General features: G+C 39.7%; 2 protein-coding genes across 4 annotated transcripts in view; one reads left to right on the top strand and one right to left on the bottom strand.

Annotated features, from left to right (window-relative positions):
- Positions 1-27,056, top strand: part of gfra4a (GDNF family receptor alpha 4a) — a 226,765-nt gene extending 199,709 nt beyond the window's left edge. For all 3 annotated transcript variants that reach the window (XM_088355106.1, XM_088355108.1, XM_088355107.1), the window contains exons 6-8: positions 143-277; positions 21,602-21,753; positions 25,250-27,056. In XM_088355106.1, coding sequence (XP_088211232.1) covers positions 143-277; positions 21,602-21,753; positions 25,250-25,402 — 440 coding nt within the window. In that variant the 3' untranslated portion in view covers positions 25,403-27,056. The remainder of the gene's footprint in view (positions 1-142; positions 278-21,601; positions 21,754-25,249) is intronic.
- Positions 27,057-33,866: 6,810 nt separating this feature from the next.
- Positions 33,867-143,956, bottom strand: atrn (attractin). Its single transcript, XM_088355105.1, has 29 exons — positions 143,523-143,956; positions 138,462-138,545; positions 134,609-134,722; positions 134,406-134,534; positions 132,776-132,972; positions 129,908-130,079; positions 127,344-127,434; positions 123,858-124,107; positions 121,237-121,420; positions 121,002-121,156; positions 118,255-118,339; positions 112,550-112,770; positions 112,331-112,452; positions 110,122-110,260; positions 109,820-110,001; positions 106,477-106,696; positions 99,371-99,556; positions 96,778-97,023; positions 96,160-96,297; positions 95,988-96,081; positions 88,629-88,681; positions 82,050-82,144; positions 81,901-81,979; positions 81,675-81,832; positions 70,588-70,649; positions 57,842-57,920; positions 49,162-49,269; positions 39,965-40,079; positions 33,867-35,370 (listed from the first exon to the last, which is right to left on the bottom strand). Exons 1-29 carry the CDS (start codon positions 143,726-143,728, stop codon positions 35,246-35,248), a joined length of 4,089 nt encoding a protein of 1,362 aa, XP_088211231.1. The 5' UTR covers positions 143,729-143,956; the 3' UTR covers positions 33,867-35,245.
- Between the last annotated feature and the right edge of the window lie 223 nt (positions 143,957-144,179).

Here is a 144,179-nt window from a genome sequence, read left to right as displayed (position 1 = left end):
CGTGACTCAGGTTCTCAGTCGTATGCAGAGCAAGTAAAAACTAGTCTATGGAAATTCCCCTGTTTAGAGGCGCTCGTCTAAATCCGTATCGCTGTTCTCTCTTTTGGGATTTCTAACGGTTCCGATTTTCTAACCGTTCCAGGCAGTACTATTACTCCCAACTACCTTGACAACTCCACCTCCAACGTGGGACCTTGGTGCTCCTGCAGTACCGGAGGACACCAACGGGAGCAGTGCGCCGATTTTCTGTCTTTCTTCCGCGACAACGTTTGCCTACGTGAGTGAAAATGAAAAAATGTACATATTGGAATTATTTTGTGGGTGCAGGACGTTGGATTTTCGAGAAACTTGGAATAGCAAAAAAATATTTGCAGGAACTTATCATTGATTTAGCTAGCCATTGGGGTTAGCATATCAGGTCAAAAATCACGTAAGGGGTTAGCATGTCAAGTCAAAAAACACATTAGCCGTTAGCATTTCGGATAAAGACGTAAGGGGTTAGCATGTTAAGTCAGAAACATATAAGAGGTTAGCATGTCAAATAAACACGTAATGGGTTAGCATGTCAGGTCAAATAAAAACGCAAGGGGTTAGCATGTCAAGTCAAAAAACACATTAGCCGTTAGCATTTCGTATAAAGACGTAAGGGGTTAGCATGTTAAGTCAGAAACATATAAGAGGTTAGCATGTCAAATAAACACGTAATGGGTTAGCATGTCAGGTCAAATAAAAACGCAAGGGGTTAGCATTTCAAGTCGAAAAACACATTAGCCGTTAGCATTTCGGATAAAGACGTAAGGGGTTAGCATGTTAAGTCAGAAACATATAAGAGGTTAGCATGTCAAATAAACATGTAAGGGGTTAGCATGTCAGGTCAAATAAAAACGCAAGGGGTTAGCATGTCAAGTCAAAAAAGACATTAGCCGTTAGCATTTCGGATAAAGTTGTAAGGGGTTAGTATGTTAAGTCAAAAACATCTAAGAGGTTAGCATGTCAAATAAACATGTAAGGGGTTAGCATGTCAGGTCAAATAAAAACGCAAGGGGTTAGCATGTCAAGTCAAAAAAGACATTAGCCGTTAGAATTTCGGATAAAGACGTAAGGGGTTAGCATGTTAAGTCAGAAACATATAAGAGGTTAGCATGTCAAATAAACACGTAATGGGTTAGCATGTCAGGTCAAATAAAAACGCAAGGGGTTAGCATGTCAAGTCAAAAAACACATTAGCCGTTAGCATTTCGGATAAAGACGTAAGGGGTTAGCATGTCAAGTCAAAAACATATAAGAGGTTAGCATGTCAAATAAACATGTAAGGGGTTAGCATGTCAGGTCAAATAAAAACGCAAGGGGTTAGCATGTCAAGTCAAAAAAGACATTAGCCGTTAGCATTTCGGATAAAGTTGTAAGGGGTTAGTATGTTAAGTCAAAAACATCTAAGAGGTTAGCATGTCAAATAAACATGTAAGGGGTTAGCATGTCAGGTCAAATAAAAACGCAAGGGGTTAGCATGTCAAGTCAAAAAAGACATTAGCCGTTAGCATTTCGGATAAAGTCGTAAGGGGTTAGCAAGTTAAGTCAAAAAGGTATAAGAAGTTAGCATGTCAAATAAACATGTAAGGGGTTAGCATGTCAAGTCAAAAAACACATTAGCCGTTAGCATTTCGAATAAAGACGTAAGGGGTTAGCATGTTAAGTCAGAAACATATAAGAGGTTAGCATGTCAAATAAACACGTAATGGGTTAGCATGTCAGGTCAAATAAAAACGCAAGGGGTTAGCATGTCAAGTCAAAAAAGACATTAGCCGTTAGCATTTCGGATAAAGACGTAAGGGGTTAGCATGTTAAGTCAGAAACATATAAGAGGTTAGCATGTCAAATAAACATGTAAGGGGTTAGCATGTCAGGTCAAATAAAAACGCAAGGGGTTAGCATGTCAAGTCAAAAAAGACATTAGCCGTTAGCATTTCGGATAAAGTTGTAAGGGGTTAGTATGTTAAGTCAAAAACATCTAAGAGGTTAGCATGTCAAATAAACATGTAAGGGGTTAGCATGTCAAGTCAAAAAACTCATTAGCCGTTAGCATTTCGGATAAAGACGTAAGGGGTTAGCGTGTGAAGTAAAAAATAGGTAAAGGGACAGCGTGTCAAAAAAGGCAAAGCAGGAAAGAGGTTAGCATGTTAAGTCAAAAACATCAAAGAGGTTAGCATGTCAGGTCAAAAATCACGTAGGGGGTTAGCATGTCAAGTCAAAAAACACATTAGCCATTAGCATTTCGGATAAAGACGTAAGGGGTTAGCATGTTAAGTCAGAAACATATTAGAGGTTAGCATGTTGTATATAGAGGTTAGTGTTTTTGTAGTTGACACGCTAACCCCTTACATGTTTTTACATGACATGCTAACCCCTTACGTGTTTTTCGATTCTATGTGGTAAACCCTTTGGTGTTTTTTGACTTGACATTCTTGTTTTGCCTTTTTTGACACGCTGTCCCTTTACCTATTTTTGACTTCACATGCTAACCTCTTGAGTGTTTATTTGACTTGACATGCTAACCCCTTACATGTTTATTTGACATGCTAACCTCTTAGATGTTTTTGACTTAACATACTAACCCCTTACATCTTTATCCGAAATGCTAATGGCTAATGTGTTTTTTGACTTGACATGCTAACCTCTTGCGTTTTTTCAAGATATGTACTTTATTGTGTTTTTTGACATAGTATCCGTTTTGCGTTTTTTCGTCATACTAACCCCTTTGCGTTTTTTCAAGATTCTTACTTTTTTGTGTTTTTCGACATACTAACCCCTTTGTGTTTTTTCAAGGTATTTACTTTATTGTGTTTTTTGACATAGTATCCGTTTCGTGTTTTTTCGACATACTAACCCCTTTGTTTTTTTCAAGATACTTACTTTTTTTTGTTTTTCGACATACTAACCCCTTTGTGTTTTTTCAAGATATTTCATTTTTTGTGTTTTTTGACATAGTTTCAGTTTTGTGTTTTTCGACATACTAACTAACCCCTTTGTGTTTTTTCAAATGTTTCCTTTTTTTGTTTTTTGACATAGTATCCGTTTTGCGTTTTTTCGTCATACTAACCCCTTTGCGTTTTTTCAAGATTCTTACTTTTTTGTGTTTTTCGACATACTAACCCCTTTGTGTTTTTTCAAGATATTTACTTTATTGTGTTTTTTGACATAGTATCCGTTTTGCGTTTTTTCGACATACTAACCCCTTTGCGTTTTTTCAAGATACTTACTTTTTTGTGTTTTTTGACTTACTCATCGTTTTTTGTTTTTCGACATACTAACTAACCCCTTTGTGATTTTTGACATACTAACCCCTTTGTGTTTTTTCAAGATATATACTTTATTGTGTTTTTGGACATAGTATCCGTTTTGCGTTTTTTCGACATACTTAGCCCTTTGCGTTTTTCGACATACTAACCCCTTTGTGTTTTTTCAAGATACTTACTTTTTTTGTTTTTCGACATAGTATCCGTTTCGTGTTTTTTCGACATACTAACCCCTTTGTGTTTTTTCAAGATACTTACTTTTTTGCGTTTTTCGACATACTAACCCCTTTGTGTTTTTTCAAGATATTTACTTTATTGTGTTTTTTGACATAGTATCCGTTTTGCGTTTTTTCGACATACTAACCCCTTTGTGTTTTTTCAAGATACTTACTTTTTTGTGTTTTTTGACTTACTCATCGTTTTTTGTTTTTCGACATACTAACTAACCCCTTTGTGATTTTTCAAGATATATACTTTATTGTGTTTTTGGACATAGTATCCGTTTTGCGTTTTTTCGACATACTTAGCCCTTTGCGTTTTTCGACATACTAACCCCTTTGTGTTTTTTCAAGATACTTACTTTTTTTGTTTTTCGACATAGTATCCGTTTCGTGTTTTTTCGACATACTAACCCCTTTGTGTTTTTTTCAAGATACTTACTTTTTTTTGTTTTTCGACATACTAACCCTTTTGTGTTTTTTCAAGATATTTACTTTATTGTGTTTTTTGACATAGTATCCGTTTTGCGTTTTTTCGACATACTAACCCCTTTGCGTTTTTTCAAGATACTTACTTTTTTGCGTTTTTCGACATACTAACCCCTTTGTGTTTTTTTCAAGATACTTACTTTTTTTTTTTTCGACATACTAACCCCTTTGTGTTTTTTCAAGATATTTACTTTATTGTGTTTTTTGACATAGTATCCGTTTTGCGTTTTTTCGACATACTAACGCCTTTGTGTTTTTTTCAAGATACTTACCTTTTTTGTTTTTCGACATAGTATCCGTTTCGTGTTTTTTCGACATACTAACCCCTTTGTGTTTTTTTCAAGATACTTACTTTTTTTTGTTTTTCGACATACTAACCCCTTTGTGTTTTTTCAAGATATTTACTTTATTGTGTTTTTTAACATAGTATCCGTTTTGCGTTTTTTCGACATACTAACCCCTTTGTGTTTTTTTCAAGATACTTACTTTTTTTGTTTTTCGACATACTAACCCCTTTGTCTTTTTTCAAGATATTTCATTTTTTGTGTTTTTTTACATAGTATCCGTTTTGTGTTTTTCGACATACTAACCCTTTTGTTTTTTTTCAAGATATGTACTTTATTTTGTTTTTTGACATAGTATCCGTTCTGCGTTTTTTCGTCATACTAACCCCTTTGCGTTTTTTCAAGATACTTACTTTTTTGTGTTTTTTTGACTTACTCATCGTTTTTTGTTTTTCGACATACTAACTAACCCCTTTGTGATTTTTGACATACTAACCCCTTTGCGTTTTTTCAAGATACTTACTTTTTTGCGTTTTTCGACATACTAACCCCTTTGTGTTTTTTTCAAGATACTTACTTTTTTGCGTTTTTCGACATACTAACCCCTTTGTGTTTTTTCAAGATATTTACTTTATTGTGTTTTTTGACATAGTATCCGTTTTGCGTTTTTTCGACATACTAACGCCTTTGTGTTTTTTTTCAAGATACTTACTTTTTTTGTTTTTCGACATAGTATCCGTTTCGTGTTTTTTCGACATACTAACCCCTTTGTGTTTTTTTCAAGATACTTACTTTTTTTTGTTTTTTGACATAGTATCCGTTTTGCGTTTTTTCGTCATACTAACCCCTTTGCGTTTTTTCAAGATACTTACTTTTTTGTGTTTTTTTGACTTACTCATCGTTTTTTGTTTTTCGACATACTAACTAACCCCTTTGTGATTTTTGACATACTAACCCCTTTGTGTTTTTTCAAGATATATACTTTATTGTGTTTTTTGACATAGTATCCGTTTTGCGTTTTTTCGTCATACTAACCCCTTTGCGTTTTTTCAAGATACTTACTTTTTTGTGTTTTTTGACTTACTCATCGTTTTTTGTTTTTCGACATACTAACTAACCCCTTTGTGATTTTTGACATACTAACCCCTTTGTGTTTTTTCAAGATACTTACTTTTTTGCGTTTTTCGACATACTAACCCCTTTGTGTTTTTTCAAGATATATACTTTATTGTGTTTTTTGACATAGTATCCGTTTCGTGTTTTTTCGACATACTAACCCCTTTGTGTTTTTTTCAAGATACTTACTTTTTTTGTTTTTCGACATAGTATCCGTTTCGTGTTTTTTCGACATACTAACCCCTTTGTGTTTTTTTCAAGATACTTACTTTTTTTTGTTTTTTGACATAGTATCCGTTTTGCGTTTTTTCGTCATACTAACCCCTTTGCGTTTTTTCAAGATACTTACTTTTTTGTGTTTTTTTGACTTACTCATCGTTTTTTGTTTTTCGACATACTAACTAACCCCTTTGTGATTTTTGACATACTAACCCCTTTGTGTTTTTTCAAGATATATACTTTATTGTGTTTTTTGACATAGTATCCGTTTTGCGTTTTTTCGTCATACTAACCCCTTTGTGTTTTTTCAAGATATTTACTTTATTGTGTTTTTTTGACATAGTATCCGTTTCGTGTTTTTTCGACATACTAACCCCTTTGTGTTTTTTTCAAGATACTTACTTTTTTTTGTTTTTCGACATACTAACCCCTTTGTGTTTTTTCAAGATATTTCATTTTTGTGTTTTTTGACATAGTTTCAGTTTTGTGTTTTTCGACATACTAACTAACCCCTTTGTGTTTTTTCAAATGTTTCCTTTTTTTGTTTTTTGACATAGTATCCGTTTTGCGTTTTTTCGTCATACTAACCCCTTTGCGTTTTTTCAAGATTCTTACTTTTTTGTGTTTTTCGACATACTAACCCCTTTGTGTTTTTTCAAGATATTTACTTTATTGTGTTTTTTGACATAGTATCCGTTTTGCGTTTTTTTCGACATACTAACCCCTTTGTGTTTTTTCAAGATACTTACTTTTTTGTGTTTTTTGACTTACTCATCGTTTTTTGTTTTTCGACATACTAACTAACCCCTTTGTGATTTTTGACATACTAACCCCTTTGTGTTTTTTCAAGATATATACTTTATTGTGTTTTTTGACATAGTATCCGTTTTGCGTTTTTTCGACATACTAACCCCTTTGTGTTTTTTCAAGATACTTACTTTTTTGTGTTTTTTTGACTTACTCATCGTTTTTTGTTTTTCGACATACTAACTAACCCCTTTGTGATTTTTGACATACTAACCCCTTTGTGTTTTTTCAAGATATATACTTTATTGTGTTTTTTGACATAGTATCCGTTTTGCGTTTTTTCGTCATACTAACCCCTTTGCGTTTTTTCAAGATTCTTACTTTTTTGTGTTTTTCGACATACTAACCCCTTTGTGTTTTTTCAAGATATTTACTTTATTGTGTTTTTTGACATAGTATCCGTTTCGTGTTTTTTCGACATACTTAGCCCTTTGCGTTTTTCGACATACTAACCCCTTTGTGTTTTTTCAAGATACTTACTTTTTTTGTTTTTCGACATAGTATCCGTTTCGTGTTTTTTCGACATACTAACCCCTTTGTGTTTTTTCAAGATACTTACTTTTTTGCGTTTTTCGACATACTAACCCCTTTGTGTTTTTTCAAGATATTTACTTTATTGTGTTTTTTGACATAGTATCCGTTTTGCGTTTTTTCGACATACTAACCCCTTTGTGTTTTTTCAAGATACTTACTTTTTTGTGTTTTTTGACTTACTCATCGTTTTTTGTTTTTCGACATACTAACTAACCCCTTTGTGATTTTTGACATACTAACCCCTTTGTGTTTTTTCAAGATATATACTTTATTGTGTTTTTTGACATAGTATCCGTTTTGCGTTTTTTCGTCATACTAACCCCTTTGTGTTTTTTCAAGATATTTACTTTATTGTGTTTTTTTGACATAGTATCCGTTTCGTGTTTTTTCGACATACTAACCCCTTTGTGTTTTTCTCAAGATACTTACTTTTTTTTGTTTTTCGACATACTAACCCCTTTGTGTTTTTTCAAGATATTTCATTTTTTGTGTTTTTTGACATAGTTTCAGTTTTGTGTTTTTCGACATACTAACTAACCCCTTTGTGTTTTTTCAAATGTTTCCTTTTTTTGTTTTTTGACATAGTATCCGTTTTGCGTTTTTTCGTCATACTAACCCCTTTGTGTTTTTTCAAGATATATACTTTATTGTTTTTTGACATAGTATCCGTTTTGCGTTTTTTCGACATACTTAGCCCTTTGTGTTTTTTCAAGATATTTACTTTATTGTGTTTTTTGACATAGTATCCGTTTTGCGTTTTTTCGACATACTAACCCCTTTGTGTTTTTTCAAGATATATACTTTATTGTTTTTTGACATAGTATCCGTTTTGCGTTTTTTCGACATACTTAGCCCTTTGCGTTTTTCGACATACTAACCCCTTTGCGTTTTTTCAAGATACTTACTTTTTTGTGTTTTTTGACTTACTCATCGTTTTTTGTTTTTCGACATACTAACTAACCCCTTTGTGATTTTTGACATACTAACCCCTTTGTGTTTTTTCAAGATATATACTTTATTGTGTTTTTTGACATAGTATCCGTTTTGCGTTTTTTCGTCATACTAACCCCTTTGCGTTTTTTCAAGATTCTTACTTTTTTGTGTTTTTCGACATACTAACCCCTTTGTGTTTTTTCAAGATATTTACTTTATTGTGTTTTTTGACATAGTATCCGTTTCGTGTTTTTTCGACATACTAACCCCTTTGTGTTTTTTTCAAGATACTTACTTTTTTTGTTTTTCGACATACTAACCCCTTTGTGTTTTTTCAAGATATTTCATTTTTTGTGTTTTTTGACATAGTTTCAGTTTTGTGTTTTTCGACATACTAACCCCTTTGTGTTTTTTCAAATGTTTCCTTTTTTTGTTTTTTGACATAGTATCCGTTTTGCGTTTTTTCGACATACTTAGCCCTTTGTGTTTTTCGACATACTAACCCCTTTGTGTTTTTTCAAGATACTTACTTTTTTTGTTTTTCGACATAGTATCCGTTTCGTGTTTTTTCGACATACTAACCCCTTTGTGTTTTTTCAAGATACTTACTTTTTTGCGTTTTTCGACATACTAACCCCTTTGTGTTTTTTCAAGATATATACTTTATTGTTTTTTGACATAGTATCCGTTTTGCGTTTTTTCGACATACTTAGCCCTTTGCGTTTTTCGACATACTAACCCCTTTGCGTTTTTTCAAGATACTTACTTTTTTGTGTTTTTTGACTTACTCATCGTTTTTTGTTTTTCGACATACTAACTAACCCCTTTGTGATTTTTGACATACTAACCCCTTTGTGTTTTTTCAAGATATATACTTTATTGTGTTTTTTGACATAGTATCCGTTTTGCGTTTTTTCGTCATACTAACCCCTTTGCGTTTTTTCAAGATTCTTACTTTTTTGTGTTTTTCGACATACTAACCCCTTTGTGTTTTTTCAAGATATTTACTTTATTGTGTTTTTTGACATAGTATCCGTTTCGTGTTTTTTCGACATACTAACCCCTTTGTGTTTTTTTCAAGATACTTACTTTTTTTGTTTTTCGACATACTAACCCCTTTGTGTTTTTTCAAGATATTTCATTTTTTGTGTTTTTTGACATAGTTTCAGTTTTGTGTTTTTCGACATACTAACCCCTTTGTGTTTTTTCAAATGTTTCCTTTTTTTGTTTTTTGACATAGTATCCGTTTTGCGTTTTTTCGACATACTTAGCCCTTTGTGTTTTTCGACATACTAACCCCTTTGTGTTTTTTCAAGATACTTACTTTTTTTGTTTTTCGACATAGTATCCGTTTCGTGTTTTTTCGACATACTAACCCCTTTGTGTTTTTTCAAGATACTTACTTTTTTGCGTTTTTCGACATACTAACCCCTTTGTGTTTTTTCAAGATACTTACTTTTTTGTGTTTTTTTGACTTACTCATCGTTTTTTGTTTTTCGACATACTAACTAACCCCTTTGTGATTTTTGACATACTAACCCCTTTGCGTTTTTTCAAGATACTTACTTTTTTGCGTTTTTCGACATACTAACCCCTTTGTGTTTTTTTCAAGATACTTACTTTTTTGCGTTTTTCGACATACTAACCCCTTTGTGTTTTTTCAAGATATTTACTTTATTGTGTTTTTTGACATAGTATCCGTTTTGCGTTTTTTCGACATACTAACGCCTTTGTGTTTTTTTCAAGATACTTACTTTTTTTGTTTTTCGACATAGTATCCGTTTCGTGTTTTTTCGACATACTAACCCCTTTGTGTTTTTTTCAAGATACTTACTTTTTTTTGTTTTTTGACATAGTATCCGTTTTGCGTTTTTTCGTCATACTAACCCCTTTGCGTTTTTTCAAGATACTTACTTTTTTGTGTTTTTTTGACTTACTCATCGTTTTTTGTTTTTCGACATACTAACTAACCCCTTTGTGATTTTTGACATACTAACCCCTTTGTGTTTTTTCAAGATATATACTTTATTGTGTTTTTTGACATAGTATCCGTTTTGCGTTTTTTCGTCATACTAACCCCTTTGCGTTTTTTCAAGATACTTACTTTTTTGTGTTTTTTTGACTTACTCATCGTTTTTTGTTTTTCGACATACTAACTAACCCCTTTGTGATTTTTGACATACTAACCCCTTTGTGTTTTTTCAAGATATATACTTTATTGTGTTTTTTGACATAGTATCCGTTTTGCGTTTTTTCGTCATACTAACCCCTTTGTGTTTTTTCAAGATATTTACTTTATTGTGTTTTTTTGACATAGTATCCGTTTCGTGTTTTTTCGACATACTAACCCCTTTGTGTTTTTTTCAAGATACTTACTTTTTTTTGTTTTTCGACATACTAACCCCTTTGTGTTTTTTCAAGATATTTCATTTTTTGTGTTTTTTGACATAGTTTCAGTTTTGTGTTTTTCGACATACTAACTAACCCCTTTGTGTTTTTTCAAATGTTTCCTTTTTTTGTTTTTTGACATAGTATCCGTTTTGCGTTTTTTCGTCATACTAACCCCTTTGCGTTTTTTCAAGATTCTTACTTTTTTGTGTTTTTCGACATACTAACCCCTTTGTGTTTTTTCAAGATATTTACTTTATTGTGTTTTTTGACATAGTATCCGTTTTGCGTTTTTTCGACATACTAACCCCTTTGTGTTTTTTCAAGATACTTACTTTTTTGTGTTTTTTGACTTACTCATCGTTTTTTGTTTTTCGACATACTAACTAACCCCTTTGTGATTTTTGACATACTAACCCCTTTGTGTTTTTTCAAGATATATACTTTATTGTGTTTTTGGACATAGTATCCGTTTTGCGTTTTTTCGACATACTTAGCCCTTTGTGTTTTTCGACATACTAACCCCTTTGTGTTTTTTCAAGATACTTACTTTTTTTGTTTTTCGACATAGTATCCGTTTCGTGTTTTTTCGACATACTAACCCCTTTGTGTTTTTTCAAGATACTTACTTTTTTGCGTTTTTCGACATACTAACCCCTTTGTGTTTTTTCAAGATATTTACTTTATTGTGTTTTTTGACATAGTATCCGTTTTGCGTTTTTTCGACATACTAACCCCTTTGTGTTTTTTCAAGATACTTACTTTTTTGTGTTTTTTTGACTTACTCATCGTTTTTTGTTTTTCGACATACTAACTAACCCCTTTGTGATTTTTGACATACTAACCCCTTTGTGTTTTTTCAAGATATATACTTTATTGTGTTTTTGGACATAGTATCCGTTTTGCGTTTTTTCGACATACTTAGCCCTTTGCGTTTTTCGACATACTAACCCCTTTGTGTTTTTTCAAGATACTTACTTTTTTTGTTTTTCGACATAGTATCCGTTTCGTGTTTTTTCGACATACTAACCCCTTTGTGTTTTTTTCAAGATACTTACTTTTTTTTGTTTTTCGACATACTAACCCTTTTGTGTTTTTTCAAGATATTTCATTTATTGTGTTTTTTGACATAGTTTCAGTTTTTTGTTTTTCGACATACTAACCCTTTTGTGTTTTTTCAAGATATTTCCTTTTTTTGTTTTTTGACATAGTATCCGTTTCGTGTTTTTTCGACATACTAACCCCTTTGTGTTTTTTCAAGATATTTCCTTTTTTTGTTTTTTGACATAGTATCTGTTTTGCGTTTTTTCGTCATACTAACCCCTTTGCGTTTTTTCAAGATACTTACTTTTTTGTGTTTTTTGACTTACTCATCGTTTTTTGTTTTTCGACATACTAACTAACCCCTTTGTGATTTTTGACATACTAACCCCTTTGTGTTTTTTCAAGATATTTACTTTATTGTGTTTTTTGACATAGTATCCGTTTTGCGTTTTTTCGACATACTAACGCCTTTGTGTTTTTTTCAAGATACTTACTTTTTTTGTTTTTCGACATAGTATCCGTTTCGTGTTTTTTCGACATACTAACCCCTTTGTGTTTTTTTCAAGATACTTACTTTTTTTTGTTTTTCGACATACTAACCCCTTTGTGTTTTTTCAAGATACTTACTTTTTTGTGTTTTTTGACTTACTCATCGTTTTTTGTTTTTCAACATACTAACTAACCCCTTTGTGATTTTTGACATACTAACCCCTTTGTGTTTTTTCAAGATATTTACTTTATTGTGTTTTTTGACATAGTATCCGTTTTGCGTTTTTTCGACATACTAACGCCTTTGTGTTTTTTTCAAGATACTTACTTTTTTTGTTTTTCGACATAGTATCCGTTTCGTGTTTTTTCGACATACTAACCCCTTTGTGTTTTTTTCAAGATACTTACTTTTTTTTGTTTTTCGACATACTAACCCCTTTGTGTTTTTTCAAGATATTTACTTTATTGTGTTTTTTAACATAGTATCCGTTTTGCGTTTTTTCGACATACTTAGCCCTTTGCGTTTTTTTCAAGATACTTACTTTTTTTGTTTTTCGACATACTAACCCCTTTGTGTTTTTTCAAGATATTTACTTTATTGTGTTTTTTAACATAGTATCCGTTTTGCGTTTTTTCGACATACTAACCCCTTTGTGTTTTTTTCAAGATACTTACTTTTTTTGTTTTTCGACATACTAACCCCTTTGTCTTTTTTCAAGATATTTCATTTTTTGTGTTTTTTTACATAGTATCCGTTTTGTGTTTTTCGACATACTAACCCTTTTGTTTTTTTTCAAGATATGTACTTTATTGTGTTTTTTGACATAGTATCCGTTTTGCGTTTTTTCGTCATACTAACCCCTTTGCGTTTTTTCAAGATACTTACTTTTTTGTGTTTTTTGACTTACTCATTGTTTTTTGTTTTTCGACATACTAACTAACCCCTTTGTGATTTTTGACATACTAACCCCTTTGTGTTTTTTCAAGATATATACTTTATTGTGTTTTTTGACATAGTATCCGTTTTGCGTTTTTTCGTCATACTAACCCCTTTGCGTTTTTTCAAGATTCTTACTTTTTTGTGTTTTTCGACATACTAACTAACCCCTTTGTGATTTTTGACATACTAACCCCTTTGTGTTTTTTCAAGATATATACTTTATGGTGTTTTTTGACATAGTATCCGTTTTGCGTTTTTTCGTCATACTAACCCCTTTGCGTTTTTTCAAGATTCTTACTTTTTTGTGTTTTTGGACATACTCTCCGTTTTGCGTTTTTTCGACATACTTAGCCCTTTGCGTTTTTCGACATACTAACCCCTTTGTGTTTTTTCAAGATATTTCATTTTTTGTGTTTTTTGACATAGTTTCAGTTTTGCGTTTTTTCGTCATACTAACCCCTTTGCGTTTTTACAAGATTCTTACTTTTTTGTGTTTTTTGACATAGTATCCGTTTCGCGTTTTTTCGACATACTAACCCCTTTGTGTTTTTTCAAGATACTTACTTTTTTGCGTTTTTCGACATACTAACCCCTTTGTGTTTTTTCAAGATATTTACTTTATTGTGTTTTTTGACATAGTATCCGTTTTGCGTTTTTTCGACATACTAACCCCTTTGTGTTTTTTCAAGATACTTACTTTTTTGTGTTTTTTGACTTACTCATCGTTTTTTGTTTTTCGACATACTAACTAACCCCTTTGTGATTTTTGACATACTAACCCCTTTGTGTTTTTTCAAGATACTTACTTTTTTTGTTTTTCGACATAGTATCCGTTTCGTGTTTTTTCGACATACTAACCCCTTTGTGTTTTTTTCAAGATACTTACTTTTTTTTGTTTTTCGACATACTAACCCCTTTGTGTTTTTTCAAGATATTTCATTTATTGTGTTTTTTGACATAGTTTCAGTTTTGTGTTTTTCGACATACTAACCCCTTTGCGTTTTTTCAAGATTCTTACTTTTTTGTGTTTTTCGACATACTAACCCCTTTGTGTTTTTTCAAGATATTTACTTTATTGTGTTTTTGGACATACTCTCCGTTTTGCGTTTTTTCGACATACTTAGCCCTTTGCGTTTTTCGACATACTAACCCCTTTGTGTTTTTTCAAGATATTTCATTTTTTGTGTTTTTTGACATAGTTTCAGTTTTGCGTTTTTTCGACATACTAACCCCTTTGTGTTTTTTCAAGATACTTACTTTTTTGCGTTTTTCGACATACTAACCCCTTTGTGTTTTTTCAAGATATTTACTTTATTGTGTTTTTTGACATAGTATCCGTTTTGCGTTTTTTCGACATACTAACTAACCCCTTTGTGTTTTTTCAAGATACTTACTTTTTTGTGTTTTTTGACTTACTCATCGTTTTTTGTTTTTCGACATACTAACTAACCCCTTTGTGATTTTTGACATACTAACCCCTTTGTGTTTTTTCAAGATACTTACTTTTTTTGTTTTTCGACATAGTATCCGTTTCGTGTTTTTTCGACATACTAACCCCTTTGTGTTTTTTTCAAGATACTTACTTTTTTTTGTTTTTCGACATAGTATCCGTTTTGCGTTTTTTCGACATACTAACCCCTTTGTGTTTTTTCAAGATACTTACTTTTTTGTGTTTTTTGACTTACTCATCGTTTTTGTTTTTCGACATACTAACTAACCCCTTTGTGATTTTTGACATACTAACCCCTTTGTGTTTTTTCAAGATATTTACTTTATTGTGTTTTTTGACATAGTATCCGTTTCGCGTTTTTTCGACATACTAACCCCTTTGTGTTTTTTCAAGATATTTCATTTATTGTGTTTTTTGACATAGTTTCAGTTTTGTGTTTTTCGACATACTAACGCCTTTGTGTTTTTTTCAAGATACTTACTTTTTTTGTTTTTCGACATACTATCCGTTTCGTGTTTTTTCGACATACTAACCCCTTTGTGTTTTTTTCAAGATACTTACTTTTTTTGGTTTTTCGACATACTAACCCCTTTGTGTTTTTTCAAGATATTTACTTTATTGTGTTTTTTAACATAGTATCCGTTTTGCGTTTTTTCGACATACTTAGCCCTTTGCGTTTTTTTCAAGATACTTACTTTTTTGTTTTTCGACATACTAACCCCTTTGTGTTTTTTCAAGATATTTACTTTATTGTGTTTTTTGACATAGTATCCGTTTTGCGTTTTTTCGACATACTAACGCCTTTGTGTTTTTTTCAAGATACTTACTTTTTTTGTTTTTCGACATAGTATCCGTTTCGTGTTTTTTCGACATACTAACCCCTTTGTGTTTTTTCAAGGTATTTACTTTATTGTGTTTTTTGACATAGTATCCGTTTCGTGTTTTTTCGACATACTAACCCCTTTGTGTTTTTTTCAAGATACTTACTTTTTTTGTTTTTCGACATACTAACCCCTTTGTCTTTTTTCAAAATATTTCATTTTTTGTGTTTTTTTACATAGTATCCGTTTTGTGTTTTTCGACATACTAACCCTTTTGTTTTTTTTCAAGATATGTACTTTATTGTGTTTTTTGACATAGTATCCGTTTTGCGTTTTTTCGTCATACTAACCCCTTTGCGTTTTTTCAAGATTCTTACTTTTTTGTGTTTTTTGACTTACTCATCGTTTTTTGTTTTTCGACATACTAACTAACCCCTTTGTGATTTTTGACATACTAACCCCTTTGTGTTTTTTCAAGATATATACTTTATTGTGTTTTTTGACATAGTATCCGTTTTGCGTTTTTTCGTCATACTAACCCCTTTGCGTTTTTTCAAGATTCTTACTTTTTTGTGTTTTTCGACATACTAACCCCTTTGTGTTTTTTCAAGATATTTACTCTATTGTGTTTTTTGACATAGTATCCGTTTTGCGTTTTTTCGACATACTAACCCCTTTGTGTTTTTTTCAAGATACTTACTTTTTTTTGTTTTTCGACATACTAACCCCTTTGTGTTTTTTCAAGATATTTCCTTTTTTTGTTTTTTGACATAGTATCCGTTTTGCGTTTTTTCGTCATACTAACCCCTTTGCGTTTTTTCAAGATACTTACTTTTTTGTGTTTTTTGACTTACTCATCGTTTTTTGTTTTTCGACATACTAACTAACCCCTTTGTGATTTTTGACATACTAACCCCTTTGTGTTTTTTCAAGATATATACTTTATTGTGTTTTTGGACATACTCTCCGTTTTGCGTTTTTTCGACATACTTAGCCCTTTGCGTTTTTCGACATACTAACCCCTTTGTGTTTTTTCAAGATATTTCATTTTTTGTGTTTTTTGACATAGTTTCAGTTTTGTGTTTTTCGACATACTAACCCCTTTGTGTTTTTTCAAGATATTTCATTTTTTGTGTTTTTTGACATAGTTTCAGTTTTGTGTTTTTCGACATACTAACCCCTTTGTGTTTTTTTCAAGATACTTACTTTTTTTTGTTTTTCGACATACTAACCCCTTTGTGTTTTTTTCAAGATACTTACTTTTTTTTGTTTTTCGACATACTAACTAACCCCTTTGTGATTTTTGACATACTAACCCCTTTGTGTTTTTTCAAGATACTTACTTTTTTTGTTTTTCGACATAGTATCCGTTTCGTGTTTTTTCGACATACTAACCCCTTTGTGTTTTTTTCAAGATATTTCATTTTTTGTGTTTTTTGACATAGTTTCAGTTTTGTGTTTTTCGACATACTAACCCCTTTGTGTTTTTTCAAGATATATACTTTATTGTGTTTTTGGACATAGTATCCGTTTTGTGTTTTTCATTCATACTCTCCGTTTTGCGTTTTTTCGACATACTTAGCCCTTTGCGTTTTTCGACATACTATCCCCTTTGTGTTTTTTCAAGATACTTACTTTTTTTGTTTTTCGACATACTCTCCGTTTTGTGTTTTTTCGACATACTAACCCCTTTGTATTTTTTCAAGATACTTACTTTTTTTGTTTTTCGACATAGTATCCGTTTCGTGTTTTTTCGACATACTAACCCCTTTGTGTTTTTTTCAAGATATTTCATTTTTTGTGTTGTTTGACATAGTTTCAGTTTTGCGTTTTTTCGACATACTAACCCCTTTGTGTTTTTCAAGATACTTACTTTTTTGCGTTTTTCGACATACTAACCCCTTTGTGTTTTTTCAAGATACTTACTTTTTTTGTTTTTCGACATAGTATCCGTTTCGTGTTTTTTCGACATACTAACCCCTTTGTGTTTTTTCAAGATACTTACTTTTTTGCGTTTTTCGACATACTAACCCCTTTGTGTTTTTTCAAGATATTTACTTTATTGTGTTTTTTGACATAGTATCCGTTTTGCGTTTTTTCGACATACTAACCCCTTTGTGTTTTTTCAAGATACTTACTTTTTTGTGTTTTTTGACTTACTCATCGTTTTTTGTTTTTCGACATACTAACTAACCCCTTTGTGTTTTTTCAAGATACTTACTTTTTTTTGTTTTTCGACATACTAACCCCTTTGTGTTTTTTCAAGATATTTCATTTTTTGTGTTTTTTGACATAGTTTCAGTTTTGTGTTTTTCGACATTTTTTGTGTTTTTTTCAAGATACTTACTTTTTTTTGTTTTTCAACATACTAACCCCTTTGTGTTTTTTTCAAGATACTTACTTTTTTTTGTTTTTCGACATAGTATCCTTTTCGTGTTTTTTCGACATACTAACCCCTTTGTGTTTTTTTCAAGATATTTCATTTTTTGTGTTTTTTGACATAGTTTCAGTTTTGTGTTTTTCGACATACTAACCCCTTTGTGTTTTTTAAGATACTTACTTTTTTTGTTTTTCGACATAGTATCCGTTTCGTGTTTTTTCGACATACTAACCCCTTTGTGTTTTTTCAAGATACTTACTTTTTTTGTTTTTCGACATACTCTCCGTTTTGTGTTTTTTCGACATACTAACCCCTTTGTGTTTTTTTCAAGATACTTACTTTTTTTTGTTTTTCGACATAGTATCCTTTTCGTGTTTTTTCGACATACTAACCCCTTTGTGTTTTTTCAAGATATTTCATTTTTTGTGTTTTTTGACATAGTTTCAGTTTTGTGTTTTTCGACATTTTTTGTGTTTTTTTCAAGATACTTACTTTTTTTTGTTTTTCAACATACTAACCCCTTTGTGTTTTTTTCGTTTTTCGACATACTAACCCCTTTGTGTTTTTTTCAAGATACTTACTTTTTTTTGTTTTTCGACATAGTATCCTTTTCGTGTTTTTTCGACATACTAACCCCTTTGTGTTTTTTCAAGATATTTCATTTTTTGTGTTTTTTGACATAGTTTCAGTTTTGTGTTTTTCGACATACTAACCCCTTTGTGTTTTTTCAAGATATTTCATTTTTTGTGTTTTTTGACATAGTTTCAGTTTTGTGTTTTTCGACATACTAACCCCTTTGTGTTTTTTTCAAGATACTTACTTTTTTTTGTTTTTCGACATACTAACCCCTTTGTGTTTTTTTCAAGATACTTACTTTTTTTTGTTTTTCGACATACTAACCCCTTTGTGTTTTTTCAAGATACTTACTTTTTTTGTTTTTCGACATAGTATCCGTTTCGTGTTTTTTCGACATACTAACCCCTTTGTGTTTTTTTCAAGATATTTCATTTTTTGTGTTTTTTGACATAGTTTCAGTTTTGTGTTTTTCGACATACTAACCCCTTTGTGTTTTTTCAAGATATATACTTTATTGTGTTTTTGGACATAGTATCCGTTTTGTGTTTTTCATTCATACTCTCCGTTTTGCGTTTTTTCGACATACTTAGCCCTTTGCGTTTTTCGACATACTAACCCCTTTGTATTTTTTCAAGATACTTACTTTTTTTGTTTTTCGACATAGTATCCGTTTCGTGTTTTTTCGACATACTAACCCCTTTGTGTTTTTTTCAAGATATTTCATTTTTTGTGTTGTTTGACATAGTTTCAGTTTTGTGTTTTTCGACATACTAACCCCTTTGTGTTTTTTCAAGATATATACTTTATTGTGTTTTTGGACATAGTATCCGTTTTGTGTTTTTCATTCATACTCTCCGTTTTGCGTTTTTTCGACATACTTAGCCCTTTGCGTTTTTCGACATACTAACCCCTTTGTGTTTTTTCAAGATACTTACTTTTTTGCGTTTTTCGACATACTAACCCCTTTGTGTTTTTTCAAGATATTTACTTTATTGTGTTTTTTGACATAGTATCCGTTTTGCGTTTTTTCGACATACTAACCCCTTTGTGTTTTTTCAAGATACTTACTTTTTTGTGTTTTTTGACTTACTCATCGTTTTTTGTTTTTCGACATACTAACTAACCCCTTTGTGTTTTTTCAAGATATATACTTTATTGTGTTTTTGGACATAGTATCCGTTTTCTGTTTTTCATTCATACTCTCCGTTTTGCGTTTTTTCGACATACTTAGCCCTTTGTGTTTTTCGACATACTAACCCCTTTGTGTTTTTTCAAGATACTTACTTTTTTTTGTTTTTCGACATACTAACCCCTTTGTGTTTTTTCAAGATATTTCATTTTTTGTGTTTTTTGACATAGTTTCAGTTTTGTGTTTTTCGACATTTTTTGTGTTTTTTTCAAGATACTTACTTTTTTTTGTTTTTCGACATAGTATCCTTTTCGTGTTTTTTCGACATACTAACCCCTTTGTGTTTTTTTCAAGATATTTCATTTTTTGTGTTTTTTGACATAGTTTCAGTTTTGTGTTTTTCGACATACTAACCCCTTTGTGTTTTTTAAGATACTTACTTTTTTTGTTTTTCGACATAGTATCCGTTTCGTGTTTTTTCGACATACTAACCCCTTTGTGTTTTTTTCAAGATATTTCATTTTTTGTGTTTTTTGACATAGTTTCAGTTTTGTGTTTTTCGACATACTAACCCCTTTGTGTTTTTTCAAGATATATACTTTATTGTGTTTTTGGACATAGTATCCGTTTTGTGTTTTTCATTCATACTCTCCGTTTTGCGTTTTTTCGACATACTTAGCCCTTTGCGTTTTTCGACATACTAACCCCTTTGTGTTTTTTCAAGATACTTACTTTTTTTGTTTTTCGACATACTCTCCGTTTTGTGTTTTTTCGACATACTAACCCCTTTGTATTTTTTCAAGATATATACTTTATTGTGTTTTTGGACATAGTATCCGTTTTGTGTTTTTCATTCATACTCTCCGTTTTGCGTTTTTTCGACATACTAACCCCTTTGTGTTTTTTCAAGATACTTACTTTTTTTGTTTTTCGACATACTCTCCGTTTTGTGTTTTTTCGACATACTAACCCCTTTGTGTTTTTTTCAAGATACTTACTTTTTTTTGTTTTTTGACATAGTTTCAGTTTTGTGTTTTTCGACATTTTTTGTGTTTTTTTCAAGATACTTACTTTTTTTTGTTTTTCAACATACTAACCCCTTTGTGTTTTTTTCGTTTTTCGACATACTAACCCCTTTGTGTTTTTTTCAAGATACTTACTTTTTTTTGTTTTTCGACATAGTATCCTTTTCGTGTTTTTTCGACATACTAACCCCTTTGTGTTTTTTCAAGATATTTCATTTTTTGTGTTTTTTGACATAGTTTCAGTTTTGTGTTTTTCGACATACTAACCCCTTTGTGTTTTTTCAAGATATATACTTTATTGTGTTTTTGGACATAGTATACGTTTTGTGTTTTTCATTCATACTCTCCGTTTTGCGTTTTTTCGACATACTTAGCCCTTTGCGTTTTTCGACATACTAACCCCTTTGTGTTTTTTCAAGATACTTACTTTTTTGTGTTTTTTGACTTACTCATTGTTTTTTGTTTTTCGACATACTAACTAACCCCTTTGTGATTTTTGACATACTAACCCCTTTGTGTTTTTTCAAGATATATACTTTATTGTGTTTTTGGACATAGTATCCGTTTTCTGTTTTTCATTCATACTCTCCGTTTTGCGTTTTTTCGACATACTAACCCCTTTGTGTTTTTTTCAAGATACTTACTTTTTTTTGTTTTTCGACATACTAACCCCTTTGTGTTTTTTCAAGATATTTCATTTTTTGTGTTTTTTGACATAGTTTCAGTTTTGTGTTTTTCGACATTTTTTGTGTTTTTTTCAAGATACTTACTTTTTTTTGTTTTTCAACATACTAACCCCTTTCTGTTTTTTTCAAGATACTTACTTTTTTTTGTTTTTCGACATAGTATCCTTTTCGTGTTTTTTCGACATACTAACCCCTTTGTGTTTTTTCAAGATATTTCATTTTTTGTGTTTTTTGACATAGTTTCAGTTTTGTGTTTTTCGACATACTAACCCCTTTGTGTTTTTTTCAAGATACTTACTTTTCTTTGTTTTTCGACATAGTATCCGTTTTGCGTTTTTTCGACATACTTAGCCCTTTGCGTTTTTCGACACACTAACCCCTTTGTGTTTTTTTCAAGATATATACTTTTTTGGTTATTTTTTGACATACTATCCTCTTTCGTGTTTGATGACATACTCTCCGTTTTGCGTTTTTTCGACATGCCAACCCCTTGCGTCTTAATTTGACTTGTCATGCTAACCTAATGTTTTTTTACCTGACATGCTAACCATTTATTTATTTCCTTGACTTGACATGCCAACCCCTGACATGTTTTTTACATGACGTGCTAAGGCCTTACGTTTTTAATCAACTTAATATGCTAACCCCTGGCATTTTTCTTGCACCCTTACACTTTTTTTTACTCAAAATGCTAAACCCCTCTTACCTGTACTTCTTCTTCATCACACCTTTTCCCGCAAGAGGGAATAAGCTAACGGCAGTACGTCTTTGTCCTTCCAGAGAAGGCCATCGTGGCTTTCGGCAACAGTTCCGACGTAAAAACGGTGCCCGCCCTCCCGAGCCCCTTCCCGTCTTCTCCCCGGGCCACGGACGTTCCCGACGCCGAGGCGGAAACGGCGCAAAATATCCTGAGAGCTCACATTCCCACTCAGGTCGGTGGAAAGGAAAACGCAGCTAACTAGATAGTCAAAAAACTGAAACTTTAGCGACACCGTTGCACAAAAACTCATGCCAAACACGTTACAATCTGTAGTTCACAAATGAAATAATGATTAAATACTTGAAATCACAAGGAAAATATATTTCTGAAAAAAAAAAAGTAATTGGTAAATTTTCACGTCTTTTAATAATATTTTCACATTTTGACTCTATCAATAATAGCATGATATTCCTTGTTTTTTTATTTTAATAAATAATATTGCAATATAATTTTATCTTCAAAATAATAGATTTTTAACAATTTATACTGCAACTCTATTAATTAAATTATTCATCACAATAACAATACTCCTCATTAAGATGTTTATTTTCGTTTGGTTTGAACTCTAGTAGACGCTCAAAATAAGGAGAGCAGACATCAATGAACTGGCAAGGAAGACAAGCCTTCAGATAAGCAAGTCCAATATGTTCTAAAGGCCCCTCCTCTGAACACTTTTGTTTTATTAAATCTCCCAGGTTGCAAAAGAAGATCCAAACGTAAGGGTGCGGGCATCAAAGAACAGCAATAAGATAGTGAAAATGATGTAAATAGTCAAAAAAGAACAACAATAGTGAAAATAACAAACTGGCATTCCATTCCACGAAGCCCAACGTGGGGCGCCACTTATTTTAGAGGGAACGTTGTTGGGCATCGCCCCAAAACATAAACGAACGTTATTTATTCATCAACATACAAGCCACGTTCAAAGTCCGTCTGTGAGACGGTCAGCTTTTTATACCGTGTCCTCGTGGTTACGTAATGTTTTTCCCCGCCCTGACTTGGCTCAGCACCTTCATGTACATATGTTTTCCATCAAGCGGACTTGCAGTTAATCCACAACAATGGCAAATATTTAAAATATGATAAGTAATAGAAGTATTAAATATCACAACTAAACAAACCTCTTATTTACACACATCACTGGTCCAAAAATTAAATGTAATATAAGGAAAAATAGCTTTAGAAAAAGCAAATATGCAGGGAAAAAAAGTATTAATCGTAATTAGTTATTTAGTATTGCTTTTACACACACAATCCAATTAAAACAAATTATGAATATTTGTAATATATAAATAAATAAAAAAGAAAAAAGTAAAAATGATGCACTAGAAAAGTTTCGGAACGAAAATATTACTACAAAAAGATTTGAAAGTAATAAATATTACAATACAACATATTTGAAGTTATTAAAATCATAGTATTAATATCCACATCACTGTTGTAAAATAATAGAATAAAATATTTGATAAAAAATATACTAGCAATGGAAACATTTGGCAAAAAAATAAAAGTACAAGGAAAACGCTTAATAATTTGTAAAAAAAAAACAACAAACACTTGTAATATATAAATCAAATATTTTGAAAAAAAGTAAAAAAAAAATAAAACCAAAGTGTATGAGATAAATAATATATTTCTACAAAAATTTCAAAGTTATACAATTATTAAATTAAAATATATTTAAACATTCAAAACAAAAAAATTAAAATAAAGCGGCTTACATTATGAATAAAAGTGGCACAACAAAATTCATTAAAAAAAGGAAAATATTCATATAAAAATACTTAAAAATCATTAATATTACAACAAACATATGTGAAGATTGTATAGTAACTAATAAGTCCCCAAAAAAATTATTTTTATCAAATATTTTGAGAAAAAAACAAATGAAGTAGAATCAACGTGAAAACAGAAACTTGACATTCAATTCGATAAAACTCGGAATACTGTCTTAATGTTACAATTCTTGTGCGTTCGTGTTTAAAAAATACCGGAAAACAAAAAGTTTATAGATAATACGGGGCGGCAGTGGCTCATCTCGGGTTCGATTCCAGCTCCTTTGAGAAGACACCGAATCCCCTGATAAGGAAGTAGGCTGTCATTTCGAAGTGTGAAGCATATTGTAAAGCGTTTCGTAAGTACAGACCATTTAGCATTTTAGTAAAGCTTAACCCAAAAAAAAGAAAGCTAAAAATAAAAGGCTTTGCGTTTCCACAGCAAAATCAAATCTCCCAATTAGCATCTTTGCGCCTCGAGTACCTGCGAACGCCTCGTTGTTCTTCACTTTTTTTTTGGTCTGCGTTTGGGTCCAAAATAAACCCACAGGAAGTGCTTTTGTAGTCAGCTCCCAAAACTTGTAAATTAGACGTTCGCAGTACAAATTCTTGTTTCGTTATATATATATATATATATGGGAGGTCGGTGGTTCGCGCCCCGGCCGAGTCATTCCTAAGACTTAAAAAGTGGTCGGCGGCGCCCTCTGTTGGCTGCGGCTGCATCGGCTCGCTACAACGGGTCAGGTGCAATCGACATTTCGTTCTGTGTACATTGTTACACAGAATGACAATACAAGGAAATTATTATTTATTATTATATATATATCTCATCTCATTAGCAGCACCGCTTATCCTCAGTAGGGTCGCGGGGGTGCTGGAGCCCATCCCAGCAATCATCGGGCAGGGGACACCCTGAACTGGTTGCCAGCCAATCGCAGGGCACACGGGGACAGACAACTCACTCGCTCATTAACACCTAGGGACAATTTGGACCGGCCAATTCACCTGAAATGCGTGTCTTTGGAATGTCAAACTAAGGATTTGTGCTAAGGTTTTCATCTAGGATTGTGGCTTCAAGTTAGGGTTTCAACTTGTGGATTGGTGTTATATAGGGGCTTTGAAGCATTTCAAGGATATTTTAGCTATTGTTTCCGACCAGATTTTTGGGTTTCCAATTGGGGATTATAACTAGTGTTTCGGATTTATTATAAGGTTTTAAAGCATTCCTAGAGTATTCAACTACAGTTTCGGCTTCAAATTATGCTTTCACGCATGTCTAAGGTTCCCACTTACTGTTAGGGTTTTTGGGTGTTTCTAGTCTATGGTTTCAAACCAGAGTTTGGGCTTCTGCTTCATACTAGGGCTTTAGGCGGTATAGTGCTTCCAGTGTTTCAAACTAGGGATTTGTGGTAGGGTTTTCAACTATAGTTGTGGCTTCAGGTTAGGGTTTCAACTCGTGATTTGGTGTCATATAGGGGCTTTGAAGCAGTTCTAGGATATTTTAGCTATTGTTTCTGACTAGATTATTGGCTTTAAACAATGATTTCAGCTTCATATTAGGGTTGTAAGGGTTTTGAGCTAGTTGCAGCTTCATATTAGGGCATCTAGGGCAGGGGTACCACGTTGGAGACCCCTGGGGTGCCCATGTCCTCTGTTCTAAAAATCATACAACAGAACTGGGTCATTGTAATTTTCTAGTAATATACATTTTTTAACCCTACCTCCAATACTGAGTGTTTTTGCTATGTTATAACCAGGTTCATTTGTTATTTTAGAGATACATAGAAAAGTGGTTGCTTGTTTAAAATGTTAAGGTTTTAAAGGCTTTCAATCATAGTGAAAATCCAAATTCCAAGATCTTGAACCGTTTTTTTTTTTGTTTTTCCTTCTAAGATGAACGGCAACGAGCGCCTCTGGGGCGATTCGACGCTAGCCTCGCCCGACCTATTGGAGCGCAACGCGGCAACACCCGACGCCGGCCTTTCCCCGCCCACTATCGCCCTCTGCTGGGTGGCCATCCAAACGCTTTTCTTCTGCCGGCAATAGGGGTTGCGCCGCCTCTCGCCCAGCCCACCAGGGGGCGCAACACCTCGCCAGCCAAATCTGACTCTGCACTTTTTCCACAAGCAGGAAGTGTGCCGACGAGCACGAAAAAAAAAAAAAAACTTTTACCGGGGAAGTAAATCCAAAACTATTTTTGTTGTCGTCGTGGAAAATTTATCCAAGTCGGTTAGCGCCCGTTAGCTCCGGTGGCTAATGGCTCACTTCGTGTCGTCGTTATCGTCATGTTGCCGCGGGAAACCTTGCGAGACTTTTTAACGGACTACAAAAAAAGGACATGAGTTTGTGTTTCTGTGGATGCTAATTGATAATTTTTCTGTTTTTAGCGTACTCAGCCATACTTCTTTCAACAAATGTTTAAAGAAAATGATAACTCATTTTTTTTGCAGGCAAAACCTTTAAAGCAATGTTTCTCAACTGGTGGGTGGGGACCCAAATGTGGGTTGCACACCTGTTTTAAATTTGTCTTGGCAAAATAATGCTAAAAAATAGAAAAAAACAAGGAGTGCAATTGATTCTTCGTTAACAGTAGATGGCGATAATGCCCTGTTCGACCTCTTCTTCCAGTCCATTGGCGCGTTGGAGAGGGACCACATCTCATTTTATTGTGATTTTGTCGGTTTTATTTCCTTTTTCTGCCAATCATAATAGTTATGAAGGGAAGAAATGTAGAAAAAAACGCAAAATGGTGTACAGGTGTCATTGAAGGTAGAGTAAATGGTTTAGAAATATTGTACTTTTATATTAATCTTTAAATTACTATCAATCTTTAGTTAGAGTACCTACTTATATTAATACTTAGTATTGTCCTGGCTAAATGGATATTTTAAAGGAATTTTAGGGGGTCACTTTTATGAGAGTATTTACGATACTCGTTTTGGTTTTTAATTGCAATATTTTCATTTAAAAATTAGTTTCTTGATTTGGGTCGCAACTTGATGGGTCCTGAAGTCAAAGCAGTTGAGAACCAGTGTTTTAAAGCACAATTTTAAACAGAAGTGTTCAGAAACAGCAGCCTTCCATGGGAATATATCAATAATATCAGGCGTACAAAAGACTAAAAGTTAAGGTCCATTTTTCTACTTTGTGCTGCAAGCTAGGCTAACAGTTCACACTCCCAAATATCGAAAACTCTTTTTCAATGAACAAAACAATCTGAAATGACATTTTGATGCTCTTGCATGTGGGCAAGGAAAGTAATCCATTTTGCATGTGAAATGTTTTAAGTTTGTGTATGCCGCAAAATGGCTCGATCATTCCAAAATCCATTTACGATTTGAGATAATTCCCATGGAAAAAAAAATCGAAAAATAGTGTGGAAAAGACACTTTTCCATTCCTCTGAGCAACAATGCTAATTTCCTGGAGCACTTGAAGAAAAAAAGGCTAATGTTAGCATCACAACACGGCATTATTCAAATATGTTTCCGGAGCGCCCCAACACTTTACTCACCTTGATTGTGTTCTGTTTTTTGGGGAGAATTGAAAAAACGTTGCTGCAAGTCAGAAAGATGAGACTTAGGTTGCCTTGACAACCTACCTGGAAGAGGATGATTGACAGCGGACGGAAATAAGGTCGACTCTCTTCTTGTGTTGTTCGACACTTTCACTCAATAAAAGTCAAACGTCTAAAAACGGAATGGCCTCTTATTGTTGTATCCTTCCCTGTCTTTAAACATAATACTTGTCTGATTTGATCACATTTTGGGATAAAAACTGTTAGAAATCATGGTTTAAGGCAGGGATGTTTAACCTATTTTAGCTCGAGGGCCAAACTAGTAGATTCAAGAAAAAAAGACAAAATATAAAATGGAGGAGAAGGAACAGAAAATTATCAGAGAGCCAGAAGGAGAAAACAAGATAAAAAGTGCCAAAGAGAGTGAAAGAAAAAGAGAAAATCAAGAGAAAAAAAGACAGTGAAAAAAACAAAAAGGGGGAGAAAGAGAACGTGCCAAAGAGAGAGAAAGATAAAGACAATGAAAGGGACACACAGAGAAAGAAAAAATGAAAACAGGAAAGGAGGGACAAGAGATAGAGGAGATAAGAGATAGTTAAAGAGAGAAAAAAAAACAGAAAATGAGACAGGTAGAGAAAGACAGACGGAAAGAAAGAAAAATGGTGCCTGGCTTTGTCAACATCAAATGGACAATGTTCAAACTGCAGCTTATTTTTCTCTGCTGTTGTTTCACAAGCCCAATTCAAAACCTGAGCGGGCCCGATCTGCTTTGCGGGCCGCTTGTTTGCTTCCCTGGTTAGAAAGAAAGAAAAAAATAGGAAGAAAGATTACGCCGGGTGACATATTTTGGCCCCAAAAATATATTTAAAAAAAATTATAAATCTTAAATTATGATTTTTTTTCCTGAAATATTGGGATTTAACAGGGAGACATTATTGATGGTATTACGGTATTTTCCCTACTATAAATGCTCACCTGATTTTAAGGCGCATCTTCAAAATATTCTCCGTGAGCTATTTATTTCATAGGTCCCCCACTAAAAGGCAATTTCACTCGATCCCCAGCTTATCACCAATTACTGTTGTATCCTGGGGGCCTACTGCACATACAGTTGCAATCCATAGATAGATGGAGAGAGAGAGAGAGATGTAGAAATAGCAAGAGAGAGATGTAGAAATAGAGAGAGAGGTGTGTGTGTGAGAGAGAGAGAGAAATGTAGAGATAGAGAGAGACATGTAGAAATAGAGAAAGATGTAGAAAGAGAGATGGAGAGAGATATAGTGTGTGTGTGAGAGAGAGAGATGTAGAGATAGAGATAGAGAGATCTAGAAAGATGTAGAGAGAGAGAGAGAGAAATGTAGAAACAGAGAGAGACATGTAGAAATAGAGAGAGAGAGAGATGTAGAAAGAGAGAGAGAGAGATGGAGAGAGAGATATAGTGTGTGTGTGAGAGAGAGAAATGTAGAGATAGAGAGATGTAGAGATAGAGATGTAGAGATCTAGAAAGATGTAGAGAGAGAGAGAGAAATGTAGAAATAGAGAGCGAGATGTAGAAACAGAGAGAAATGTAGAGAGAGAGAGAGATGGAGAGAGAGATAGAGAGATCTAGAGAGATCTAGAAAGATGTAGAGAGAGAGAAATGTAGAAACAGAGAGAGAAATGTAGAGAGAGATGGAGAGATCTAGAGAGATGTAGAGATAGAGATGTAGAAACAGAGAGAGAAATGTAGAGAGAGAGAGATGTAGAAATAGAGAGAGAGAGAGATGTAGAGAGAGAGAGAGATGGATGGAGGAATGTATAGATAGAGATAGATTTAATGTGTCTATTTTATTTATATGGATACAAAAACATTCTGATTTTTTGTTCAGTTCAAGTCCCAATGTGTAAGACTTGACCACTAGAGGGCACTGTGCGTTCTGGTACAAACCAGGGCTAGTGACACGCGGCACAAGATGCCGGACAAACACGGCGCCGACCTAATTTGGAATTCCACAGTGTAAAAGAAATCCAAATTTCTCAACCCATGATTTTTTTTTACAGAAAAATGAACATTGTTGTGATCGTTCAGTATTCAAATGAATGTTTTTTTGCACCAGTAGGTGGCACTAAATATCACACACTGTCCCTTTAAAAAGACAACAGCAAATCATATTTGACTTATTTTTTAATCCACATGTAATCGGTCCAAAACATGATCCTTATTTACAATCTTTAAATTACAAGCGCTCTAGTTGACCACATTAGCAAAGCAGCGTAGCTTAGCTTACATTATTTACAAAAGATGCTAATCAAGAAATGCTAGTCATGATGGCGCTATACTGTTTTTTTTTTTTTTAAAAGGCGCATAAATTACTCTTTAAAGCATTCAACAAAATGTCATTCACAATACTTTCCCATTATGTACAAAAAGCCCTAGGTATCAACAAACTAATGCCAACCAGAAGGGGGCGACCTTGTTCAGCTGCTTGTTAACGATTCAATATTTTATAACGTAAAAAAAAAAAAACAAAGTAGCCAGTGTCATTAATTAATATTTTACAAAAAAATCGTAGCTTTGCGTAATTAGAGTACGTGTTCCATTAAAACGGGCATAAATTCGGCCACCTAAAAATGTTATAGCGCCACCCTCGAAATTGAAATCCTGTTTTTTTTGCGTTTTCTTCCAAAAATCTCAGAATTGTGGATTTTGTTTAAAAACCAAAATAAAAAACCTTCACGAAAATAAAAGATCGAAGCCTAAAACACGGACGTTAGCATTTTAGCGCGCGTCCGTTCGCTAACCTTGCCCAAAAAAATCGCGGACTATATTTGGTAAAAGCTCCGATTGGAAACAAAATGGCTGTAAACAAAGTCAAAAACGAAATGCCTTTTGAAGTAAACAAAAACTTTGTGCTAAGCTAACTCAGAGCTAACGGTTTTTCCCCTTGTCAAAATTTCGCACTATTTTAACCCGCATCTTCGACTAACATAGAAATATCCAAACAAGCACTTTTCAAGGACTTTCAGGGACTTTATTTTTATTTTTATTTTCCAGTACCGTTCAAAGAAGAAACCTAGCGTTGATCAAAACGGGAGCCTGATACTTAGTTTCAAACCCTAACTCTAGCCCCTAACCCTATTCGAAACCCTAAAACAGTTGAAAACCCTAACTTGTAGCCCAAAACCTTAGCTCCTAACACTAGCTGTAACCCTAGCCGTGTCTCAAACCGTAACGCTCTAAATCCTACATTTGGTTTAGAACCCTAAAATGGAGCTCAAACCCTACTTCCTAACCCGAAGCCTTCACGTAACTCTAGCCCCTAACCCTATTCGGAACCCTAAAACAGTTGAAAACCCTAACTTGTAGCCCAAAACCTTAGCTCCTAACACTAGCTGTAACCCTAGCCGTGTTTCAAACCGTAACGCTCTAAATCCTACATTTGGTTTAGAACCCTAAAATGGAGCTCAAACCCTACTTCCTAACCCGAAGCCTTCACGTAACTCTAGCCCCTAACCCTATTCGGAACCCTAAAACAGTTGAAAACCCTAACTTGTAGCCCAAAACCTTAGCTCCTAACACTAGCTGTAACCCTAGCCGTGTTTCAAACCGTAACGCTCTAAATCCTACATTTGGTTTAGAACCCTAAAATGGAGCTCAAACCCTACTTCCTAACCCGAAGCCTTCACGTAACTCTAGCCCCTAACCCTATTCGGAACCCTAAAACAGTTGAAAACCCTAACTTGTAGCCCAAAACCTTAGCTCCTAACCCTAGCTGAGAGTTTCAGCCTTATATTAGGGTTTTTAAGCGTTCCAAATAAGGGTTTCAAAAAACTTTGAGGGTTTCCAACTGGAGTGTCGGCTTCATTTTAAGGGTTCGAAGACATTTAAAGTTTTGAATTAGGATTCCAAACAAGGGTTTTCAAGCGCTTCCTAGAAGAGTTAGTGATTCTAGGGTTTTCAGCAATGGTTTAAACTTTTAGGGTTTTTAAAGCTATTTTAAGGTTCAGGTCTTATCTCAGCGTTTAAATGTGCCTTTAGGGTTCTAAACTAGGATTTTAGCATCATATCCATGTTATAAACAGTTTTTACAATTTCGAAATAGAGTTCCAAACAAGAGTTACAGCTTCAAATTAAGGTTTTGAAACATTTCACATCAGGGTTTAGAACCCTACTTTGAGAGTTTCGAACTAGGGTGCCGGTTCCATTTTAGGGTTTTAAAGCCATTTAAAGGTTTCAATTAGGATTCCAAACAAGGGTTTCAGCTTCAAATTAGGGTTTTTAAGCGCTTCATATAAGAGTTATAAAGCAATTCCAGGGTTTTCAGCGATGGTTTAAACTTTTAGGGTTTTTAAAGCTATTTTAAGGTTCAAGTCTTATCTCAGCGTTTAAATGTGCCTTTAGGGTTCTAAACTAGGATTTTAGCATCATATTCGTGTTTTAAACTGTTTTTACATCTTCGAATTAGGGTTCCAAACAAGAGTTCCAGCTTCATATTAGGGTTTTAAAGCACTTTGAGAGTTTCAAACTAGAGTGACGGCTGAATGATAGGGTTTTAAAGCCATTTTGGGACTCGAGTTAGGATTCCAAACAAGGGTTTCAGCTTCAAATTAGGGTTTCCAAGCGCTTCATATAAGAGTTAAATAGCGATTATAGGGTTTCCAACTAAGGTTTAAACTGTTTTAGGGCTCTGAAGCTATTTTCGGTGTTCAGGTCTTATTTCAGGTTTTAAATGTGCCTATAGGGTTTCAAGCTAGGATTTTGGCACCATATTAGTGTTTGAGCTTCAAATTAGGGTTCCAAACAAGAGTTTCTGCTTCATATTAGGGTTTTGAACCACTTTGAGTGTTTGCTCAATATTAGGGTTTTAAGCCATATTGGGATTTGAATTGGGATTCCAAACAAGGGTTTCAGCTTTAAAATAGGGTTAAAAAGCACTTCATGTAAGAGTTATAAAGCAATTCTAGGGTTTCCAGCTATGGTTTGAACTATTTTAGGGTTTTGAAGCTATTTTCGGGGTTCAGGTCTTATTTCAGGGTTTAAACGTGCCTTTAGGGTTCCAAGCTAGGATTTTCGCACCATACTAGTGTTCAAGTTTTGGATTAGGGTTCCAAACAAGAGTTTCAGCTTCAAATTAGGGTTTCAAACCACTTTGAGAGCTTCAAACTAGAATGTTGGCTCAATATTAGGGTTTTAAAGCCATTTTGGGATGTGAATTGGGATTCCAAACAAGGGTTTCAGCTTCAAATTAGGGTTTTTAATCGCTTCATATAAGAGTTATATAAAGCGGTTCTAGGGGTTCGGCTTCATGTTAAGGTTTTGAAGCGCATACAATAAGCGCTTCGAGGGTTTTAGACTACGGTTCAGGCTTCTATACGTTTTAAACCAAGGTTTCAAACAAGGCTTTCGGCTTCAATTCGTTTTTAATGTTCTATTAGGGTTTTAAACTCGAATTTTCCCCATGCTTCAAGAAACCCAGTCGGGGAAAAAAACGCCGAATAAACAAAAAGCCTACTATAATTAAAAAAACTGCAATGTTTTGACCATTGCCCCAAAATGTCTAATCCAACCCCTCGCTAAATGAGGTCTTAAGGGTAAACCATTTTCTTTTTTATGAATGCCGTGTTATAATCTCTGTTTTTTTACGTTTTTTTTGTTCCCTAAGGGTAAAAAGTTAATAGCTTTGTTTCATCCCGTTGTTTTTTTGTCCAACACTCTTAGCTAACGTTGGAGCGAAGGACGATAAAGACCCAACCTGGGAAATAAACCTGCTTTTAAGTAAAGCTGAAAATAAACAGTTGGGCTTTTGTGTTAATAAGGTTTTTTTTTTATCGGCAAAACCGAAAACTGGCAGGAGGAAATGACCCGGAGTCAAAGCAGGAAGGCCATTTTGAATTCAGTTTCTCAGTCGTTGGCGTAAAATTCGTATTTTCGGACCATTCAGTGCTATGTTCCTCACACAATTCGATTGATTTTTCAGTTATTTCTATTAAAAAATGTTATACATTACTTATAATTTACATTTAAAAGCAGCAAATTAAAAAATATATACATAAATAAAAACAGTTTTTATGTTTTGACAGTGTTTTTATAATATGACAACACATAAAAACAATAAATTTCACACCATTGGCAGATTTCTTAAAACAATATAACAAAACAAAAATAACTTATAGTAGTATTCGGCTGTTTTTCATTGTTTTGTGCAAATATATTGTCCCTTTTGTTAGTTAGCTAGTGGTTGATGCCATTTGTTTGTTTTTTGTGCTGTGCCCAAATAAACTTCATACATTCTTTACATTATATCATAATATTTGCCCAAAACATATAAAGTTAAATTATCTGCTAAAAGAAGCAACTGTATTCATATTTATTGTAAATATTTTTTGTATTAATCTTATATTTAACAGTAAAACTGGAGTGTCATGCCCAATTTTGTTGTCACAATATATTAACCCATTTTGTAACAATGATAATAAAGGTATATTCTATTCTATTATATATTTCTAATTTTCTATATAGAGTTGTATGAAAGAGTTTGGGTGTCCCTGATTATTCTAAAAAAATCCTTTATTAGTTGTTGGTTGTTTTTTTCTAGTTTTAAGCAATTTACTTTAAGGGTTTTAATTAATTTAACCCATTGAAAAAAAGAAAAATAATATAATTTTTTAGGTCCTGATTTAAGCCGTAGGGGCGCTACGGAATCCAGGACACTAGCCAGGGTAGCATTAACCTCATTCATGAGTGAGTCAATAGAGCCTTTATATGAAGGAAACGACGCAACTACTCCTGAAAGAAGATCAGAGAGCTCAGAAATTATGCCGGTGCTTATATTGCGTCTGCTAAAACCTTTAGTTTTTTTAATACAACAATGAGCCAGCACCTCAAATGTAACTAAATAATGATCAGAAATAACTGTAGTACACGGTATCACCGTCACGTTTGAGGTTGAAACTCTTTGAGTCAGAACCGAGTCCCTTCTCAAGGTTTCTTCATTTTCCTCATGTTGAGGTTTTTCCTTGCCCTCATCTCGGTTTTAGATCAGGGGATGTGTCATATTAGTCAGTAGTTTGCAATAGTCTGTGGTCTGTGCAGCCCTTTGAGACTGTCCCTTCTCAAAGTTTCTTAATTTTCCTCATGCTGAGGTTTTTGAGTTTTCCCTTTCCCTCATGTAGGTTTTAGATCAGGGGATGGTGTCATAATAGTCTGTGGTTTGCAATAATCTGTGGTCTGTGCAGCTCTTTGAGACTCTTTGTGATTAAAGGTGTCACAAATAAACATGACTTGAGAATTTCTGCCAATGGGATGACATTTATTTATTTTTGTGTGCGTAGAAAATGTGCTCTCCTCACAAAACTATGTCAGCATTTATTTTTCACTTTATGCAGCAAAATTCAAGAGAAATGAGCGAAAAGCAGCTTGGTCGGAATTGCCTCATAATATTGTGGCATTTTTGTCCTATCTTCCAACTAAAAAGCATTCGAGAACTGGAAAATAAAAATATAAAATTAATCAGAATTCTCGAATGCAACACTATTGTTTTTGTCCTCTAAAATTTTGTCAGATTCACTATTAGTTGAGTTTTTATCAAATGAAGGAAAATAAAAACGCTGGTTAGCGATGCTGGAAGTCCAGTTGAATCGTGGGAAAATTCTGAGCAGCATTCACACTAGAGGTAAGATCTTGGGCCTGAAATTCAGGTCGGGCATAAAATGTTAATCGTTACGTTCGGACCGGGGTTCTCTCTCGTAGAGTCCTCATAAATGAAATGTGAAATTTCGGGTTTTCTTTGGGCTCGGTCTCTCAAATCGAGTTAATGAGTTGGCCTCGGGATGGGTCGGGCTATAATACCGCGGACAGGCTGGAATTTTTAGTCCAGATCTTACCTCTTATTCACACTCACATGCAACATTCCCTCGAACCCCTGGCAGGAAAAGTTTGAAATTTACGTGGAAGAAGAGGAACTGGCCGTCATCACATAAATAAAGATAAATAGCATCCCCCTTACCAAAGTACATTCCCCAAAGGATGCCGAACTGACCTTAAAACACGAATTAGTCGATCGCCGTGGTTACCAGAGGAGGAAGAATATCCCCGGATGCCTTCAAAGCGTTTTTACCGCCTGATGTCTCTTAATTGGGAACCAGAGGGACTCCGAGGAAGCTTGTCAGGAGGTCCGAGGATTCCTCGGGGATGCTACTCCGGCGTGTATATATAGATCTATTTTTTTTCCAGGCGGGCTCAAAAAGAATCCCCAAAACGAGAACAGGTGGCGATGAGATGAACATCTTAGCAGCACGATAGTGGGGTCGAGTGTTCGTCGTAACCCAGCATGCACCTCTTCCGGGGGGAGGAGTCTTGGAAAGTAGGCGGGGCTAGCTTCAAAGGGGGCGGGGTCAGATGCAGGTGGAAGGCTGAGCGCTGGGTGGCTGTTTGCGGCTCCTCAGGCCGCCCGATTTCTCCTTGAAACCCAAACACATCTGCTGAGAGACGTCCACCAGGGCGCTCGCCACCGCCAGACCTGCGGGAGGAGAGAGTCATTTGCTGAAATTAAGAACATTTACGTAGGAATATCGACACGTAAAACGAGTGGCTAAACCTGTATCCTAAATAGGACCAAGGGACCTTTTGCTAGCTGTTGGAGTTATATACATATATTTATCCTACAGTTGACATTAATATGTTATAAGTCTTCTCAGCCCTTTTTGTATAGTTTTCAGCCGTAAGCTGTTCTTCAAGGCCATGAGTTGTTTTTTTTTGTTTCTGTCTCTTTCACATTCCAGTGGGTGCACCCTGACTTGTGCATGCCATAACTCAAGTTGTTTTTCTCCAAGAACCTTAATATTAGAAGGGAGGGTTTGGGGACTTGTTCAGAGCGAGGAGGAGATTTTTAACAGCCTGGTCTCCGCCGCTCTCATTATGATGATTAATAAAATAACCAATTCTCAATGACCGATTCTCTAAGTCTTCTTTTATTTCAGAGCGTTTTATTAAAAATGTTGGGGACTTAAACCTAACACTAGCCACAGTTTACTGATAAATTGAATGCCAAAAGTCAGGCTCTCTCTTTAAATCCACGCTTCTTCCTTCTTTTTTCTACATGCTCACATTTCTTGTGTAAATATTGTGTAAATTTTAACCTTTATCTCCTTTGTTCCTTTATCTTCTGTTTTCTTTTATCCTCCTCTTAAATATGAAACTGGAGTGCCACGTCCAATTTTGTTGTCACGATATGTTCAACCCATTTTGTAAGGTATATATTCTATTCTTTTCAGGGTGGCTTTTTATACCTAGTTTGATTATAGTCGATCCTGTTGTATTATATTGTCTTTATTGTCCTTTGTTTTTTACTTATTGCTTCTCTTTTAGCATCTACTGCAAAGGACGTTGGCACTGTTAGATTATTAAAACAGGTCACTGAGTATGTTGCCACCATAACATGAGTTTTCCTCACATCATTGCTTTGATGATCGCATTGTTCATTTAGTTGTTGTAGATGTGCATTATGTTTATCCACATATTTTAGTGTTTACTAGCTGTATCCTTTCTTATCAGTACTTCTTCCGCCCTTATCATACAACCTTTGCAGAGGTTATAATTCACGTTTTTTAAATTTTCGGCTTGATTACTGTAATGTATTACCTTCTGGTCTCCCGATGTCTAGCATCAGAAGTTTGCAGCTGGTTCAAAATGCGGCAGCAAGAATTTTTACAAAGACAAAAAAGTTAGAGCATATAACTCCCATATTGGCTAACTTGCACTGGCTCCCAGTTCGCTTCAGATGTCAATTCAAGTTTCTCTTACTAATATACAAACAATTGGATGGACGTGCACCTTCTTATCTCTCTGATTTGACTCCCCCTATGTTCCTGCACGGAGCCTCCGCTCTGAAAATGCCTACTTGTGACTCCAAGAGCCAAGAAGAAATCTGCAGGTTCGCTTCCCATCAACCGAGTGCACTCTGATTTTATCTTTATTCTGAAACTTTGTAAAAAAAAAAGGTCCTCAACTGCATTGCTTCTCTCCAGGTCTATTGTTCAAAGTCCGAATACTCGGTCTGGTCAAGGGAAAGGACATCGAAATGATCCTTTTTGCAAAAGTACACAAAAAAGATTGTTGTAACGGGCTGTATAGTATTGAGTACATGTATAATAAAAAGTACATTTTCATTCAAGTAACGCGCAAAACATTTAAATACTAGAACGAGTGAGCACTATTAGAGCGTCACCCCTGAAACCATTGATGGGAGGGTGTTCCCTTTTTGGCAGGGTCATCGGCACATAAAAATGGAAACCGGGTAAGACTGAGTCCAGATGGAAACTAAAATCCTGAAATGATGTCAAGATTCAATCTCGCTTAGGTCTAGGAGAGTGGAATGTTTTCTTGGGGAAAAAAAACGCCATGTCATCCAAAGGAAAAGTGCTGAGTCAGCCTGTTGAGGCATTTTTCACATCTAGGGTAACCCTTAACTGTGAAAGTAGAGGGAAAACTGTGCATCTAGTTTAGTTTTCTGAATCACCATCCATTTGGTATCTGACAATTTTATTGCGGTCCGGCCCAATAGTGGCATTAGTAAAAATAGGAATAAAAACAACGATAACAACAAAAACAAAAATATTAATAATCCTTAATCCATTGTGTAATCACTAGACCACTAAGGATGTAGATAAGAAAAGTCATTCAATTTAATCTCATCATCTCACTATTTTAGGCACTGGGGCCATGATTAGAATCATTTATTGACAACGTAAACTATATAAAACACCCGACGGCCCACTTCATGCTCCACCCTCGCCCGATTACTTCGTCTAATTCAGTCAATCATCATAGTTACTATTGTGTTCACGAGGGATTGCATCTCATTTTATGGTAAGGAAGTGCGCTTTCTTGCCTTTCCCCCCCAATGATAAAGTGTCTCAAAAAATGAGAAGAGGAAAACAGAGACAACAAAGGTGGATTGAAATTTCCAAAAACGGTTTTCAGACCGTTTCATTTTTTATGTTTATGACTGGTTTATTAATAATTATTACATTTAAATATTTGTCATTGTTTGGCTGCACGTTTAATTCATATTTTAAGTACCGTATTTTCCGCACTGTAGGGCGCACCGGGTTATAGGGCGCACCCCCAAAAAATAGTTTTGGGTCCTATATCTTCCATAGATAAGGCGCACCAGATTATAAGGCGCTACATTGGGAACGTGGACAAAACAGTCAGATGATTCAGTCCAACTGATTACCCCCTTAACATTCCCAAAGCTTGCAAAGAAGCAAATACGTGTCGTAGACACGTGCGGATGCGGTGTCCGTACGATGTCACTCAAATGCATCATTTCAAATATCATTCGGAAGGTTGAAGTCTTGGGATTCAAGAAATGCCAACCATTCCTTAGTTTCTATTTTCCTTTTCGCTCGCAACTTTACTGTGCATATGACAATAAACACTTGGAATTGAGTTGAATTCACTCAACTCATCACAGCAACATCAAGATCGTTCTAAAATAAGATACCGGGAAAATATAAAGCCGCATAGCTCACCTAAGTTCTCACGTTCAATAATGATACGCAATCATGGTCTTCTTACAACCGTGAGTGAAGTAAATAGAATAGAATAGAATAGAATAGAATATGCCTTTATTGTCATTGTTACAACATGGGATATGCTGTGTCAAATCCAGGAGAGTAGAATATTTACGAATACAGACTAATGAAACATGTTTCTTTATGGCATTCTTTAGCAAGCTTGCTACGCCATTGCTAAACTCGGCCGATTGCAGGGTTTGTTTTGGCCATCTAGCCAATCCGAGGCTCCTAATAACTTCAGCCAATAGCGATCGATTTAACGGATGATTGACACATCTTTTTCGGCCAATTGCAGGGTTTGTTTTGGCCCTCTAGCCAATCCGAGGCTCCGAATAACTTCAGCCAATAGCGATCGATTTAACGGATGATTGACACATTGGTCAGGAAATGAAACGCCGGTATATAAATCCCAGCATACACCGCGGACTTGCTACGCCATTGCTAAACTCGGCCGATTCCAGGGTTTGTTTTGGCCATCTAGCCAATCCGAGGCTCCGAATAACTTCAGCCAATAGTGATCGATTCAAATGATGATTGACACATTGGTTAGGAAATGAAACGCCGGTATATAAATCCCAGCATACACCGCGGACTACTCCGCGTTCGGGGGAAAATCGAGTCGGCGGCTGTTGCGTAAGTTGCGAGACCTTGCGATTTAATATTGAGCCATATATAAGGCGCACTGTATTATAAGGCGCATGGTCAGCTTTTGAAAAAAATTAAGACTTTTAGGTGCGCCTTATAGTGCGGAAAATACGGTAGGTATTTCTTGTTGTATGCAGTTATTTTAAGTGTTAAGTGGGTAAGTTAAGATACAATGCGGGCTAATATGCCAGTACAGACGCTCCCCCTATTTACGACCATTCATCTTACGAAAAGTAGATAGGAATTCTTTTTAGGGATGTGGAAAAATAGCCGGACATTGCTGTCAGTAAGATTTTGTATCGTGTGGACCTTTTTCAGAGTACAGGACATAACGGTAGTGCTTCTTTCCGCCGTGTGGCGCAGTGAGAGCATCCACCCCGAAGAAGAAATCTGCTTCCTCTTTCTAGTTTGTGAGTCAATATTCTATACTGTATCTCCAGCACGCTAGGCACTTTGATATTCTTATTGTTTAACATCTCGTGCATCTATTCGATACAGTTGGTGTAAAGTGTAAAGAAGAGGCGAACCGTTTCTTTTGAGACGAAAGTGGAATAAGAAAGCTTGATGCGGTTGAGAAAACGGTCGGATCGCTTTTATTTGGCCACTTTTTACCACAGAGGAGGAAATCGCCTAACTCTTGAAGCTCATCTTCCAAAAGTAAATTAAAATCAACTTGATTTATCATTATAGAGCATATTATTCTATGAAATGTTTATTTTTTTTAGTACAAAACAATACAGGTTACTGAATAAACATACTTCTACAAACTTTAAACATACAAAATATAGCACGGATTCAACTTACGAACAAATTCAACTTACGAACGTCTGGATCTCGTTTGTAAGTAGGGCAACGGTAACTTTATAAAAACGTTTTTTTTTACATTACCCGACTGTCCCGGCGGCGGTATCCCCCCGCTGCCTCTAGGTAGCCGAACAAAAATGGAGAGGACGGCGGCTTTGTTCCCGAAACAGGGCTCCGTGGCGATGGGCTTGGGGACGCACTGCAAAAAAGACAACAACCGTAACAGGATTATTATTCCGAGTTTGACCTATTTGCCGCTTTTACTCTTCAATCCGCCAAGATGTTGATACCGGCGGCGGCCTCGGTGACGAACGCAAATGTTTTCAGCCGAGTGCGTTTGTTTTACGACGCCGCCTGAAGGTAGCAATAAAGAAAAAGGATCCACTTGTTGCCGGTGAATTATTCAGCGACTCGCGCTCCGAATATTACCTATGTTTTGATTTTAATTCCGCCGCTGGGAATCGTCACGATTTCTCACCACCAATGTTCCCTGTCATTTTCCTTACGGGTCTGAGCGTTCACACAAAGTCGGTGAGCAACGCTTGAAACAACGGTGAGCAACAGCAATCCCAAGTGTGGCAAATGAGTCATAATCAAATATGTCCAAAACTTGACATCAATTTACATTTTGCTGAGTTTCCAGCAATGCAAAATTATTTTTCACTTTTGAATGAATTGACTAATGTATTACAAACGTCATTTGTTTTTAAAACAATTCTTTCACAAGATTTGCATTTTTTTTTCCTGGTATCTTTTGTCGCATAATACTAACATTTTGGGGGCTTATTTAGTTGGTTGCACGATACACAACTGTATTTAATCACATTTTTGAGTGGAAGTACAATGTTGGCAACAAGATTGACTTGATATCATTGGAAATGATTTGAATGCAACACAAACTTTTTCTTCTTTCGTTCTTTTTCTATTTTTTCCTTTAAGAAAATCTCATTGTGTTTATTTTTTCCGAGCTGCTACTTTTTTCTTTTTGTTCTCAATTTACTTTTTTTCCTTTGTTTTTTTTTTCTGAATTTTTCCTTCTTTTTTCTCTTCCTTTGGTTCTTTTTTCTCAGCTTTTCACTACTTTTTCATTTTGGTATTTTTTTTCTTTTTTGTTCTATCCCCCCTTCCTTTAAGTCATTTTGTGCACAATTTCAGATAATATTTGGTCGTGTAGGGATTAAAGAAGCAAAAACAACCCGAAGAGCCGTTTGGAAACCGAAAGAGCCGGTTCTTTTTAGTGAGCCGAGCCGAAGAAGCCGGTTATCGAAAAACTCTACTGACTTTACTCAACGTCGTTCTACTTCGACATTGACTTCAAAATACCGAAATTAGAACACACCGTGAGGGGAACCCGTGTCTTTTTACCTTCATGCACTGTAACTTTGACTTAATTCGCTTCTTAATAAACAATTTCGAGCTGGCTAGATTTTCTTGTGCGCGGAAAAGCTCAGCTTAGAGGGAACATTGCTCACGACATATATATATTTTTCGGACTTCTGTTGACTCCCGTCGTGTTCCGCGGCGACCTCGGCGCGGCCGCGTGATTTATTGTGGAAAGGGAAGGTTTTGTGTGCGCGCCTTTGCAGCCGTAATCTCATTTGTCTGCGTTTGAACTCGTTTAGCCTCTGTCAGCTATCGGGCGCCGGCGCGCCCACGCAATTCTCCTCGTTCTCGTTCAATCGTTTTCATTTCGCGAAACGCTTTCTTTCTTTTGCTCAAATCCACATGTTGGTTCTTATACACGCTTGAAATATTCAGTCTATTTGACTGACTTGGGTTTTTGGACTTCAATTGCTCATTTACTATCGTGTTGCTTCGCTAACTCGTGCGTATTCACATTCTCTCACTGGCTCGTTCCTTATTTTACTGGCTCGCTCACTCTTTCACTGGCTCCCTTACTCTTTCAGTGGCTGGCTTGCTCACTCCCTAACCCTTTCGCTGGCTCGCTCCCTCACTCTTTCGCTGGCTCGCTCCCTCCCTCCCTCACTCTTTCACTCGCTCGCTCCCTCCGTCCCTCACTCTTTCACTCGCTCCCTCCCTCCCTCTTTCACTTGCTCGCTCCCTCCCTCACTATTTCACTCCCTCACTCAATCCCTCACTCTTTCACTGGCTCCCTCGCTCCCTCACTGGCTTCCTCACTCCCTCACTGGCTTCCTCACTCCCTCACTGGCTCCCTCGCTCACTCTTTCACTGGCTAGCTCCCTCACCCCCTCAATCTTTCACTGGCTCGCTCCCTTGCTCTCTCACTCCCTCCCTCACTCTTTCACTCGCTCCCTCCCACACTCACTCTTTCACTCCCTCACTCATTCACTGGCTCACTTACTCTCTCTCAGGCTCACTCGCTTACTCTCTCCCTTGATCACTCTTTCAGTGGCTCCCTCGCTCCTTCACTCTCTCACTGACTCACTTCCTCACTGGCTGCCTCGCTCAACTTCTCACTGGTCACTCCCTCACTCTTTCACTGGCTCGCTCGCTCCCTCCCTCCCTTACTCTTTCACTTGCTCTCTCACTCCCTCCCTCACTCTTTCACTCGCTCGCTCACTCACTCCCTCCCTCCCTCACTCTATCACTGGCTCGCTCCCTGAATCACTCCCTCACTCCTTCACTTTTTTACTGGCTCCTTCACTCTTCTACTGGCTCCCTTACTCTCTCTGAGGCTCGCTCGCTCATTCACTTTCTCCCTCTCTCTCTCACTCTCACTGGCTCCCTCGCTTTCTCTGGCTCCCTCACTCATTTTTACACTGGCTTGCACGCTCGCTCGCTCACTCACTCACCCATTCTCTCACTGGCTCACTCACTCACTTACTCTTTCACTGGCTCCCTCGCTCTTTCACTGGCTCCCTCGCTCATTCTCTCACTCATTCTCTCACTGGCTTGCTCGCTCACTCACTCATTCTCTCACTGGCTCACTCTCTCAGTCACTTACTCTTTCAATGGCTCCCTTACACTCTCAAAGGCCCGCTCACTCTCTCTCTCTTTCGATCACTCTTTCACTGGCTCCCTTGCTCTTTCACTGGCTCCCTCACTCTTTTACTGGCTCCCTCGCTCTTTCACTAGCTCTCTCACTGGCTCGCTCGCTCGCTCACTCCCTCACTCATCCTCTCACTGGCTCGCTCGCTCAGTCACTTACTCTTTCACTGGCTCCCTTACTCTCTCACTGGCTTGCTCATTCTCTCCCTCGATCACTCTTTCACTCTCTCCCTCGATCACTTTCACTGGCTCCCTCACTCACTCTTTCACCGACTCCCTCACTCTTTCACTGGCTCCCTCGCTCTTTCACTGGCTCCATCGCTCTTTCACTGGCTCCATCGCTCTTTCACTGGCTCCATCGCTCACTCACTCTTTCACTGACTCTCTCGCTCTTTCACTGGCTCCATCGCTCACTCACTCTTTTACTGACTCCCTCGCTCTTTTACTGGCTCCCTTGCTCTTTCACTGGCTCCATCGCTCTTTCACTGGCTCCCTAACTCTCTCCCTCGATCTTTCACTGACTCCCTCGATCTTTCACTGGCTCCATTGCTCTTTCACTGGCTCCCTCACTAACTCACTCTTTCACTGACTCTCTCGATGTTTCACTGACTCCCTCGATCTTTCACTGGCTCCATCGCTCTTTCACTGGCTCCATCGCTCTTTCACTGAGTCCCTCGCTCACTCACTCTTTCACTGAGTCCCTCGATCTTTCACTGACTCCCTCGCTCTTTCACTGAGTCCCTCGATCTTTCACTGACTCCCTCGCTCTTTCACTGACTCCCTCGCTCTTTCACTGGCTCCCTCGCTAACTCACTCTTTCACTGACTCCCTCGATCTTTCACTGACTCCCTCGCTCTTTCACTGACTCCCTCGCTCTTTCACTGGCTCCCTCGCTAACTCACTCTTTCACTGACTCCCTCGATCTTTCACTGGTTCCCTCGCTCTTTCACTGGCTCCCTCGCTCTTTCAATGGCTCCCTAACTCTCTCCCTCGATCTTTCACTGACTCCCTCGATCTTTCACTGGCTCCATCGCTCTTTCACTGGCTCCCTCGCTAACTCACTCTTTCACTGACTCCCTCGATCTTTCACTGACTCCCTCGCTCTTTCACTGACTCCCTCGATCTTTCACTGACTCCCTCGCTCTTTCACTGGCTCCCTCGCTAACTCACTCTTTCACTGACTCCCTCGATCTTTCACTGACTCCCTCGCTCTTTCACTGACTCCCTCGATCTTTCACTGACTCCCTCGCTCTTTCACTGACTCCCTCGCTAACTCACTCTTTCACTGACTCCCTCGATCTTTCACTGACTCCCTCGCTCTTTCACTGACTCCCTCGCTCTTTCACTGGCTCCATCGCTCTTTCACTGGGTCCCTCGCTCACTCACTCTTTCACTGACTCCCTCACTCTTTCACTGGCTCCCTCGCTCTTTCACTGGTTCCCTCGCTCACTCACTCTTTCACTGACTCCCTCGATCTTTCACTGGCTAACTCACTCACTCATTCTTTCACCGACTGGCCGGCTGGCTCACCCACTCATTTTTCCACCGCCTCCCTTGTTCGCCGACTCACTCGTTCACATCTTATCCAGTCCCTCAATCTCCTCGGTCACTCTCGAGTCATTCTCCGGCAGACACGCCGGTTCATTTGTAGTTTGAAATTGCTTTCACTCAGCGATGTTTTCCCTCACAACAAATTTGTCTCTTCTCCAGCACAAAAGTGGCTCCGTCGCCTCGCCAGCCGACCGACTTATTATCTATTCGGCGCAGGCGGAACCACGCGTCCTACTTCAATTAAGCTCCGGTTATTAGACGCCTCGCCAGCCCCCCCATCGCCGGTCTGAATCCCACCATCGGAAAAAGCCACCGGGCCTCTCGACGTCGTGATGAATTCCGGTCGCTTGCGTTTGTCAACACGCGCAAATAAATATTAAAGAGGAAAAAAAAACGGTCGGGCGGTAAAGCCGGAAGCAATTACCGTCCGTAATTGGAATCTGTTAGCGGCGTCGGCTAACCCGAACGGGAGATCAAAGATAGGGCCGGGAGGACATATTTCATCAATTATTCATTTATTGTTAAATTGGGGAGTTAAGTGGGTTTTAATTCAGTTAATGTCTGTATAAAAAGCTTGATTCAATTCTCGTTTTGGTCCGTCGCCGGGATAAATTCCTGCTGACGTTAAGGCAGAAAAACAACTGCGTGGCGTATGAATACAAATGCTTTCACGGAGAAATAATGCATATTGCTAAAGCTAATTTGTCTCACTTGAATTGGATTCACAGGACGTTTTACTACAGCTACTTGTACTAGGATATTATTAAAGCTCCTTTTTAATAAATAACCAAAACTTTGGAGTCAAATCAGGTCGTTTACAGTGGCTTGCTAAAGTATTGGCCCCCGATACCTATAAACATGTATTCCACAATTTACATTGTGCTAAAACATCAACAACAAAAAAAATAAAAGTAGGCGCTGCAAAAACTTGATTTAATACTTTTTACGATCTACTTTCTGTGCGATCACAGCCACAAGTCTTTTGGGGTATGGGGTAAGTTTTGCACATCTTGAAACAGAAATATTTGTTTTGAATTTAGGGTCGTTGTTCTGTTGGAAGGTGGACGTGCGGCCCATTCTCAGGTCTCTGGCAGATTCCAACAGATTTTCTGCCAGAATTGCCCTGAATTTGGTTCCATCCATCTTCCCATCAAGTCTAACAATCTTCCCAGTCCCTGCTAAAGAATAGCAACCCCAGAACATGATGCTGCTATCACCATGTTTGACAGTGGGGATGGTGTTTTTAGGGTGAAGTGCTGTGTTACTCTAACGCCAAATATAATGCTTTGCATTCAGCCCTAAAATTTTATTTTGGTCTTATCTGACCAAGGCGCCTCGTTCCATATGTTTTTATGTCTCCCAGGTGGTTTCTTGCACAAAATCAAACTTTTTATGGTTTTCTTTCAGGAAGGGCTTTCTTCCAGCCACTCTACTATAAAAGGCAGATTTACGCTTAGTATGACTAAGAGTTGTTTTATGCACAGCTTGTCCCACCACAGCTTTGTATGCCGGCAGGTGATCCTATATGATCATGGGGCTCTTGGTTGATTCTCTGATTAGTTTTCTCTTTGTTTGAGCTGAAAGTGTAGAACAGGGGTCTCCAATGTGTTGGCTGTGGGCATCAGGGAGCCACCTAAGGACAGTTGAGGTGCCCACGGACCTGTTTAGAAGCTCACCAGTTCTGGGTCATTGTGATTTTCTAGTCAAATCATTTTTTATGGGTTGACTAAATCAATGTAACCCCTTTTTTAATGATTACCTGGTAGTGAAATGGTTATAATATGCTAAGTTGCTATTTTAAAAATTCAAATGAATCAAATCCGGTGCATGAGGTTCACGAACAAAAAGTATTTAAGAATTGATCATTATTTTTAAGCAAATGAGAGCATAAAATGCTAATCTATTCATGCATCAAACACTTATTTATTCGTGATTTTATTGATTAATTTTACAGGAAATGCTACTTACTAAATTCCACTTCATGGGTTTCACAAAGCAAATGAGCAAAGAAATTGCAGTTTTTTTATTGGCTAGCTATCTGGCTACCTTTTTAGCTTTGTAGCTAGGTATTTTCCTACATTTTAAGCGATTAAGCAAGCTATCTAGCTAGCCCATCACAGAGGAGGTGCATTCAAACTGCGACTTATCAACAAACACTCTGTCATTGTTAGTCATTTAGGTCGACTTTGGATCTTTCAGAAGTCGGCATGGAACTTCTGGAGTCAGTTGGCTGAGCTGAGAGTACAATTTGAGAATATTTTTCATGGTTTATGGGAATATAGAATGCTGAAAAGTATTTGCTTCCACTTCACGATAGTGTCTTTCATGTTGTTCAAAACATTTTTAGTTATTTAAGTTGATGTTTGAAGCCAGAAATGTGGCAAAAGTTCTTTGTAGGAAGGGGGAATAATTCCATTAGGCACTGTGTGAGCACCACAGGTTTCAGCACTTTGGACAGCGATTTAACGCCACCGACAACTTTGAATGAATGCGAGTGAGCGTTCTTTTGCACGACTTCTCAAACGGCCACCCGATAAAGGCAAAACAACTCCGGCCGATCTTCTGAAAAGCTCCATCTGAGCCGAAGATAGGACGGCACGGATGGTGCGAGGGCCGGGAAAGAAGGGCGCTCGGGAAGGGGGGATCTAAATTGGATCTCGGCTGGCGGGAGGAGCGCCAGAAAGGGAAAGGAGAGAGGAAAAAGGCCGAAGGAAGGACCGAGCTGATAGTGGCGGCGAGCTGCTGTTTTGACTGCGCGCTTGTAAAATACACACGAGAGAGCGAGCGCCTACGAGAGAGAACGCATGCGAGAGCGCCGATAAGGCCCGCACACAGCAGCGGACGGGACGCGATAGCATCGGCAAAGAGTCGGTAAATTTGAGGAAAAACAACACGTGAGGTAAACATGTCTGACAGCGGGCTTAGCGACAATACAAACAAAATGGCGTGATGAAAACGTCGGCTTCAGAATAGAAGAACGGGAAACCTGGGGCTTTTCGGGTCGTTTTTTTTTTGGGGTGGGTCTACTCACGACAGACGTGACAAAGTGCGGATTAGCTGATAAAGCTATGGGAGGTGAACTTTTGGGTTAATCTCGAGAAGGGGTTTCCGACAAAAATGGCGGATTACTTGTTACTTTCGAGCAACGGTTTTTAAACCATTTTCGTGGGGCTTTTTCTAGAAATGGTTCTTTTTTGCGGGTCTATTCTTGATCAACAACACACAGGGTTCATAAACCCTTTTCGTGGCCAAATTCAAGAACTTTTTAAAGGCCTTTTAAATCCAATTTTCCAATTGCTCCACTACCATTTAAAGAAGAAATCTGGTTGTTTGATGTCATTGACTGATCATCAAATATGTCTTCACATGTGATTTTCACGTTCACAAATATATCTCTGATTTAAAAATGTGCATTTCTCATGACTAGAGGCACTGATAATTTATAACAAAATCAGGGAGATAATTGAGTTTCCATGTACAGTTTTAGGAGTTGCAGGGAAGCCTAATTCTATTCCATGCAATTAGTTTTTGCTTTATAGTAAATAGTCTCCATTTATATAAAGCTTTTCAAGTCACTGAAGACCCCCCCAAAGCGCTTCACACTTACCCATTCACACAAACACTCACACACCGATAACGGCGTCAGCTATGCAAGGCGCCTACCTGATTATCAGGGGCATTAGGGGTTCAGTGTCTTGCCCAAGGACACTTCGACATTTAACTCAAATGAGTCGGGAATCGAACATGTCATGTTAGTTATGTTGTAATTCAACTTTTTTACTGTAAAGGTTTTAGAGAGCTATTAAAGTTGGATTAGAATTTATAAGAAATATTTAATGTTTCTTTTGCAAAATTAAGATTTTATTAGGATAATTTTTAAGCTTTTACAGTGTACAAATATCTGCTTCACATATTGGTGACTGGCCTCCTCTTAATACTAATATTCGGTATTGGTCCTGAAAAACCATATTGGTCAATGCTTAATCAATACATGATTTTTAAGATTTTGTGTGAATCGCACATGGATCTGAACAATATATGTGTAAATATTTTTGAGACAAGCCTCTCCCTATGTATACACCCTTTCCTGTCTACATCATCAGGGGATGCATTGTTGATCCAAAACAGTGGGAGTAGCAGTACGAGGTTGAATAGAGCCAGGAAAGATGTTTATGGTGAGTTGCGTTTTTAGAGTAACATGAAAGAACATGCTCAGCTGTTCTGTGCATGGGTGCAAAAAGGGCAATTTTCAAAATCCAAGTACTATTCAAAACCAGGAAAATACATTTGAATCCAAGCCTTTTTAAGGATTTCAAGCACCCGAACGAACCCTGAAGCAATCTTGACAAAGGAATTTTGGGGGTCATTTCCAGACAGTATGAATTCTTCTAGAATTGTGAGTTCCATTTGCCTTGGATGGACTTTTATTTGCTACTCCATTCCATCGTTTCCTCTGCGGCAAACTTGCGTTGCCGTCTCAGATCAGGGAAATTCCCCGGACGATTCCACTTCCTCAGCTTCTCCTTCAACAAACACCATCTGCCGCGCATCATTTTTCCCTTTGTAGTACGAGAGCGAAACCGAGCGCGGCACAAAAATCGAATACGGCACCGCTGCTTTATCTTGTTTGTTTTGGCGCCACAGCGCCTCCTCTGGATGAATCTCGTTAAAGAGTCATCCGGACAAACGCCGGGAAAATAACAATCCTCCGCGATCATAAAGAGCAAACAGTTGAAAACGGGCCAATGAAAAGAGCTCACCTTGACGTTCCCGCCAATCAGGTCCGGCGGCTCCTCGTCCGTCTCCAAGGCAACGTTGATGGTGGCGAAAGGCCGGCTGGCCATCTGCTGCATCTCCCGCAGCAGTTGCTACGGCGACAGGAGGACACAGGTCTGCGGTTAGCCGCTAATCGCTAACTTCTAGCCGATGTCGTCGATGGAAAAGTCATCACCGGGCTGGGTGGCGATACAAATTACCCAGCTCGACTTTTCATTCGAACCAGATTGGGATAGATTCAGTCGTAACACAACTGTTAACTTTAGTAGACACTCAGAATAGGGAGAGAAGACGTCAATGGACTTTGAACCTGCCAGGACAGGAGTAATAAGCCTTCAATATAAGGAATTTCTATCTCCGTTCCTGTGGTCCTTCATAGTGCCTCCTCTTATTAAATGTTCATGGTTACCAAAAAAACAGATTAGCCCTAAGGGGTGTGGATATCAAAGAATGGCAACATTATTGGCCAATAGCGTCAAAATGGCAAACAACAGAGTGCAATAAGAATCGAAATAAGGAACTGGCATGCTATGACATCTCCTTTGCATCTGTCCAATATCCATCCATTATCTGCACCGCTTATCCTCAGTAGGGTCGCGGGGGTGCTGGAGCCCATCCCAGCTATCTTCGGGCAGTGGACACAATGAACTGGTTGCCAGCCAGTGGCAAGGCACACAGAGACAGACATTTCGCTCGCTCATTCACACCTAGGGACAATTTGGACCGGCCAAATAACCTAACATGCATATTTTTGGTTGTGGGAGGAAACCGGAGCGCCCGGAGGAAACCCAAGGGGAGAACATGCAAGCTCCACACAGGGGGTTCGATCTCATGACCTCAGAACTGTGCCGCACACGTGCTAACCACTGCGCCGCTGTGCTGCCCCCGTCCAATAGTAATAACAGAATAAACTCAGCTCAGTTTACTTCAAATCAAATTTCTTTGTCTCTCTTTGTCTATTTCTCTTTTTTTCTTCTCCTTTTCTCTCCCGTTGTCCCCTTCTCCCACTTTTTATTCTTTCTCCCTCTCTTATTTTCTCTATCACCCTCTCTGTTTTTCTTTTTTCAATCTATCTTTATCTTTCTCTTTCACTTCTCTCTCCCCCCTCTCTTTAAACTCCTCGGCCCCTCTGAAAGTTTTCCTACCGTGTGTCCCCTCCAGCTCAAATGACACCCCTGCTCTAAAGTATAACCAATCTATTTTTGTTATCAAATTCAGGATGAAAAGTACTTCCTCTTTTCTCCTGTTCGACTTTTACGCGGTCTTTAATTGAATCCGGGCAGTCAAAACTGATAAAATTTCCCCGCCTGTCGACGCTAACGTTTAGCTTATCTGTTAGCGTCGCGGAGCTCGGGGGGTCGACGTGGGGGGCCGCTTTCCGCCTGGAGTACCAGAGACTTTAGGAAGAGCCCGAGTTTGAGTGAACGATGGCCGCTGATAAGTTTAATGAAGCGGCAGGCCGGCCAGCGGTTATCGAGAAAACACGTGCTAGTGTCATCCTCGTGTCTTCGAATCGCTATGCTGCCGGGCGATTATGAAAGACTTAAAAGACTTTCAGATACCGGAATGTGATAATTCGACATACGATGGTTTTCAGAGGCAAGATTGTGGCTAAAAAAAAACAAACAAACAAAAAAAAAAAACATCTAGCCCGACCTGACCAAAGCCCGCAGGTATTAAAGCCCGAACCGGAAAAAAAAAAATCATATTTTAATTCGCGGGACTTGGGAGGAGAGGTGATTTATGAGAAATTAAAGCCCGTCTTTTGTATTGAAATCAAAGTCTAACTGTATAAACCAAGAGTCCCCAAACTTTTCCCTGCGAGGGCCACATAACATTACAATTCTCTAATGAGGGGCCGGGGTCAGTTTGTAACAGAAAAAAAAGAGTGACGATTGCAGAAGTGCCTAAATGTAAACATGGAATGTTTTCCAGAAAGCCACAATTAAAAAAAACATCCGAAATTTGAACAGAAAATCTTAAAAAGAAAAATAATACTACTGATAAACTAAATATTAACCAGGTAACACTGCGAGTTATTCTCCAAAAAAGTCCATTGAACTTAACTTTCTGTTTTTTTCTCAACAGTTCCAAGTTTAGCCTAGTTGTCAGAGCACCAGACCAACCTGTGGTATAGATGACTTGAGAAAAGGCAGTATCGCACAGTTCTTAGTCATGGTAACAGAGACTAACGTTAATTTCGTCGCGCATATCATATTTCACAATACTATTTATTCACAATGACAAATGTTTTGTCATGGGAACATTTAATGTGTACAAAATCATTAACCGTCTCGGGTACTGAGATAAAACCTGCTTCTCATATGTTATATATGTCACTGGTATACCAGTGGTAAGAGCCCCGCTCTCTCACTGACCCGGGTTGAATCCTGAGAATAAGAGAGAAAAAGAGAAGGAGAGAAAGAAAGAATGGGAGAAAGATAGGAGGGAAAAGCAAGAGAGAGAGAGAAAGAGAGAAAAAACAGAAAAAGTAAAAAGGGAGAGCAAAAGATCAAAAGAAACAGAGACAAAGCAGAACAAGAGAGAAAAAGAGAGACAGAGAGAGTGAAAGAAAGAGAGAAAGGGGTAAAAAGAAAAAGGGAGAGCAAAAGAAAGTCAAAACAGAAAGGGACAATGAGGAACAAAAGAGAAAAAGAGAGAGTGAAAGAAAGAGAAAAAAGATAAAAAGAAAAAAAAGGAGAAAAAGAAAGTCAAAAGAAACAAAGAGACAAAGAGAAACACGAGATAAAAGGGGAGAGTGAAAGAGAGAGAAAAGAGATAAAACAAGGAGAGAAAAGAAGGTCAAAAGAAACAAAGACAAAGAGAAACAAAAGAGAAAAAGGGAGAGTGAAAGAGAGAAAGAGAGAAAAGAGATAAAAATTAAAAAGGGAGAGCAAAAGAAGGTCAAAAGAAACAGAGACAAAGAGGAACAAAAGAGAAAACGAGAGAGAGAGAAAGAGGGAGAGAAAAGAGAAAAAAAGGGAGAGCAAAAGAAAGTCAAAAGAAACAGAAAGAGAAACAAAAGAGAAAGAGGAACAAAATAGAAAAAGAGAGAAAGAGTGAAAGAGAAAGAGTAAAGAGATAAAAAAAAGGGAGAGCAAAAGAAACAGAAAGAGACAAAGAGGAACAAAAGAGAGAGTGAAAGAGAGATAGAGAGAAAAACAGAGGCAGTGAGAGAGCGATAAAAAGAAATACAAGTACAGTGTCTTTGTGAGAAGCACCTGGCTTTGGCAACATCAAGCCGACATATTTCAACCTGCAGCTCGTTTTTCTCTTGTGCTTCCCTCAGCGTCGTCTCGCGGGCCGGATTTAATCCCTTAGCGGGCCTGACCTGGCTTGTGGACCGCCTGTTTGACACCCCTGGTCTAAAGTTAACGCTATGTATTCTTTGTGATTATTTACTTTAGAATAAGTTTTGAATAACTAAATGCACAGATCAGATTTTATCTAAATTTCAAAATGGGTTTTTAGAAGGCTAATCAGTTTTTGCCCGGGACATGTATTGTTTTTTTGGTCTGGTATGGCTCTTTGCAAAATTTTGGTTGCCGATCCTAATTAGGACAAAGTCCTCAATAAAGGATGGTCAAGACGAGCAAAACAAAATTTCATTCAGACTAAATCTACCTCCTAATTTAACAAAAGTCAAAAAAGAGGCAAAGCCCTTGCTGTCAGTGACCTAGCTAAGATGACGCACTGATGGTTGGTAGCATGATAGGGGGGTTCACCCGAGGGTGACTGAACAGCAGATTCGAAAATACACAAACGCGTCCAAATGCTAATGATATGCTACATAAAATAAGGGAGCGAGATTAACGGGATTAGCATTCTTCTCGGGAGCAGTGGGAGACAAAAAACACTGACGTTCGCACGCCCGTCAAGCTAACCGGTGGCGCGCTAACTGACACGTCGAAGCTGCAAAATGCTCTGAAAATGCTCGGCAACTTGGAACGGTGTCTCCGAAATTAGTTTTTAGGTTATTCCTTGAATAAATCAAGGGTCTCCAACGTGGGACCCGCAGGCACCCGGTAGCCACGCAGCCCGCGAACTGGTTCTGAAAATAGCTCACCTGTGCTATGTCATTGTGATTTTCAGGTAAAACGATTTTCTTTCATGGTTGATTGAATGTATTTAACCCTACTTCCAAGTCAAGCCGTGTTTATTTGTTTGCCCCTTAATCACAAGGACTCTCAAAGGGCTGCACAGACCACAGTTTATAATGACACCATCCCCTGATCTAACAACTACAAGGGAAAACCTAAAAACCTCAAGTCATGTTATTTTTATTTGTGAAGCTCTTTATCACAAGGAGTCTCAAAGGGCTGCACAGACCACAGATTATGTATAACAAACCAGACTATTATGACACCATCCCCTGATCTAAAACCTACATGACAGCAAGGGAAAACTCAAAAACCTCAAGTCATGTTCATTTGGGACGCCCTTAATCACAAGGAGTCTCAAAGGGCTGCAAAGACCACAGATTATTGTAACCTACAGACTATTATGACACCATCCCCTGATCTAAGACCCACATGAGGGCAAGGAAAAACTCAAAAACCTCAAGTCAAGTCAAGTCATGTTTATTTGGGACACCCTTAATTACAAGGAGTCTCAAAGGGCTGCAAAGACTACAGACTACTGCAAACTACAAACGATTATGGCACCATCCCCTGATCTAAAACCTACATGACAGCAAGGGAAAACTCAAAAACCTCAAGTCATGTTCATTTGGGACGCCCTTAATCACAAGGAGTCTCAAAGGGCTGCAAAGACCACAGATTATTGTAACCTACAGAGTATTATGACACCATCCCCTGATCTAAGACCCACATGAGGGCAAGGAAAAACTCAAAAACCTCAAGTCAAGTCAAGTCATGTTTATTTGGGACACCCTTAATTACAAGGAGTCTCAAAGGGCTGCAAAGACTACAGACTACTGCAAACTACAAACGATTATTACACCATCCCCTGATCTAAAACCTACATGACAGCAAGGGAAAACTCAAAAACCTCAAGTCATGTTCATTTGGGACGCCCTTAATCACAAGGAGTCTCAAAGGGCTGCAAAGACCACAGATTATTGTAACCTACAGACTATTATGACACCATCCCCTGATCTAAGACCCACATGAGGGCAAGGAAAAACTCAAAGTCAGTAGTTTTTCGAAAAACAGCTTCTTCGGCTCGGCTCACTAAAAAGAACCGGCTCTTTCGGGTCCCAAACGGCTCTTCAGATTGTTTTTGCTTCTTTAATCCCTACATGGCCAAATATTATGTAAAATTATGCAGGAAGGGGGGGAAATAGAGCAAAAAGGAAAAAAAACACCAAAATGAAAAAGTAGTGAAAAGCTGAGAAAAAAGAAACAAAAGGAATAGAAAAAAGAAGGAAAAATTCAGAAAAAAGCCAGAAAAAAAGAAAAGAAAGAAACAAAGGAAATAGAGAACAAAAAGAAAAAGGTAACAGCTAGGAAAAAATAAACAATGAGATTTTTTTTAAAGGAATAAAAAAAAAAAATAGAAAAAAAACAGGGTAAAAGAAGAAAAAGTTTGTGTTGCATTCAAAAAATTTCCAATGATATCAAGTGAATCTTGTTGCCAACATTGTACTTCCACTCTAAAATGTGATTCAATACAGTTCTGTGTCTCAATAAGCCCCCAAAAATGTTAATATTATGCGACAAAATATATCAGGAAATAAAAATAAATGGATATCTTGTGAAAGAATTGTAAAAACAAATGACGTTTTTAGGCCGTACAACCTTAGAAATAGTACATGAGTCAATTCATTCAAAAGTGAAAAATAATTTTGCATTGCCGGAAACGCAGCAAAATGTCAAGTTTTGGACATGTTTGAGAATGACTTAGTTGCCACACTTGGGATTACCGTTGCTCACTGTTGTTTCAAGCGTTGCTTACCGACTTTGTGTGTACGCTCAGACCCCTGGAAAATTACAGGGAACATTGATTGTTTTACAATAAGTGTTAGTCTGCCCACTTGTGGACATATTCCCATTTTTATCATGACAATTGTTATTTATCGGCTGGGTTCTAACACGACGCAGCTGGAGGGCCACTTTTATTTTTGCAAAGGTTCTCCCGAATGTGGCCCGGAAGGGTGAGGGGGCGCCGGTGAGAGGTGAAATGTGTTGAGAAAGGTGACCTTAGAGAGGCTCTCAACAACGCCGGCGCGCAAACAAATTGAGTTCGCGACACCGCGTCATTATGTGGCTGCTTTCCTCAGCCTCTAAAAATAAAAATGCCGCACTCCGGAAGAAAAACAGGCACGGTTGTTAACACCGGCGGCGCTAGCGTGAGACAATTGGGTGATAGATGTTTATGTTTAACTTTGGTTTATTCTTTTACCCGTATTGTAATCACGTTTACCTTGGCAGGAAAATTCTGTACTCTGTTTGGAGGTTGCGGCTTGATAGTCGAGAAAACATAACGGTACCTCTTCTTACAAGCTTAATTCGTTCAAGAATCTGGCTCCTAACTTGAATTTTCCCTGATATATAATAACTATAAACTAACAGGTCTGCCTTTGACACTGTGGACCATAATATCTTACCAGGACGGTTGGAAAAATGGATTGGTCTCTCAGGAGCTGTCCTCTCGTGGTTCAAATCCTACCTCTCAGATAGAACGCACTGTGTTAAATACGGTGAAATGACATCTGAGCCCTTTAGTGTTACCTGTGGTGTTCCGCAGGGTTCGGTACTTGGCCCCCTTCTTTTCAGCATTTACATGCTTCCATTAGGTGATATTATTCGCAAGTATAATATCCGTTTCCACGCAGATGACACTCAACTATATATTCCGATGGAGGAATCTGCCACACTAAAATGTGGAAATTTAATAGGCCTGCCTCTTTCAGATAAAAGAATGGATGTCACTCAGCTTCTAGCATCTCAACTCTGAAAAGACCAAAATGTTAATTATTGGTTTATTAAAATGCTGTGACTCTCAAAAACAGCTCTGAACATTGACAAATGTAATATCACCCGGAGTGACTCAGTCAAAAATTTAGGTGTCATATTTGACCCCGATCTGTCCTTTCAAACACACGTGAAGAATATTGCTGAAACAGCTTTTTTCCATCTTCGCAACATTGCTAAAATTCGCCCTATGCTGTCTCGGTCGGATGCGGAGATTATAATTCACACATTTGTTACTTCCCATCTCGATGACTGTAATGCCCTACTCTACGGTCTCTCAAAGTCCAAAATCAAGAGCCTTCAGCTAGTACAAAATGCTGCAGCGAGGCTTTTAACCAAGACAAGAAAGTTTGACCACATGACCCAGATTTTAGCTAACCTGCATTGGCTCCCTGTTAACTTATGATGTAATTTTAAGCTTCTGTTGGTAGTATACAAAATCATGCATGGACTTTCTCCCGCATATCTTTCAGATCTGATCTCCCCCTATGTTCCGGTCTGGAGCCTTCGCTCTGAAAACACTGGTCCACTAGTGATCCCAAGAGCCAAGAAGAAATCTGTGTAATGCTTTGCCTCCTGAGATCCGATCTGCAACCTCAGTGGAACTGTTTAAATCTAGGCTTAAAACACACTTCTACTCTATAGCATATGAATAACCTATATTTTATGTTAACAATCTCTGTGTATTATTTGCCCTCGTGTAGGTTTTAGATCAGGGGATGGTGTCATAATAGTCTGTGGTTTGCAATAATCTGTGGTCTGTGGAACCCTTTGAGAGTCTTTGTGATTAAGGGGGTCACAAATGACTTGACTTGACTACCTGTCCTCCCAAAAGCATACAAGTGAACCCTAAATAGCTATATAACACATCTTTCTGATCACTAAGAATAGCATCTTGGTCACCTGTCCTGACAGACCTGGGGAAACAAAAGACGCCGTACAAACTAATACCAGATGCTGTGAGTCCAGAGGAAGAAGAAATACAATATCAAAGTGAAGCCACTGGAGCAGGCGTGTTGGCGTCATTTTCAAGCATACTTTCATTTGAGTTTTCTTTGTTTAATGAAGGTCGGGGCAGCACGGCAGCGCAGTGGTTAGCGCGTATGGGGCCCAGTTCTGAGGTCATGAGATCAAACCTTACTGTGTGGAGTTTGCATGTTCTACCCGTGCTTGCGTGGGTTTCCTCCGGTTTTCCTCCCACATTCCAAAAACATGCATGTCAGGTTAATTGGCCAGTCCAAATTGTCCCTAGGTGAGGATGAGCGAGCGAGTTGTCCGTCCCTGTGTGCCCTGCGACTGGCTGGCAACCAGTTGAGGGTGTCCCCTGCCCACTGCCCGAAGATAGCTGGGATGGGCTCCGGCACCCCCGTGACCCTACTGAGGATAAGCGGTGCAGATAATGAAGGTCGATCGAGTCAGACTGCTGAAAATTGTGGCAACAATATCAAGAACTTACAGCCCCTTTTCAAACTTTGAAAACACAAAAAAATTAAGCATTTTTAAGGATTTCAAGCACCTGTACCAAACCAATGTTAACCATATTAAAATTAAATGTGCTCTTGCAGGAGAACTCTGCACTCAATGTTGGGAAAAATGTAGCAGTTTGATACCAGCCAAACCAGGGACAGTCGCCAGAAAATATAGCAGACTGTAAAAATGGCAGAAAGCAAGGCAGGGTTTTTTCTTGGACGGTAAAAAATGACGGCGGCTGTCAATCATGGGGACAAACCTCTCGTCTCCGCGACGCCCAACAGCTCTGCTTGATTTTCCAAACCACGGCGGCCACCAGCAGCAGCGACAAGAAGCAGCTGCGGACACACAAAAACACAAAAATCAACACTCAAAATCAACCACTTGCAGATGCAGAATCACTAGGGGATAAAAACATAGAAATCATCTGGAGTTATTAGTATTTGAATAATTAATGGACAGCAAAATATATTCCCTCTCATTAAAAATAATACTTAATGTGCTCTTATTTAACTGATTTTAAAGTAGGGGACCTAAACTCAATTGAGTTTGGGGGCAGCTGTAGCCAGGGTCCGGGTGAAGTTGGGCCAAATGGGGTTTTCCACAAAAACAGCACTGATAACCCAAGTGCCCCATGCCTACTGTCAAGCACGGTGGTGGTAGTATTATGCTTTTTTGATGCCAATTGAACTGGTGCGTTACAGAGAGTAAATGGGATAATGAAGAAGGAGGATTTCCTTCAAAATCTTCAAGATGACCTAAAGTCATCAGCACGAAGATTGGGTCTTGGGTGCAGTTGGGTGTTCCAACAGGACAATGACTCCAAACACATCATCAAAAACGGTAATCGAATGGCTAGATCAAGCGAGAATTAAGGTTTTAGAATAGTCAGACTTAAACCCATTGAGAACTTGTGGATACAACTGAAGTAACAAGTTTATGTCAGAAAGCCGTCAAATTGAACTGAGATAGATGTCGAGAGAGAGAGAGAGAGATAGATGTCGAGAGAGAGAGAGAGAGAGACAGAGAGAGGTAGATGTCGAAAGAGAGAGAGAGTTAGATGTCGAGAGAGAGCGAGAGCGTGCGAGAGAGCGCGCGAGAGGGAGAGAGAGAGCTGTTGAGAGAGACAAAGAGAGCTGTTGAGAGAGACAAAGAGAGATAGATGTCGAGAGAGAGAGAGAGATAGATGTCGAGAGAGAGATGTCAAGAGAGAGAGAGATGTAGAGAGAGATGTCGAGAGAGAAAGATGTTGAGAGAAAGAGATAGATGTCAAGAGAGAGAGAGAGAGAGAAAGATGTCGAGAGATGTCGAGAGAGAGATAGATGTCGAGAGGGAGAGAGAGAGAGATGTCGAGAGGGAGAGAGATGTCGAGAGAGAGATGTCGAGAGAGAGAGATAGATGTCGAGAGAGAGAGATGTCGAGAGAGAGAGAGAGAGAGAGATGTCGAGAGAGAGAGATGTCGAGAGAGAGAGAGAGAGAGAGATGTCGAGAGAGAGAGATAAATGTCGAGAGAGAGAGAGAGATGTCGAGAGAGAGAGATGTCGAGAGATGTCGTGAGAGAGAGAGATGTCGAGAGAGAGAGAGAGAGAGAGAGATGTCGAGAGAGAAAGAGATGTCGAGAGAGAGATGTCGAGAGATGTCGTGAGAGAGAGAGGTGTCGAGAGATGTCGAGAGAGAGATGTCGAGAGAGAGATGTCGAGAGAGAGATGTCGAGAGAGAGAGAGAGATTTCAAGAGAGAGAGATGTTAAGAGAGAGAGAGAGATGTCAAGAGAGATGTCGAGAGAGAGAAAGAGAAAGAGAGAGAGAGACAGAGAGATAGGTAAAGAAAGAGAGACAGAGAGTTACTTTATTCAACTGCACCAATTCTGTCAAGAGGAGTGGTCAAAATATTCAAACAGAAGCGAGTGGATGGCTACCAAAAACACCTAATAGAAGTAAAAATGACCAAGGAACATGTTACCAAATATCATTACTGCTGTATGTATATTTTTGACCCAGCAGATTTGAACACTTTTCCCGTTAACCCCTAATAAAGTCAAAAAAAAACAAACCTCGTAAATATTTATTGTGACAATTAATAATCTGTTCCAATCACTATCAGAGAAAAATCTGAGTTCTAACTGGAAACTCAAGGGAGCCATCACGTGATGTCCTTCACCAGCGTAGGTCAACGTTTGACCGCAACTTTACGTCAGAGATCCATTTGAAATTGAAGGCTTTAAACGCCAATCCTCCTCTTCCCATTGAAAACCACTCCATTGAGTTAATAACTGCCGGAGAATCAGTTGACCTCGGTGATTTCCAACCTTCTGAATTCGGATGAAGACAATAGCACCGAATCGAAAAAGCTCTTTCCTTCCCCACCGACGGCGTCACTTATTGTCGAACGGACCGACACGGTCCGACGTGTCGAACATCGAGACTATAAAAAAAAAACCAACACGGTTCTGCACTTTTACACAAAATCCCCCCGAGGAGGTCTGACAGGTGATGACGACGTGCTGTGACACCTTCCGTGTCAGCAACACACACAAAAAATAAGGCCACCGTGTCCCAAACCAAAAGACCTTGACGCATTTCCATTTTGATGATAGCGCCTTTAAACTTTATTGTAGGAGTAAATTCCTTCTTTTACGGCACGTCAGCAACGTGTTCTCGCCTTCAAACGCATCGCCTCGCCATCCCAAAACTCGTTGCGCCAACATGGCGCCGTTTTGATGATTTCCCTTCCGCCGTTCCGCCTCGCACCTTATAGAACTTCAAGGAGCGGGGAGAGAAAATGACCTTTCTGTGTTGGGTTTTGATGCAATGGCAAGAAAACAAACTTCCTTACCATTGAAGGAGATTGCTGTTAACTCGTTCGGTGCCGTAACGTCGAAATATGTTTTCGTTTTTTTATTCACATTTTATCGGCGCTGCTGATCAGTGAGTACCGTATTTTCCGCACTATAAGGCGCACCTAAAAGCCTTTATTTTTTTCAAAAGCTGACCATGCGCCTTATAATACAGTGCGCCTTATTTATGGAACAAAATTAATTCGCAGTCTTGCAACTAACTTGCAGCCGCCGACTCGATTTTCCCCCGAACGCCAAGCAGTCCGCGGTGTATGCTGGGATTTATTTACCGGCGTTTCATTGGCTAACCAATGTGTCAATCATCATTTGAATCGATCACTATTGGCTAAAGTTATTCGGAGCCTCGGATAGGCTAGAGGGCCGAAACAAACCCTGCAATTGGCCGAAAAAGATGTGTCAATCATCCGTTAAATCGATCGCTATTGGCTGAAGTTATTCGGAGCCTCGGATTGGCTAGATGGCCAAAACAAACCCTGCAATTGGCCGAGTTTAGCAATGGCGTAAAGTACGCCATAAAGAAACATGTTACATTAGTCTGTATTTGTACATATTTTACTCTCCTGGATTTACTTCACTCACGGTTGTAAGAAGACCATGATTGCGTAGAACTTAGGTGAGCTATGCGGCTTTATATTTTCCCGGTATCTTGTTTTAGAACGATCTTGATGTTGCTGTGATGAGTTGAGTGAATTCAACTCAATTCCAAGTGTTTATTGTCATATGCACAGTAAAGTTGCGAGCGAAAATAGAAACTAAGGAATGGTTGGCACTTCTTGAATCCCAAGACTTTAACCTTCCGAATGATATTTGAAACGATGCATTTGAGTGACATCGTACGGACACCGCATCCGCACGTGTCTACGACACGTATTTGCTTCTTTGCAAGCTTTGGGAATGTTAAGGGAGTAATCAGTTTGACTGAATCATCTGACTGTTTTGTCCACGTTCCCATTGTAGCCCCTTATCATCCGGTGCGCCTTATCTATGGAAGATATAGGACCAAAAACTATTTTTTGGGGGTGCGCCCTATAACCCGGTGCGCCCTATAGTGCGGAAAATACGGTACTTATTTTGTATATTTAAGGTTTATATAAGTATATAAGTGACGCCATCGGTGGGGAAGGAAAGAGCTTTTTCGATTCGGTGCCATTGTCTTCATCCGAATTCAAAAGGCGGAAATCACCGAGGTCAACTGATTTTCCGGCAGTTATTAACTCAATGGAGTGGTTTTCAATAGGAAGAGGAGGATTGGCGTTTAAAGCCTTCAATTTCAAATGGATCTCTGACGTACAGTTGTGGTCAAACGTTGACCTACGCTTGTGAAGGACATCATGTGATGGCTCCCTTGAGTTTCCAGTTAGAACTCAGATTTTTCTCTGATAGTGATTGGAACAGATTATTATTTGTATATAAGCACGGCGGCGCGGTGGGCGGAGTTTGCATGTTCTCCCCGTGCTTGCGTGGGTTTCCTCCGGGCACTCCGGCTTCCTCCCACATTCCAAAAACATGCATGTCAGGTTAATTGGCCGGTCCAGATTGTCCCTAGGTGTGGATGAGCGAGCGGATTGTCTGTCCCTGTGTGCCGTGCGACTGGCTGGCAACCAGTTCAGGGTGTCCCCTGCCCACTGCCCGAAGATGGCTGGGATGGGCTCCAGCACCCCCGTGACCCTACTGAGGATAAGCGGTACAGATGATGGATGGATGGATATAAGTATAAGCAATGTCTGAAATAGCGTCTGCCCAGACGCCTGGAACGTGCATCTTTTACGTCGGGCGTACAACTTACAAAACCTCTCCGGGTGGCCACAAAAAAAAAAAAAAAAAAAAAATAATAACTTTTTTTTTCTATTTAAACGTTTGCTTTATTACGATTTCAAAATCTTTGTTCGGTCTGGAAATATCGGTTCATTAGGTAATTTGCATACTCTGCACCCAATCGGAAGCCTGCATCGAATAACTTTGTGCTCCCGGACTTTCCCGAGAGTTATAAAGTGGTGCATTTGCATATCATTTTCCAAAGTAGATGCACAGAGAACAAAAGAAAAATGGATAAGTGGAAAGCAATCGTGCCAAAACCTCAGTCTCAGAATATTCAAAAGAAGCCAACAAAATTGATGACGCAACAAAACGTAAACGTACATTAAAAGCATCATGGAAAGAGGAGTTCACGTGGCTTGAAGCAGACAATTCAACACAAACATTGCATGAATGAAGATAAAAATGAGTAAATAAGAGTAAATACAGGTACCAACTGATGGCAGATGGAAAACAGCGATGTCATATCCATGCGATGAATGTTGTAAGTAGATATATAATAAACTTAATTTTAAAGTTTTGTTCTGTTGTATATTGTGACTATCAATCCTTAATATTTTGCAACAATGTTTTTTGTCGTTTTATTGTGTTTCAAGTTGTGAAAAATGGGGCAGGCAACTTTATGGCTGGGAAGGCAACTTTTCAAAGTTGTCTGCCCTGGTGTGCGCTAACTTTTTGTCAGGAGTTTCAGACACTGGTTTAAGGCTTGTATAAGTAACCTGTATTGTTTTGTACTCAAAAATAAACATTTTATAAAAAGTAGTTCTGCAAATAATTTTTGATCCATTTTCCATGGATGCTGTGCTATGCTGGATCTATTTATCTATCTATCTATCTACTGGATCTATCTATCTAACTATCTACTGGATCTATCTATCTACCTATCTATTTACTGGATCTATATATGTACTGGATCTATCTATCTATCTACTGGATCTATCCATCTATATCTATCTACTGGATCTATCCATCTATCTATCTACTGGATCTATCCATCTATCTATCTACTGGATCTATCCATCTATCTATCTAATAGTTCTATCTATATGTATCTACTGGATCTATCTATCTATTGGATCTATCTATCTATATCTATCTACTGGATCTATATATCTATATCTATCTACTGGATCTATCTATCTATCTATCTACTAAATCTATCTATATATCTGTCTTAAAGGTTTGAAAAACACTGCTCTACGAAATATCACCTTAGCTTAAAGAGAAATTATTTTCCTCCATCAAACGTCCAAAATATTCATGCTAATAAACAAAAATGTGTCTGATGTTGACTCATAAAAACAAATCTTGAAATGCTCTTTGATGATTTTCAAAAACACATGTCATTTCAGAGGGCAGGATTCCAAGATTTCTACTTCGGAGGTGGAATGGAATTTTGCCAGGCTGTGAAACCGAAAGAGAGAGAGAAGCCTGTCGGGACGATCAGAAAACGGGAGAACCGCCGCCGGGCATTCGGCAACGAGGCGGAATAGCGAAAAATCACGCCCGACTGAGATCAAATGGAGGGTGGGAAGGGTCAGTACAATCCAAGAGAAACACTGACCTACTTACACGTGATAAAATACAATATTTGCTTCATGATGTACGGTTATCCCTTTGCCTTATCCCGGTTTCGCTACTTTCCGTGTTCTGCATTCTGATTGGCTAAACCGGGCATGTCAAACATGGCTGATTTAATCCAGCCCGCCATAAATTTCCGGGTATGTCAAAAAAAGGAAGCGAGTCTCTAGGTAAGGCTCATGGTCCAATTTTTACTGGCCCGCTAAAATAATAACGTGGCCCACCAATAAAGTTGACGGCAGTATAAAAAAAATGTACGTAAAACAAAAACCAATAATATAATTTTACACAATGATGGCAGTAGCCCTTTGGCTAGTTTTCTGTTAGAATTTCACCCCGCTCTATTTCCGACATGGGGACTGTAAATGAAATAACACAGCCCTTGGAGTCAACTTTCGTTTTTTTAACAAAATCTGAAATTACTGCCTAATTTGCCTAATGACTGCGGCTGTTCTCAAAGAATATAAGATAGAGAGGAGCTGCCAGATGAAACATGCAGACTACAAAAAGCGAACTGTAAACGAAGGCTGTGAAAATATGAAGCGACTGGAAGCTGTTTTAACGACACAGCAGCCTGCGTGTCAAATGAAAATGCTGAGGTCCTTTCATGGAGGGTGGATTTGATGGGCCGTTTTAAACACAGCTCACCGAAGTCGTGTTCAATAATAATGTGCAATCATGGTCCTCATAAAATCCAGGAGAATCAAATATTTACAAATACAGAATAGTAAAAAATGCTTTCTCTATGCCGTCAACCCAACGTGTGATTCACATTCATCCTTTTTGGCCAATCGCAGGCTTTGTTTTGCCGCTTTAGCCTATGCCAGCCTGTAAATGATAAAGGATCCGCCCCTTTACCTCCGAATAACTAGCCAATAGTAATCGATTCAACTGATGATTGACACATCTTTTTCGGCCAATTGCAGGCTTTGTTTTGCCGCTTTAGCCTATGCCAGCCTGTAAATGATAAAAAGGATCCGCCCCCTTGACCTCCGAATAACTTTAGCCAATAGTGATCGATTCAAATGATGATTGACACATTGGTTAGCCAATGAAACGCCGGTAAATAAATCCCAGCATACACCGCGGACTACTTGGCGTTCGGGGGAAAATCGAGTCGGCGGCTGCAAGTTAGTTGCAAGACTTTGCGACTTAATATTGATCCATATATAAGGCGCACTTTATTATAAGGCGCATGGTCAGCTTTTGAAAAAAATTAAGACTTTTAGGTGCGCCTTATAGTGCGGAAAATACGGTACATGCAATGAATGTTATAAGTAGACTTATAATAAACTGAATTTTAAAGTGTTGTTCTGTCATATAATCTGATTATCAATCCTTAATACTTTGCAACTATGGGTTTTTTGCAATTAGTCGTCTTTTTGTGCTGGGCAGGCAACTTTTCAGCCTGGTGTCCGGTAACTTTTTGTCAGACACTGGTATGACGTACAATGTTTGGGGCTTCGAACATGGCATTTCTTGACATAGTAGCCCTTTTGTGTCCCATAAAACTTAATCAATGCGACCGCGGCGGTGCTAAGAAGTAAACAACATCGGGCAACCGACACGAAGAAAACCCCGCCTGCCTGTCGCAAAGTGTTTAAACGGCGCATCTTCGAGCTACTATTTACCTTGGACAGCTTCTCCTCTAAACGCCCTTTCGTGCCGCTAATTAGCCTAGCGCCAGCGTGACACCTGACAGGTTAGGAGGGGCTAGCCAAATTCCATTCGCGTTTGAAATGTCGTTTAAAAGAGGAAAGAAAAGCTTCAAAGGGGAAAACAAAACGCTCTGGGATAAAAGCATGGCTTTGTTTATTAAACTTCTGGTTCTGCAGAGTCAGGAAATCGTTCCAAATGAAGCGAGCTGTTGCTGGCGTTTTGCGAAGTGAATCAAAACTCAACTTTGAGTTCAAGTTGTGTGTGCGTCACAAAGAAAACAGCACCGGCTTCGCACCGGAACGGCGTCTTGCTATAAATACCCCCGCTGAGTCTCCCCGAACCAAGCGCACCTTACTCCCCCGTTTTCCTTTCTCACTCTCCTTTTTCTCCCCCTTTTTTTTAACGGCAGCCGCAGTGCGCCACGACAAGTTTCACTCTCAGGGGAAGAAGAAATGGGAATTTTCTGGAACATCAGGTCTCACCGCAGGATAAAGTTTGAAGCAATAAACGCGGCGGGGGGGAGCAAATTCAAAAAGCTCACACTTCACCTGACTGCTAATTACGACAAAAGCACGACAGCGCCCGTGAAGGCTTGAAAAGAACACTTTTTAAACAAATTAACAGGTTCAAAACCCTAATTTGAACTCCCAAAATTGTCAGATTCATATGTATAAAGTCTTAAAAGGCTGCTCAATTACGACATCCTAGTCTCTACACTTGAACTAGTTTAAGCTCTATCCCATTACCGTAAATTCCGGACTATAAGCCGCTACTTTTTTCCCTAACTTTCAACCCTGCGGCTTATTCAGTGATGCGGCCAATTTATGTCATTTTTCTAACGGCGCTCGAGTGTTGCTACCATTAACTGCCCTGTCAAAGCTATATTATTATTATCAAAGCTTTGAAAACTCTCTCGGTGTACCGTCTTTCTTTGTAAATATGAGTAACCCATGTATAATATGTATTTGCAACTGTATATTTTTGTAATGTATTTATTTGTATTTTTTTAGACACTTATTCTGATGTTTTGCACCAGTGAGCAAAAAATGAGGGGCGGAACAAACGTGGGGTGCCGAGTTTAAGTGGGGACCGCTAAAGGTGAGGGACAGACAAGGAAAGAAGAGGGGGTAAAAAGTTGTTTAAAGAAAAAGGAGTTGCGTGAGTAAATGTGTTCTTCTGATATATTTTTCCCACCCTTACCTTTGGAAATATACACTTTTTTCCTTGGATTACTTTCAACGGGACCTAGACTGCAGGTCTGCATCAAACCTTAAGTACCGGTATCATTTTCCGTTCATTTTGCCGGCTGCGATTTTTGGACTGTGGACTTTAATGAAGGACATTAATTTCAATCGCGGGACTTGAAGTCGGGTTTGGGTTAATTTTGTGTTTGTGTTACATGTTTAAATGTGGGCGCACGCGGCTTATATACAGGTGCGGCTTGTGTATGTACAAAATCGTTTTTTCTCTTAAAATGTGGTGGGTGCGGCTTATAATCAGGTGCGCTCTATAGCCCGGAATTTACGGTACTTCCCCTTTACCTAGCCACTTCATCTTGTGCATCTTTCTCCTCCCCCTTACTCCCAAAATTGTTCCAGGTGGTCAGTAATACCGAGGAAGGTAAGGCGCTCCCCGCCGGACTTCATGAAACAAGGATTGTACTCCTCACTCTTCGAATTTACTATAAACTTTGCGAACGATTCAGAAATTCTTACCCACATTGTGAATAGGCTTTGCTAAGGTAAGGAGTCAAATTGAGAGGAAAGGGGAAAATGGCATTGAGCTTTAAACATTAATCCTGGTTAAAACTCGATTGAACCCAGTTTTGACGTCGTACTTTGATATCTTAATAGTGGTTTGGAACCTTAACTTGACCATTAAGTCCTTGTCCTAGCTCCAAACTTGAAGAGATGGGCCCTAACCCAAACAGCCAAATTCAGAAACCCGAATCTTTTTTTGAAACCGAAATTTACAAGTGACAAATCACATTTTAATAGCGTAATTTGAAACCTTATTCTGCTTCGAAGTAATATGCAAACCTAATTTAAAAATACTCAAGTGTTGACACCTCTAGTGAATTTAATTTAATTTAATTATACACATTTTAAAACCATAATTTGAATCTTTGCCTTGATGCACTTGATTTGAAACCCAAACCAATGCAGTAATCCTTATCAAAATGAAATGAAATGATGAAATGATCTGCATTTCTATAGCGCTTTTCAAGTCAATGACTTCCCAAAGCGCTTTACAGTGTGCTCCACATTTCCCAATAGCGGCCTTGCAGCCATGTAAGGCGCTAACCTGCTTATTGGGGGTGTTAGGGGTTCAGTGTCTTACCCAAGGACACTTCGACATGTAACACAGACGAGCCGGGATTCGAACTGGGATCCCTTGATCCCAAGACGAGCGCTCTACCTCCTGAGCTACTATATGCATTCTGATGGTATCAGCTCGCAGCAATAGTCAACCGGGGATAACAGATCACGACCACATTAGTGCATTTAATTTTAGGCTGAAACAACAGGAAAAAAAGGGCTGCCACGCATGACCCAAATTTGCTCTCTCGACCCGTTTTGAAAAATAGTCGAATGGGGATAATGGGTCACGGCCAAAACAGCTGCAGTTCATTTTAAGCCGGCAACAATGAAATGCTTCAGCAGCATGAACTAAAATAAAAATTAAAAAAAGCTCTGCAAGACTCATCTTTCAGCATTAGTGAACTGGGGATAATGGGTCATAGCCAAAAACCTGCATCTCATATTAGGCTGACAGAAAAGAAAAAAGCCGCTACCCACGACTGAAACATTTGCTCTCTTGGCCCCCAATCTTAGCAACTGGGGATAACTGATTACGCCCATAGCTGTGCATTTTATTTGAGGCCCAAAAAAAGTTTGACCCAAGTTTGCTCTCTCTGCCCACTCTCACAACAGTTAAATGGAGATAATGGATTGTGGCCAAAACAGGTGCTATTCAATGTTAATTTGAGATGGAAGAAACTGTAAAAAAAAATGGCTGCTACGCAAGACTAAAATTTAAACTCTTGACCCCTGCTCTCAGCATTAGTCAACTGAGGATAATGGATTGCTGCTGTATAGATACTGTTCATTTTAGGCTGAAAGAATAGAAAAAAGAGCTGCAATGCACAACACGAATTTGCTCACTCTGCCTCTGCTCTCAGTTATAGTCGACCGGGGATAATGGATCATGCCCCGAAAAGTGAATTTAATGTAAAGCGGGCCAGAACGGCATACCTCCCAACAAAATTGTTTTCTGTCATTCACTGCAATAAGGGTTTAGGGATAATGAATTGCAGATAAATGAGAGCATGACATGTAGAAATAACATTAAAAAAAGAGCCACCAGGCCTAACAAAATTGCACTTTGCCGGTCCCTACTAGCACCAATATAGGATTGGGGATAACAGATCATTCCCAATAGCGGCCTTGTATTGCAGCCATGTAAGACGCTAACCTGCTTATTGGGGGTATTAGGGGTTCAGTGTCTTACCCAAGGACACTTCGACATGTAACACAGACGAGCCGGGATTCGAACTTGGATCCCTTGATCTCAACACGAGCCCTCTACCTCCTGAGCTACTGCCGCAAAGCCTGAACTAATTTGGAAGCCTGATTCATAACCCTCAAGTGCTGACACCTTTAGGTCTTCCTGAAATCATAATTTAAGACTATTCACATTTTAAAACCATAAATAGAATCTTTGCCTTGATGCACTTGATTTGAAACCCAAACCAATGTAGTAATCCTTGTCAACGCCTAAAATAATATGAAAGCCTCATTTATAACCCTCAACTGCTGACACCTTTAGCTCTTCTTAAAATCACAATTTAAGACCCTACGGAAACAATTTAAACATTGATGCACTAATCTCGATTTGAGACCTGAACCAATCCAGTAACACTTATTGAAGCCTTAAAACGTGAATTTTGATCTTGAAAACCTGTAAATTGTCATCCAAGAACCCAATCTTGAAACCATTCTTTGAAACTCTAACCAGCAATTAAACCCCAATCCTTGAGGGAGGTCTCAATTTTAGAAAAACATGTTCTTTGTTTAAAAGCAGAAATCAAAACCCTGCTAACCTTTGCATCAAACTAATGTATTTTCCGCACTATAGGGCGCACCTAAAAGCCTTAAAAAATTTTCAATAGCTGACCACGCGCCCTATAGTACGGTGCGCCTTATCTATGGATCAATATTGAGTCGCAAGGTCTCGCAACTACGGTATGTTTGTTGACGTTCCTACTATAGCACCTTATAGTCTGGTGCGCCTTATGTATGGAAAATATATGACAAAAGACAATTTTTCGGGGTTGCGCCTTATGATCTGGTGCGTCTTATAGTGCAGAAAATACAGTAATTTGAAACCTCTCCATCCGGGCACCGGTGCTGTGGAATGCTCTTACCCCTGAGATCCGATCTGAAACCTCAGTGGAAATGTTTAAATCTAAGCTTAAAACACACTTCTGCTCTATAGCATATGAATAACCTATACTTTTCGTGGACAATATCTCTGTATTATTTGTGATTGCAACATCCTTTGCTGTCTGGTAATCCTTCAAGGTTTCTTCATTTTCCTCATGTTGAGGTTTTTGAGTTTTTCCTGGCCCTCATGTTGGTTCCAGATCAGGGGATGGTGTCATAATAGTCTGAAAAAAATAGTCTGTGTAATAGCCTGTGAAGCCCTTTGAGACTCTTTGTGATTAAGAGCTATACAAATAAAAATGACTTGACTTGACTGTTTGAAGCCCGAATTTAAAAACAGGACACCCGATTTGAAACCCTAACCCACTACTGAAACCCTAACCCTGGATGACATCAAGTTCTATAGAGTCTTAAATGCGGAAAGTTGCAAAATCTCATTAGCTTGTGCTTTTCCTGAACAAGGTGTATAAAGTGCACACACGCATAAGCGATCAAGCAGGCAACGGCCACGCCCCCGCACTCAATCTTTGGCAGTCATTTCTAAAATCGATAACACATTAGAGCGCTTCCTGAAGAGATGCCAGGCGGACCGCCGATTCTTCAGCGGAACCGCCCGGACACCGAGCCACACACAAAATGGTACGCTGACCTGAAGAAGGTGACGAAGAACTGAACCAGGTCCATGAAGTTGCTGTGCTGCGAGAAGGCGATCTGTGGACGAGACACGAAAAGGCATCAGGACTAAGGATCCGACGAAATGGGGTTTTCAGGGCTGAAATTGATGCTGAGAGCAGATATTTGTTTGCGGTGAAAGATTAATAATTGGCGAAAGAATTGTTTAATCACGCAAAAAGAAACAAAGAATATGTGTAATACATTTAAATAAAACGAATAGCTCCCTGGAACTTTTCACAATAAATTAATAAAGATGTCAATACAACCCACATGACTTAAATCAACTCAAAGCAAATATGCATTGAAATGTCAACAGAGCTTATATACTTTTGCCATGTTTCTCTTTATTTCCTTGTTTCCTCGGTTTTCCTATTTTGCTTTCGTTTCCCAACCTTTTTCTTTCGTTCTTTTTTTCTACTTTTGTCCCTTTTTCTTATTTCTTCTTCCTGATTTGTTTTCCTTCTTTCAATAAAAACACTTTTATTTACTTCTTTTCGTATTTTTTGAGAAAGGCTGGGTAAATATTTTGATAACTTTTTGTTACAGCGACATTCAAACAAATACAAAACACTGTCCCTTTAAGAACAGCTGAATGTTTTTATCCGCGCTGTTTTTGAGGAAGACCCCATTTGGCCCAACCTCACCTGGATCCTGGCTTCAGCTGCCCCCAACTCAATCGCGTTTGAGACCTCTGCTTTTTTATGAAAGCTCATTAAACAATTTAAGTTCACTGTTGAGGCACTTAATGATAAAAACCCACAGAAAAACTGTAAACAGCCAGAAACACCAGCCAAACACCCAGAGCAATTTGATTGGGTGAGCAGTAGGGCTGGGCAGAGCTATGCACACAGCGCACTTCTATCTGCCCAGCCCCGTCTGCACAGAAGGTAAATACGTCAGCACACTCGTTTGCAGTTTTTGTGTGACATTTTTACAAAAGAACTCTGCTTGCACCTCATTTTGAAACCATATCTTTATTAAACAAAATAAGGCTCAAAATGATATAGTTGTGGGTGGGGGGCTGGTTTTAAATTATGGATTTGTTGATATGGGATACAGGCTCTGGCATTATTCGCATTTCATACATTTTATCAAATCATGTAAAGTCACACAGTGGAATAAAATGTGCTAAAAAAAATTGAATTTTTTTCCCGCTCTCTCAAAAAAACAAAGCAAAATATTTTGCTATTATGGCTCTTTGGGTCAAAAAGGTTCCCGGCCCCTTTTGAATTTCACGATTATTACTGCTAATAATTATTGCCATGTTTCCCGACAGTCTTCAGGATAGACTACGCGTTCAACAGGAAAAAAAAATAAAACAGGTCTACATAAAAATGACTTTGGCACTGCTCTCTGATGTCTCCCCCTTGCCATTGCATTGCTTTTCCCTCGTGATTAACGGCAGCTGGAATGAGTTTGTATTCAGGGTTCGTACGGGTGCTCGAAAACCTTCAATTTTAATGAGTTGACAACACGCTTGAATTTTGGGTGAAGTGTTTGTAAATGCTGGATATTGTTGCCATGTTTCACAACAAGTCTGCTAAAAAGGATGATGACACTGTTGGCTTCACTTTGTCGTTGCATTGATTCCCTTGTGATTAACAGCTAATACGATTATTACTGCCCCTTTGAGACTCTTTGTGAGTAAGGGCTATACACATAAAATGACTTGACTAACAGGTTGCAGTGAGCTGCATAATGACGTCCGAGTGTGTTTCTGCACACGCTCTCACTTGAGGTGGGCAGAAGGAAAGTCAATCATGACAAAAGCAATTGTATCAACGAGTAGCCCCTTCATCAAGCTTTCCAGGGGCCACAATGGAAGTGCGCCACGAATAGTACCTACCCACCCACCACAGGGATGTGACCCCCAAATCCTCCTGTAATAGTGACTCCACAGCGCGCCCTTGTGGCAGCCTTGCGTCATTGCCACCGCCCCCAGCATCAGCATCCGTCAAGGCAAGTTGTCCGCATTGCTGCTTTTCATCAGTCAGCATGGGCAGGATTAGCATAGCAACATGTGGGATTAGCATATGAATATTTCATGTGCCATAAAGGTATTCATGTATGGATTTATGTAGAGGTCAAGAGTGTGGTGTGTAATAGGAATGTTTTGGCGTTTTTTCTCCTTTATGAGCTGCAACTTTCTTTCTCTATTTTTTTCTATTTTTCATTTTGCTGTCATGTATTCCTTGCTCTCTTCATTATTTCCAAAATAATTTGTGGGTTAAATTAGATTTCAAGACCATTAAAGATTGTTTTTTATTAAATTAACATAAAAATTTCTTTTTTTTCCCCAGAGTTGATAAAAAAAAAACTTGAAAGCTGGGATGCTATAAAATAAAATTTGTGTATACATATGTAACGGGTGTAATAATAACTTTTGTTTTATTGAAATTCCTGCTGAAATATGTTGTATAGTTTCTGTATAAGTGTCCTGCAATGATGAGTCAAACAGTGCCACCTGCTGGTATGTGGTAAGGTTGGTTTGGCTTTAGGCTTTTCCACAGGAAGGTGGGGGGTTTTGGCAGTCTACAACGAGCTGCCAACGGTAAGACATGATCTTTTGGTGCTCCGCGATAAGTTAATTTAAAACATTAAAACCACAGCTGACAAATCTCTCAACATGCACAGGGAATGTGATTGATGTTGTCAAGCTGTTTGGATTTATTTTCGTTTTGTTTCTGTCGCCTTTTTATGTTAGTTTTGCCGGATGTTGCATGTTGTGCTAAAATGCTAATTCCCCTTATAAGAATTAAAGCCAGCAGAGAAGCTTACCACGTGTTGTGTTGTGACTCATTCATTTGCAGGTAAATTGTGCCCGTTCTTTATACTTGTTATTGTTATTATTTCTATTTTCTCATATATATAAAAAGGATGATGTTGGTTAAAATTCAGACTAAAGAAAAATATGGTGAATTCATTGTAAACGTTAAAAAAACACTATACGATCTCTTGTTAAAATGTATCTTGTTAAAATGGATGTAAAAATGTATTGTGATGTTGATATTCTAAAATGTATTTGATGTAAACTGAAAAGAAAGCTCTTTGATATGTTTTGGGCAGTCTACAACGAGCTGCCAATGAGATCAAAGCCAGCAGAGAAGCTTACCACGTGTTGTGTTGTGACTCATTCATTTGCAGCAACTATAATAAAAACCTCATCATCCAGTCCAGCGTGAATGTGGATCTTTGGTGGGACAGGTACACCGCGGTTACACATAAAGGAAAATACTATGCACTGTACATATAGTCTGTGTGGTTTGGAACTAGCTTTAGCAATCTGTAGTGGAATTCAGTAAACTTTCATTATTAGGTTTTATATTTGTTAAGAGAGGGTTAAATTATCTCTTTTGTTAATCCAGAGTAAGTAAAATGTGCATATCATATGTTTACCCCTCAAAAGATTTCCATCCATCCATTATCTATACTGCTTATCCTGGAGCCCATCCCATTCATCTTCGGGCAGTGGGCAGGGGACATCCTCAACTGGTTGCCACAGAGACAGACAACTCACTCGCTCATTCACACCTAGGGACAATTTGGACCGGCCAATTCACCTGAAATGCATGTTTTTGGAATGTGGGAGGAAACCGGAGTGCCCGGAGGAAACCCACGCAAGCACGGGGAGAACATGCAAACTCCAAACAGGAGGATCGATCTCATGACCTCAGGACTGTGTCGCACACGCGCGAACCACTGCTGCATCCTCTCACCTGTATCTTGATGGGCCAGGTGAAGTTGCTGACGTAGACGAAATTCAAATATTTGCATTGTAATTGAATTTATAGGGATTGTGTAATCTTTTAAAGTAATGTATTTTTTTTTCAAAAACAAAATATTTTATCAAATAGGCCAAATTAAAACTGCAAGACAGAATTACCACCAGGGCACGCCAAACAGTATAAAATACAAAGGGACGCAGTAAATTTACCAAAAGTAAAATGATCATTTTTCAATAAAATAACTAAATAGAGCACTTACAAAGTCTATTATACATGTAAAACAATTTAAAGCGGACCATTCTAATACTTGGCGTCATGACTTTCGCAAAACTGAACACCTAGAAACGATGTGCATGTCTGAAGTAACAGCAGTGACAACACCAGGTTGTCTCTTAAAGGCACAGCATGTTTAAGAGCATGGAACTCTGCACAGTAGGCAGTAGATCAAAGCGGTGCTGCCACGAGCAGCTGCCTTTTCCAGCAGCTGCGCTATTGTTTTATTGTCTGCTCCTATCTTCGGTGTTTTTTCTTCCCGTTTTGACAACTACACTATGGATTACTTCTATCCTATGGGACATGGGTTTTAGCACACAAAAAATGCGTGTATTCAAGGAATTTCAACTCCTTGCCCTGAAGAATTCTTGTGCCGGCGTGATGAAGGGGCCTATCGTGGAAGAAGAGCCGGAGCTAGCGAAGCGGCTAGCGGCGATATAAGTCTTCGGTACCATCCGTAATCATGGTAAATGCGAACTCACGACCAAATAAGATCATCGAGTGCTGGTGGAAAACATCGAAGCGCACAGGGAGCGCAGTTGCTGTGTTTTGGGGAAACGTGGCTCACGTTTAGCATTCCGGACGCTAACGTGTAGCCACCCGGAGCTACCCGGAGCTACCCGGCTTCAACGCCGCTAAACAGAGACACGAAAGCCGGGGGGAATCGGAGAGGAGGCGGACTTGCTAACACGAGGTGGTGTATCCCTGGATTTTCACAAAGAAAAGTTTTCCATCTGCCGCAGGGATGTCGAACTTTTGGACTGGCGTGACGTCATCCACTCCGCTACAAGCACCCCTAGGGCATCATGTTCATCTGTTAATAAACAACGGGGTAGACTGCTGGAAGTGTGAATTTCCCTACGGGGATGAATAAACTATCTATCTGTCTATCTAAAATTATGAGAAATTAAAGTCATATTCAATTCTTCAATTGAAACGTATTGAACTATATTAAACAAATATATTAAATGTTATAACTGGTACTGTATCACTTCACATGATATTTTAACATGAACCACAAGAGGGCGCTTTATGCTTGTGTTCATAATTTCCACCTTGCCTTGTTGTGTGGGGGACATTTTTTAAAGCGGGAAGAGGGAGTGAAGCGGCCTATCATCTCGGAGTTTTTTACCGGTAAAAGATAGACGGAGGATGCATATTTCATGGGATTTAGTGATTCGGAGTAAGCTTATACTGAGAGTGCGACTTACACATGATTTTTTTATTTTTATTTTAGAACTTTTGATTTCTCACACACAATTCAGCAGAGGATTGAGTCACCCATCGTTTTGTTCTTTCTTAAGCATTTTGTGGCTGGTGCTACTTATACTCCCGAGAGACTTATAGTCTGTAAAATACGGTAATTCAGATATTTGTCACAAGGAGGCACACCATTTGAGACATTTTTAAGATAGCATCTCAGCATTGCAGAGTTTTGTTTACAATGATTTGGATGCTGTGTGCCGTGTTATGAGGGTTCACCGTATAATCTCCATTTTTGCATTCACGGAGTAACTGCAAGATGATTTATGTAAACAAATACCAGAGCCAGTGCAGCGTTTCATCTGCTCTTCCGTCCCGTAATCACAGTCGAGACCCTGTTTCGGATTGATTCAGAACTAGTTGATTCGGGATTATGTATCAATTATGGGCCAAGTAATAATGAAGTTTCCCAGTGGTAAATTGTAATCAGGGTTGGGTAGGGTTACTTTAACGTGATTACTTTCAATTACTTTTGGATGACTCCAATACCAAATATGCTAATAAAAGACAAAAGAAACTCAATATGAATCAAATGATGACTCACAACACGTGGTAAGCGTTCTCTCCTGGCTTTGATCTCTTTGATCTCTGGCAAAATTAACATCAAAAGCGACGGAAACAAAATGAAAATAAATAATAATAATAATAATAATAATAATAATAATAATTTCCTTGTATTGTCATTCTGTGTAACAATGTACACAGAACGAAATGTCGATTGCACCTGACCCGTTGTAGCGAGCCGATGCAGCCGCAGCCAACAGAGGGCGCCGCCGACCACTTTTTAAGTCTTAGGAATGACTCGGCCGGGGCGCGAACCACCGACCTCCCAGTCTCAAAGCGGGCGCCTTACCATCTAGGCTACTGAGCTGGTATAAATCCAGACAGCTTGCCGACATCATTTTTGCCGTTCCATGTATTCCGTTACCCCCAAGCCTGCACAAAATTTTGTAATTTGATTCATATTTAGTTTCTTTTGTCTTTTATTAGCATATTTGCTATTGGAGTCATCCAAAAGTAATTGAAAGTAATCCAGTTAAAGTAACCCTACCCAACCCTGATTGTAATGGGAAGAACTCCCTGTAACTAAAAAAATGTAAGCTAAATATTATGTTTACTCAACACCTCTATGGGAAGAGATTTGTCTCAAAAACAAATATATGTGATTTATTGACGTAATCCCGAAGGTGAGAACCACCAGGAAAAGTATGTGTGTGTCTGTGTGTGGAGTCAAGCTTTGGAACGGTTTGCAAGACGAGATCAAACGGTGTCCATCTATTCACGTAAATACAAAAAAAACATTACTGGAGGAATAGAGAGCTGAGGAGGGTGGGGTATGAATGGTGGGGGAGATTGGAAATAGTGTGTCTAGTTTACTTTGAGTTATTGTTGCTATTGTTATATCATAACTGTTTTTATTAATATTATGACTATATTTGTTATTATCATGAGTGTATTTAATAGGGATGATGAAGGGGTAGGGAAAATAAGCATCTGCTTCTTACTACCCCTTTTCGAACATATTATGTAACATTACTTTGTTGAGTTATTGTTTTTGTTCTGTTTCTATTTTGATGTTCGAATAAAGTTTTCATTCATTCATTCATGCAAGATCAAAAAGATATATTTGTGAATCTTCAAAATTGATGATTCACACCGGATTTCTACTTTTAATGGTACTGGAGAAATTGGAAATTTGGCTTTGAAAGTCCTTAAAAAACGCAAAATTTTCAATTATGAGTACCATCCGGTATACGCCGACTATCACCGAACGGCAAATCAATCAAGTCAAACGAGTTCGCCGTGGTATCCTCTATCTCGGTATTGTTGCAAACGAAGCGAGCTGTTTGATGCTACTGTGCGCATGCGTCTGCTGCCTGGAGATTTTCCATCATGCATCATTCCGTGATAGTTGTGTAGTGAAAGGAAGTCCGTCTCTTTTTAGAGAATCGGCTTTTTCGGCTCAACTCATTCAAGAGAGCCGGCTCTCAAACGGCTCACTTGCCTTGATGCATTATATTACGAATAATGATGTTGTATAAAGAAGTTAAGAAAAAAAGGAAGTATAAAAGGAGAAAATGACAAAAGACAGGTTTGTGGTTATCCCTTTAAACTACAGGTGTTAAACAGGCGGCCCGTGGGCCAGATCAGGCCCGCTTAGGATTGAATCCGGCCAGCGAGACAACACTCAGAAAAGCGCAAGAGAAAAACAAGCTGCAGGTTGAGATATGTCAACCTGATGTTGCCAAAGCCAGGTGCCTCGAACAAAGACACTGTACATGTGTATCTCTCGCTCTCTCTCTCTCTCTTTTCCACCCCTTTTCTTCCACTCTGTCTCTGTCACTCTCTGTGTCTCTCTTTTTTTCTTTCTTTGTTGCTCTTTGTCTCTTTCTCTCTCTGTGTCTTTTAACCTCTTTTGCTCTAACTTCCTTTTTTCCTTTTCTATTTCTCTCTTCATACCCTTCGTGCTTTCTTTACTTTTTCTCTCCTTCTTTCTATTTCTCTTTGGGTTTCTTTCTTGCTCTCCCCTCTTTTCCCCCTCTCTCACGACTTTTTATCTTTTGTTTCTCACGCTCTCTCCATCTTTTTCTTTCTTTGTCCCGCCCTCTCTCCTTTTCCCTCCCTCTTTCTCTTATTTCTTTCTCTCTCTTTTTCTTTCTCTTTAATCTACTAGTCCGGCCTCCGACAAAATGTTTGTTCTATTGTGTGGCCCCCGAGTTAAAATGAGTTTGACACCCCTGCTTTAAACTGTATATTACCAACAATAATGCAGAAAATGAATTCATAATTTGAATAAGAAAATTCTACTTAATTCTATTTGCATGTATTTTTTCCTTCTACAGTGAACGTCCAAGCGACTTCATTTTTAACTTTTTTTAGAATAAACCTCATTCATGTCGAGCAACTCAGTATCTCAAAACAAAATGTTAATTAACGATATATATGATATAACGAAACACATGTACAATATAACATGTTAAACTACATGAATAAACACGTTTGAAAAAAAATATGGTGTAAGATTATTTTGTATTTTCGAAGGGAAAATACGACTTTTTGTAAGGGCATGGAGCCCTGGAGCGCGACAGGTATGCTAACATAACTTACCTGTTTTGAGTTATAGTGCGACGGAAGACGTGGACTATCGAGTCACGGACTTCACTAGTAGCCATTTTTTTTCCTCCGAGTGGGTCCAAAACATAATGTTAAAATCAAAACTGTCCGATCTCTACTGTAGGACAAAAGCTAACCTGTTTGAATCCCAGCGTGTTGAGTCATAACCGAACGGACCCAAACTGGAAAACGCTGCTGCAGCATTTGGCCAGTGAGACTTTGTTGTTGGAGAAGTAGAAGGGCAGATTTTTTGGGCAATTTACTGGGAATGTCGAGGGGCCGGGTCCCGCCGACCGCTCGCGAAGACACGCAAAGTGCTTCCGCCGAGGCATGAAGACGCGCATTCAAGCGGGACCGCACAGTGCAGGAACCCGGACAAGATTCCTATTCATGCGCTCCAGGTGGGACGTTTCCCAAGCAAAACAAACACACGCGCGGGAGGGAAATAACATCGGGTGGCTCGCAGAGAACCATTAAAACGTTAGAAAAGTGACGGACGGACACCTGATTGAGAGAACTTCAAATTCAAGTTTCATACGTCATGCTAAAATCGTTTGCTCGGTCATAATTGAAAAAATAAAAGCACATGCCGTAAAATTGGGACCATGAGCCGCTGCTTTGTCACAAGCTTTCAACCCTGCGGCTTATGCAACGATGCGGCTAATTTATGCATTTTTCTGTGCAGTAAGACGCAAGTTTCACGTTACCTCGCGCTTTGTGCATGAATAAAACTCGCATGAACAGACCCTAATAATGGAAAAGGTGTCCATCGAAACCATATTGGGAATTATTTCACGAGTTTATCTGTAAACGAAAATAATCTGGCGAATCGAAAGGATTACAAGAAGCAACGTCCAATGAAGCAGACATACTTTTAGGCGGATTTCTATGTTTTAATCATTTTTGCATTTATTTTTCATAGTTTTTTTAAATATTTTTTTGTGTTTGGCTTTAACCATTTTATTCTTTAATTAATTACAGTTTTTTCCCCAAATTTTTCTATATAAATTTGGCCTATTCATTTTCTCTTGTTTTTAAATGTTTTACTTAATGGTATTTAATTGTGTGTTTATTTTATGTTGTAGTTTTTATTCAGCCATTTTCGTTTCATTGTTTGTATCTCTAATTTAAACCTGCCTATATAACTATTTTGTATTACTGTTTACATTACTGCCTTTGTCAAACATTGTCTTTCTGGGCTATTTTCTAATTCTCCAGCTCAGTGGCCTTGGGGGCAGGGCGCCCGCCTCGAGACAGGGAGGTCGCTGGTTCAAGCCTCAGCTGAGTCATACCTAAGACTTACAACATTAGTACTCATTGCCTCCCTGCTTGGCGCTCGGCATTAGGGGTTGGAATTAGGGGTTTTGGTCACCTAATGACCCCCAACACATCAGTTGGGTTGAGCGAGGGGGCTGGGAATCCCCTCCTCTGTATCAATCTCCCAGAAAGAGTCAGGAATGTGTTCTTGACTCTAGCCACCTCCCACTAGGGGGATATTGATCCGGTATATATATATATCTCATCTCATCAGCCGTACCGCTTATCCTCGTTAGGGCCGCGGGGGGGCTGGAGCCCATCCCAGCCATCTCCGGGCAGTGGGCAGGGGACACCCTCAACTGGTTGCCAGCCAATCACAGGGCACACAGGGACAGACAACTTATTCGTTCATTCACACCTAGAGACAATTTGGACTGGCCAATTCACCTGAAATGCATGTTTTTGTATATATATATAATTTTCTAATTCAACGCTTTTAAAAGAGAGCTAGCCAAGACAGCCAACAGCAAAAAAGTTACTGAAAAAAAGTGTAGAGGAAGCTGTATGAGCATTTATTCAAAGCATTTAAATCATGTGAAGATTTTTCAAATTAAAAACAAGAAACAGGTCATTGTTGCGTTAGTTGGTTTACTAGTTCTACAGGTGATAGAGATTGCACATGGACCTGGATGAACTTATCAAGGATATTGTGACAAATAACCTTATTTTCCGCACTATAAGATGCACCGGAAAATAAGGCGCACCCCGAGAAAATAATTTAGTATATTTTTCATATGTAAGGCAGACTGGACTATAAAGTGCAGGGAATTTAATCTACAGTAAAAGCTACTCAATTAGTTCATTCAGCATATTATACAATAACGCTATATATTTGTGGCAGCACGGCAGCCCAGTGGTTAGGGCTTGTGTGGCACAGTTCTGAGGTCATGAGATCGAACCCCCTGTGTGGAGTTTGCATGTTCTCCCCGTGCTTGCGTGGGTTTCCTCCCATATTCCCAAAGCATGCATGTCGGGTTAATTGGCCGGTCCAAATTGTCCCTAAGTGTAAATGAGCGAGCAAATTGTCCCTGTGTTCAGGTTGTCCCCTGCCCACTGCCCGAAAATAGCTGAGATGGGCTCCAGCACCCCCGCGACCCTAATTAGGATAAGCGGTGCAGATAATGGATGGATGGATGACATTAAAGAAATGCAGATCTGATCAAACAGTATGACTATTATCACCATGATAACTTAACGAAAGGTCCCCCGTTCGATACCGGGTGGAAACATATGTTGGCCTGGAGAGGGATGGGTGGCACCAGGCTGTACTTGCCCAAGACACACCAAAGAAAATGATGCTCCGACAACCCTAGTGGTTAAGGGATCCAACCAACCAAGAGTTTTAAAGGCGGAAGCTGCATCCCCTCACCTGTATCTTGATGGGCCAGGTGAAGTTGCTGACGTAGACGAAAAAAGTGATGTTGGGGCTGTTTCGGAAGTCAAAGTTCTCGTTGGAGAAGCTGTCCTTGAACTCCTTAATGTTGCTGCGCGACACGATGGGGATCTCCTCGCCGCTTTGCGTACCCGCTGTAGAAAAGTAGAAAAGCCACTTTAGAAAATCTCTCTCTCATAGAGGAATTCCATTGAGAGATCACCTGTGAAGCTGGAGGCCCAGGTGATGTTCAGGTTGAAGTTCTTGGACGCGTTGATGAACATGTCGAGATCACGGTTGGGCTAAGTAGGGGAGAGGTGAAGATCGTATAACTGAAGAACAGATGGGATTTGTAGGAACAAAAGGACTGACCTCTTCGGGCGTGGCAACAAAATTAATGGCTGTATAGTAGCGGTCGTCCTCCTGGGACAGGCTGAAGGTGAACTGGTAGTCAATCAGCAGAGTGTCTGAGGAAGGAGATTAAAAGAAGTTTGCACTTGTTGCACATTTATGAGATCATGTGATGTATACTTCGGATAATGATTTAGAACTAGATTTCTGAAGACGAGATTTTTTTGTATGGCTGTGAGGCCGCGCCAATGTTTACCAATTGTTTCTAGAAATTGGAAAATTGCTCATCTGATAACGTATACATATTGAATTCGTAGCATGGCTATGCTACGATAAAAATCTATCTTTTTGTACCATTCAAATTCGGGGTGACCAATGTTCACGAAGAGCTCCAGTTTGCTAAAGTAACAACTTAATTTGTTAGTACAATATTATAACCCGGTTGGAATTATTAAGTCAAATCAATTCATGTTAATTTGTATAGCCTCTTAATCACTCTGAGGCAGGCCTCCAAATTTCCACAGTTAGGTGTGGCAGATTCCTCCATCGGAAGATACAGTTGAGTGTCATCTGCGTAGCAATGGAAACTGATATCATACTTGCGAATAATATCACCTGATAGAAGCAAGTAAATGCTGAAAAGCAGGGGGCCAAGTACTGAACCCTGTGGAATACCACAGGTAACAATAAAGGGCTCAGATGTCATTTTCACCATATTTAACACAGTGCGTCCTATCTGAGAGGTAAGATCTGAACCATAAGAGGACAGTTCCTGAGAGACCATTCTATTTTTCGAAGTACTTAGTCAACCACAAAAACTTCTGCTTTGTATAAGGGCGCTGAGTGATTTACATAATATGGGCTATTTTTTAAGTTTTAAAAATAATTAAATAATCTGATTTACTTTTATTGTCATTTTTGTGCCCATGCACACAGAACAAAATGTCGATACATCTGTAGCGAGCCGATGTAGCCGCAGCCGAACAGGGCGCCGCTGCTGTGTTGGGAGTCATTAGGTGACCAAACCCCCCAATTCCAACCCTTAATGCCGAGCGCCAAGCAGGGTGGCTATGAGTACCAATGTTGTAAGTCTGAATCGGCCGAGGCTTGAACCAGCGACCTCCCAGTCTCGGAGCGGGCGCCCTACCCACAAGGCCACCGAGCTGATTCAATGCTAATTCAATAATTAGCTTTGGAAAATTGCTCATGTATTAAAATACACTGTGCAATGACAAATATAAGCTAAATTTTAAAAATGATCATATGAATGATTTATCATATATTTAAAGACACTGATCATGTCAACGATTGCTCATACCTGTTAGAAATCAATTTTCCAAGTAAATCACAATGACTCATCTGATTCAAATACACACGTATTTCTACTGACCTTTATTTCTATGAATTTCTTTTAATAATTTTGTCCAGTTTCTAGGAATATGATCAGATTCAAGGCTGGATCCATTGAATGATTTAACCCTGCCCGGCATACATTCCTGAGTATGTCCCAAAAGCAAGTTTTTAAGTAATTGTATTAAGTTTTAAGATCTTTTTTACATGAATACAAACCAAGTGCTCCTTCCCGCCACTTGGGGGCAATAAAGCTGCAAAATACTTTAGGTCCAGTCCGGTTTCATGTTAAAGACAATATTGTGCAGTATTTTCTCAGCTTCAGTAGGGCGATCTGATGTTATCGTCCATTTACTCTTATTATGTATTTCATTTTTATTTATTTAAAAAAAAGAGGTAAGCATATTTGTATTCATAGCTTTCAATTGAGTTTGTTTGTGGTGAGTTGGTTCGGATGTAAAGCTGCATTACCTCAACAGATTAGTAACAAATTTGATGCTAAACATGAAAATCATTGATTTTTATGAATAAACAAGATCCCTTGTCATCCGTGATTCTAATCCTTAGGGTAGGCTAAATGAAAATGATACCGGTACTTAAAGTTTGATGCAGACCTGCAGAGTCCGGGTGCCCGTTGAAATTAATCTAAGGAAAAAAGTGTATATTTCCAAAGGCAAATATCCACTATTGTCGGCCGCGTCCACAAACACGTCTCACCTTTACTCCACATCCCGTCAGCCCGCGTTTGCCCCGCCCCTTCTTTCTCATTTGCTTGTTCAAAACATATCAGAATAAGTTTCTAAAATAAATACATTACAAAAATATACAGTTGCAAATACATATTATACATGGTTACACATTTACAAAGAAAGACGGTACACCGAGAGAGTTTTCAAAGCTTTAATAATAATATTATAACTTTCATCTCAAACCTTGCCTGTGAAGGGTAGCAAAACGCTACTAGGAACACGCTCGCAACACAGTAATTGGCTGTGTCAAAAAAAACATACCGTACTTGTAGTAATCACGGTAAACCGTCCTCATCTTCCTCCTTATAATCGACGTCATCAAAGTCGTCTACCCCAGTATGGGAAAGAGACTATATCATATAGACGTCGTACCATGCTCCCTTATTCAAAAACACGCTAACAATACGGTCACAAAGTAAAGTTTACGTGCAGTAGCTGTTTCCTTCTTTATCGGACTGCTCGATTGCATTTAGCTTGAAAGCTGCGTCATGTGCTTTTCTTTTTGCAATTTGCATGGTGAGGATATTTCTACGCTAATTTAATTTGTGCACAAGCTAAGGAGTTGCAGATTTCCTCGGCGCATATATTCCACCGGTCTAAATCTTACCTTTTGTACTCGAGCGCCGCTGGCGGCCGTTAGAAAAATGACATAAATTGGCCGCATCACTGAATAAGCCGCAGGGTTGAACGTTTGGGGAAAAAGTAGCGGCTTATAGTCCGGAATTTACGGTAATAATATTTTGGAGAGTGTTAAATGAGAACTCATAGGTGTGGGGCAGCCATTGGCACTTACGAGAGTTATTCAAACACCGTCGATCCTGCGGTGTATTCCATTTGTCACATCGTTGCGATTTTGTTTTATCTTTGTAAGTACCTCGAGATGTAATCTAGCGAACACAAGTGTAAAACGTATTAATATTACTGCAGTAAGAGATAATTTTAATGGAAAACTGAAGCCGACTGGAACGAATGCATCCCTGTTGTAGATGGTTATGTACGAGGACCCTCGGGCTTAATGACATGCTTGACGCTAACCTGCTGCTGCCTCTATAAAGAGGAAATGAGTAGCGGGGAAGAGCAGCTTGAAAAAAACCAAAAAGTTTCATCGATTGACTTTCAGTTGCACTTCGAATGCGGACCATCTGCTTCACGTCATGTCTGCCCGGCATCAAAGACGACGAGGGCCGCTTTGATTCGAGATGTGTTGGCGCCGACCTCTGTGGTAACATCTGATTTTCCGAGGCCGGTGTTGGGACTAACGCGTTACTGGAATGCAATTAATTTTCTTGGTAACGAGTACTGCAACACGTTATTCATAAAATGTGGTAACCCTACTCTCGTAACTCATTGATTAAAGATAACAAATCGCGTTGATCTTCGACTGATGAAAAATTCTGCATCGCTCATATTATCACTGAATCCACTAAATAGGTGGACAAGGTTATAGCAACCTCCAAAGTACTACTAATACAGTTAAACAGAGAGTGAGGTCGCCGAATTTCTCCACATGCAGATATTCTCCCTACTGTGTTGGGGGGGACCTCTCACCGTTTAGTCCGGGTTTAACTGCAGTCATGTAAAGCTTGCGTTCCTTTGATGCCTTTGCCCGATTTTAGGTAGGTGATTGTGACATTTCCTTTGTGGTTTTCGCCGCATGTCTTAGCTCCCCGCCAAGGTTAGCCCTGTTAGCAGTCGGCTAGCCTGTCGTGATCGTTTGGTATATTTATGGCTGGGTCCGTGTTTATTGCCGTGGCCGTTTTTGTTGTTGGCTCATGGTTAGCCTGGCTGCTTACTTCATGCTTTTGTTCGGCCAGCCTTTTGTTTTTCCACTTCAAGGTCCAGCTTAGTGTTTTTTTTAGCAGCCTGCTAGCCTGCCATATCCCGGCTGGTTTAGCCCGTTAGCTCTCTATGTATTATTTTTGCCAGTTCGCCCCATTTTGGCTGCTTGCCATTTGTTGTAACAGTGCTGAACCCGCCTTTGACACTACACATTCTCCACAAAACTACAAAAACACTCTTTGACTAATTAACATGTAAACCAAAATAGTGAATGGCTTGATAGGGTGCTGGTGTTCTTTACATGGCGTCACAGCTCTGGAAGTCAAAGACGAGAAAGACAGTCTTGCTACGGCTAAAGGCACGTTAAATTCAAGACTTTTCTAAAGACTTTTTAAGGCCTTATAAAATCAAATTTAAAACAAAGTCGACAAAAAAAAATAATCACAATTGAAATCGACAATTGACATTGTGCCTTGTACACATAACTTGGCATAGCACTGGCAAAAAAGGTTCTCATTAAATTGACACTTTCCAATGGTCTAAAGTAAACGTCTCAGTATGAAGTTGCTATGTGTATTGTGGGTAGACCTCTGACATGTGTTTGCTCAAAAAGGCCCGACTGAAATCACATCACCATTTTGATAGTTTCGTTATCGTGGTCGCGCCATGTTGCCAGATTAAATCAGTGAATTATCAAAAAAAGACAAGTGATAATTGTTACAAAATCTTTGGATCTAACAGATATAAATCTCAGTAATGTGTTTACATTTTGAAAACATTCGAAAACTGGATTGAGGTCAAATCCTGTTTATTTGTATAGCCCTTAATCACAAAATTTAAATTTAAAGGACTGCGCAGGTTACAATGACACCATCCCCTGATCTGAAACCAACATGCGGGCAAGGAAAAACTCAAAAACCTCAGCAGGTAAAATAAGAAACCTTGAGAAGGGTCCTCACAAGTGGTAATCCCACTTCCAGGATGACCAGGGTGCAATAGATTTAGAATTATACGAACAATACACAAAACACAGTGAATATCTTTAAGACATTTTGAGACTCTTTGTGATTAAGGGCTATACAAATAAACATGACTTGACATTTTAATGCCAATTAAGTCCTCATTTTTAAATTAATCAATTGTCTTTTAATACTTTAACAATCTATGGGAACCCTGTAGTAGACAGCTCTTTTCTAAATAAATGCATTCAAGATCAAGTATTTTTTCTTTAAGACAGGGCTTCAGTGCCATCCTCAGGTTGGTAGAATAAAGGATAAGAGTATGCCAAAAATCATAGAACGGATTTTCAAGGGGAACAAAACAGGTAGGTGTTTACTACACACCTCTTAGAGACTCCTTATGATGAAGTGCAATATAAATAAACATGACTTCACTGAAAAAAAATGATAACGCAGTCTCAACTTACTCACAAATTCGAGTAATGTAGTAAGCGTAGGTTTGTATCGTAACATAAAGCTATTTACTCTGCGGTACCAATGGCAAATTGTTGTGAAAGGATAGTGGGATGTTTGGGACACGTTTTTAGGGGTGGGCAGGGCACCTGTATGATGCGGCAGGGGTAAACCAGTGAAAGCTGTCGGGCCCTGCTATTGAACAGTGTTGTGTCACCCTGACCCGAGTGACATTGCCGCTTTCTTGTGTCCCGTTTCATCTGGAGGGACGAAAGCATGACCGACTTGTGTGCCGAGGTGCCTAACTTGTTTGGGTGTTTGGGCATTTGGGTTGGCCATGGTCCAAAAAAATTTGTGCGTTTTTTTTGATACTTTTCCCTTTTTTTTTTTTTTTTATATTTCTTTTTTAATTTTCTTTGTTTTTGTCTTGCTGTTGGTCACGCCTCTTGAGAGATATGACCAGGTAAGGTAAGGTAAGGATAGATAGCTAGATGTAGAGATAGATATATGTATAGATAGATGTATAGATAGATAGACAGATAGATATAGATAGAGAGATAGAGAGCGATAGAGAGAGAGAGCGATATAGAGGGATAGAGCTAGAGCGATAGAGAGCAATAGAGAGGGATAGAGATAGAGAGGGATAGATAGAGCAATACAGTAGAGAGGGATAGAGAGAGAGAGAGCGATAGAGATAAAGAGAGAGAGAGAGCGATAGATAGAGAGCGATAAAGAGAGAGAGAGAGAGCGATAGAGAGAGCGATATAGAGAGAGTGATAGATGGATAGAGAGCGATAGATAGATAGAGAGCGATAGATAGAGAGCGATAGATAGAGATAGATAGCGAGATAGAGGGATAGAGATAGCGAGATAAATAGAGAGATAGATAGAGAGAGATAGAGAGAGGAATAGAGAGATAGAGAGAGAGAGAGATAGAGCGATAGATAGATAGAGAGCAATAGATAGAGAGCGATAAATAGAGAGAAATAGATAGATAGAGATAGAGATAGATAGAGAGCGATAGATAGCGAGATAGAGAGATAGATAGATAGCAAGAGAGAGATAGAGGGATAGAGATAGCGAGATGGATAGAGAGATAAATAAATAGATGGATAGCAATGGCAATAGGTAGATATACAGGTTAATTTGCCCTTCAAGCATTGAATGGAAGACCGTGTAATAGTGTTCCTCCCGGCATCCATGTTATTGGCACAAACAGAGGAACAAAGATGTCATTATTTGTAGCAAATCATTATTTTCCTAACAATTAAGTGGGCCTGGATCGTTTCCTCGAAACAAGTAGTACTTACAGTAGCATGTGCCTTTCAGAGGGTTGCCTTGGTAACGGTTTTCCAGCTCACACCTGGAACACAAAATAAAAGAAACCATCAACAGCAACCTTTGAAAGACACGCTTGCATTCTTTTGCTCCACCGAAGCAAAAAACACTGAAAAATGACCGTTAACGCCGTGTGTGTGCGTACAAGTAATCAGAATCCATCCACAGGCATTAATGAACGGATTTCAAACGCGTGACGCGCGGCGCCCGGGCGTCTTCTTCTCGGCGTGCGGTCGGAAGGAGTCAAGCTGAGCCGAGAAATGGGCTCCGCTGTCCATTTGATGGCACTTATTAAATGACAACGCCGCGCTCAAACGGGCCCCTGCTGGGAGGCGAGCGGCCGTGAAGACGTCAGGGACGTTAATCCGTGAGCGTTTGCAGGACGGAGGAGTGAGGGGACGATAAGGACAAACAGTCAGTGTTCTGGTTTGCCCGCGTCCCTGCGTCTTAGACGCATCATTTTTGCTGGGGACGCATCGTGTCAAATTAACGTGCGTCCCCGGGACGCAACTTTTTGGACACCAAGTTTTCTTTATTAACCGATTACTTTTTTTTTTTTTTTTAACAAAGATTTACCGCACTCCAAACTTTTCGTCAGGCAGATCCGCCATTGTTGTTTTGGTCTCGCGCCGATCTCGGTAAACGAGATCTCGTTGCTTCGAGATGACGTCATTGTTTTGGTGGTTGTCGAGTGAAAGAGAAGTATGCCTCCGTAAAAACAGTTGATATTGGGTGCAAATCAACAAAAAATTGGTAATTTCTTCAGTGTCGGTAATAAGTCGAAACATAATACAGAAAGTGGTAAGAACGGCAATATTTTCGGCACGAAAAAACGGCGGAGAAATTCTTCGGAAGACCGCGAAGGCAAGGAAAACACGTGTGTTGAAGCGAACAATTCAACGAAAGAAAATAAACAAAAGAATACTCCTAGCAAGAAAAGGACTTTTCTGCCAAAATGGACTCAATTATATTCCTGGTGACGCTATGAGGAGGATGATAACGAAGGTTACATGTTCTGTGATGCGTGCACCTAGCGTGACAAAAAAACTGGATTGCATAAATCATTTTGCAATACGAACTTTCAGAAAAGCACATTGGGTGGGCACAACGAGAATGAAAACCACAAATTAGCTATGGGAATTCCGTTGCTGCAATTGGACCTTGAGAAGGCATTACGACCGTGGCGGGACAGCAAACCACCAAGAATATATGAACTGAAAAATCTGAAGTGATTAAAACTGCATGAATATTTAGACTAATATTTCAGCAATATTATTTTGTATAATGTACAATATTGTTGTGAACTGAAAAATCTGAAGTGATAACTGCTTTGTATTACCAATAAACTGTGATGATTAAAACTGAATGAATCTATAGATTTATATTACATGTTTGTCGCCGGTTTACAATTTCAACCTCGATAAGACTAAATTTTGGGGACACATAGATCTCTGTTGGGACCCATAGATTTTTGAGCATGAGAGTCCCCGGGACCCATCACTTTTCACAGGTCAAATGAACACTGAACAGTGGACAGAAGAGAGAAAGGGGAAACACGAGACGGGCTGACCAGCTGTTTTGCAAAATCAGAGTACCATATTTTCTGGACTATAAGTCGCACCAGCCGTAAAATCCATAATAAAGAAGGTAAAGGCACGCATCCTCCTGACTACCTCTGTAGAGGACACTTCGAAAACTGAATAACTTCCACCCAGTGCACCCAATCGCCGTAACTCCTTTTGAGCTATATAGAGGACATTCGGTTCTTTTCAGTGGGACCTTGTTACCTTGACTTCACGGTAGATGAAAATGGCTCCCGTCAGTGCAAGCACTTTTTATGCAGAGTGTAATTGTTTAATACTTTTCAGGGCTATACAAATAAACACAACTTTTTAACAAACACATTTTGTCTTGAAATGCTGTTGGCATTTTTTTTATGTAGAGCATGGGTCAGGAAACTTTTTGACCCAAAGAGCCATAGAAGCAAAAAATGTTAAAAATAAATTGAGAGAGCCATATCATATATTTTCAGACAAAATTGAAAAAACTGCCAAACATGCTCTCTAGACAAACGCTAATTCTTCAGCACATTTAATTTCACTGTGTGTCATTTGAGGATTTCATCAAATGTATGAAATGATAATAATGCCAAATCCTGTGTCCCAAATCAATGTAAATATGCCATTTACAATTTGTCTTCCACCTTCAGTTAAGAGTGTTGAGGCATTTTTTTTCATGAAATTCGTCCTTAATAAAGGTTTCAAAACAATGTGCATGCAAAGTTCTTTTGTAAAAATGTCACAAATGACTGCAAACGATAAGCATATCGTCATACCACTGCACTGAGCGAGAGAGAGAAAGAAGGAAGTGCCTTGCGCTGTGTGCCGGGATCCGCCCACCTGTACTGCTCAACCAATCAAAGTCGTTTGCCAGCGTTTTTATTTATCAGTTCAAACGGTTTCTTATCGAACTTCTGCATTTAGTTGCTTCGGCTTTATATGGACCAAAATCGGGATGAAATCTCTTGACTTTGGAACGCCACAGAGAGATGTGCAATAGTTACATTTTATTTCAGAGTCATACATGCTCATGAAAAGAACCATATATGGCCCCCAAGCCATAGGTTCCCTACCCCTGATCAGGGTTGGGTAGGGTTACTTCAATTTGATTACTTTCGATTACTTTTGGATGACTCCAATACCAAATATGCTAATAAAAGACAAAAGAAACTAAATATGAATAAAATGACTAAATTCTGTGCAGGCTTGGGGAGTAACAGAATAAATGGAACGGCAAAAATGATGTCGGCAAGCTGTTTGGATTTATTTCAATTTTGTTTCTGCCGCATTTGATGTTAGTTTTGCCGGAGATCAAAGAGATCAAAGCCAAGAGAGAAAGCTTACCACGTGTTGTGAGTCATCATTTTATTCCTATTTACTTTCTTTTGTGTTTTATTAGCATATTTGGAGTAATGCAAAAGTAATTGAAAATAATCCAGTTAAAGTAACCCTACCCAACCCTGCCCCTGATGTAGAGTATTCAATGTTTGGTCAGAAACTCGTTTTGCAATGTCAGAAAATGATCAAACAATGTCAAAACTTGTGAGGTGAATACTGTGTTTGAAGTCAACCACATAGATATGTTATCTGACTGATACTGCTGGAATGTGAAGTAAGGGGACGTGGGCGTTGGCGTTATTTGCGCATCAAAGGTTGCCGTCACAACTCCACCACAGGGGGTCAGCCCCTCACAGGAAACTGGTACTGAGAGCTGGTAAACGTCTCACCTCACAAGGGCAGTCTAAATTTGGCCAGTCACAAGGTAGGACGGCATGTCCTGACAGAAAAAGCTGGGGCAAGGCCTCTTGCTCCTCCCTCGCTAGCCGGACGACGCACCTCAAGAATAACAAGCTCAGCAAGACTTTAAAAGCTCAAGGACTGAAGAAGATACGGAATCCAGAAGGAACGGTCTGGATTGGGGTCGGTGACACGGGTCAAACCCCTCCCAAAGGCTATGACACCGACGCCAACAGTAAGAGACGGAGACAAACGACACAAAAAAGCACGTGCTGGCGTTTAAGTGCAGGCCTAGGGACTCTAAAAGCTGGCTGAATGATTTGATGCAAGAACTCGGGTCTTTCTCTATAACAGACCTTGCATGTGCAGTCTATTTTTTAGACATTCACTCAAAACGTAACTCTAAACTAAATCTGAACCCTAATAAGTACCGTAAAATCCGGACTATAGAGCGCACCTGATTATAAGCCGCACGCACCACATTTTACGGGCATTATTGGTTTTGTCCTTACACAAGCCGCACCTGTATATAAGCCGCATGCGCCCACATTTAAACATGTAGCAAAGTCAAAAGCTTATCCCAAATTTGACTAGGTGCCGCGATTGTGACTACAAATATAGTATACAGTCCTAACACCACAATCGGCAACAGGAACGGAAAATGATACCTGTAATTAGAATTTAATGCAGACCTTTAAAGTCCGGGTCTCGTTGAAAGTAATCCAATGAAAAAAATGTATATTTCCAAAGTTAAGGGTGGGAAAAATATATACCGGTATCCACTATTGTCCCCTGCAACAACAAAGAGATTTAACTCAGCTTCACCCCACTTCCCGTCAGCCCGTGTTTGCTCCGCCCCTTCTTTTTGATTCGCTTGTAGAAAACATATCACAATAAGTCTCTAAAATAAATATATTACAAAAATATACAGTTGCAAATACATATTATACATGGTTACACATATTTACAAAGAAAGACGGTAAACCGAGAGAGTTTTCAAAGCTTTAATAATAATAATATAATTTACGGTAGTCCAATTGCATACAAAAACACCAAAATGGTCCCCACAATGATAGTATCAATCCTGGAACAATCCTCTTTCCCTCATGAAGGTTTTAGATCAGAGGATGGTGTAATGGTAAGTCTGTAGTCTCTACAGCCCTTTGAGACTTCTACACAAAGAAACATGATTTTCTTCCCCTGTTCTCCTTGCAAGTTTAAAATTCATTGATGCCTTCTCTCCTGATTTTGGGTGTCTAGTAAATTTTAAGCTTATCAATGTACAGAAATCCCTCAGTTTTCGCGGTTAATGGGGACCGGAACCACCAGCGAAAAGTGAAAATTCGCCAAGTAGTGTTGCACCTTTTATTTTGGTGGGCGGCCTTCATTAAAGCGGACATGCCGACTTACTGATTGAGAATGAGAGAGCGAGAGAGAGAACAAATTGAAACCCCAGTAGTATTTTAAATTAGTTGATGTTTTGGGGTTTTATGGGCTATATCACAGGTGTCAAACAGGCGGCCCGCAGGCCAGATCAGGCCCGCTAAGGGATTTAATCCGGAGAAGCACAAGAGAAAAACAAGCTGCAGGTTGAAATATGTCAGCCAGGTGCCTCTCACAAAGACACTGTACTTGTATTTATTTCTCTCTCTTTCTTTTCTACCCCTTTTCTCCCACTCTCTCTCTCTCTCTCTCTCTCTCTCTCTTTTCCACCCCTTTTCTCCCACTCTCTGTCTCTCTCTCTCTCTTTCACTCTCTGTGTCTCTCTTTTTCTCTTCCTTTGTTGCTCTTTGTCTCTTTCTGTGTCTTTTAACCTCTTTTGCTCTAATTTCCTTTTTTCCTGTTCTCTTTCTCTTCATACCGTTTGCGCTTTCTTTTCTCTTTTCTCTCCTTCTGTCTTTCTATTTCTCTTTGGATTTCTTTCTTCCTCTCACTTTCTTTTCCCCCTCTCTCAGGACTTTTTATCATTTGTTTCTCACGCTCTCTCCCTCTCTCTCTTTTTCTTTCTTCGTCCCGCCCTCTCTCCTTTTCCCTCCCTCTTTTTCTTATTTCTTTATCTCTCTTTAACCTACCAGTCCGGCCCCCGACAGAATGTTCAAATGAGTTTGACACCCATGGGCTATACGATTGAAGCCCTGCCGGCAGAAATCCTTCTCACTGAGATGCAAAAAGATGGCAGAGTGGTGTCCACTCACAATACAGTCAAGGCGTGCGATGAACGTGAATCTTGGCGGCCCCCGCAAACCCCCCACCTTTCCCCCCATACCCCACTACCCCCGCAGTCAAGCCGGCAAGCGGATACAGCAAGTGATTTTGCAAGAGCAGTGCTGTGACGGTGTAGGAAACGTTCAATTTTTCTTCTTTTTTAAAAATCTTATTATTTTAGAATAGAATGTCCAATTAGCTTGACTCTTGCCTGGCCGGAACATTCCTCAATGGTGCGGGTGCGTTGTTTTGTCCGTATTTGATCTTTCCTTTTTAATTAGTTTTTCATTTCTTTTTATTTTTTTAATTAAACATCTTTTCTTCCCGCAAAGGGGCGACCCAGCGATAACTGCATAGCCCAGGCGTAGGCAACCTATGACACACGTGCCGGGAGTGGCACGCGAGGGGTTAACTAGTGGCACGCGAGTGCTCAGCAAAATAATAATGATTCCTTTTTTTTTTTTTTAAATGCGCATTTTTTACCTCAAACTTAAGACATTTTCAGTCGTGCACCGTGTTGTTTAGAGGCTTTACAGTAGCGCCCCTCCTCCTCTGCTCTGTGTTTGAGCGTGTGTCGAGGAGAGATCCGTGTTTTAACCCAGCCAAAAAAAACACAGGCTCGGTAAATGAATGAATCATGGCGGCGCCCCTGTTCGGCTGCGGCTACATCGGCTCGCTACAGTTTTTTACACTTCGGCCACAAGACCCAGTCTTCGACTCAGTCTTGACTGCGCACAAAGTCGGCTCGAACTGCAGATTAATATACGATCGCAGTTTTTTTTTGCTGGATATGCGATCATCCAGACATCAAGTGCTCGGTGCTACGACCACTCGGGAGTGTTTATTAGCCACGGACTGCTATGTCAACAAGACCCAGCGGCCTACAAAGCAGCGAAGCAGAGTGGCAAGACAGCGGCGTGACCGGACGAGGAAGCGAGGTTGTCGGGACGGGCTAACCGCTAGGCTAAAGGCTAAACCCTTCAAAACGCCTCTCCCACCCATTTTCCTCTCCAACGTTCGCTCTCTGGACAATAAACTGGACCATCTAACAACTGGAAGTGGCATCGAACCGCGAGATGACGAACTGCTGCGCTAAAATTCTGACGAAGACATGGTTAATCTTATTTATCCCGGCTGACGCTCAAGGAAACTGTGCGGGTCAGATGTATCGACATTTCGTTCTGTACACACGTGTACACGAATGACAATAAAGTAAATCTGAATCCGAATCACGACAGCTCCTCTAGCGAAATAATCTTGTTCTTTTCAGCCAACGTGGACAGATGACTGGGGCTTTGTGCAAGGAAAAGACTGTTGTGCCTCGAGAACGTTGTGTTAAACATGATTAAAAGACGAAACATGAACATGAATTCAAGCATGAGTCTGACAAGGCGGAGACATTAAAACGCGCTGTGTCCAGGTCCGGCAAACAAACCCTGAAAACCTTTGTCACTGCTACGCACACCACCACTGAAGCAAGGTATCACATTGCTCATTTTATCGCTCAGCACAGAAAACCATTTCCTGATGGCGAATATATTAAAGAAGTGAGTGTGCTTTTCAAGTTTTGTTGTGCAAGTCATTAATTTTGGTGTGGCACACTGATTTACAAGGACATTTGAAAGTGGCACTCCACACCGAAAAAGTTGCTGACCCCTGGCATAGACTCTCGTACCGGTGGTTGAGAAGGCATTAGCTAATTACCATAGGTTTCTATCCCTGCCATACAGCAATTTCACCCTGCGACCCACCCCTCAGAACGGATTAATGTCGTATCCCGAGGGGTCGACTGTAATCATAACACAACACAGCGGCCATTTTTCTACTCACAGGTGGCAGCGGTCTCCTTTGATGCCCTTGGTCGTACAAAAACACTTGCCATTGTTGGGGTTGCACATGCTGGCGTGGCCGTTGCACTTGCACGCTGTTCAGAAAGGGAACGAAAAGTGAATTTTTGGAAAAAAAAAAACAGATTTCGGTTTAGAAAGGATTTTCTACTGACGCTGGCAGCTGCCGCCGTTGGTGGGGTCTCCGTAGAATCCGGAGACGCAACTCTCGCAGTGGCGGCCGGTCGTCAAATCCTCGCACTTTTCGCACACGCTCTCGTTGACGCAGCGGCTGTGTCCGTTACATTGGCAGGCTGAGGGGAAGGAGATTTTGGGAATCGGTAGGTGGCCTGCTTCCACATTGCGCAATTGTCGGAACTCGTTCTGAGCCGAAGACGATAATTTCTTTCTTTTTTGCATTGCTTGGGATTGTTTGCCAGCGACGAGGATTCTCGTTAACTGCTTTTTTATTTACAACATTGTTTGTTGAGAGATAGAGAGATCGATACAGATAGAGATGGAGAGAGAGAGAGAGAGAGAGAGATAGATAGCGAAAGAAAGAAAGAGAGGGAGAGAGACATGGAGAGATAGAGAGATGAAGAGAGAGATGAGAAAGAGATGAGATAGAGATACAGTATATTGAGTATTTTTGTATTCTATATCTTTTATTTTATTATTTTATTTTTCAACACAAGGATACTGCTGGAAGTCTCCTTGTAATTAAAAAACGTGAATGTAACTAATTACAGTTTTTCAGTAACATGTCAAACACTGCATGTAACCGCTGGTCTCACCTGGGCAGTGTATAAAGGACCAGTTGTAAAGCACCTCGCTTGGGCACATGCTGGCATTGAGGGCCGGCGGCGGGTTGGCAGGCAAGCCCGGTAGAGTGGAGGGCGCCGGCACCGAGGTCTGGAACGGTCCCCGGTACGCGCCCTCCATGCATTGGCCCTTGCCCGTGTTGCTGGCGTCGGTGCACCAGCCGCAACCCGGCTGCTCCAGGCACTGGCCGCACGTGCGGTAGCCGGAACAGTTCTCGGCTGCCGGCACAAAAGAGAATTTGCGATCAAAAGCCGCTCTCGACGCGTGCCATTTATTCATGCGTGATGCAAATGATGGGGAAGTTTCGAGACAATAGGGCTCATTTTCTAATGCAGTGGCAAGGAATCAAGGAAGTAAATTATAGAGCTGTCTTCAAAGACGACGCGTCACATAATGGGACTTCAATTTTCAATACAATATGCCAACCTTTTGAAATAAACAAGAAAACAGACGACACATTTCAAGAATGGATGACAAAAGGCCACAGGTGTTTTGACAACATTTTCAAAATGATATAATAGTGTTTCCCAAATAATTTGGTGAGACCCTGTTGGGTAGACAATGCAGGGGGAGGGTCTGGAGGCATGCTCCCCCCGGGAAGAACTTTTTGAATTTGAACGCATCTATCTGGTGCATTTTTAGAGCAACACACAGGTGTCAAACAGGCGGCCCGCGGGCCAGATGAGGCCCACTGATGGTTTCAATCCGGCCCGCAAGACAACAGCGAGAGAAGCGCAAGAGGAAAATGAGCTGTAGTTTTAAATATTTCCACCGGATGTCAACAAAGCCAGTTAACACTGTGGAAGTATTTCTCCGTTTCTCTCTGGCTCACTTATTTTTTATTTATTTCTCCTGTTAACTCTCTTTCTCTCTTTTCTCTAGTTCTCTCACACTCTAACTCTTTAATTTTCTCTGTCTTGCTCTCTTTCTATTTTCTCTCTCTAATATACACTTTAATTATCTTTCTATTTTTCTCTTTCTTTCCCTTTTTAGACCTCTCCCCTTCTCTTCCCCTCTCTCTCTCTCTCTTGTTTCACTTCTCTTTTTCTTTTTATCTTTCTTTTTTCACTTTCTTTTTCTCTCTCTATTCATTTCCCCCTTTTCCATTCATATCACTATTCTGCTCTCTTTTTCTCTCACAGTTACTCTGTCTCCCTCGTTCTCCCTGTTTATCGCTCTCTCTTTCCCTCTCTTTTTCTCCCTCTCTCTTTCTCGTAAACTTACTAGTCCGGCCCCCGTGAGATTTTTTTATAGCATGTGTGCCCCCCAGCTAAAACCAGTTTGACACCCCTGGAGCAACATCAAGAAATAAAATCGATGATGAAAGCGTCCCCCTTGTAAACTATCCATCCATCCACTATCTGCAACGATTATCCTCAGTAGGGTCGCGAGGGTGCTGGAGCCCATCCCAGCTATCTTCAGGCAATGGGCAGGGGACACCCTGAACTGGTTGCCAGCCATTCACAGGGCACACAGGGACAGACAACTCATTCACACATAGGGACAATTTGGACCAGCCAATTAACATAACATGCATGTTTTTGGAATGTGGGAGGAAACCAGAGCGCCCGGAGGAAACCCACGCAAGCACGGGGAGAACATGCAAACTCCAGACATGAGGTTTGATCTCATATCCTTTTTTTTTTAGGTAAAATAAGAAAATAATTATAAAAACGGTAAAATGATATGCAATATTTTTACCTTATTTGATTTATATATATTTTATCACAGGTCAGTCTTAAACAGCTTTATTGAACAAAATATACTGTGCTACCTCGTGAGAATATATTCTATTCTGGTTCTATTCTATTCTCTCCAACCATACCCTACCTTATCCTATCCTATTCCTATCATAATCCATTCTATTATGATCTGTGCAGCCCTTTGAGACTCTTTGTGATTAAGGGCCATACAAATAAACATGACTTGAGAAAATAATGAATATATGGGGAAAAAAAGGAAACTGCTGCCACCTATGGACATAGATGAATGTTATCTATACACGGCTGCTCACTGTAAGGAAGCAAATATATATATATATATATATATATATATATATATATATATATATATATATATATATATATATATATAAGAATAATTGCATGCTTAATAATTGCAGTTCAGGGTGTCCGAAGATGGCTGGGATGGGCTCCAGCACCCCCGCGACCCTACTGAGGATAAACGATAAAGATAATGGATGGATGGGACACTTCAAACAATGCTCGTCACACCTTTTTCATGGCCAAGTTCAATCACTTTTTAAGGACTTTCAAAGCCAAATTTTCCAATTTTTCTGGTACCTTTTGAGTAAAGGTAACAATGCTGAAATGGCACCAAATATTAAGAATAACCCTTTTTTCTTGTATTCTGCCTTATTTATTGCAGGTTTTCACACGAGGAACAGGAAGTAATTGGATCTGTGTTGTCGGTTGTGCATTTAGCATATTTGACAATAAAGCTGAGTTTATGAGACTCTGGAGGGACCAATTAAACCGTGGCGGACCTCCAGAATCTTATTATGCATGAGAAACGCAGCATAATAGGATTTCAAAGTTTTCTTACGTGGACATGTGCTAATGGTGTACCACTCCATGCACTGGCCGAAAGGGAAGGAGGCCACGTAAGCGTTGGAGTCCACGCATTGCTTCATGTTGCTGCACCACATGCACTCCGAGCTGCTGCTGGTGCACTCGCTGCACGTGGACCGGGTGGCGCACGGCGTTCGGCACTGCTTGGCGCTGTGGTTGGCTATTCGAGAAACAGGACAGGGACACGGTCAGCATAGCGGCGATTAGCGATGCGGTTTCTTCTTCAGACGCTGCGATTTAATACCGGATTTTACGGGCTATCAGTCACACTTTATAACCATCGTATGGCTGTGATTGCTGTTATGTATATCCTGAAGCTGGATACATAAAACAATTATAGGATTTCCGGGCCCATAGGGGGCACCGTGTAAGAGGGTGCACACTCCGTAGTCTATATCAGGATTTAACACGACTGGAGGCGCACCATTACATTTCCCAAAAATGAGACATGAAAATGTTTTTGTAACGTTTCCGCCTGAGGGGGGAAATTTTCATGCATAACACAGACAAGCATACAAGTGTGCCCATTTAAAAATACATCTGTAGCAAAACAGTTTATTTAAGTATTGATTACAAAGTAAAACACGGATAAAGACTTCTTTTTTCAGCTTCCTCCACTTGCGAACCTTAGATTTTTTAAATCTTTAACAGGGTCTGAAACTCATGACAAAAAGTAAGCGGACAGCAGGGCAGACAACTCAGCCATAAAGTTGCCTGCGCCCCATTTTTCACGACTTGAAACACAATAAGATGACTAATAGCAAAAAAAAAAACATTGTTGCAAAGTATTAAGGATTGAGAATCAGAATATATAACAGAACAACACTTTAAAATTAAGTTTATTCTAAATCTACTAATAACATTCATTGCATGTATATAATATTGCTGTTTTCCATCTGCCATCAGTATGTACCTGTATTGACTCATCTTCATTTATGCAATGTTTGCGTTGCGTCGTCTGCTACAAGCCACGTCAACTCCTCTTTCCACGATGCTTTTAATGTACGTTAAGTTTTGTAGCGTCATCAATTTTGTTAGCTTCTTTTGAATCTTCTGGGGCTGAGGTTTTGGCTTGATTCCTAACCACTTCTCCATTTTTCTTGTGTTCTCTGTGTGTCTACTTTGGAAAATGATATGCAAATGCACAACCTTATAACGCTCGGGAGAGAAACATGATGTTATTTGATGCAGGCTTCTGATTGGCTGCTGAGTATTTAGTTATTTTATTAATATTTCAGACACTGCTATTGGTATCAGACTACTGTATTTTCTAGACTATTACACGCACCTAATACAATAAATAAGGACGCCTTAAAAATGGAAAATCTGGTCCATGAAATTGGGAATGCAGACACAAAGGAATGCTATTACATATGGAAACCATTTCTGAAATAATCAATTAATTTGACTGGAGGAAGCACATTTCCTTTTAATGTACGTTTACGTTTTGTAGCGTCATGAGTTTTGTTAGCTTCTTTGGAATATTTCTTCTGGGGCTGAGGTTTTGGCTTTATTCCTAACCACTTATCGTTTTTTCTCTGTGCGTCTACTTTGGAAAATGATATGCAAATGCACGACCTTATGACAGGGATGTGATTGACGTGAGGAGAAAAAGTCTGAAACCTAGCCGGGGGTTTGGGGGCCGCAAAGCCCCCCGAAGCTCCTGGGTTTTAAGCAATTTTCTTGTCCAAAACCATGCTTAAATTAATCATTTAAGTAACATCTTTAGAAGAATTTAAAAAACAAAAAAAATTGTAAATACTGCATGGTCAGTTCAAATGCAGTTCAGACCCTGCAGCTTGTGCAGCGATGCGGCCAATTTATGCAATTTTTCTAACGGCCGCCAGGATTCGCCAGAGCAATAAAGGTAAGAGAGACAGTCGGATTTTTAATTTGTTTGCTACGCAAGTGAAAAAGTGAAAGCGAAAAAGTCGGAATTCCAACTATAGTCGGAAAAATCACATCCGTTAAGAGGCTCGGGAAAGTCCGGAAGCACGAAGTTATTCGATGCAGGCTTCTCATTGGCTGCACGGTATGCAAATTGCCAAACGGACCGAAATTTCCAAACCGAACTAAGATTTCAAAATCGGAATAAAGCAAGCGTTTGTAACAAGCTACAATTCCATCCTGTTTAAAAAAAAAAAACGAAAGCATATTTGACTATAAAGCTGAAGTTGAGTTTATGAGACTCTTGAGGGACCAATTTAACCGTAGCGGACCTCCAGAATCTTATCATATATGAGAAACGCAGCATAATAGGATTTCAAGAGAACCACCGAGTGTTTTCTTACGTGGACATGTGCTAACGAAAGATTTTTTTTTCCCCTTGAAAAAGTTGTCGGCCATCTGGGCGCAGACGTTTTGTAAGTTTTACGCCCGACGTAAAAGATGCACGCGACGCGACAAGACGTTATTTCAGACACTGCCTTTAATTCTCACACAGCTGCTCGGTTTCCATGTTCTTCTGCATAGTGTAGAAATCAACGCACCGTGGCAGCAGAAACACGGAAAAAATTCAATGTAGAAGTGAGCTTTTGGAATTCATTCATATTTAGGGGGAGAACTCTCTTCAGCCTACAGTGGAACAATAACTTTCAATTTGCTAGATATGCTACAGCATTAGCATCCATGAGCACTTCCGCAAACAATGCATTGCGAGTGACATCAATCATCTTCTTCCGCACAAGTGGGATATGATGGCAATCAAACAAGAGATGCTTAAAAGTCACAGGAGACACGTAGAAGTCACACTTAGATGGAAATGTGAATAATCTAACAGAAACAGCAGATATCTCCCCAAAAACTTTGTAAGGCTCGAACATGTGACCTCCCACTATTTGGATCAGGCCCCCAAAGCTAAGGTCACCAAGCTGGTTTTCGTTCCCTGCTCTGCATGAGAGAATGGGCACACTGCCCGATAGATTTTCTTCAAATTGTAGGGTACGCCCTAAGACTTTTTTGCGTGCCCTTACGGGCGTGAAAATACGGTATATCATTTCTCACAGGCTCATTTTTGCTCGTCTTTTTTTTTCGGTGTCATTCAAGCGTTTTCTTCTACACTGAAAACAATTATCCCCCTGCAGAACACGGGTTTCTTCCGAATCAGTAGCTCCAAAAACTAGCTTGGTGATCTTCCCGGTTAAAAACTAGCGTCATTGTCTTCTGCATAAAAAGTTGCCTTCTTCATCAAAGTAAAAAGAGTAAATTATTGTGATCAGCAATCTGGTTTCCGCCTGGTTGCTTTTGATGAGGCAATTAGTAAATACGGTTGTTGGAGGAGTAGACGCAGCTTCCAGCTATGCGGCTGCAGTGAGTCATTATCAGATAAATACAGGCGTCTGCTCGACAATAACGGTGAAAATAGATTGTTTACAATAGTAATATGAATTTGATTCATGCAAATGCCTTCTATTTATACACTTTGGTTACATACAGAGGGCTTTTCAGGAATTATTCTACTGCTTTTACTCTAATTAAAGGCTGTGGAAACCAAGTTTTGGAAGCTAAAAGCTACTTTTCTTTGTTATTTATTCATGCTAAGGGATACAAGTTTGATATGAAGGCTCGTTCTGGAAGAATCGATCATGTATTGAAATACACTAATATTTTCGGCAATGCTACTTATGTAAAGGGTGTAATAATAACTTTTATTTTATTGAAATTCCTGCTGAAATATGTTGTATAGTTTCTGTATAAGTGTCCTGCAATGATGAGTCCAACAGTGCCACCTGCTGGTATGGGGTAAGGTTTGGTTTGGGTTTAGACTTTGCGACAGGAAGGTGGGGGGTTTTGGCTCCGCAAAGAAAGTTAATTTTAAACATTAAAACCACAGCTGACAAATCTCTCAACATGCACAGTAATGTGATTGATGTTGGCAAGCTGTTTGGATTTATTTTCGTTTTGTTTCTGCGCCTTTTGTCAGTTTTGCCGGACGTTGCATGTTGTGCTAAAATGGTAATTCCCCTTATAGAGATCAAAGCCAGCAGAGAAGCTTACCACGTGTTGTGTTGTGACTCATTCATTTGCAGGTAAATTGTACCCGTTCTTTATACTCGTTATTGTTATTTTTTCTATTTTCTCATATGTAAAAAAAGGATGATGTTGGTTTAAATTCAGTTTAAAGAAAAAAAATGTTGAATTCATTGTAAACGTTAAAAAAAAAATCACTATACGTTTTTTGTTAAAAGTATCTTGTTAAAATGGATGTAAAAATGTATTGTGATGATTGATATTCTAAAATGTATTTGATGTAAACTGAAAAGAAAGCTCTTTGATACATTTTTGGGCAGTCTACAACGGGCTGCCAATGAAATCAATGCCAGCAGAGAAGCTTACCACGGGTTGTGTTGTGACTCATTCATTTGCAGCAACTATAATAAAAACCTCATCATCCAGTCCAGCGTGAATGTGGATCTTTGGTGGGACAGATACACCGCGGTTACACTTAGAAATCAAATATCTAAGAAAATCTCAATGTCTCATCATTGGTTAGCATTTTCAGAGCTAGATGCGGGTTACACTGTTCTTATGGGGCTACCTGATCAAGCGTTTGCAGGGTAACCTTCAAGTACCAATGTCGTGGTACTCCCCTCTGAAAAATGACTATAACCTGAAACACACTCAAAATGTGGGTCCGCGTTATACCTAAGGTTTCACAATATTATTGCGTAATATTGCTTGTAACAGGATTCAAACCCAGCTTGAGGGTGAGAGTGCTGAACTTTAACCACTGGACTACAAGTGATGTAGATAACGTATGAAAAAGCATTAGGTTTCATCTCATTAGTACACCATCTTAAGTCATGATATCAGAGATGTTTACATTTTCCATTTACAATGGTTAGAATATAAAGAACAGAATGCATTATCAATGTAACACGTGAAACGCACAACAGTTATCATTCACCCCTGGTTCGAAAAATACTGGATCCAATGAACTGCCTTTTCACATGTCATCTATATCAATGGTTTACCGCCGTGAAATGGTTTGAGCTGAGGAAAAGTGCGACAAAATTTGATACAGATTTTTTATAAAAAAATAGGGTTGCGCATTATACACAAGTTTTCATTGTATAATTGCATAACATTTGTTGTAACAGGATTCAAACCCACGTTGGGGGTGAGGGTGCCAAACTATGACCACAGGACTACCAGTGATGAAGATAACATAAAAAGGCGCAGGGTTTTATCCTATGAATGAAGTTATATACCATTTGCTACGCCGTTTTATTCCACTTATACTCAAAAATACTTGTCCTATGTGTGACCTCAGCCTCGAGTACATTTCTTTAGAATGGTGTCAAAACCGCATTTCCTTTAGAATGTGTCTTTGGTTTCTGTTTGTGTAAATAACACTGACTTATCACCTCGCCTGGGGGCAAGGGCGATGACCTATCACCCTTCTCCCAATGCTTCAAAGGCAGTGGGAAATTTGCATCAACCCGGCGCGGACCAATCAGCCAGAGGCTTGATCATGGGCGTGGAAAGTTCATCCCATGTGGCATAAAAGTGGGCAACCCGGAAGCCCCAGTCATCTCCTGCACACGATCGTAATATTGGCACGGCAGAAAAGATCTGATTTGTTCAACTCTCCGATTAGGCTAGAGAAATTGATATGTGGACTATACTCGTCGTTCGGCTGATTAAATTTCCCTGGCTTTTGAATATGCTCCAACTGTAAAGGTTCAGACACGTGAAGTGTCTTTGGAGTCAAATTTAAGTTTAATAAATGCTAAAACCTTACATGATCATAGTTAGTCTTTAGTCAGGGTACCAGTGAGGAATGTTCATTTTTTATTGTGCATTTCCCAATTTACAATGACAATTCGTCACAACGCTTAGGATAGAAGAATATAATTCATTGTCATTTTAACATGTGAGATACAGTGGAACCTCGCTAGTTCGCGGTTCCACTTTTGCGGGTTCAGAGCTTCGCGGGTCTAAAGAAATATACCTTACCTTCTCAATAAAAGCATTTATTGACTTGAGCAAGCGCGAGCTTATGTCAACTGAGGACACGGTGTGGACACTCTTATTGTGAAGGGGAGGGGGAGGCCCTGACACAATGCTTAGTCATGGTGAGTTACCGCTTTGCACACCCCCCCTCCTTCAACTCCTCCCACCTCACCCCCTTCTTCTGTGGCGCTCTGTTCATCGAGGAGGGACTCGGTGATGCGATGTAAGTATATTCTCTTCTGTCACATTTAATCTCAAGTTTGACTTTATTACACCAAAAGCGAGCGGTTGTTTGTACTACCTTGACACGGCTAATTGTGTGTGGTTTCGTGTATTTGTTGTAAAAGCCGTTCGATGCCGCTAGCTAAAGTATGTTGTTATGGTCAGAAGGTAGCTCCTTCACTATCATTTAAATGAACACAGACCATTTTTTTAACTGTTGTTTCCCAAAACGCTTCACAAACATTCATCAAATATCACATTTTCACTGTTTTTATTTTCAATATGTAACCGGTAGTGTTAACAAGCGAAATAAACTGCAATGGCTGCATGTGGTTGAGAGCGGTTAATACAATCATACTGAATGGTTCGTAGTGGTTTCGACGCAGTCCTATTCCGTGTAAATTGATGATGTAAGACGTGGCTACACTTGTGGGTCATGTTTTGGTACATTCAGTTCCAGTGTGAAGAGTTCTGGATGAGTCACCCAATAACTCCTTGCCATCATGCCAGTGATCACTTCGGTTTAATGGCGGGTGGGTATACTGTATGTTTTTTTAGGCATTTTTGAAGGGGCGCCGCTACTTCGCGGATTTTCGGTTTTCGCGGGTGGTCTCGGTCCCCATTAACCGCGATAACCGAGGGATTACTGTACTCCAGAACCGTGATTAAAAATAGTGTGATCATGAGATAAAATATTTATCTATGCCACTAGTATACAGCCGGGGCCAGGGTTTGATTCCCACTGCATAGGACTGCAAAGTTTGAACTGAGAAAAAGAGACAAAATTGTATCCGGATTTCTAAAGCAAAATGAGTGGTGCGCGTTTTACAATAAATACGGTATGGTCCAGAAATCTGAATGGGATGTTCGGTAATACAACATATGGTGAGTTAGTGGACATACCCGGCCTCTCGCACAGGCTCCCGTTGACAGGACTGATGCACGTTTGTGCCTTGAGTCCGCTCGAGGCCGGCTCTGCGAGGTATCCGCAGAATCCAGCGTCGCTGGGTTCGCCGGGCAACCATTGCAGGGACGTGTTGGTAAACGGCGACATGTCCTCCCAGCACCAGTAAGAAACGTTGATTTTGCGCAGGCCCACCCAGGGAGTCACCATCGACTTATACTGCAACACAAAGATAGGTATTCATGGACCTTATGTGAACATCCGAAATATTTTTAAGGTGGTAGGGTGATGCTCTAACAAGGGATGTCAAGAGAATTTCGGAATACAGCGGTACCTCTACTTACGAATTTAAATGGTTTCAGCAAGGATGTTGTATAATGAAACGCTTGTAAATCGAAACACTTTGAGAACATGAAATGAATGGAAAAGGGATTAATCCGTTCCAAGGTCTTCAAATGCAACTAAACCTCCATTAAATCAACTGTAACTGCCCTAACCCACTAACCCAAACACTAATGTTCAATCAATGTTCATACATATACCGTAATGCACTACTCTCTGGTCTCCCGAAGTCTAAAATCAAGTCTCTTCAGCTGGTACAAAATGCTGCAGCAAGGCTTTTAATTAAGACAAGAAAGTTTGATCATATGACCCCGATTTTAGCTAACATGCATTGGCTCTCTGTTAGCTTAAGATGTGATATTTAAGCTTCTGTTGGTAGTATACAAAATCATGCACGGACTTGCTCCCTCATGTCTCTCAGATTTAATTTCCCCCTATGTTCCGGTCTGGAGCCTTCACTCTGAAAATGCTGGTTTACTAGTGATCCCAGGAGCCAAGAAGAGATTCGCAGGTTCTAGAGCGTTCTCCGTTCGGGCCCCGGTGCTGTGGAATCCTCTTCCCCCTGAGATTTGATCTGCAACCTCAGTGGAAATGTTTAAATCTAAGCTTAAAACACACTTCTATTCTATAGCATATGAATAACCTATATTTTATGTTGACAGTATCTATGTATTTTTTACCCTCATGTAGGTTTTAGATCAGGGGATCTGTGGTTTGCAATAATCTGTTGTCTGTGCTGCCCTTTCAGACTTCTTCTGCTCAAGAGCGTCACAAATAAACAAGACTTGACTTAAGGTTTTTGAGTTTTTCCTTGCCCTCATGTAGGTTTTAGATCAGGGGATGGTGTCATTATAGTCTGTGGTTTGCAATAATCTGTGGTCTGTGCAGCCCTTTGAGACTCTTTGTGATTAAGTGAATCACGAATAAACATGACTCGACACAGTAGAACATAAAACGAGAAATAAGGCTAAATAAATGCAAAAGGATGAAATTACAGTACTGTACGAAGCTTTATTAACCAACAACCGAAAAAGATAAAATGCAAAAAGTCTGTGTGGATGTCATCCACTTGGCACTTTTCCACTCACTGTGCCTCTGGATGCATAAAATAATTGGGAAGTCAGGAATAGGCCAATTTGTTTTTGTTTCATATCGGGACAATTTGCTCGTGAACTAGCAATTCAAGCTACGAACAAAAAAATTAAGCTTGTATGAAGAGGTACCACTGTACTGGAAAACTTCAAATTGAGAAAAATAGCAGATGCAGAAGTGTTAGAACAGGAGAACCTAATGTATTTCCTGAAATTTAATCAAACCCAACAGTATTTTTTGTCCTTGAGGAGCTCTACAATTTAGGCCATTACAGAACATTCCAAAATTTTGTCCAATACCGGCCAAAAATAAGGGGGAAGTGAGTGGAAACTTTGCCCCCCCCATCAATTTCACAGGCTGAGGCGAGCCCAGCGATAAAAGCGCGCTATCGGCAAATCAATTTCCATGGAGCCCGTGCGCCGGTAAACAAAGGAAAGAGCTCCATCTCGCTCAAACTCCGCTCCAATTACACTTTGCCCAGAACACCCACTCCGATGCGATTCTGGGATTGATTGATCGTGTCTGGATGGGGCGCTAAACGTGCCGTCAGTAGCCCCGATTCCGCAAACCGAATCCCTTGACGTCTTAGAGCCGCAGTAATGACTTGTAGAACCGGTCATTTTTAAAGGTATTCCCAAATTCCTAATCATGCAAAATGTGAGCAAATAGTAGATCGTATTTGCATAAAATCGGTATGCAGATAATTCATTTTAAAGACAGCCTGTCTTGTCTTTGATAACAGCATGCGTGTAAGCCAGTAGCCATATTGTTTTAAGTGTTAATTCAGAAGTTGGCAACCCAAAAGGTTTAATGAGCCATAATGGAGCTAAAAAAAAAAAAAAAAGATGTTTGGAGCCACAAAAAAATTTAAGGTTTTATACAAGTTTCATAAGGAAGGCAACACATACTGCATATATATACTGTAAACAGACGCTCCCCTATTCACAAATATTCGAAAAACATTAGGTATTTTTTTCGGGATGTGGAAAAATATCCGGACATTGCTGTAAGTTAGATTTTGTATCATGTGCTCCTTTTTCAGAGTACAGGACATTACTGTATTACATCTTTCCGCCACTACCGGCGTGTGGCGCTGTGAGAGCTCACCCAGCATCCACCCGGAAGAAGGAATCCAGCTTCCTTTTCCTAGTTCGTGTGTAAACATAGTATACTGTATCTCCAGCGCTCTAAGCACTTTGACATTTTTATTGTTTAATATCTGGTCTAATATCGCTTTTTTTCAGCCACACTCTACCACAGAAGAAGAACTCTTGAAGCGCATCTCCCTAAAGGAAGTTAACCTTTATTTATCTTTATAGAAACATTTTATTTTATAAAATGTTCATCTTTTAGTAAAAAACAATGCAGGTTACGTATACAAGCCTTAAACATACTTAAACAAACCTTAAACATACAAAATACAGCACTGAAGCAACTTACCAACAAATTCAACTTTCAAACGATTGTCCGGAACCTATTCCTTTCTTAAGTAGGGCAGCGTCTAACTAATCTATATTAATTGGAAAACGTTAGGAATGGATGGGTCTTGTTTGTCCTCCTACAAAAACCCCAAAATTTTCCGTTATCAAGAAATTTTTGAAAACACAGCAGGGAGCCACTAGGAAACATCCAAGAGCCACATGCGGCTCCAGATACGCTTGTTGCTGATCCCCATGTTAATTTGCCATTTTGAAAAGTGTTTTGTGACTTCAATGACGCTCTACAGCAAACAAGCCAGATGGGTTGACTTTGAGACTTCAATTCTCGAATCCCCCGGGGCGTGTGTACTATTATCCAACATATTGCATAGTACTTGGAAGAACACTGATGTTCTGAGCCCAATTAGGGAGGAAAGATTCTGTTTGGGAACACCTTTAATAAAGAAGTTCCCCATCCTCACTGCCTTACCACCACGCTCATGATCTGCAGCTCCTTGAGGACAAAGTCGACCTTCTTTTGGGTGGTGAGGGAGGCCAACACGGCGTTGTGGCTGCGACACGCCAGCTTGGCGTTATCGTAAGAGTCCTTGGCTGTCAGGAACTTCAGGCACGAGTTGCCAACGAGGTGCCAGCTCTCCCCGCAAACGTTCTCTGCAAAACAACACAGAGTTTATGGGAACCTAAGACATCGAAAGTGGCCTTCATTGCATAGCATTAATGTTGCTAGAATATTCTGTTCACCAGCGATTTGTTCTTGCTTCAGATATTTACCAGGTAGCGAGATGCACTCCTGGTTGCGTGGTTCCCACTGGCAGTTCTGGTCTAAAGCGCAGCTTTTGCAGCTGGTCTTCTTGTTGCACACGTATGACGGGTTGTCTTTAGGGCACCCGTCGAAGTCCACCACCGGACCCTGATGAAAAGCCCAAGGGGAGTAAACGTTAAAGGAGCTGTAAGGAATTTGGAAATGTGTGACTCTCTGCTGCCGTCTCCTGGCTTGTGTTATCATTGCAGCCTCAGTTCACTTGTACATTAAGAGATACTTAGAGAAATATTCTACTTTCCACTTTTTATGTCATGTTTGTTCTTATAGCCCTTGATTACACATAGTCTCAAAGGGCTGCACAGACCAATACAGACTATTATCACAACATCCCCTGATCTAAAACTTACATGAGGGCAAGGAAAAACTCAAAAACCTCAAGTCAAGTTATGTTTATTTGTGACGCCCTTAATCACAAGGAGTCTCAAAGGGCTGCACGGACCACAGATTATAACAAACCATATACTATTATCACCCCATCCCCTGATCTAAAACCTACATGAGGGCAAGGAAAAACTCAAAACTCTTATGTCAAGTCAAGTTTTGTTTATTTGTGACACCCTGAATTACAAGGAGTCTCAAAGAGCTGCACAGACCACAGACTACTGCAAACTACAGACTATTATGACAACATCCACTGATCTAAAACCTAAATGAGGGCAAAGAAAACCTAAAAACCTTAAGTCAAGTCACGTTATGTTTATTTGTGACGCCCTTAATCACAAGGAGTCTCAAAGAGCTGCACAGACCACAGACTACTGCAAACTACAGATTATTATGACACATCCCCTGATCTAAAACCTACATGAGGGCAAGGAAAAACTCAAAAACCTAAAGTCAAGTCAAGTTATGTTTATTTGTGACGCCCTTCATCACAAGGAGTCTCAAAGGGCTGCACAGACCACAGATTATAACATACCATATACTATTATCACACCATCCTCTGATCTAAAACCTACATGAGGGCAAGAGAAAAACTCAAAAACCTCAACATGAGAAAAATGAAGAAACCTTGAGAAGGCACCCCACAGCATTTCATCTTTTTTGGGTATTTTTTTTTGAGTACTTTAATTATATTTCCTGTGTTATTGTGTTTTTATTCAAGTTTATTTTTTTGTTTTTCTCGTTTGCCTTTTGCCATTTGTTTATTGTTGTCTCCGTGCATTATGTTACATTAGAGTTGGTAATGTAGGGTTTAAAGCAACAAAAACAACCTAAAGAGCCGTTTGGGACCCGAAAGAGAAAGCTCTTTCGTAAACTGAGCCGGACACAAACGTTTCTCTGAAAAAAGTCGTAATTCCCATCTCTTCAAGTAGACTACAGTCAAAGACAACACTGCCATGTTTCACATTTGCACAGAAAACATCAAATTTAAGGACATCTCAAACGACACACCCCACCTTTAACATTAATGTCGGACTGACTTTTTCTACATTACTTATGTCAGGGGTCAGGAACCTTTTTGACCCAAAGAGCCATAAAAGCAAAAAATGTTTTAAAAAGAAATTGAGAGAGCAACATCATATATTTTCAGACAAAATTCAAGAAACTGCCAAACACGCTCTCGAGACAAAATCTAATTCCTCAGCACATTTTATTTCACTACGTGTCATTTGATGATTTCATCAAATGTATGAAATGATAACAATGCCAAATCCTGTGTCCCAAATCAATGTAAATATGCCAATTACAATTTGTCTTCCACCTTCAGTTAAGAGTGTTGAGGCATATTTTCCATCAAATTCGTCCTTAATAACGGTTTCAAAACAATGCGCATGCAAAGTTCTTTTGTAAAAATGTCACAAATTACTGCAAACGATAAGCATATCGTCATATTCACTTTCGGTGAGAGTGAGAGAAGGAAGTGCCTTGCGCTGTGTGTAGGGATCCGCCCACCTGTACTGCTCACCCAATCAAAGTCGTTATTATTTATCGGTTTAAATGGTTTCTTATCGAACTTCTGCATGAAGTTGCTTCGGCTTTATATGGACCAAAATCGGGATGAAATCACTTGACTTTGGAACGCCACAGAGAGATGTGCAATATTTACATTTTATTTCGGTGCCATACGTGCTCATGAAAAGAGCCATATATGGCTCCCGAGCCATAGGTTCCCTACCCCTGACTTATAGTGATAAGAGCATAGCAGGAGGTTATTACCGATGCGGCGGTGCAGTTGCTTCCCAAGGAGACGCACTGCACAGAGCACCACTGGCAGCCGTTGGTGTTGGCCGTGCAGCTATAACAGTCAGTGTACTGGTCGCACCGTTCGTTATCAGCATCTGAGAGACAAAAAAAACACCTCGATACATTTAGAGAAGCTTCCGTTTGTGTGAAGACAATTTGATAAGCAATCAAAGCCTCAGCAGCGCCACCTACAGGATCTGGTGTTGCAGAAAGCAGGGATCTCCTGCTGCTCGGGGTTGGGGCTTCCCTCCCAGGGCAGGCAGGAAGCCTGGCTACTATTCCAAAAACAGCGGAGGCCCGGTGAGGCTTGAGCGCAAGAGGGGGCGCTAGAGAAGGCCGAACATTGGGGAGTCGTGTAGGCCAAAATGTCACCCAGAAGAAGACTGTTGAATCCCCCCAGCACGTACATCACCCTGGAGGGAACAACCATTGAAATGAAATTTTATAAAAAATACATGCAAAAATTATAATTTAAAGCATAATTTTCCTCTAAATCAGAGGCGTCAAACTCATTTTCACGTAGGCCCACATCAGCGAAATGGCTGTCCTTAAAAGGCCTCATGTAATTTATGAAAGGAATAGTAAATGGTATGCATTTATATAGCGCTTTTCAAGTCAATGAAGACATCCCAAAGCGCTTTACAATGTGCTTCACACTTACCCATTCACACACACTCACACACCAATAGGGAGTCGGCCTCCAAACGTTTTGAGGATAATCAAGATGCTAAATGGTAAATGGTCTGCATTTCTATAGCGCTTTTCAAGTCAATGAAGACCTCCCGAAGTGCTTTACAAGGCGCTTCACACTTACCCATTCACACACACACTCACACACCAATAGCGGCCGTGCAAGGCGCCTACCTGCTTATTGGGGGCATTAGGGATTCAGTGTCTTGCCCAAGGACACTTCGACATACAACACGGAGGAGCCGGGAATCGAACCTGCGATCCCAAGACGAGCGCTCTACCTCCCGAGCTATGCCAGAGGATTCATTTCATTGCATGTCAAAATGAAGTTTCACCTATTATCACTTAATCCACAAATTGGAGAACTTTATTTTGAAAAGCATCAACAGGAAACGCCTCCAGTGACTGACATCAACAGCCTTTAAAAGAGGTGCTAACGCCTATCTCGCTTTTTCCTCACTCGCGCTCCAAAGGGAGGTCTTCCTGGCCTTTGCCCCTTTGGGACAATGGGGACAAAGGAAGCCAGGATCAAGGACAGGCCCCTCTGCGAGGAAGCTTTCCGCACGCCAATGACTAGGCCTAAATAGCCTGATAAAACCTGGTAAAAGGCTGGGTATAAATGTCATTCTGACACAGTATGAAATAATTCCTGATTATTTGAATAAGTTGATTATCAAAATAACTACTCTTTGATGTAAAAGAACTCTAAATTCATTACTTATTCAAGTCCTAAACGTTACAATTGAAAAAAAAATATCAACAAATATATTGTACATTGTTATTAACTAAATAAAACAAAATCTTCTTGGACATTTTTGAGAATTTGTCAGTTCTGCTCTTTGGCATTGATTATTTAACACTGATGTGTAGTGACACTGGGCTATCAGTTCGTGGATACCAATGTCAAAGGGCATTGTGGGAAATGTAGTTTTTGGTCAAGCAATCTTTACCATTTATTCTTAGACGCTCAGGCATTTCAAACCCCTTAAGTCAAGTCATGTTTATTTGTATGGCCCTTGGTCACAAGAAGTCTCAAAGGCCTGTACAGACTATTGATAATACGCTATCCGCTGATCTAAAACCTACATGAGGACAAGGAAAAACTCAAAATCTCAGAACCCGCCCTTCTAGTATAAAGGTGATTCTCGGCCATTTGAACTATGCATATGTCGATCAAACAACTTTGTTCTGTTCCTCAATTGTGCGCAGGGTATTCTTGACAAAAACTTAGACCATATAAAATGACGTAGAGGGATACATTTGGCCCGCGAGCCATGTGTTGGTGCCATCCCATTGCATTAGTATTATTAATCTATATCATATCACAATGGAGTATTTTGTGTTCTGTAGATGAATGAAGCCGAAATAAGAATACAACAAATGTAATTTGAAATAATACTTAAATACACATTAATATCAAACTAAATACTGATGATGAATAAATGTAACAGTTAACTTAATCTTTTGGTTAATAAATGTCTTATTTTCAATAAATTATCCACTTAAATGAACCTTCAACAAAATGGCTGCATTCTCTCCAAAGTGGGTTATATATACCCTCATTTGCCATTTCATTTATATTTGTTATATCTGAGAAATGAATTATCTAATTATGAAATAAAATTATCAAATAACGAGAGACTGCCGTCAGTCTTGTTCCACGGACAGACTGAGGAGATCATTTCTTCCTCATGCCATGAGGCTCTTTAACTCCACCCGGGGAAGTAAAAGCCCCCATTAAACCCCACTCCTACATTTGCATACTACCCTATTTTTTTGCAGTGTGTATTTTCCGTAGGACTATTTAAATACTCTATAGCAAAACATTGTATTGGGTATTTTTGTATTCTATATATTTTTTTTATTCTTTTATTTTTCAACACAAGGAGACTGCTGGAAGTGTGAATTTCCCTACGTAGATGAATAAAGTATACATCTATCTATTAAAGGGAGAAAAAATAAAGAACTTCATAAGCAAGATGTTCGGCATATTTTTACGGAATTATTTCAATGCAAAATTGAAGTTTATGCTGTATTTAATATTGGATTACATAGAATGCCATTTTGACTATTATATCCCGTTGTTGTGTGTTGTTTTAACTATTATGCACCGTTTACATTATTGTCACTGTCGGCCATTCATGTTGCTGTTATTTCCACACCTTTAAGAACAGGACGGTTTTTGTAACGCAGAATATGTAATATGGAGGGATGAAATTCCTTATCTAGAAGATTCTTCAAAATTGCCAATGTGTTACCATATCTGTGCAATCATTGATCAGTCGATAAACACTGACCACAATGGTGGCACGATTGCATTACATCGCATGTAAGGAAAATCAAACCCGAATGACAGGAGGGAGAGCGCCACGTTCTATTCATTAGCTCACTAGAAGTACAGACTGCACTTGAAAAGGTGTTGGGCCTTATCTCATTATCACTCTATTTTCAGTCACAAGTTAATTTATTTTTTCTCAGCTTGAACTAGGTACTGTAACAAACATTTTGAATACTTGCAGCCAAGGGTTTGTATACATCTTTCCAGCACGACCAAATTACTTCCCACAATGCCGTTCTCATTGAGGTTAGAATCTTGTTCACTTCTTGTAAGGACTTTGGGAGTCGGCTGTACCTCGGACCGGTTTAATGTCTGACCATATTATCCCGGCATTAACAACTGTTACGAAAAATAGTGTGTTGATGAAATAAAAGCTGATGCCTTTTCTTGTGCCAGCTGTGGACTAGAGGATGAACCGTGCACTCAAAGCCATGATCTGGGTTTGATTCCTGTTCCATCCAATGTAATGCAGTTGTGATCAGTGATTTATAACGATCAGTGCGCAAATATGCGACCTTTTGAATGTCTGTTCTAGGATTAGCATGCGCCTTATAGTCTGGTGTGCCGTATAGCGCAAAAATACAGAAGCTTATGAATAAAATGAGTCACCAAAAAGTTTTTTCGGGGCGGAAATGTACGTCTCGTCCTTGCTGGTCATCGGACTTTTTTGTACCATCTGGCTTCTCGCTGGCAAGTTTGGTACCCGACTCACATCTGTGAGGACGCAAAGCGATGAGAGGGAAACGACCTTGGGTCGTCTCAAGCAAGCGGGTGCTAATTAGCCGAGCGCTAATCTCGGGAAAATGTGAACCCTTAAAAAGTCTCACCCAAGACAAATGGATATCATTAAAATGTGACATGACTCACATTACCACTGATTGAGTACGAGGAAAAAAAGCAAGGCAGCATCGGAAAATTTGTTTGAAGACATTAGAGGTCTTGAAAGGGTAGTGATAGATTTTTCATTATAGTTTAGTTTGATGATGTAGGTACGTAGTTTTTTTTTTTAATTCTAATTTGTATTTGTAGTGTGCTATTATTTTTCCTGATTGGTAGGGTTATTTGAAATCGTAGAAATTCCTAAGGCTTATAAAGACGTCTCAGGTGTGGTCAAACTACGGCCCCAGGGCCACATGCTGCCTGGCAAGCTTTTTAATACAGCTTGCAAAACAGAAATATATATATATATATATATATATATATATATATATATATATATCGGCAGCACGGCGGCGCAGTGGTTAGCGCATGTGCGGCACAGTTCAAGTCATGGGAACCTCCTGCGTGGGTTCAAATCCAGCTCCAGACTTCCTGTGCGGAGTTTGTATGTTCTCCCCGTGCTTGCGTGGGTTTCCTCCGGGCACTCCAGTTTCCTCCCACATTCCAAAAACATGCATTTCAGGTCAATTGGCCGGTCCAAATTGTCCCTAGGTGTGACTGAGCGAGAGAGTTGTCTGTCCCCGTGTGCCCTGCGATTGGCTGGCAACCAGTTCAGGGTGTCCCCCTGCCCACTGCCCGATACTGACTGAGGATAAGCAGTGCAGCTAATGAGATGAGATATATGTATAATATATGAGATACTAATAAAAGCATTTTAAGCAGTCTTTGTGCCCATCGTCCCCTTGTGTATCTACTTCAAAAATACTAGTGAACAAAACAGGGACCAATTACATTATTTTGTCCAAATTCTGAAAAGAAAATATACAACAGATATACTGTGAGTTATAAATACATAAATCCCACTACAGAATAATACAATACAAAAAAAAACAATATCAACTTATGTGCTTAAACAGGGGACCGTTATATTACTTTGCCTTATTTCTGAAAAATAAAATTCAACTACAGAAATACTACATACCTAATGAGAAATTTAGTAAAAATGAAATGAAATGATCTGCATTTATATAGCGCTTTTCAAGTCAATGACTTCCCAAAGCACTTTACAGTGTGCTTCACATTTCCCAATAGCGGCCTTGTATTGCAGCCATATAAGACGCTAACCTGCTTATTGGGGGTATTAGGGGTTCAGTGTCTTACCCAAGGACACTTCGACATGTAACACGGACAAGCCGGGATTCGAACTGGGATCCCTTGATCCCAAGACGAGCGCTCTACCTCCTGAGCTACTGCCGCCCCAAGTAGCTCAGGAGGTATGATATAATATAAGTCCCTGTTTTATATTATTTTGCCTTACTTATAAAAAGAAAATATGCTACAGAACATATATTACAATACTACTACAGTAATACTATAATAAAAAAAATCAATTCTCTGCACTGCTTATCCTCACTAGGGTCACGGGGAATAACAATACTTATACAAATAAACATGACTTCACTTGACTTCATTTTCCTCATGTTGTGGTTTCTGAGTTTTTCCTTGCCCTCGTGTAGGTTTTAGATCAGGGGATGGTGTCATAATAGTCTGTGGTTTGCAATAATCTGTGTAGCCTTTTGAGACTCTTTGGGATTAAGGGCGTCTCAAATAAACATGACTTGACTTTTCTTAACTCCCAAAAATTGCCCAATCCTACTCAAAATGATAAAAAAACATCACATGATGGATTCCCAAGATGAACTTTCAAGCCAGTCTGACAGTTCACTTCCCTTTTAGACGCTTAACCTAGAAAGAAGTGGCACAATATGTCATGGTGGCCCACCATCAAGTCTCCACTAGTAAAATATTCATCTAGGGCTCAAAATGGACAAGTTTGCATGCCGTGCTCATATGTGACAAAATACCACATCCTCATTATTCATTCACCAGCACTTCCGACCTCATTTTACATACATGCATTTCAAAAAAAAAATCTCGGCAGGAACATATACATCGCATGAATATTGTATTTAATGTATTATGGATTTACCCGGCGCTGGCGACCGCAGAATGGCCGAAGCGGTTGAGATCGTGGAAAAGTTCAGGCCGGGGCAGTGGCGTCCATTCGTCACATGCTGGAAATAAAATGTATTTTTTAAGGTTTTAATTGAATTGATTAGCATCTTTCTTGCGTCACTGTAAGGTCTGAATAAGTATCCCGGCGTTATTCATTTTGCAAAGATAAACAGTGTCACCTGGCGGACAAATACAGTATTGCAGGCAAAGGGAGCTATGACGTAAATGGTGCAATGTCAAGCAAGGCTTTGTGTATGAACCAAGGAGGCTATCTGGTAAGAGGGGTGACCCCAAAAGTTACTCATTTTAACAGACAAATAAACCCCCACAAGGATTTTCTGGAGCATGTGAATGATATACGTTCTTAAAGGTCATCCCAAATTCTTAAAATGCAAAATGTGAGGAAATATTACATGGAATTTGCATTAAATGATGTATAATTCGTCTGTATATTCATTCCAGTTGTTTTCCAAATTATTGCCTTTTGAAGATGTCTTGTCATCCTGAGCTGTGATGTCATCGCAGGAACACCAAGATCCTAGCAGTTGCTATATTGTTTTACATCTTAATCAAAGAGGTAACGCGTGATTTCAGTATTGCTAGTTTTTGTAGAGAATGCCAAGGTGTTGTGTACCAGGTGGATGCACTAACTGACGAAAAATTTAATTAAAAGCGCACGGAGACCCGCAAACGAGCAAAAACGGGACGCTAAACAAAAGGCAGCCGCAGTGGAAACACGTGAAACAGGCCGAACAAAAAAATATGCAGTGAGCAGCCAGGGTAACCTGGAACCAACAACAAAAAGCGGCAACAGTGAAAGGATCAAACACTAATCCAGCTGCGGATAAACAACCTAAGGAACGCGGCAACACTGGCGCTAACGCCAGCCTAGCTAATCCTAAAACACGCAGAGAGGCTAATCGGGAACCAACAACAAAACGCAGTAATGGCTCCTACCATAAGCACGAAACCGGCCGCGAATAAACCAAGTTACATGGCAAAACCGACGCTGTAGCCTGCCCAACAACACACGCTGGGTAACCAACGAGTGCCAACAAGGGAGCAAACAAAAAAAGGAAAGCCCTCGGCAGCCCTGACGCTAACGGGGAGCTAGCTGAAAAATTATACCCACAGCGACCCAAGCAGCAAAAAAACACATATGAAAATCCGCAGTCAACTACCTCCAACCAAAAATGAGCAGTATGCATTGCCTTTCAAGGACCGCTGTCTTTTCAGAGTTGGCCTCACATGCTGTAGTAATGGGATTCGCCATTTTGCGCTCTAATTGTGTTAGAAAGCGAGCTGGGTCAACTTTGAGACTAATTGTAAGTCACCTGGTGCAATGGAACATATTTGCATAATTGTGGGAAGGACCACTTACACACATTTTGCGCCTAATTGAAAAAAAAAAGTGGTAGGGAATACCTTTCAATTAGTTCAATTATTTCACTCCTTTTGTGATTTATTGTTTTAAGTGTCTGCTTCTATCTTCTGTGTTTTTCGTCCCGTTTGACAACTACACTTTGGATTACTTTCTATCCTATCGTTATGAGTTTTAACGCACAAAAATGCGCTTATTCGAGGAATCAACTCCTTGCCCTGAAGAATTCTCATGCTGGCATGATGAGGGGGCCCTATCGTGGATGGAGAGCCGGAGCTAGCTAAGCGGCTAGCGGCGTTATAAGCCTTTGGTACCGTTCGTAATCATGGTAAATGTGAACTCTCTACCAATAAGACCGACGAACTGGTTCTGCTGGTGAAAAACATTAAAGCGTACAGGGAGTGCAGTTTTTCTGTGTTTTACGGAAACGCGGCTCACGTCTAGCTAACGCTAACTGAGCTGCTTCAGTGCTGCTTCAGTGCTGTTAGGGCAGACATAGACAAAAGCCTGCGGGAAGCAAAGAGGAGGTGGACTCGCTATCTACGTGAACCCGAGGTGTGGAGACCCTCGCACAAAGATTTCCATCTGCTGCAGGGACGTCAAACTTTTGGCCTAGCGTGTGACGTCATCCACTCCGCTGTTGCTAAACTACAATACAGCACCCCGAGGCCATCTTGTTAATCTGTTAATAATCAACACAAGGATACTGCTGGAAGTGTGAATTTCCCTACAGGGATGAATAAAGTATCTATCTATCTAATAAGGAGCTGAAACCTTAGTTTCTAACCCTAGCTCCAATCCTCTTTTGGAACCCCTAAAATCAGTTTAAAACCCTAACCCTAGACCAACACCTAACTTAAGAAACATGGCAATAATTGTGTCACTTACAAGCCCTTTTCAAACCTTAAAAACACAACATTAACACAACAACGTGGCTCACGTCTAGCACCACGAACGCTAACGTGGAGCTACCCGGCTTCAGCTCTGTTAGGGCAGACAGAGACACAAAAGCCTGCGGGAAGCGGAGAGGAAGCGGACTCGCAATCTACGAGAACACGAGGCGGTGTAACCCTGGGCACAAAGATTTCCATCTGCCGCAGGGACGTCGAACTTTTGGCCTAGCGTGTGAAAACATCCACTCCGCTGTGGCTAAACTACAACACAGCACCCTGAGGCCATTCTAGTAATCTGTTAATAAACAACCCAAGGATACTGCTGGAAGTGTGAATTTCCCAACAGGGATGAATAAAGTATCCATCTATCTATCTATCTAGTTTCTGAATCGTTTTTAATACGACTAATCTTTTGGTTTGTCACATGTAAGACTTGTGTTTACCAACCCAGGCTGTAGGCCATAAAGTCTGAAGAGAAGCACTTGGCGCCGTGACTCATGGAGGTGTCATTGTGCGTGTTCCCACCAAACACCAGCATGGTGCCGCTCACAATCACAGCAGTGTGGAGGTAACGGAAGAAGCCGCTGTCCTTCAGAATGGTCCTGAAATTAAAAAAAAAAAAATAGTTCTCCCAAGCTCCTCCGACCTTCACATTTGAATCGACCAGGCGACCGCAACTCACCACTTCCTGGTGTCCACGTCCAGTCGGTAAAGGTCTCCGGCCAGGCCGCACTTGCTGGCGCTGAAGGCCTTGTAGCCCCCGTGGGTGTAGATGGCTCGGGTAGCTTGGTGGAACACGCTGCTGTGGCCATAGCCGCCCTGAACTAGAGCGCCGTCGGTGGCCACCACGCGCCATTGGTTACGGTCTGCAACAAACGTACGATTGATTTAAAGGGGAACTGGGGCCTGTTTTTAATTTAGCAAACAATGGAGTTTTGAGTTCTAAGAGGACCGATTCGTATCGGTCATATTAAGTCAGTGGAATTCTACCTGGGTCAGAGGGACTGCATAAACGGAGCCCGAATTGGACGGGTTAGAATGATAACAGGGAAGCTGAGTGCATCAGTTTTGACTTTTCACCAACTAGAAAGCTTATACGAATGGCGGGACATGTCACGTGAAAGAAAAAAAAGGAAAGGAAAAGAAGCAAAAAAGGAAAAGAAAGAATGAAATAAAGACTGGAAAAAGAATGAAAAGAAATATGTAAAAAAGGCACGAAAAAAGAGTGGAAAAGAAAAAGGAGAAAAAAGGCAAAATGAATGGATGAAGAAAGGGAAAGAACAAGGAGGAAAAATAAAGACATGAAAAATGGAAAGACAAACAGAATGACAGAAAGAAAAAAAGAAGATGTAAGAAAAAAGGGAAAAAATAGGGAGGAAATAAATAAGGAAGAAAGAATGAAGGAAAAAAGTCAGAAAGTATGACAAAAAGAAAATGAAAAGGTGGTAGGAAAGAAAGAATAAAAAAACGATGGAAAAGAAAGAAAAATGAAAGGATGAAAACAATGAAAAAAAATAAAAGGAAAAAAGGACCAAATCAAAGAAAATAAAGGGAAAAAGGAGAATTAGCTGTAAAACAGAAAAGAAAAAGGACATGAAAACAGGAAAAAGACAGAACGAACGACATGAAAGTAAGAAAAAGAGGACAGACAGACAGACAGACAGGCAGGACAGATAGACAGAATGAAAGACAAGAGAACAACGGAACGACAGAGACAGAAAGAACAAAGACAGAAAAAAGAAGGAAATAAATAGGGAAGAAATAAATAGGGAAGAAAGAACAAACGAAGGAAAATAAGGAAAACGATAGAAAGTATGAAAGAAAGAAGAAAAACAAAAGGTGGTAGGAAAAAAGTAGAAAAGAATGGACAAAAGACAGATGAAAAAGAAAAAAATGAAAGGATGAAAGACTGAAGGAAATTAATAAAGAAAAAAAGAGAAGACAGAAAGACAATTAAGGAAGGGTAAAAAGTAATTAAAAAGAAAGAAAAGGTAGTATCTTTGTACTACCTCAGTTGCATTTTGTAGTATTTCCATATTAGAATGTTTGTTATATATCTGTAGTATTTCTGTAGTATTTTTTGTGATATTAACAAAGGAGAACTTTTGTAGTATCGCTATCGGTGTAATTTGCAGTATTTCTGTTGTAATCCTCTTTTAGTCGTATTTTTGTTGTAATATTTCTCTAGTAGTTTTTTATATTATAGTAAAATATGTATTGGTATATTTTTAGTATTTCAGCAGAAGAATTATTGATGTATTTCCAAAGCAGAATTTCTGATTTTTTTTGTAGTATTTCCACAGTACTATTTTTGTAATATTTCTTTAGTATTTTTGTTAAATTACTGTAGTTGTCTTTTTGTAGTAAATAATTTTGTAGTAGTATTTTGTAATGTAGTAATTTTCTAATAATTCTATAATATCTTTATATTTTCAGAATGAAAGCAATTATGAGGTCCCTGTTTTGAGCACTATATTTGATATTTAGTTTTGGAGTTATTGTGTAGTATTTTCGAGTGGACACAAAATGTGAAGAGGACCAAAAAAGTTACCACTCTTGGGGGCCCCCTAGTGGTTGCGGGGCCCTAAGCAGCCGCTGAGCCGGCTTATGCCTTGGTGCAGGAGTGTCAAAGTCATTTTTTAAACTCGGGGGCCACACGATAGAACAAATATTCTGTCGTGGGCCGGACTAGTAGATTAAAGACAAAGAAAGAGAGAGAGAAAGAAATAAGAGAAAGAGGGAGGGAAAAGAAGAGAGAGGGCGGGATAAAGAGAGAGAGAGGGAGAGAGCGTGAGAAACAAAAAAAGATAAAAAGTCATGAGAGAGGGGGAAAAGAAAGGGAGAGGAAGAAAGAAATCCAAAGAGAAATAGAAAGACAGAAGGAGAGAAAAGAGAAAAGAAAGCGCAAAGGGTAGGAAGAGAGAAAGAAAGAGAGAAAAAGAGAAAGAGAAAGAAAGGGAGAAAGAAAGAAAGAAAGAAAGAGAAAAGAAAGAGAAAATAAAGAGAGAAAGAGAAAAGAAAGAGAGAAAGAAACAAAGAGAGAGAGAAAGAGAGAAAGAAAGAAAGAAAGAGAGAGAGAGAGAGAATGAAAGAAAGAGAGAAAGAAATAAAGAGAGAAAGAAAGAGAGCAAGAGAGAAAGAGAGCAAGAGAGAAAGAAAGAAAGAGAGAAAGAAAGAGAGAAAGAAAGAAAGAAAGAGAGAAAGAAAGAAAGAGAAAGAAAGAAAGGATCTGGCCCACGGGCCGCCTGTTTGACACCCGTGCCTTGGTGGATCCTTCCAAAACACCTTTTCGGTGAAACTCACTTAAGTCGTACTCCTGCACCAGGCTCATGTATCCGTAGAGAGGACAGTGTCCGAAGAGGACCAGCATGACGGGGGAGTCCCCTTCCTCCAAGGGGGGGACCACGTGGGCCGAGTGGCCCACCACGGCGTATTGTTCCTTGACGCGAGGGTTGAGGAGGACCCAGGTCTGGTTCTGGATGTGGAAGACCCACAGCTGGCTGGACACGTTGCCGGTGGAATCCATCTTGCCGCCGTACATGTAGATTTTGCCCTGCGCGAGTGGAAACAGTTGGAGAGGGACCGTGAGTTTTTGGGTTTTTTTAACCACTAATGTCACTTTATGGCGGGTGTGGGCAAACTACGGTCCGTGGGCCCCATGCGGCCCGGCAAGCTTTCTAATCTGGCCCTCCCCCCTAAAAAATGGTCAAAATATCATGAAGACAGTAAATAAAGTGCTACTGATAAAAATAAATCTCTCTCTCTCTCTCTCTCCATCTTTCTCTCCGTCTCTCTCTCTCTCTCTCTCTCGCTCTCTCTCTCTTCCACCCCTTTTCTCCCACTCTCTGTCTCTTTCACCCTCTGTGTCTCTCTCTCTCTCCCTACATTTCTTCCTTTCACATGCTCTCTATCTCTCTCCTTTTCACATGCTCTCTCCCTTTCACATTCTCTCTCTCTTCCTTTCACATACTCTCTCTTCTTTTCCCCTTCTCTTTCTCCCCTTCTCTTTCTCTCTTTCTATTTTTCTTTGGATTTCTTTCTCTGTTTCCTTCTCTCTCACCATTTCTCTTTTCGTTTCTCACATTCTCACTCTTTCTCTTTATTCTCTCTATCTCTGTCCCACCCTCTCTTTTTTTCTCCCCCTCTCTTTCTTTAATTTCTTCCTCTCTAATCTACTAGTCCGGCCACCGAGAGAATGTTCTATCGCGTGGTCCTCGAGTTAAAATGAGACCCCTGGTTTAATGCCCGGTTTGTCGAATCACACTGCCGAGAAACACGGCAAGAATTTTGCGCATTTTCAAGAATGTCACCCAAATTTCAAGCATTTTCCTAACATTGAAAACACGACATTAAAATTCAAGTATTTTTTCCGGATTTCAAGCACCCGTACGGACCGTGCACTTAACACAACCTCCAACAAAAGATCAATGAATGGAGGATGACCTCTACTTTGAAATTGTGATGACAGTAAGTTCTAAATATATTTTTACATTCAACCATTAAGAATGTCCAGTGATATCAGGGCCAAAAATATATATTACTCATTTAAAGTGTTATCGTTGACAATAAAAGCAGTGTTGCCCTGAGTACGAAAATAACTATGCATATTATCTGTTTTTAAATGTCAAATTGGCATATTTGATCAGACATAATAGCCAAGTATGGTGAAGACTCATTATTACGCGGTTCACTTTTTCCCCATGCATTGTGCTCTGCACTCTGATTGGCCGAGCAGTCGCTCTGCTTTTTGACAGAATAGTAGTAGCGTATTTTTCGCACTATAAGGCGCACCGAGTTATAGGGCGCACCCCGAAAAAAATAGTTTTTGGTCCTATATTTGACATACATAAGACGCACCGGATTATAAGGCGCTACAATGGGAACGAAGGACAAAACAGTCAGATAGTTCAGTCCAACTTATTACCCCCTTAACAATTCCCAAAGCTTGCAAAGAAGAAAATACGTGTCTACGACACGTGCGGATGCGGTGTCCGTACGATGTCACTCAAATGCATCGTTCCATCATTCGGAAGGTTAAAGTCTTGGGATTCAAGAAATGCCAACCATTCCTTAGTTTCTATTTTCTTTTTCGCTTGCAACTTTACTGTGCATATGACAAACACTTGGAATTGAGTTTAATTTAAAAATAGACACTCCATTCCATCCATTATCTGCACCGCTTATCACAGAAACATTGAGTTCAGTCTGAAACAAGATACAGGGAAAATATGAAGCCAGAGTAGCTCACCGAAGTCGTTGTGTTCACTAATAATGTGCAGCCATGGTCCTCTTATATCCGTGAGTTTAGTAAATCCAGGAGAATAAAATATATACGAATACAGAATAGTAAAAAATGCTTTCTGTATGCCGTCAACCACGTGCTATACACATTCATCTTTTTCGGCCAATTGCAGGCTTTGTTTTGCCGTTTAAGCCTATGCCAGCCTGTAAATGATAAAAAGAATCCGTCCCTTGACCTCCAAATAACTTTAGCTAATAGTGATCGATTCAACTGATGATTGACACATCTTTTTCAGCCAATTGCAGGCTTTGTTTTGCAGCTTAAGCCTATGCGAGCCTGTAAATGATAAAAAGGATCCGCCCCCTTTACCTCCGAATAACTTTAGCCAATAGTGACTTATTCAAATGATGATTGACACATTGGTTAGGAAATAAAACGCCGGTAAATAAATCCCAGCATACACCGCGGACTTGGCGTTCGGGGGGAAAATCTAGTCGGCGGCTGCAAGTTAGTTGGAAGACTTTGCGACTTAATATTGATCCATAAATAAGACGCACTGTATTATAAGGCACATGGTCAGCTTTTGAAAAAAAATAAAGGCGTTTAGGTGCGCCTTATAGTGCGGAAAATACAGTCATTTGTAGAAGAAAAAAATTAAAAACAAAAACATTTACACGGTACTATTATCGTGATAAGGGTTGCTCTTTGCTTTAAATGTGTAATAAAATATTTAATTGTAAGATAATTGTAATACTTCGAATATTTCAATCACCAATTCACAGTAATCCTTTTAAAGCACTATGTTTACTGCTTACCTTGCACAATGTTTGACTATTTTTTGCACCAAATGTATAATTGCACAAACCCTTACGATACCAAACTGTATGTAACATCCTACATGCCGACATTTCTGGTGTAAATATTGTGTAAATTATAACTATAACCTTATCCTCCTTGTTTTATAACCTTATCTTCTCTGTTCCTTTATCTTCTTGGCTTTTTTTTTACCTCACTGTAAATGTGTGACACTGGAGTGTCATGCCCAATTTCGTTGTCACAATATATAAACCAATTTTGTAACGATGACAATAAAGGTATATTCTATTCTATACGGAAGCGTAGACGCCTGCAAAATAATTAAATGGTCTTTAGCGCCCTCTGACGGTTCAGAGGTGTCAGTACATGTGGCTCAATGCACGCATTTATCAACAAATGAGTTTGTAACAATCATCAATGGAAGGCGATATTGTGGAATAATTCCGCTTATTTGCAATAAATAAGAAATTATTGGTGGCATTTTAAACTTTGGCATGTTTGTTTTTCAACACTTTCATAAAAAAAATATATCAATAAACCATATTTGTAAAGGTTCCAAGAAGCAACACTCATACTGGCATTAAAAATGTGAAAAAGCCAGTAAAAATGCAATAAAAAAATGAGTGTCTATAATAAAAAGTCCCATTTTATTTCATTACAACCCAGTGCCCTCAATCATCTTCTTCAGTACTACATATCAAAACTTAACATCTTCCATAACTCAGACTTACCTCGTATAGCGACACCGAGTGGCCGTATCGAGGCGGGACGGTGTTGACGGACGGGTCCAGCGTCAGCCAGGATTTGCTGCTTAAATTAAATCTATAATCAACAAAAAAAACCTTGTGAACGTGCAGTTTATAATCCAGTGAGACTTGTGTACAGCGAAAATTGAGTATGCATATTGGAATATTACCATATTTGTGCATTTATTGATCAGTCGATATTTATGGCTGACCTTATTTGCAAATCAGTAATGGCAAAGAGGATTATACCAGGAGAGCGCCGATTCCTAACCACTAGGCCACTAGGGACATAGATAACATGAGAAAAGGCAATATGTCTTATCTCATCCATCCATCCATCCATTATCTGCACCGCTTATCCTCAGTAGGGTCGCGGGGGTGCTGGAGTCCATCCCAGCCATCTTCGGGCAGTGGGCAGGGGACACCCTGAACTGGTTGCCAGCCAGTCGCAGGGCACGCAGGGATAGACAATTCGCTCGCTCATTGACATTCACACCCATGGACAATTTTGACCGGCCAATTATTCTGACATGCATGGTTTTTTTTGGAATGTTGGAGGAAACCAGAGTGCCCGGAGGAAACCCATGCAAGCACGGGGAGAACACGCAAATTCAGGAAACACAGGAAGGTTGGTAACTGGATTTGAACCCATGACCTCAGAACTGTGCCGCACACGTGCTAACCACCGCTCCGCCGCGCTTCCCTGTCTTATCTCATTGTCACACTATTTTTAGTCAAGGTGCCAGATGTTAGAGAAATGAGAAACCAAAAATTGATAAACATCGGTATATAACATTTAGTTACATCTTTGCTCAAACTAAGCATTAAAAGTGACAAATGTTAAATCTGTGTGGCCATGTGTTTATATTTTTCAGTATGACCAAATTATTTCCCACAGTGACTATCTCTTCATTCAGTTGAGAGTCCTATAAAGATCTTTGAGTCAGTTTTACAATACTTGTTGTAGAACAAATAAGCCAAGCACAAAAATGACTTTCATGTTCTTTGTTTCAAATAACTCATTTTGGAATGGACGGAACCACGGCGTCCCCTTTTGGACAGTTCCTGGACGTACCAATTCACCGTGTACCATTACGAAATCTAATAACGAAGTTTTGAAAGCAATTAAAACATCCAAGGCAACGTCTTGATAAATAATGTTCTCAACGTACATAATTATGTCGATTGGAGGGACATTCTCGAGTACAGAACATTACGCAAGCCCCTTATTTTTTTGGCTTTCTAACAAGCTTAGCAACTTCAAACACCGTCATCCGATCCTGGTGGTCTCGTATATCTGAGACCGCACCCAAAAAGGCATGATGGTCTAGCGTCCCTGGTCCATAAAAAAAGAGGAGCTGATCGATAACTCACCCTCTTTTTCACCTAACTGCCTGACTCATTGCACATCGGCCACACATCTACACTGCGTCCTTGAGTTTAGCACATGGGCGACCATCCGGAGCACAAAACCAAATATCTCCACAACACAAGTAAGATGACAGCTTCAGATTTAGCTGCATGTTTGCTGGTTCTTGGTTGCTGGTTCTTGGGAATGAGCGTTTCTTCCCGCACAAAGGAATTCCCCTAAATCGACTATCATTATAGCAGGAAACCCCTTTTTTTTCTATCACTGATTCTCTGTGTTAATAAATTGTGTGTCCTATTTCAAACGACCTGGTTCATTGATTCCATTTTCTTGAGATTGGTAATATCAATATCCTAGCAGAACTGAAACAACTCAACGTAAGAAAGTTATTTTTTCTTCAGTGTAGGAATTTCTAGCATTCTTTAGAGCAAAGGTGTCAAACAGGAGGCCCGCGGGCCAGATCAGGCCCGCTAAGGGATTGAATCCGGCCCGCGAGACAACAACCAGAGAAGCGCAAGAGAAAAACAAGTGGCAGGTTGAAATATGTCAACTTGATGTTGCCAAAGCCAGGTGCATCTCACAAAGACAATGTACTTGTATTTATTTCTCTTTCTCTCTATCTCTCTGTCTCTTCTCCACCCTTTTTTCTCCCACTCTCTGTCTCTTTCACTCTCTGTGTCTCTATTTTTCTCTTCCTTTGTTGCTCTTTGTCTGTTTCTCTCTCTCTGTGTCTTTTTAACTTGTTTTGCTCCAGCTTCCTTTTTACCTTTTCTCTCTTTTCTCTTTCACTCTTCCTACCCTTGACGCTTTCTTTTCTCTTTTCTCTCCTTCTGGTTTTCTATTTCTCTTTGGATTTCTTTCTTCCTCTCCCTTTCTTTTCCCCCTCTTTTTATATTTTGTTTCTCCCGCTCTCTCTTTTTCTTTCTTTGTCCCGCCCTCTTTCTCTTATTTCTTTATCTCTCTTTTTCTTTCTCTTTAATTTACTAGTCCGGCCCCCGACAGAATGTTTGTTCTATCGTGTGGCCCCCCGAGTTAAAATGAGTTTGCCACCCCTGCTTTAGAGAAATAAAAGGTTTATGGTGGGACACAGCAACACCTAGAGGAAAATGTGTTAACTGATTGCAGTAAAGACTAATGAGCAGGAAAAAGTGCAATTCCAAATAAGTCAAATGCGACTTACGCTTTGACCATGTGGTAGTCGGAGGCGTTAAAGACGTATCCCCCGATGACCCACATAATGCCCTGCTCCACCACCGCCTTGTGCGAGGCCCTGGCCAGGCCCGGCTCAGAGAGATGAGATTCCCGGCTCCAAAACCCAGAGTCAGCCGGGACGGTTACGGAGCAGGCCGGACCTGGAGAAGGAAAGGAACATGTTAAGGTCTTTTTTTCAGGATCAGAATCAGCGATATACCTTTCGGTTATCGCCGGTTCACTCCTTCGCGGATTTGTATCTGAATCGTCTTTACTGTCATTGACATCAATGTACCATACACAGGGTAGGATATCGAGATCATACTCATATTTTATTCCTGCAGTCCATATTAAGTCTTAGGTATGACTCGGCCGAGGCGCGAACCAGCGACCTCCCAGTCTCAAAGCGGGCGCCTTACCATCTAGGCTACTGAGCTGGTATAACATTGGTAAAATGGCGGCGCCCTCTGTTGGCTGCGGCTGCATCGGCTCGCTACAACGGGTCAGGTGTATCGACATTTCGTTCTGTGTACATTGTTACACAGAATGACAATACAAAGGAAATTATTATTATTATTATTATTATTATTAAAATCACATGATTTACTCAAATTTTTAACTGCACAACTGCAATTTAAGGTCAACAAAAACATAATGCCAGAAAACATCTATAAATGATTCATTCGGAAAGAGGAAAATTTTAACTTAAGGGGCTGTAGTGAATTCATAATCCCAAAGGTGAGAACCACCAGGAAAAGTATGTGTGTGTGGAGTCAAACTTTGGAACAATTTACAAGACAAGATGATGAGGGATAATGTCCAACTATTCACTTGTTCAAATTTAAATACAAGAAAACATTACTGGCGGAATGCAGAGATGAAGAAAATGGGGTATGAGTGATACGAGAGATTGGGAGTAGTGCGTCTAGAACAGGGGTGTCAAACTCATTTGAACTCGGGGGCCACACGATAGAACAAACATTTTGTCGGGGCCGGACTAGTAAATTAAAGAGAAAGAAAAAGAGAAAGACGTAAGAGATAGAGGGAGGGAAAAGAGGAGAGAGGGCAGTACAATGAAAGAGAGAGAGGGAGAGAGCGTGAGAAACAAAAGAGATAAAAAGAGAAGTCGTGAGAGAGGGGGAAAGAAAGGGAGAGGAAGAAAGAAATCCAAAGAGAAATAGAAAGACAGAAGGAGAGAAACCGCAAAGGGTATGGAGAAAGAAAAGGAAACCATGAACTTAGCAAAAGAAGTTAAAAAGACAGAGACAGAGACATAAATACAAGTACAGTGTCTTTGTGAGAGGCACCTGGCTTTGGCAACATCAAGTGGACCTATTGCAACCTACAGCTCTCTTTCTCTTGCGCTTCTCTGAGCGTTGTCTCGCGGGCCGGATCCAATCCCCTAGCGTGCCTAATTTGGCCCGTGGGCCGCCTGTTTGACACCTGTGGTCTAGAACTATGGTTAACTTTGTGTTCATGTTGCTATTGTTATATCATAACTGTTATTATTAATATTATTACTATTGTTGTTATTATCATTGGTGTATTTCATAGGGAAAATGAAGGGGTAGGGAATAGAAGCATTTTCTAGTGACTACCCCTTTTCGAACATATTAGGTAATATTATTTTGTTGTCGAGTTATTGTTTTTGTTCCGTTTTTATTTTAATGTTCGAATACAGTTTTCATTCATTCATTCATTGTTTGCAGGGGTTTGTTTCACTCGTTGCTACTTCCTCTTAATCCACCTCGTACTTTGATTCCGACGTCACGCGACGATGGCCTCACCAATGTTCCCTCTAAGCTGCGTGTGTGCGCAATTGCGCACTACCCAGAGCTTTTCCGCGCACAAAAAAATCTAGCCAGCTCACAAAAATCAGGGCTCAAAATTGCTAATTAAGAAGCGAATGAAGTCAAGTTACAGTGCATGAAGGTAAAAATACAAGGGTTCCCCTGATGTGTTCTAAATGCGGTATTCTGAAGTCAAGGTCGAATTGGAACAAAGTTGAGTAAAGTCAGTAGAGTTTTTCGAGAACCGGCTTCTTCGCCTAGGCTCACTAAAATGGAACCGGCTCTTTCGGGTCCCAAACGCCTCTTCAGGTTGTTTTTGCTTCTTTAATCCCTACACGACCAAATATGATGTAAAATTGTGCACAAAATGACTTAAAGGAAGGGGGGGAAATAGAACAAAAAAGAAAAAAATACCAAAATGAAAAAGTAGTCAAAAGCTGAGAAAAGATCAAAACAAAAGGAGAGAAAAAGAGAAAAAAAAAAAACAGGAAAAATTCTGAAAAAAATCCCGAAGAAAAGAAAGAAGCAAATAAAGGGAAAAAAGGTAAGAGAACAAAAAAGAAAAAAGTAACAGCTAGGAAAAAATAAACACAATAAGTTTTTTAAAAAAGGAGAAAAAAAGGTAAAAATAAAATAAAGTTTGTGTTGCATTCCAATAATTTCCGATTCTTCAATCTTGTTGCCAACATTGTACATCCACTCAAAAATGTGATTAAATACAGTTGTGTATCGTGCAACCGACTCAATAAGCCCCCCAAAATGTTAGTATTATGCGAGAAAAGATACCAGGGAAAAAAAATGGTAAAAATTGTAAAAACAAATGACGTTTGTAGGCCCTGCAACCTTTGCAATCGTACATGAGTCAATTCATTCAAAAGTGAAAAATAATTTGGCATTGCCGGAAACTCAGCAAAATGTAACGTGATGTCAAGTTTTTGGACATGTTTGATAATGACTTAGTTGCCACACTTGGGATTGCTGTTGTTCACTGTTGTTTCAAGCGTTGCTCACCGACTTTGTGAGAACGCTCAGACCCGTGGAAGATTACAGGGAACATTGGGCCTCACCCTGCCACCCTGGCAAGCAGTCGCAAGTCTTTTCCCTGCAGCGCCCCCTCTGGGGAAAGCCGCAATCGCCGGGGCAGTAGGGCACATCGCAGGCGTCTCCTTTCCAGCCGTCTCGGCACACGCAGGACGGGGGCCCCGTGGCGTTGGAGGGTCTGCATTGGCCCCGGCCCGAGCAGTCCTTGGGACACGTGTTCAACCTGTCGGGGGGGAGGACACACGCGTTGCTGGAAAGAGAACCCTGAATAAAACATCACGGGGAGTCCGATGAATTATTGACGCTCGCGTCTGCTCTCGTGGAATCTCAGGACTGCTTTTTAGGGAGTGGAACGCAGCCTCGAAAAAACGCCGTAGGGGGGAATTGAATTGCTCAAAACAATCCTCAACTTTTGACCTCCTGGCATGAAAACAAATCTAGTCCAATATGGTGGATGATTGACAGAGTGTGTGCTTTATACACCACCTCTACAAACAAGTCACTGGCCTTTTGAAACCCTTTTTTTTATACGCGGCGCAGTGGTTACATACCTCTTAAGCTGTACGTTTTTGCCGTACAAAGTACGTTTATTATGCATTTTAAGACGTGTACGACGTACAAGAAAATCTGTACGGAAAAATATTTGTCAAGGATGGGTACCATCCGATATACACCGACTATCACCAAACGGCAAATCAATCGAGTCAAACCAGTTCGCCGCGGTAGCCTCTATCTCGGTATCGTTTTTTTTTCGTTTGATGCTACTGTGCGCATGCGTCTGCTGCCTGGGGATTTCCCATCATGCATCATTCCGATCACACTCGAACAAAGCGAAAGCGGAGCAGTAGGCCTCCATGACAACATAGTTTTGAATTTTCTTTGGACGCAATCATCGAGTCGCAATAGCCGAACCTGAATTAAAACGCCGTCAGTCATTCTGATTTGAAAACAACAGGCGGGGTTGATTGAGTAATTTTGAAATACATGTGGTCTTAAAAAACATTGGATTTCATTTGGTAGTTGTGTAGTGAAAGGAAGTCCGTCTCTTTTTAGAGAACCGGCTTTTTCGGCTAAACTCATTCAAGAGAGCCGGCTCTCAAACGGCTCACTTGCTTTGATGCATTATATTACAAGTAATCATTGTTGTATAAAGAAGTTAAAAAAAAAAAGGAAGTATAAAAGGAGAAAATGAAAAAAGACACGTTTGTGGTTATCCCTTTAATCAGTATATTACCAACAATAATTGAATGCAGAAAATGAATTCATCATTTGAATAAGAAAATTCTACTTAATTCTATTTGCATGTATTTTTTCCTTCTAAAGTGAACGTCCAAGCGACTTTGATCACTGGATGTCGCGGTATTGTGTAGTGCAACCGAGTGCTACAAAGCACAAGGAAGACTACAAACTACAGAGTCTCGAAGGGACAGTGATGCACCATTTGATTTCTCATTTTTTTTGTGCAGCCTTTTACAAGGTTTTTGGTTTCAGGAGTACTCTTAGCAGCAAGATGGCGGACAATCAGCATGTTTCTCTGTTAAGTAATGTATCTTTGCTTATTATTTAAATTAATATTGTTTTTTCAATAAATGAAAGTGTGGGTTTTGACCACCAGGAGGCGCTATATAATAAAAAATGACCCTTTAATATCCTCACCTATATGAAATGTTGAATCCGGTCAAGTTGTAGGCGGCATCACTAAAAAAGTGAAGCAAGGCGAAACCCGAAAGCGACGCCACCTCTGGGAGGGTCTCGTTGCTGTAACTCTCAGGAATGATCAGCCCGCTATTACAAAAAAAAATCTGTGAGCGGGAAAATCTCCCCGGGAATTTGGATAACGGTAGCGTTAGTGGGAGTACCTGAATGCAGCCAGCAGGGGGGCGTAGATTGAGTCTCCGTCATAGACGTAGAGGTGGTCCCAGCTGCACTCTGTGGCAAAATGCTCGAAACGTAGGCGAAGGACGGAATTGGGACTAAGGAGTTACAAAAAAAATGGAAACGGCAATGTTAGCATCCTGAATCAAATTGTTAACATCAATACGCTGTCAAGTTATTTTCTGATCCCTTTTTCGTTAGCTTGGGGTGGGCAACCCAAGGCTCAGGAGCCCCATGTGGCGCTTTAGGGGTGCGGAGTGGATCCCTGGCACTTTTTCAAATATGCTACAAATTGAAAAAAAAATGGTGGGGAGAATATCTTTATCTTTTAATATAAATTTTAAGAGCAGCACGGTGACGCAGTGGTGAGCGCGTGTCCGGCACAGTGCTGAGGTCATGAGATCGAACTTCCTGCGTGGAGTTTGCATGTTCTCCCCGTGCTTGTGTGGGTTTCCTCCGGGCACTCTGGTGTCCTCCCACATTCCAAAAACATGCATGTCAGGTTAATTGGTCGGTCTACCAGTTTAGGCCCCATTGCCCAAAGATAGCTGGGATGGGCTCCAGCACCCCCGCGACCCTACTGAGGATAAGCGGTGCAGATAATGGATACTGCAGATAAAACACAAACTAATGTTTTCCAACACAGTAAAAAATGTATATAACAAATATTACATTTCAACTCCGAGTGTTATGACGTAACTATGAGATGAGAAAAATCAGCTCCTTCCCTCGTTTCCTCTCTCCCGTCTTCCTGTTGGAGCCGAGCTTAGCTCTAGCTCCGCCTCTTTTAAAGCGGCAGCACCCAAAACACTTGTAACGACGTAACATTAAGAGTATTTCAGAAAACTCTAGGATAGAGAACATGGTTAGAAAACATCAGCTTCAACCCAAACCTAATAAAATGTTCATCTTCGATGTCACTTTTACCGGTGAACAACTCCTCCAACTGTGGACGATAAGCGGCTTCCTTTCGCTTCGAAAAATGTCAACAGGGCAAGGTTGAAATTATCAACACAGACCTAGAGCTCCCTCTTGCGGTTACATTTAAGTGATATACAGTCTCCCTTAACTAACAGGGTTGTATAGGCATAATTTCCTGTGGTGTGTTTTGGGCGACTGTCCCTCTCCAGGGCTAAAAATGTTTCCACCTGTTCTCGAACCCGGGACCTTTCGTGTGAGAGATGAGTGTGCTAACCACTGCACTATGGAAACACAGGTATAACAGTTTCAATGGTATAACAATGTGATAATCGTTTCACATAAGTCTCACTGGAGTATAAGTCGCACACCCAACAATCTATCTACCTTGGTCATATAGGAGAAAGGATAAAAGACAGAAAGAAATAGGAGAAAGAGAAGGAGAGAAAAAGAGAGAAAGAGAGAGAGAGAAAGAAAGAAAGAGAAAAGGAGAAAGAGAGAGAAAGAAAGAGAAAAGGAGAAAGAGAGAGAGATAGAAAGAAAGAGAGAAAAGGAGAAATAGAGAGAAAGAGAAAGAAAGAGAGAGAGAGAGAAAGAGAGAGAAGGAGAGAGAAAGAGAGATAGAGAGAAAGAAAGAGAGAGAAAGTGAGAGAGAGAGAGAGAGAGAGAGAGAAAGAGAGAGAGAGAAAAGAGAGGGAGAGAACGTGAGAAACAAGAGATAAAAAGAGAAATAGTGAAAGAGGGGGAAAGGGAGAAAGAGGGGCGACCGACAGCAAGACAAACCCGTGTACAAAAACAAAGAAAAGAAAAAAGGAAAAAGTAGCAAAAAACACAAAAAAATTGACCATGACCAACCCAAAAGCCCAAACACCCAAACAAGTTAAGCACCTCGGCACCCAAGTTGGTCATGCTTTCGTCCCTCCAGATGAAACATGACAAGAAAGCGGCCATGTCTTTCGGGTCAGGAAGAAACAACACACTTTTTTGTTCAACAGTAGGGCCCGACAGCTTTCACTGGTTTACCCCTGCGGCATCATATGGGTGCCATGCCCGTCCCTTAGAACGCGTCCAAACATCCCACTATCCTTTTACAACACCTCTCCACTCATTCCTATCACCAACAAGAGCTATATCTTCCACTATACTTGGACCTCTTTCCTGCAGTGCACTCATAACACCCATCCATCCACGTCAACCGCGGTCTTCCTCTTGGTATCCTCCCATTGACTTTTTCTCTGTAGATCCTCTTAAACATTCGCTTCTCATCCATCCTCTCCATGTGCCCAAACCATCCTAGTACTCTCTTATCCACACGCTTGCTCAGTTCCACTACTACTCCAGTTCTGTCTCTCACAATTTCATTTCTCAATCTATCCAATCTTGTCACTCCTAACATACTGCTCAGACACTTCATCTCAAAAACATTTCATTTCCTTCTCAAATCTGCGTTCAGGCTCCAAGTCTCTGCACCATAGAACAAAGTCGGCACAATCACACTCAATCACACACACCCAACTAAATGGTAATATTCAAAGAGGAAATTTTGGGTTGGGAAATACCACTTCATTTTGCTTTTATTCAGCCAAAAACTTGAAGTAACCCAGGAGTTTTAACTAGAGTCTTGTTAGATTTGCAACACTCTGCAGGTTGATAATTAACTGACTTTGGGTGCAAATGTTTTTCATCCACAGAAAAACATAGACAACAGCCTAAGTCCACCTTGGACAAATATCAGCCTACGATTGAATACAACTGTGTTATCATAGCTGATTTTTAGCAACCCAGAAGAAATAAAGACATACCGTATTTTCCGCACTATAAGGCGCACCTAAAAGCCTTTATTTTTTTCAAAAGCTGACCATGCGCCTTATAATACAGTGCGCCTTATTTATGGATCAATATCAAGTCGAATCGATCACTATTGGCTAAAGTTATTCGGAGGTAAAGGGGGCGGATCCTTTTTATCATTTACAGGCTGGCATAGGCTAAAGGGGCAAAACAAAGCTTGCAATTGGCCGAAAAAGATGAATGTGAATAGCATGTTGGGTTGACGGCATACAGAAAACAGTATTTTACTATTCTGTACTGTATTTGTAAATATTTTACTCTCCTGGATTTACTACACTCATGGATATAAGAGGACCATGGTTGCACATTATTATTGAACACAACGACTTCGGTGAGCTACTCCGGCTATATATTTTCCCTGTATCTTGTTTCAGACTGAACTCTATGTTTCTGTGATTAGCGGTGCAGATAATGGATGGAATGGAGTGTCTATTTTTAAATCAAACTCAATTCCAAGTGTTTATTGTCATATGCACAGTAAAGTTGCGAGCGAAAAAGAAAATAGAAACTAAGGAATGGTTGGCATTTCTTGAATCTACGACACGTATTTGCTTCTTTGCAAGCTTTGGGAATGTTAAGGGGGTAATAAGTTGGACTGAACTATCTGACTGTTTTGTCCACGTTCCCATTGTAGCGCCTTCAGTAGCCTAGATGGTAGTGTGCCCGCTTTGAGACTGGGAGGTCGCTGGTTCGCGCCTCGACCGAGACATACCTAATTGGTATAATGGCGGCGCCCTCTGGCTGCGGCTGCATCGACCCGCTACAACGGGTCAGGTGTATCGACATTTCGTTCTGTGTACATTGTTACAAAGAATGACAATACAAAGGAAATTATTATTATTATTATTATTATTATAAGCGTCTTATGTATGTCAAATATAGGACCAAAAACTATTTTTTCGGGGTGCGCCCTATAACCCGGTGCGCCTTATAGTGCGGAAAATATGGTAATCTTGTTACTGTGCCAGTAATTCTTCTGATCCTCAAAAATGAAGGAATACCTGAACGAGAGTCATTCTCGATGCCAGTGGAAAAAGAAAGCAACAGATGCTTGGACTAAGCTGGACTCACCGTCCTTCAATGAGCCAAGTGCACTTGGTCTTGTACTTGTAGTTCCCGGGTCCGTCTGATAGGAAGCCGGAGGGTTCCGTTAACCTGGAGGACAGAAAAAAAACAATGCTTGTGAGACGCATTGCCCTCAGTTTTTCATTTGGCGAAATATGGCACTTATTGCGGTCGTTCGGACAAAGAATATTCTAGCTTTGTTGATTACTGTGCATTGAATTTAAAAAAAAATATATATATATGATCGCTGCCAGGGACTACAAGTTATCCCTAAGGACAACATAAGTACCAAAAGGGACTGTCACTAAAACAGTGTGACAGTGTCATTTTTAAAGAATTGGAACAAAGAAAGATTCAACTACTTTGAGTAATTATCAGTATTAGATTTGTAAAAATGTGGATTTCAAAATGTGTTCAGTGGAAAAATGCTTTATCCTGACGCCAAATTTTCGTTTGGGGCTTAACGTACTTGTTAAAATTTGTACTTAGCCCTTGGACACAGTTTAGTCCAACATTTGATCTTGGATCAGCGTAATTTAACTCATGACACGGTGGTCTTAAAATACATACGAGGCATCTTTTATATTTACCGTATTTGCCGCACTATAAGGCGCACCGGGTTATAGGGCGCATCCCGATAAAATAGTTTTGGGTCCTATTTTTGACATACATAAGGCGCACCGGATTATAAGGCGCTACAATGGGAACGTGGACAAAACAGTCAGATAGTTCAGTCCAACTTACTACCCCCTTAACATTCCCAAAGCTTGCAAAGACGGAAATATGTGTCGAGAACACGTGCGGATGCGGTGTCCGTACGATGTCACTCAAATGCATCGTTCCATCATTCGGAAGGTTAAAGTCTTGGGATTCAAGAAATGCCAACCATTCCTTAGTTTCTATTTTCTTTTTCGCTCGCAACTTTACTGTATATATGACAATAAACACTTGGAATTGAGTTGAATTTAAAAATAGACACTCCATTCCATCCATTATCTGCACCGCTTATCACAGAAACATCGAGTTCAGCCTGAAACAAGATACAGGGATAATATATATAGCCAGAGTAGCTCACCTAAGTCGTTGTGTTCATAATAATGTGCAGCCGTGGTCCTCTTATATCTGTGAGTCTAGTAAATCCAGGAGAATAAAATATTTACAAATACAAAATAGTAAAAAAATGCTTTCTGTATGCCATCAGCCACGTGCTATACGCATTCATCTTTTTCGGCCAATTGCAGGCTTTGTTTTGCCGTTTAAGCCAATGCCAGCCTGTAAATGATAAAAAGGATCCGCCCCTTGACCTCCGAATAACTTTAGCCAATAGTGATCGATTCAACTGATGATTGACACATTGGTTAGCCAATGAAACGCCGGTAAATAAATCCCAGCATACACCGCGGACGACTTGGCGTTCGGGGGAAAATCGAGTCGGCGGCTGCAAGTTAGTTGCAAGACTTTGCGAATTCATTTTGTTCCATAAATAAGGCGCACTGTAATATAAGGCGCATGGTCAGCTTTTGAAAAAAATAAAGACTTTTAGGTGCGCCTTATAGTGCGGAAAATACGGTATATTTTTTTTTGTCTTTTGTTTAGCTTCTTTTACCGGTTTCTTTGCTAAGCAAGACACCTCTATAGCCATCTATCCATTTTCCATACCCCTTATCCGTGTATTGCAATCCAAAGTGATAAACAACTATATAAACATGCTAGAAAAATGGGAATAAAATAAATTCATAAAACACTTACCTTACCAAAATCTTTTAGGGTAGTTTGGTTGTGCAATCGCAAAACACTGCGGTTTGAGTCTAGCATTCGCAGACGACAACTATAACCTAAGCTCCACAGAAGAAGGCAGTTTTCTTAAGTTTAAAATATCTCAACATGATTAACCCTAGTGTGTTTATTTAACGAACCAATTTTGTACTTTTTTATACCGCTTACATGGAAATATGACTAATAACAATTTCATTTTCCTGACCAATCTATTGAAGGCCATAACATTTAATTTGTCGGTTTCAGATCAAGTGATGGTGTAATTGTGGCCTGTGCAGTCCTTTGAGACATTTTGTGACTAAGGGCAAGACAAAGAAATGGGACTTGACTTGAATACCTTTTTAAGACTTTAAGGATCCGCAGGAACTCTGTAAATAGTCATTTTCTTACTTTCACCATTTTCATCCTGCTATTTAAGTAAAAACCTCAAGCAGGAGTTAGAATGCATTCTCCACACATACATACTTTACTTGTGATAGACAAACTATAGTTTAAGGGGATTTTTAAGGGTTTTCACCAATCAGTGGCGGGTCATTTGGACCCGAGGACAACAGAAGGGTTGAAAAATGGCATTGAAAGTAGAAAACTGGTCTGAAAAATCGAAGCCCTAACGGAACACAAGAAACACATAATGCTAGCTTCCGTTTAAAAACATCTGGTTTTCCCCTGCCGCTCATTTAACGACTTCCTATCGTCTGTGGGGACGTTCCCGTGTTTCTCACCAGGAAACCAAAAAGTCCCACAACAGTTCTGATGTTCCCAGTGTGGCGGCAGCGCAGACAACACAGACGGAGTCTAGTGAAGAAAGAAATGTTGGGATTGCAACACCACAACTCTCGAGAAGAAAAAAAAGGGACATTTTCTCAACTGGAACACTCAAAAAAATCTCATCTCATCTCATTGTCTGCACCGCTTATCTTCAGTAGGGTCGCGGGGGTGCTGGAGCCCATCCCAGCAATCATCGGGCAGTGGGCAGGGGACACCCCAAAGTGGTTGCCAGCCAATCGCAGGGCACACAGGGACAGACAACCCGCACTCAAATTAATGTAAAAGGATATTTACATTTTCAAGAAAAGGAATACAAATAAAGAAATAACATCCTCCTTTTATACTGTCATCCATTTTCTATGATGAACTACTGTATTTATTGGTGTCTCTCCCTCTTTCTCTGTCTTTTTCTGTCTTTGTTCCTCTTTGCATCTTTCCTTTTGTGTCTTTTTACTTTCTTTTGCTCTCTCTTTCTTTTTTACTTTTCTCTCTCTCTTGCGTTCCCCTTCTCTTTCTATTTCTCTTTGTCACGGTTGCCATGGCGCACTGCAGCTCGTTGACAGATTGGCTTTCCGTCTATTTAAGCTAAATGCTCTCACTCTTCCTTTGTCAGTCCGTCAACGAACCTCTGCCCCGCAAGACATGGGTTTAGACTCTGTCCGGTTTCCTGTTGATATTTCCTGTCCGGTATTGTTCCCGTCTATTTTGTCCTGTTTAATATTGGTTTCCAGTTGCGTTCCCGTCTAGGTTGTCCTATTTAATTTTGATGAATGAATGAATGAAAACGCTGTTCGAACATTAAAATAAAAACAGAACAAAAACAATAACTGAACAATTTACAATTGTGCTAAGCGTTTTTACCATGGATCAACACTCGCACAAATGCGGTCATATTGACACAATTGCACACCCGAGACCTAACCCTGAGGTTTTTGTGTTTTCCTTGCCCTCATGTGGGTTTTAGATCAGGGGGTGGTGTCATAATAGTCTGTAATTTGCAGTGGTCTGTGCAGCTCTTTGAGACTCCTTGTGATTAAGGGCGTCGCAAATAAACATGACTTGACTTGAGGTTTTTGAGTTTTTCCTTGCCCTCATGTAGGTTTTAGATCAGGGGATGGGGTCATAATAGTCTGTAGTTTGCAGTAGTCTGTGCAGCTCTTTGAAACTCTTTGTAATTAAGGGCTATACAAATACACATGACTTGACTTATGTTGAGGTTTTTGAGTGTTTCCTTGCCCTCATGTAGGTTTTAGATCAGGGGATGGAGTCCTAATAGTCTGTGGTTTGCAACCCTTTGAGACTCTTTGTGATTAATGGCGTCACAAATAAACATGACTTGACTTGAGGTTTTTGAGTTTTCCCTTGCCCTCATGTAAGTTTTAGATCAGGGGATGGGGTCATAATAGTCTGTAGTTTGCAGTAGTCTGTGCAGCTCTTTGAGACTCTTCGTAATTAAGGGCTATACAAATACACATGACTTGACTCATGTTGAGGTTTTTGAGTGTTTCCTTGCCCTCATGTAGGTTTTAGATCAGGGGATGGAGTCATAATAGTCTGTGGTTTGCAGCCCTTTGAGACTCTTTGTGATTAAGGGTGTCACAAATAAACATGACTTGACTAAATTAGTCAAGTTGTGTTGAAGTTTTAATGGAAATTACAACAAATATAGTTCGTTTCTTTTTGCAATAGTATAAAACAAATCTTACGCCAATTTTTAACCCTTTACGGAAAATGAATATCGGCTCCAAATATCAGCCCTGAAACACCCCTATCGGCCGTATCCCGGGTGTGTACTGCATTTGATTTATGATCGTTTTCTACTTCAGGTGATAAGATGGCGCGATGGTGTCATAATAGTCTGTGGTTTGCAATAATCTGTGGTCTGTGCAGCCCTTTGAGACTCTTTGTGATTAAGGGCGTCACAAATAAACATGACTTAAGGTTTTTGAGTTTTCCTTTGCCCTCATGTAAGTTTTAGATCAGGGGATGTGTCATAATAGTCTGTAGTTTGCAGTAGTCTGTGGTCTGTGCAGCCCTTTGAGACTCTTTGTGATTAAGGGCCAAACAAATAAACATGACTTGACTCATCCTATGGTTTTTGAGTTTTCCCTTGCCCTCATGTAGGTTTTAGATCAGGGGATGGAGTCATAACAGTCTGTGGTTTGCAGCCCTTTGAGGGCGTCACAAATAAACATGCCTTGACTCAATTAATCATGTTGTGTTGAAGTTTTATTGGAAATTACAACAAATATTCTTTGTTTCTTTTTGCAACTATTTTTAATCTTTTAAGTCAAATGAATATCGGCTCCAAATATCAGTTATCAGCCTTTTGATTTTAATAATCGGTATCGGCCCTGAAATACCCATATCGGTCGTATCCGTGTACTGATTTGATTTAAGATCGTTTTCGACTTCAGGTGATAAGATGGCGCCTCCTCAGGTGAGCCGGAACCGCGCGGTCATTCCCTCGGAAATTCTCCCGGTTTCGAACTAGCAACCCGCCCGTCGTCAGGTGCCCTTTACCTGAATCTTCCTCCGCAGTGCTGGCACTGGTCCCCGACCCAACCGGGGGAGCACAAGCAGCCGCCCGTCGCCTCGTTGCACTCGCCATTCACACACGGCTTGTCGCACTCCTTCGCCGCCATTAGCGTCGCCGCCAGTACCGCCAGCGAGACAGCCGCCAGGTACCGCGGTCCCCCCGGCCGCCGGAGCCGCGTCGTCCCCGACATTTGTGTCGCGTAAAGATGGCTGCTCGAGCGCCCCCTTCGCCCCCCAGACGCTCCGCTAGCTCGGCGGAGGAGGCCGCCGTCGGCGGGGGGGAACTGGTCGAAGCTTCGGTGTCGGTACCAGAAGTGCCCGGTTCGGGTTAGCGGTCCGTGGAGGGTTTCGTGTTACATGTTGGGGCTGTTTGGGGTTCCCAGTTCGCCGCACTCAGCCGCATTTTGACATCCGGAAGTGACGTGATGCAGACCGGAAGTAGGTAAGACTGGAGGTGGGAGGGGGGAATTATGCTAATAGCGCTCACCTGAGAACTTGATTTAAATGTTTTTTTATTTTTCGATAAATTACAAAAACAAAGTAAAAATTAACCAGTTAACAAAAATTAAAAAAGCAATCAGTGTATCATACAGAATAAAAACTAGCTTAGAATTATAATTATTGGAATATACCTTTATTACA

This window comes from Urocampus carinirostris, chromosome 15, assembly GCF_059441175.1.
Source record: "Urocampus carinirostris isolate Australia breed hairy pipefish chromosome 15, RoL_Ucar_1.0, whole genome shotgun sequence".
Classification (NCBI taxonomy): Eukaryota; Metazoa; Chordata; class Actinopteri; order Syngnathiformes; family Syngnathidae; genus Urocampus; species Urocampus carinirostris.
The sequence above is the reverse complement of the archived record's forward strand: the minus strand, read 5'-3'. Positions and strand labels throughout refer to the sequence as shown.

Coding starts and splice junctions, on each gene's coding strand:
- atrn (XM_088355105.1), bottom strand. CDS start 143,728: ATGTCGGGGACGACGCGGCTCCGGCGGCCGGGGGGACCGCGGTACCTG. Junction 81,833..81,900: donor CTGGGCCTCCAGCTTCACAG/GTGATCTCTCAA, acceptor ACTTTTCTACAG/CGGGTACGCAAAGCGGCGAG. Junction 57,921..70,587: donor TTCTTCGTCACCTTCTTCAG/GTCAGCGTACCA, acceptor GTGTGTCCGCAG/CTGCTTCTTGTCGCTGCTGC.